The sequence below is a fragment of the Artemia sp. Qi Xiang Cuo genome, chromosome 2 (genome assembly GCF_049724085.1).
Source record: "Artemia sp. Qi Xiang Cuo chromosome 2, ASM4972408v1, whole genome shotgun sequence".
Taxonomy (NCBI): Eukaryota; Metazoa; Arthropoda; class Branchiopoda; order Anostraca; family Artemiidae; genus Artemia; species Artemia sp. Qi Xiang Cuo.
The window spans coordinates 94,129,205-94,273,383 of NC_142795.1; the positions used below are offsets into that span (position 1 = coordinate 94,129,205).

The 144,179-nt window shown below is 36.2% G+C and overlaps 2 protein-coding genes across 2 annotated transcripts in view; one reads left to right on the forward strand and one right to left on the reverse strand.

Moving 5' to 3' along the window:
• Positions 1-27,330: 27,330 nt before the first annotated feature.
• On the reverse strand, positions 27,331-90,414 carry LOC148955835 (phosphatidylserine synthase 2-like). The gene is made up of 9 exons (XM_089104550.1): positions 90,177-90,414; positions 65,754-65,852; positions 51,166-51,316; positions 47,722-48,021; positions 43,855-43,973; positions 33,588-33,702; positions 31,255-31,400; positions 29,568-29,768; positions 27,331-27,529 (listed from the first exon to the last, which is right to left on the reverse strand). Exons 1-9 carry the CDS (start codon positions 90,323-90,325, stop codon positions 27,382-27,384), a joined length of 1,428 nt encoding a protein of 475 aa, XP_088960676.1. The 5' UTR covers positions 90,326-90,414; the 3' UTR covers positions 27,331-27,381.
• A 48,108-nt stretch (positions 90,415-138,522) lies between these two features.
• The window catches only part of mtSSB (mitochondrial single stranded DNA-binding protein), a 22,509-nt gene continuing 16,852 nt past the window's right edge, over positions 138,523-144,179 (forward strand). The window contains exon 1 of the mRNA XM_089108369.1: positions 138,523-138,684. Within this exon, the coding sequence (XP_088964495.1) occupies positions 138,531-138,684 (154 nt within the window). The 5' untranslated portion in view covers positions 138,523-138,530. The remainder of the gene's footprint in view (positions 138,685-144,179) is intronic.

Here is a 144,179-nt window from a genome sequence, read left to right on the forward strand (position 1 = left end):
CTTCTATTTAACAGCAGGCGGGCTTTTCAGTAAAACTATTTAGCCCTTTTCCTTCTGCTTCACTCTGTGAGCTACAGAGCTACTGGCTTGATTGCCTCATATTTATTAGATATATTCAGATATCTTTCAGCAGATCTTTCGACTCTAGGAGTTCAAATATAAGATGATAGATGTCGATTTCTATGCTCTGTGTGCAAGTATAGTTGGCTAGGTTCTTGACTGATAGTGGGATTTTGTGGTGTTTGAAGAATTTTAACAGTTTAGAAAGCAAGGTATGTTGTGCAGACGTCAGCATATTACATTCAAATAGGCAATGGTCAATTGTTTCATTATTCATATTACAATGCCTGCAAAGAGGGGACAGGGGAATTGAACCACTTGAATTAGAAAGCTTATATGAGAATGCAAGGAAATTTAGTCCATTTGTTCCAGACCGAATTCTATGATAAATTTTAGAAAGATACTTATTGGGAAAGGGGGAAAGGATAGGATTAATCTTATTAAAATTAATATCTGATAGCCTCCATCGGTAAATATCTCTAATTGGGATTGGTCTCCCACTTGGCTGGTCAATATTTATAGCATTTTTTGCTATTTCATCAAGCTGATGATTACCACTTATGCCAGAGTGGCTAGGAATGTACTGAAAGTAAGTCTTTATGCCACTTGAAGCAAGATTATCAATAATACTAAGACAATGATAAGTGTCAATGTCCAACTTATATTGAGGAGCTGAGGCCAGCAACTCAAGGCTTGATAAAGAGTCGGAATAGATGATAATATTATTCAATTTTTCAATCAAAGATTGGTTTTGCTTAAGGTGTTCTAATGCCATGATTATGGCATTTAACTCAACAGACATTATAGATAAATTATTAAATAATCTCTCGCCCATTGCAATTTTCAGGTGAGGAAGGAAAACACCACTTGCAACCTTCTCATTCATTTTTGACCCATCAACAAACATTTGGAAGTGATTTTTATAGGTAATTGTATTAAGTTCTGCAAATTTTTTCTGAACAAAAGCAATGGGGGTTAAATCTTTATTCCATTTTGAAAATTCAGTATTTATTATGGGAGATGACCAATTCCATGGAGGGGATTGGGGGAAAGTAGGTGCAATAGACTTTGCTGGTACAGGGAACTTCTTTTGAATATTGGCATACTCATCTGCAATACCTCTATACATGGCTGGATTCCTTAACCAATTATGTAATGTGTGTGAGCTATTTGATTCAATTTTTGTAAGATGTTTTATCAAGAGAAAGCTACGTCTCTCCCTTATTGTTGTTAATCCACTCTCCATAAGCAGAAACTTGGTGCTTGTGGGTTTCCTAAGACCAAATATGAGACGTATTATATCATTTTGTGTTGTTTCAATTTTTTGCATCTGGGTCTTTGCACATGCACCATATACAATGAGCCCATAGTCAATATGGGGTCTTATATGTGATTTATAAAACTGAAGTAAGGTTTTCTCCTTACAACCCCAGGGTGTGGAAAGAAGTCTTTTTAGTATATTTGCTTTTCTATAACATTTTTTTATTGTGTTTGAAATGTGGAGGTGGAAATTAAGTTTTTGGTCAAGCATGAGACCTAGGTAATTAATATTATTATCTTCTGGAATAGTTGTTTTATTTAGAGTTAGTTTTGCATTAACATGGTTTCGCTTCCTGTGAAATTGGATTATTTTTGACTTGGTGGGTGCAATGGGTAAATCTGAATGTTGAGAGAATTTTTCAAACTGGAAAAGTGACTTTTGCAGATTTGACTGTGCTATCTGAAAGGTGTTGCCAGATGACCATAGCACCAGATCATCAGCATATTGTAGATTCGTATGGGGTAGGTTCATGTCCCAGAGATATAGGGCAAATAGGAGGCAACTGAGGACTGCTCCCTGAGGTAGGCCTTTGGATATTGTCTTTTGGGGTGAAGAGGCTGAACCAACACAAACAATGAAACTTCGCACTTCTATGAAGGATTTAATAAAGGATACTAGCTTGGGAGGTACTCCAAGGTTTGCAAGTTTATTTAAAAGGATTTGGTGGTTCACATTGTCATATGCTCCTTCAAAATCTAGGAAAGCTGCCACTAGGATATTTTTTTTTGAGAAAGATTCATTTATTGCATTTGTTAGCAAAATGAAAGCATCTGTTGAGGAGTGGTATTTCCTGAATCCAGTTTGAGTGTGTGGGATCATGTTATTTTTCTCAACAAACCAAAGGAGTCTGTGATAAATCATTTTCTCCATTATTTTCCCCATCACAGGTGTAATCATTATGGGCCTATAAGACTCAGGGTTATCTTTTGGTTTATTTTTCTTTAGGATTGGTAGGAGGGACGAACATTTCCATATATTGGGGAACCTAGACGATGCCCAAGCGTGATTATAACAATTTAGCAGTTCTTGTTTGTATGAAGGTGTGAGATTCTTTATCCATGTAGGGTGTATATTGTCATAGCTGCTGCTAGTTTTGGACCTAATATGATGTATTGCATTATTCAATTCCTGGATTGAAAATGGATTAGTTATGTACTCGGATCCTGGGCGTGGTTGGTAACTAGGGTTCATAGGAATTGTGGACAGATTGCTTTGATTGTTTGATGTTAGCTTATTAACAAAAAGAGTTGCAAATAGGTTAGCCTTTTCAATATCATTGTCATAATGGGTATTATTATGTATAAGCTCATACAGGAGTGGGTTGGGAGAAGTCTTTTTCCCACAAATGTGGTTTATGACTTTATGTATAATTGGCTCATGCGTTTCTCTGAAGAGATTATTTGCAAAATTATTCCAGTATTTATATTTAGCATCTATTATAGTCCTTTTTAGATTAGATTCTGATTGTAATTTTTTTAAATATGTAGTAGGTGTAGGTTTTTTTATGAATTCTGTCCTAGCTGCCTTTTTTATCTTCCATTTATTTAGGCACTCATTTGTCCACCATGCTTTAGGAATTTGTTTAGGGAATGTTTTCTTAGGTGTTGTCCTGGGGATAGCATGATTAGCTGTATTTATTAGTAAAGATGTCAAGGCTTCAGCATGTGTGTCAACTGTTGTGTTAGAAATGCATGAACTTTGGGTGAAACTTGTAATTTCATCATTTAGCTTATTTTGGAAAATAGACCAATTTGCTTTAGCGTTGATAAATTTGGAGGTATGAGATGAAGTTTCAGCAGGTTCATTTAGGTAGCAAACTATAGCAAAGTGGTCTGTGCACAGACTATCAATTTTATTTATGTAAATTTTGTTCAAAAAATTTAAAGACACAATTTGTAGGTCAATTGTGGAGAATTTGGCACTTTTGGGGTTAAAATATGTATGTAGGTTTGGAGGGGTAGCAACAGCTAATTCATTATTATTTGAAGTCATATGCTCAATAAATTTACCAGCTTTATTTGCTGGTTTATTCCCCCACAAAAGGCTGTGGGCATTGAAATCACCACAAATAATGATGTTTTTTAACATATTAGAATTATTTATATAATTAAAGAAATCCTTGGCATCGGAAGTTTGGCCATTAGGGTTATAAAAGCTTTTTATGTAGGTTTTTAAATTATTCAGCCAAACACTTATACCAATTACATCAACATCATTTTCAAAATCTGGAAAATTGATGCCACAAAATTTTATATTATTATTAACTAATAAAGCTACACCACCTCCTTTTCTCTCTGAAGATCTATCCTTTCTCAGGATAGTGTATCCCAGAGACTTAATTTGTTGATTTTGGGTTAAATGAGTTTCCTGGAGGCAAGCAATATTAATGGAATTATTATTCATAAATGATATTAGTTCATTTAGCTTATTTTCTGTGAGTGATCTTACATTCCATTGGAGTATTGATAAATGTTGTGTTGTTGATTTATTCTTCATATGACTGTGTATCAATGTTCAGCTTTGTTAAAAGTAAAGCAAGATCTTTTTTTGCTTGAATGAGCATATCATCTGGGATGTAGATTTTTGCCAATTCTGCAATAATTTTTGTTTTCTGTAGTTGATGTATGTTCATGGCCTGAACTGCATTACAGTTTAGAATGAATAAGCATATATTTGGGAATTGCATTTTTGGTAGTGCATCCTGTTTTTTGGTTAAGGGATTGATTCCTGGTAGTGATTCTGGTTTGTTTCTTCTTGGGAGGTAGTGCCAGGCTGGCCTCATCTCACCGGAAAACGAGGCTTGCTGGCTTGGTGATTCCTTCTGATAGGGATTTGAGCTAGGGGGCTTAGAAGATGTTGTTTTATATGGGGTGCTTGATGCATTTGGGGCATTTGACTTGGGGGTTTTGGTTGGTTTCATTACAGGCTTTATTTGGTATTGTTGGGCAGCATTTGCTTCCATTGCTGCAAAGGGGTATGGGATGGCCTTCTCTGTTGATATTTGGAGTGTTAGAGCTCTTTTCTTGTATGCAGGGCATAATGATTTATTTGTAGATTCATGTGGACCTTTGCAATTGATGCATGTAGGCTGGGTGTTTTTGCAAGTTGTCAGCTCTTTAGGGTGGAAAAATTTACAATTACTACACTCTTGGAGAATTTCATTGCATTTGTTTGTCGTGTGTCCCAATTTGAAACACTTCTGACACTGAATAGGCTTAGGTTTGTATTCCTTGTGTGGTTTGATTTGCCCAAATAGGAATAATTTTTCTGGGATATCAATTTTATCCTTTAGTGTGAATAAGAAGGATCTACTAGTTTTTAGGCCAGTAGAGTGAGGTTTTCCAAGTTGGGTAACATCCTCAACTGGGATTGTGTTTCCAGCCCTATCTGAGAGGCCTTCTTTTAACTCCTGAGTAGATATCTCTGGGGGAACATTGTAAACTACAATTTTTGTTGGTGATTGTTTTGGGCTCCAATTAGATACAATAATTGGGATATTCAGAAGGGATTTAAGGTTAATTATTGTATCTGCTGATTTCTGATCTTCTACAGCTTTAAGCAGAGATCCATCACGGTTAATGTTAAGGGAGAACATTGATTTTAGCAATTTAAAAATTGCAACTCTTATTGCAGTGATCAATTTTATTTCAAAAGGGGTAGTGGGAGTAATTTTAAGGTAAATTCGTAAGTTTTTGGAGGGAGGATCTTGGGCAGGTAGAGGGGAAATGCTTTTAATTGAGGAGATTTTTTTCCTTTTTTTAGAGCTTCTAGAGAGGACCTCTTGAAACCCATTATCATCATTTATGGTTGCATTAGGACCTACAGTTATCATTGTCCTATTCTCCGAATCGGAGCCATCATTAGAACTTTCAGATAATGTGCTTGACCAGCCAGGATGGGTATCTTTCACTATGGAATTTGATTTGGGATCTGGGGGGACGTTTATTATAGCTTCCAATATTCTCTTCTTCTTCTTCTATTTAACAGCAGGCGGGCTTTTCAGTAAATCTATTTAGCACTTTTCCTTTTTCTTCACTCTGTGGGCTACAGAGCTACTGGCTTGATTGCCTCATATTTATTAGATATATTCAGATATCTTTCAGCAGATCTTTTGACTCTAGGAGTTCAAATATAAGTTGATAGATGTCGATTTCTATGCTCTGTGTGCAGGTATAGTTGGCTAGGCTCTTGGCTGATAGTGGGATTTTGTGGTGTTTGAAGTATTTTAACAGTTTACAAAGCAAGGTATGTTGTGCAGACGTCAGCATATTACATTCAAATAGGCAATGGTCAATTGTTTCATTATTCATATTACAATGCCTGCAAAGAGGGGACAGGGGAATTGAGCCACTTGAATTAGAAAGCTTATATGAGAATGCAAGGAAATTTAGTCCATTTGTTCCAGAACGAATTCTATGATAAATTTTAGAAAGATGCTTATTGGGAAAGGGGGAAAGGATAGGATTAATCTTATTAAAATTAATATCTGATAGCCTCCATCGGTAAATATCTCTAATATTCTGATCTTGTTTCGCAGACTTATCTTCCTATTCTTCAAAACTTTTTTCAACTGTAAAAAAACACCCTGGGCCTTAACAATTCTACTTTTAACAACTTCAGTGCAACCATCGTCTTTGCTAATAATACTATTTAGGTAAGTGAAGATGTCCGCTTGATCAATCTTCTCGTTACCCCAACACCACCTCTTCACCTTCAATTGTTCCCAGTCTTAACGACCTAGACTTCTTGACATTAATTTCCAAACCTATTCTCGCACCCTGAAATCGCAAAACCTCTAAAAGTTCATTCCTTTTGCTATCATCTAGGATGCTTAAATCATTAGCATAATCTAAGTCTAAGAGAGTTTTACTTTCCCATTTAATTCCGTGATCTCCCATAGCCTTTGTTGTGCTCTTTATGACAAAGTCCATCAAAATGATCCATATAAATGGGGATGGAATGCAATCCTCTTTAACTCCTGATTTAATACAAACCAGCTACTAACCTCACTTTCTACCTTAACCAAAGCAAAGTTATTCACTAATGACTTTAATGTATATGTCATAAAGTGACATATATGTCACTAATCCCTTTAATGTATTTATCAGGTATACCACACAAGGATAAAACTTTACACAGTATTTAACCTTATGCCGTCTGGCTGAATCTTCCACACCTTTGGCAATACAACCCTGCCCTCAATTTCACACCTCCTTAATTCATATTTTGATGCTCTCTCCAATTCCTTTACATTCCTTTTGTTTTCATATAATCTATAACTCAGATAATTCTTGTACAGGTACCTCCTCCTCTGTATTAAACATAAAGCATTTTCACTAAAATTCGTAGATGCGTTTCTAACTTTCTTCCCTAAGACACCATCAGTGACTTCACAAACTTTATCCAAAATTTATTTCATCGATCTTCGACATTGTTAAAATTTAAACTCCAGTTTAGTATTCAACTGTTCTTGGAAATTTTTTCTCAACTTCTCATCCTAGAGTCTACCAACGTCATAACTTCCCAGAAGGTAATTAGCCTTCTTAAGTCTTAGCTTTAAACTAACCCTAGACACTACTGGATGGTGATTTTCACTTTTAACATCAATAATAGCACTCTTATATACCCTAGTATCTTCTATCGATCCTACCAGTCTTTGATTTATAATAAAATAATCAATAAGGTTAACAGTCTTACCATTATGAACTAGATAGTTGAACTAGGATGTTGCTAGACCAAAAATGCACAATGTGAATACTATTACTGCTTCTACGGGGCAGTGGTGGCCACCGTCTCGTGGTGTCCCTAGTCTATTGGGCTTAAAGTGGGAACCAGGGAGAAGAGGTTTAGGTCTTTGGACGTGTGTGGTCTGGGACTGGTGTTAAAGTTTACCTGGTAAAATTGTAATCCCGTAGCCTCCGGATGGCAAAGGGTAACGGGGACGATCCTAAACTTGGAGCCAGAAATGGCAGAGGGCGACCGAGAGGATCCTACACCTGGATCCAGAAACCGTGAGGGGCAACGGAGAGAAACAGGAGGTGGAGAGTAGAGATATTGGTATCCTGGCTACGTTCATCTCCGGGCTAGAGTTCTCTCTCAGAGCCAAGACCTCATCTCCCCGCGTGCCGGCCCGGTACAGCCAAGTTTATTCACTCCCAAATACTGGGTGTTTCTTGACCGTTTGATTGCAACTGAGCCGGGAAATGAGGAAAACTGCCGAGGGATGGAGTAATAGAGGTGGACAAAAGGCATGAAGGAACCCGAACCGCAATGAAGTTCCAGATGAGGATTAAGGGAAATGGTACAGGGGATAAAACTCGGTTCCAAAGCCACCATTTAGAGAGGGGCCCAGGCCTTTGGGTTGTAATCTTGAGCTCACCACTCAGGTGGCTGCCCCTTCAGACGGTGAATGATTTTGCACGCACGCAATTTTCATTAGATGGCAAACCAGAGGGGATGGCCGAGGGTTTGCTTGGGGGGGGGTTACTCCAAGGCCACACCCTGGTCCAAGTCTGGGAGTGCTTTGGTGTTGGTGAGGGTCTTAAAGTGGTAGTGACAGACCAAAGTCAAGAGAAAAACTTTATTTTCAATGGTGGATAAAAATGAAGAATTAATAAAGGCCCCGATGAAGAATAACCATCCGTTAAGGCCATGAGCGTGGACGAGGATGACATTCTGATAAAGCAACTGGGAATCCTTGTCGACAATCGTGGGCTCCCATAGCCAGAAATGGGAGAGGTTCACAAGAATTCTGAGGCTGAGATAAGCACGGCTAACTTAAGTTGCCGCTCTCGCCCAGACCAGAGAAAGTATGAATCGGGGGCAATCCTAATTATAACACAGAACAATGAGCACCTGGAGAAGTCTCAACGCAGAAAGAGACCCAACTGGAAGGAGAGAAGAAAAGCCAGAAAGGTAAGAAGTGATGGTCTGCAGGGGACATCTCCCAACACCGGGGCGCCTGAGAGGAGAAGGCCTGGAATAGAACACGGACATACGACCCCGCCCGGAAAACCCACCGCAATCACAGGGGAAAAAGAGAGACAGAGCCAATCTACACGAAAATACGACCCCGGAGAATGCTTTGGCAAATAGACACCCCAAACCAGAGAAGAGTACGAAACCGACCACTGGAGTATCGAAAGAAAAGAGGAGACCTGCAGAAGGAACCAGATTGATACCCATAAAGGGGATTAAGAGTGAGTTTTAACCCGTTAAAGAAGATGATTTTGTACTTTTGATGGACGCCATTGAGGCCAAGATCCTGAAGGGCAACTTGGGCTCTGGTTCTAATGAGGCCTCCGCGAGATTGAAGGAAGGCATAACTAAAGTAAGGTACCAGGATAAGAGGACGGCATTACAGATTAAGGAGGTAGTGAACGGGTTGGAGCAGGGTTATGTTGCCTTTGCTTCAGGAGACACACCTCCAAAATGAAATTTCTCCATTGACGATTCGAATTTCAGTCCTAAGAAGAAAATTAAAGTTACCAAGATCCATGCCAAGGAGGGAAAGACCTATCTCAATGTAGCAATTGACGTGGCGCTTTTTCCGGAAGTGGAGAAACGGAACTTTCAGCTCCTCATCGATTTGAGGAGTCCTCAGCTTTCTGACTCGTGCTCCTCCGATTCCAGTCTCATTGATCTGTGTCTGAGCCCATTTTTATCTTGTCCTCATTTGCTTCTTTACCTCCAGATATGAAAAAAAAATTCTCCCCTTCATTAGGGAAAGAATAAACAAAATATCCCACTAGTTTTTTTTTTTATTGGATAGTGGTACTGCCAAGGTTTTCGTATTTATGTACTTGTCTGACCTCTCCTTTTTTTAGTGTCCCTTTTAACTTTTTTTTGTATACATTTTTGTTTTTAGTTTAGTTTGACCAGTTTACTTTACATACTCCTTAGGAATACTCCTTGATATAGAAGGAGCATTTGATAATGCTACTTTTCGATCCAATGTAATGGCTATGGGGAAACCAAGACTATACAGATCTATTCAGAAATGGAATTCCCATATACTCAGGAATCGACAGGTAGTCGTAGAGCTAAAGGGAATCAAGAAATTAAGAACTGTTCAGAAAAGACGTCCACAGGGAGGGAGGGGGGGGGGTTAAGTTCCCCATATACGTGGAAACGTGGTCATGAATAGTTTGTTGAATTTACTAAAAGAGCGATCTGGATATAGCCAGGCCTTTGTGGCCAATCTAGTATCCCTATTGAAAGGGAACCATCGAAGGACCCTGTTTGAGTTGGGACAGCATATGATGGATGAAATCCTAACATGGTCGCAGAAACATAAGCTGCATTTAGCTTCTGAAAAGAGTGAAATATTAATATTCATCAAAAAGAGAAAATGGCAAGTTCCCTTTGTCTTAAAATATATGATCACCTGTTATTCCTGAAGAAACGAGCGAAATATCTAGGGCAAATAGTTCATCACCAGCTGAACTGGAAAGTTCAATACATTGAAAAGCCACAGAAAGCTACAACTTTCCTAATTCAATGTCAATTATTGATGAGAAAAAGCTACGGCTTGGCTCCTAATAAGATCATGCATTCATATAAGACGGTCATTAGACCGATTCCGTTATATGGAAGTGTTTTGGAACAGTTCAACTCCAATTGAGAGCCTTAATAGTAGTTGGATCAGTTCAACTCAAATTTAGAGCCTAAACAAGAGTTTAAAGGCTAACACCCCAAATGATTACATCAACATATCATGGAATCACTACGGCATCCATGGAGCTTTTCTTAGGACTTCAACCCATATAAATTTTCTTGAGGAAAAAGCAATAAAAAGTGCAGTCAGATTGCAGATAAATGGTCAATGGATCCATAGACAGCAGACGTGAAATTGGAAAAATAATGGCCATTTCAACATCTGTAGCTCATTTCTTCAGTGCAGGGAGCTGCAGATACATAAGGAGAATTTTATACTAACAGTGGCTCTTGAGAGGCAATTCCATATTATTATAAAGGATAGGAAGGAAATAAAGCAGAAAATACAGCTGTTCCATGAAATTAAAACGGTAGTCTATTACACTGGAGGTTTGTTGTTTGATAGAAAATCAGAGACGGGAGTAATAATATACCCAAATACTACCAGTGTGGACAAAGAGGTAATTAGTTACCACTCGAGAGAATTTAATTTGCGCTTCACTGAAAAAAAACAAAACACTTTTTGAATGTTTTCTATTTTTCTAAATTTAATAAATCCAAAATTATCACGACTTTCAGGAATCATTATCAGCATAGGCTATGTATTAAACTGTCAATCCATGTTGATTTTTTCTCAGTAATCTTGGTTGATTTTTTTTTCGATTTTATGAGGAATAAACACACAGAGATCAAAATAAGGATTGTTTTCAGTAAAGTGCAAATTATATTCTGGTCTGTAGAAGAAACGGAGGTTTCAGCTCCACTTCTTTTAGTTTCTGCTCGTTTTAGTTTGACTGTGTTATTTATTGTATTTCTGTTTGTTTAGGGTTTCACTTATTTATTGATTGTGATTTCTGGTAGTTCACAACAGCAACAGCAACCTTATAAGAAAATCGAAATATATTTTCTTGTGATTATTATCTCTTCTAATCAGCAGTTGTACTAAACCAATTCTGCTCAAGTCATCCTCAGGTCTATACTGTGGTGTTTATCCTCCCCATAGTATAGTGCAGACGGTTTGATATCATCTATTTTCCCTTCTTATTTTGGTTTTATTTTTGTGTTTAAAGCTTTTTCCAATAGGCAATGATTAGAAGTCCTCCAAAAGAAAAGTCCCCCCAGATCCCAAATCAAATTCCAGTGAAAGTGTCATAGTGAAAGATACCCATCCTGGCTGGTCAAACACCCTATCTCAAAGTTCTAATGATAGCTCCAATTCGGAGAATAGGACAATGATAAGTGTAGGGGCTAATGCAACCATAAATGATGATAATGGGTTTCAAGAGGTCCTCTCTAGAAGTTGTAAAAAAAGGAAAAAAATCTCCCCAATTAAAAGCATTTCCCCTCTCCCTGCCCAAGATCCTCCCTCCAAAAACTTAAGAATTTACCTTAAAATTACTCCCACTACCCCCTTTGAAATAAAAATGATCAATGCAATAAGAGTTGCAATTTTTAAATTGCTAAAATCAATGTTCTCTCTTAACATTAACCGTGATGGATATCTGCTAATAGCTGTAGAAGATCAAAAATCAGCAGATACAATAATTAACCTAAAATCTCTTCTGAATAACCCAAATATTGCATCTAATTGGAACCCAAAACAATCACCAACAAAAATAGTAGTTTATAATGTTCCCCCAGAGATATCTACTCAGGAGTTAAAAGAAGGCCTTTCAGATAGGGCTGGAAACACAATCCCAGTTGAGGATGTTACCCAACTTGGAAAACCCAACTCTAATGGCCTAAAAACTAGTAGATCCTTCTTATTCACACTGAAGGATAAAATTGATATCCCAGAAAAATTATTCCTTTTTGGGCAAATCAAACCACACAAGGAATACAAACCTAAGCCTATTCAGTGTAAGAAGTGTTTCAAACTGGGACACACAACAAACAAATGCAATGAAATTCTCCAAGAGTGTAGTAATTGTAAATCTTTCCATCATAAAGAGCTGACAACTTGCAACAACACCCAGCCTACATGCATCAATTGCAAAGGCCCACATGAATCTACAAATAAATCCCTATGCCTTGCATACAAGAAAAGAGCTCTAACGCTCCAAATATCAACAGAAAAGGCCAGCCCATACCCCTTAGCAGCAATGGACGCACATGCTGCCCAACGCTACCAAATAAAGCCTGTAATGAAACCAACCAAAACCCCCAAGTCAAATACCCCCAATGCATCAAGCACCCCATATAAAACACCATCTTCTAAGCTCCCTAGCTCAAATCTCTATCAGAAGGAATCACCAAGCCAACAAGCCTCCTTGTCCGGTGAGATGAGGCCAGCCTGGCCCTCCCTCCCAAGAAGAAACAAACCAGAAACACTACCAGGAATCAATCCCTTAATCAACAAACAGGATGCACTACCAAAAATGCAATCCCCAAATATATGCTTATTCATTCTAAACTGTAATGCAGTTCAGACCATGAACATACATCAACTACAGAAAACAAAAATTATTGCAGAATTGGCAAAAACCTACATCTCAGATGATATGATCATTCAAGCAAAAAAAGATCTTGCTTTACTCTTAACAAAGCTGAACATTGATACACAGTCATATGAAGAATAAATCAAAAACACAACATTTATCAATACTCCAATGGAATGTAAGATCACTCACAGAAAATAAGCTAAATGAACTAATATCATTTATGAATAATAACTCAATTAATATTGCCTGCCTCCAGGAAACTCATTTAACCCAAAATCAACAAATTAAGTCTCTGGGATATACTATCCTGAGAAAGGATAGATCTTCAGAGAGAAAAGGAGGTGGTGTAGCGTTATTAGTTAATAATAATATAAAATTTTGTGGCATCAATTTTCCAGATTTTGAAAATGATGTTGATGTAATTGGTATAAGTGTTTGGCTGAATAATTTAAAAACCTACATAATAAGCTTTTATAACCCTAATGGCCAAACTACAGATGCCAAGGATTTCTTTAATTATATAAATAATTCTAATATGTTAAAAAATATCATTATTTGTGGTGATTTCAATGCCCACAGCCTTTTGTGGGGGAATAAACCAGCAAATAAAGCTGGTAAATTTATTGAGCATATGACTTCAAATAATAATGAATTAGTTGTTGCTACCCCTCCAAACCTGAATACTTATTTCAACCCCAAAAGTGGCAATTTCTCCACAATTGACCTACAAATTGTGTCTTTAAATTTTTTGAACAAAATTTACATAAATAAAATTGATAGTCTATGTACAGACCACTTTGCTATAGTTTGCTCCCTAAATGAACCTGCTGAAACTTTATCTCATACATCCAAATATATCAACACTAAAGCAAATTGGTCTATTTTCCAAAATAAGCTAAATGATGAAATTACAAGTTTCACCCAAAGTTCATGCATTTCTAACACAACAGTTGACACACATGCTGAAGCGTTGACATCTTTACTAATAAATACAGCTAATCATGCCATCCCCAGGACAACACCTAAGAAAACAGTTCCTAAACAAATTCCTAAAGCATGGTATACAAATGAGTGCCTAAATAGATGGAGGATAAAAAAGGCAGCTAGGACAGAATTCATAAGAAAAACAACACCTACTACATATTTAAAACAAATTACAAGCAGAATCTAATCTAAAAAGGACTATAATAGATGCTATATATAAATACTGGAATAATTTTGCAAATAATCTCTCCAGAGAAACAAATGAGCCAATTATACATAAAGTCATAAGCCACATATGTGGGAAAAAGACTTCTCCCAACCCACTCCTGTATGAGCTTATACATAATAATACCCTCCACACCTCCACATTTCAAACACAATAAAAAAATGTTATAGAAAAGCAAATATACTAAAAAGACTTCTTTCCACACCCTGGGGTTGTAAGGAGAAAACCTTACTCCAGTTTTATAAATCACATATAAGACCCCATATTGACTATGGGCTGATTGTCTATGGTGATTGTGCAAAGACCCAGATGCAAAAAATTGAAACAACACAAAATGATATAATACGTCTCATATTTGGTCTTAGGAAACCCTCAAGAACCAAGTTTCTGCTTATGGAGAGTGGATTAACAACAATAAGGGAGATACGTAGCTTTCTCTTGATAAAACATCTTACAAAAATTGAATCGAATAGCTCACACACATTACATAACTGGTTAAGAAATCCAGCCATGTATAGAGGTATTGCAGATGAGTATGCCAATATTCAAAAGAAGTTCCCTGTACCAGCAAAATCTATTGCACCTACTTTCCCCCAATCCCCTCAATGGAATTGGTCATTTCCCATAACAAATACTGAATTTTCAAAATGGAATAAAGATTTAACCCCCATTGCTTTTGTCAAGAAAAAATTTGCAGAACTTAATACAATTACCTATAAAAATCACTTCCAAATATTTGTTGATGGGTCAAAAATGGATGAGAAAGTTGCAAGTGGTGTTTTCCTTCCTCACCTGAAAATAGCAATGGGAGAGAGATTATTTAGTAATTTATCTATAATGTCTGCTGAGTTAAATGCCATAATCATGGCATTAGAACACCTTAAGCAAAACCAACCTTTGATTGAAAATTCGAATAATATTATCATCTATTCCGACTCTTTATCAAGCCTTGAGTTGCTGGCCTCAGCTCCTCAATATAAGTTGGACATTGACACTTATCATTGTCTCAGTATTATTGATAATCTTGCTTCAAGTGGCATAAAAACTTACTTTCAGTACATTCCTAGCCACTCTGGCATAAGTGGTAATCATCAGGTTGATGAAATACCAAAAAATTCTATAAGTATTGACCAACCAAGTGGGAGACCAATCCCGATTAGAGATATTTATCGATTGAGACTATCAGATATTAATTTTGATAAGATTAATCCTATCCTTTCCCCCTTTCCCAATAAGTATTTTTCAAAAATTTATCATAGAATTCGTTCTGGAACAAATGGACTAAATTTCCTTGCATTCTCATATAAGCTTTCTAATTCAAGTGGTTCAATTCCCTTGTCCCCTCTTTGCAGGCATTGTAATATGAATAATGAAACAATTGACCATTGCCTATTTGAATGTAATATGCTGACGTCTGCACAACATACCTTGCTTTGTAAACTGTTAAAATACATCAAACACCACAAAATCCCACTATCAGCCAAGAGCCTAGCCAACTGTACCTGCACACAGAGCATAGAAATCGACATCTATCATCTTATATTTGAACTCCTAGAGTTGAAAGATCTGCTGAAAGATATCTGAATATATCTAATAAATATGAGGCAATCAAGCCAGTAGCTCTGTAGCCCACAGAGTGAAGCAAAAGGAAAAGGGCTAAATAGTTATACTGAAAAGCCCGCCTGCTGTTAAATAGAAGAAGAAGGTAGTTCTGCACTTTAAAAATTATTTGACTTTATTTCTGATCAAGTTTGGTTTAACGAAGCTCTTTACTTTTCTTTGAAAATTTTCTTTCGTGGATTTGTTTTTTAATAAATAGAAGAAAAACTGAAACAAAGAAACTGATATCAGTCTTCATGATCAAGACCCCTCGAATAAAATAAAGACACACTAGCAAGAATAAGTTGACATAGCCTTCATTTCATCATTTTACAAAGATCAGCTCTGTTTTAGCTGCCTCTGAGAACGGCTATTGGTCATATCACACCTTAAGTTTTATTTTAATCACTATCTTTGGCAAGTCATCATTCCACATAACTTGTTTTCCAGTCCATTCAGATAAATATCTCGATTCAAAGAATTTATTCCCCCTCCAAGATGTAAAGGGTCGACTCTGACCCTAGAAAAGTTTCATTTATGTATGTCAACCCGTCCTGGTTACAATCATAATAGCAAGAGTAAAGGGACCCTCCTGCCCACATAGAGGTAGGATCTTAAAAAGGTTCCATTACAACCCTTAATATTGGTTGCAACCTAGTGTGGCTGAGATCAGAATGGTTGGTCCTGGGTGTTCCGATGACGAAATTTTAGTGGTATCTCTCTCTTACTCAACAGAACTCCGACCCCAAAAAGCCTCAGTATCTTACTGGCTATAGCTTGCTATCAATTTTCTTAAGAATCCAACAGCTCCTTACGATGCATATCCTAATGACGAGATTGTGACGCCTCTCCCCTATATCATTAGAATTGGGCACCAAGTCCCAAAAGGCAAAATTAGGAAACTTACTTTTACTTTCCACCAAGATGTCTACTTGGAACAAGTTCAAGTAAGTATTGTGGTGCGAAGAATTTAGAAAGCCTCCGATATCAGCAAGATTACAGGCCGCAAAAGCTTCAACAGGACACTTACTCTTATTGCCGAAATGGAGAAGAGAATTCCATCCCCCATAAATGTAGGGATAGACACAGATCCAATGAACTCGAAAGGTACAGATAGGAAAATTACTCTTACTTCTAACCAAAGAAGGCTGAAATCCAATAGCCTCTTTTGCCACATATATAGATGACAAGAATACAAGACTCCGACCCTAAGTTTTTCATCTACAGAGGTCACGTCATGTCTTGATAGACAAAATTCACAACAAAGATACAATATCTTACTTCCCGCAAAGTTAGGCTAACATTCAACAACGGTTTTTACTAGATGCCTTAATGATATGAATTCAGAGGTCCCCTCTCCCTCCTCCAGTAAAAAATGGATTATTTCCGGGGAGACACAGGATAGCACTGGACCCCTCACTCTTATTTTCCATAGATTTTGATTGAAATCCTCAAACTTCTCTTTTAAGATTTTATAGGGTAAAAAGTTCACGCCGCTTCGCTATTTCCACAGAGAATGGACTTCCGACAAGCCCAACTAAAACACTTACTCTTACACTACAACAGTATTTGAGATTCCCGACCACTCCTTTGGTTGTGTATCCCTACAAAAAGAATTCAGAGTCACTGCCTTTGTATTCTCCAAAAACTAATTAAAACAAATCTCAGACAATAGCTCCTATTCCCGACAAATTTGATCAAGATCCAGCTATACTTTTTTTATGTATCTTAATGTAGACTTAAGGGCCAATCCCTAGGGGTGCAGAATGTTTTTTTTGTTTTTTTTTTTGGGAGGGGGATATAAAGAATGTGTTCCAAGGTGTAGGCACTACGCACCGATATCTTGGAGCATTTTTGGAGGGGGTTTTCCCCCTCCCCCTAGTTATAAGAAAAAGAAAAACAAGAAAGAGGGAAAAAAATCTAACAAAAATCTAACCATCAAAAAAAATAATCTAACTATCTAACAAAAAAGTACTCAATAAACTATTTTCATAATTCATTAGCCGAGATTGACGCTCTTCAATAACAACAAAGGGGTGTGCTACGCCAAAACTAGACACGAGCCGTCGTTCGCTATCCAATAAAGGGATACCTGATAGAAATTTCATATAATGAAAATACAGTCGGCGGAAAGCTACTTTCTCAGTTTGACTAAAAAGTTCCCAGGAGGGTGCAAATGCTAATAAATGGAGCACAGCAAACGCATTATATAGGCTTCCAAGAATTGCCCACTTATACCTAGATTTAGATGATGTACGTCCTTCGCAATCTTTCACTTAAAAACTCAAGCAGGAAGGGCCTGATATGCTCCAAGCTAGAACCAATGGGGAGGCCAAGACAATACTAGACAAAGGATTTACAAGTTGCGATCCAAGGCGAATATTTTCAGCAGAAGAACGACCAGTCGACTTACCAACTACAACAACTTCACTCTTTTCCTTTTCCGGGTTAAAACTAAAACCAATTTTTTTTATACTCATAACTTAGAATAACCTATTTAGGTTCAGCACATCGTCTGCATAGTTAGCCAATGACAGATCAAGGCCTCTAAACATAAAACTAGTTAAAACGTTGTTTTGGGTCTCCAGTACACTATTATTACAAAGAGAAGGAGAATAGACACCACCCTGTCAAATACCTTTTCACAATCTTATACGGACCCGATAATGCTCAAAAGCATTAGGAGCCGGCACTTTAGTAACAACGTAGTTTACAAAAGATATCCCTATACAAACGTACTACTGACCGAAGTCCCAAAGTAAATTTTAGTCGAGATCCCATAAACTCGACCTATTTGATGTACTGATGATGATAATTTAAGGACCTCCCTTCCTGTTCTTATACCCAAAAGAATTAACTAAGATGCAATTTCTTACTTCCCAAAAGTTTTGATCAAACTCCATCCATTCCTTTTGTTAGAATACTTATTAAAATAATTTACAGATTCCTTCCACTCCCTACTGTCTGATCCGATAAAAATTTTGAGATAGCCATTTTGTAAAAAAAAAGTTCAAAGATCATACAAAAAAAACTCCGGTGTAGACACAACCCAACAGGGCCCGGGGGCAGGCGTTGTAAGTTATGCCCTGGCGGCATATATGGTTCTTATGGAAGGAATGCTTGTATAAACTTCAGCGAGGGCTCATTTGACTGGAAGTTGAAAGTTCTAACTCAATTTTTAAGAGTCAAAAGAAATCGGAGGGTAACCACCCCCCACGCTCTTTTTTTCCCAAATGCATCTGATAAAAAATTTTAGATAGCCATTTGTTAAAAATAGTTTAAAGGTCATATAACAAAAACTCCGGTGTCGACGCAACCCTCCAGGGCACGGGGGCAGGCGTTGTAAGTTATGCCCTGGGGGCATATATCGTTCTTATGGAACGGATGCTCATATAAACTTCAAAGAGGGCTCAGTTGATTAGAATTGAAAGTTCTAGTTCACATTTTAAGAGTCAAAAGAGGTTGGAGGGCAACTAGAACCCCCCCCCCCCTCCACGCTCTTTTTCGTCAAACCCATCTGATAAGGGCTTTGAGACAGCCATTTTTTTTTAAATAGTTCAAAGATCATATAACGAAAATCCGGGGTCCACACAACCCCCCAGGGCCCGAGGGCAGGCGGTGTAAGTTATGACTTGGGGGACTATATGGTTGTTATGGAAGGGATGTTCGTACAAACTTCAGAGTCAGCTCAGTTGATTAGAAATTAAAAGTTTTAGTTCGTTTTTTGAGAGTCAAAAGAGATTGGAGAGCAGCTAGGCCCCACGCCCCTTTTTCCCCAAATGCATCCGATAAAGATTTTGAGATAGCCATTTTGTTAAAAATAGTTCAAAAGTCAGATAACAAAAACTCAGGTGTTGAAACAACCCCCCAGGGCACGGGGGCAGGCATTGTAAGTTATGCCCAGGGGGCATATATGGTTCTTATGGAAAAGATGCTTGTATAAATTTGAGAGAGGGCTCATTTTATTGGAAATGGCGAAATGGGAAATTTCGCCATTTCCCATTAATGGGAAATGGTAGATGGCGGTGAGAGCGCTTTGAAAAAGCTGCCTCCGACTTCTTAGTTTAGCTAGTCCAGTGCTATTTTTATCCGGATTCCTGCTGTGATAGTGAAAGTAACCAAAGACTTGCTGTTCCTGACTTTGTTTAGTGCAATCATCATGCAAATTAAATACGAAAAACCGGCCCTAATGAAGATTCAATCACCAGATTTATCAGTGGCACCATCTACCTTTTGTAACTTCTGGCTATTTGGACTCTTAAAGAAACCACCAGTGCGCACTGATATAGCTCGCTACTTAGAGCCACCAGAGTGCTCTTGCTTATCAGACTGCTTGAATAAGCGAACCCACCGTGGCAAACGAGGAGGAAAAAGGAAACGCCAAATGACAATCCCGGTGCATATCTCCCGCAGAAGAAAGACAAAGGACCGGCTGACGAGGACGAGTAACCTAGTCGTAATCCGTTGCGCTCCTCCTCACGATACTCCACCCCTACTTGTTCCCTGGTTTATAGAGAATGTTAACTGCAGTGCTTCGGAACCTACTTCAAATTTGCGTCCGGAGTGATTCTCAGCAAAATACAAACTTCCGAATATGCTAATGTGTAACGCTCGATCTTTGACCAATAAAATGGACGAGCTGGAAGTGTTAATTAAGCAGAATAACGTATCCATTGCAATTATCAGCGAGTGTTGGGACATTACTGAGGAGACTGCACGTATTAAAGGTTACAGAAGCTACCTCAACACTCGACGTGACCAAGGCATTGACCGTCGCGGAGGTGGCGTAGGACTTTATATACGTGACGACCTACCATCAAATCTGTTAAGTAGCCCCAATGATTCGAGCCATGAGATTGTGTGGGTGGAGTGCAGACCGGCGCATCTGTCACGAAGATTCTCCTGCTTAATAGTTACGTCAGTGTACTATCCAGACAGCGCTGGGAACAGAAAAGAACTTATTGAGCACATACAAGTGTTCGTCGACAGAATGCGCCACAAGTACACTTCCCCTGCGTTTGTGATTGCTGGCGATTTCAATCAGACCAATCGTCAGTGGGTCTCAAACGTTTTGGATATGAAACAAGTAGTGAACATTCCGACTCACCAAAGTGGCAGTACTCTTGACATGATCTTTACGAACTTGGCAGATCTTTATAACGCTCCCCGATCTCTAGGTCCCCTTCAGAATTCTGACCATTTTATAATTTTCTGGGAAGCACAAGCAAGTATCCCACGACCGAAACGAACAAAAACCACAATTTAGCCCATCACAATGTCTTCAATAGCTCAATTCGGTCGCTGGATTGGTACTTACGATTTTGAGGACATTTGTGCAGAGGCCGACATTAATGTCAAAGTCAGCAAGCTGAACAGCCTTCTGTTGGAAAAGTTCCACGATTTTTTTCCAATAAAAGTTATTACAGTTTGTGACACTGACAAACCATGGATCACCCGCTAACTCAAGCAGATGATAAAAACTCGCTGTAGTCTCCACAAAGCTGGAGATCAAGCGGCTGCAGCCAGTTTGCGTAACAGAATTGTAAAGTTAAACAGACTAGCCCAAAGACAGTATGTAAAAGAGAAAATAACGCCATTACTGCATACTGACCCTCACAAATGGCACTCCTCGGTCAAAACCCTTGCAGGGAAATCAATACCAAAGGACCTGAGACTACTCAAAGATGACGGCACACTGACATCAGCTACTGAAGTGAACAATTTTTTCTGCGGCATATACACCACATACCCATCAATCGCAAACTCACAAATTGAGAGTATCATTGCTGGCACCGAGACTGATGAGATATGTGAAGTATCTGAATATGCCGTCTTTAAGGAACTTCAGAAACTGAAAGTAAACTGTGCGTCTTACCCTGGTGAACTCCCTGTCAAGTTGTTACGCGAGTTCTCCATCTTTCTTGCAAAGCCACTCAGCTCTATTATTAACCAGTGTTTTCGCGAAGAAGTGTTCCCCAGTGTTTGGAAGGGAGCTTATGTGCGCGTCATTCTAAAAGTGGAAAACCCGAAATCTTGCTACCAACTCCGCCCAATTTTGATCGATCCAAACCTCTCGAAGGTCGCGGAATCATTTATATATCGTGAACTTATGTCACAAGTCCAGAGCTCTCTTGATCCATACCAATACGGGTGCTTGAGAAGGTAGTAGTACAACTGTTTATCTTGTGCGTCTGTATCACCTTATTGTTGAATGGCTTGACCAAGGAGGCACAATTGTAGATCTCCTCCTAGCCGACTATAGAAAGGCCTTCGACATGATACGCCATTATACTGCAGTGAACAATCTGAAGGTTATGGGAGCTTGCAGACATATTCTCTTATTAATAATAGATTTCTTACGTGACCGACTACAGAGTGTATATGGTCTCTACCCGGGTGATTCTGATTCGGAATGGTCTGAGCTTACGTGTGGTGCCCCACAAGGAACTAAACTCGCTGCCTTGTTGTTCTTGGCAGTGATCAACTTTGTCCTTGCTGATTTTGACAAACGGTTCAAATTCTTGGATGACCTTTCCGCCGTCTTAAAATACCTAATTGAGAAGTCTCTTACCATTCCCCAGTTCAATGAATCATTTATCGAATATTTTAGAGACCAGTATTCTGAAAACAGCCTCCAAATCCACAAAACAAAGACCAAAAATCTTCGATCTAAAAATCTCAAAAGGAGTTTTCAGTGCCCCCCTCCACCATACCAAAGCGTATCGTTGGCAGTTATTCTCGGTGTTACGTTCAGCGTTGACTGTTCGTTTAGCCTCCACGTCCAAGGGGTAGTGAAAAAGGCGAACTGTGCCATGCGTACCCTTTTAGTGATGCGAAGATTTGGTTTTTCAGTGCCGCAATTGAAAACAGCCTACCTGACATATATTCGCCCAATATTAGAGTATGCGTGCCCTGTATGGGGTCCACAGGTTCAGAACACTGCCTATATGAGCGAAGTACTCGAATCAGTCCAGAAAAGAGCGGTGAAGGCCATACTGTCTGATCAGTACACCGATTACGAATCAGCACTGTCTCAACTAAATTTGCCGTCACTCCACGATCACCGTTTTCAACTTATCTGTAAATTTGGCCAGTTTCTTCTGACAAGTGATGAACACAGATATATATTACCCCCAATGCTGACAAAAAAAGTAACTACAAGATCAAAAGCAACAAAGCTAGCCCAGCCCAAGTGTCGCACTAATCGCTTCAGCAATTCGTTTGTGCCTTTTTATGTTTCTGTCTACAATAAGTGACATGTGTATTAATTTTTTTTTTTTTTTGTCTTTGTTTACTTTGTAAATAATAGCGCGATTTATTCGGGATTTAAACCCTGACTACGAAAGCTTTTATATTAATAAATGATTCTGATTCTGAAATTGAAAGTTCGAGCTTACTTTTTTCAGACACATCCGATGAAAATTTTTAGATAGCCATTTTGTTAAAAATAGCTGAAAGGTCGGATAAGAAAAACTTCGGTGTTGATACAACCCCACAGGGCCCGGGGGCAGGCGTTCTAAAATTGACCTGAGGGCGTGCATGGTTCTTATGAAAGGGATGCTCTTATAAACTTCAGAGGGCTCATTTGATTGGAAATTGAAAGTTCTAGTTCACTTTTTTAGAGTCAAGAGATCGGAGGGCAAATAGCCCCCCCCCCTACGCCTTTTATCCCCAAACCCATCCACTAGAAATTTTGAGATAAACCATTTTTCTTAAATATGGTTCAAAAATTAGATAACAAAAATTTCGGTGTCGACACAACCCCCAGGGCCCGGTGGGTAGGCGTTGAGTGTTGTCCTGGGGGCGTATATGGCTTTTATGGAAGGGATACTTGTATAAAATTCAGAGAAGGCTCATTTGATTGGAAATTGAAAGTTCTAGTTCAATTCTTAAGAGTCAAAGGAGATCCAAGGGCAACTAGCCCCCCCCCCACACACTCTTTCCCCCCAAACCCATCCTATAAAAATTTTGAGATAACCATTTCGTTAAAAATAGTACAAATGTCAGATAAGAAAAACTTAAGTGTCGACGCAACCCCCAGGCCCGGGGCAAGCGTTATAAGTAATGCTCTGGGGGCATATATGGTTATTGTGGAAGGGATGCTCGTATAAACTTCGGAGAGGGCTCGTTTGATTGGAAATTGACAGTTCTCGTTCACTTTTTAAAAGTCAAAAGAGATCGGAAGGGAACAACCCCCCCACCTCCACGCGCTATTTTCCTCAAACCCATCCGATAAGAACTTTGAGAGAGCCATTTTTTCAAAATGGTTCAAAGATCATATAACGAAAACCCGGGGTCGACACAATCCTTCAGGGCCCGGAGTAGGCGTTGTAAGTCATGCCTGGGGGGGCATATATAGCTGCTATGGAATGGATGGTCATATACACTTCAGAGAGGGCTCATTTGATTGGAAATCGAAAGTTATAGCTCAGCTTTTAAGAGTCAAAAGAGATCAGAGGGCAACTACCCCCTTTTCCACTCCCCTTTTCTCCAAAATTTGAGATAGCTATTTTGCTAAAAATAGTTCAAAGGTCAGATATAAAAAACTCCGGTGTCGATACAACCCCCCAGGGCCCGGGGGCAGGCGTTGGAAGTTATGCCCTGGGGGCATATACGGTTCTTATGGAAGGAATGCTCGTATAAACTTCAGAGAGGGCTCATTTGATTGGAAACTGAAAGTTGTAGTTCACTTTTAAAGAGTCAAAAGAGATTGGAGGTCCCCTAGCCCCCCCCCCCATGTCCTTTCTTCCAAACCCATCCGATGAAAATTTTGAGATAGATATTTTTTTAAAATAGTTCAAAGGTCAGATAAAAAAAAAAAAACTCCGGTGTCAACAAAACCCCCAGGGCCCGGGGGGCAGGCATTGTAAGTTATGTCCTGGGGTCGTATATGGTTCTTATGAAAGAGATGTTCGTAGAAACTTTAGAGAGGGCTCTTGATCGGAATTTGATTGGAAATTAAAAGTTCTAGTTCACTTTCTCAGAGTCAAAAGAGATCAGAGGGCAACTAGCCCCTCCCCCCTCCACGCCGTTTTCTTCCCCAAACAAATCCGATAGTAAAAGTCATTTTAAACTGAAGATTAGCAAGATAAAAATACCTGTTAAAATTCAAACTCAAAACGACCAGAAATTACTATTAAAGAATAAATGAAACCCCAAATGAACAGAAACTAAATAAACAATCATAGAAAAAAAAAATACAACAAATAATAATATAAATGAATCTTAAAGCGAGTAATGCTTAAATTGAATATGCAAATCAAGCTTAAAACGAAAAAAAAGTATTTTGCTATTGAAGGTATAAATGAAACTCAAAACGAACAGAAATTAAATAAACAATCTTTGCAAACAAACATACATTAGATATTAATGTAAATGAATAAATAAATCTTAAAACGATTGGAACTTAAATTGAATTTGCAAATAAAGCTTGAAACGAACAAAAATCACTACAAACAAGAGTTTGGGTATCGCCTCCTTCTCTCACTGTGAAAGTCTAAAACCAACTGCGTTATTGGCCCTTTACTGAAAACGAATATTTATTAAAAATATCTTCTTTTGCATCTAATATTGAAAATAAATATTAAAATTTTGAACTGATGAACTTTCAGCAATTAATATAATTGTACATCAAATATTCAGTTTAATTTATTAGCTCTTTCTATAATTGTTCAAGACGAATATAGTTTCAACACAAACAAGAGTTTGGATACTGCCCCCCCCCCCCATCCTTAACTGTAAAAACCAAAAGCCTGCAGCGTCATTGGCGCTTCACTGAAAACGAATTATATTACAAATATTTTTTTTTCCAGTTCTTACAGCATTGAAAATGACGATAAAATTACAGTGAAATAAAATCTTGAACTGATGGATCTTTCAACAATTAACATCATTATATATCATATATTCAATTTGATTTTGTTTATACTCTCCAAGACTGTTCAAGACACTAGTTTTCAGTAAAGCGCCAGTGACGCAGTAGGTTTCAGACTTTTACAGTGAGAGAAGGAGGCGATACCCAAACTCTTGTTTGTAGTGATTTTTGTTCGTCTCAAGCTTGATTTGCATATTCAATTTAAGTTTCACTCATTTTCAGACTTATTTATTCATTTACATTAATATCTATTGTATGTTTGTTTGCAAAGATTGTTTATTTAATTTCCGTTCGTTTTGAGTTTCATTTATACTTCAATAGCAAATTTTTATTTTGTTTTAAGCTTGATTTGCATATTCGATTTGAGCATTACTCGCTTTAAGATTTATTTATTCATTTATATTATTACTTGTTGCACGTTTTTTTTTCTATGATTGTTTATTTAATTTCTGTTCATTTTGGGTTTCATTTATCCTTTAATAGTAATTTCTGGTCGTTTTGAGTTTAAATTTTAACAGGCATTTGTATCTGCTGTTTTAAGTTTAAAATGGAATTTACTTTTCTTGGAAAAACTTCTTTTTCGGAAAGTTTTTTTTTAATTAATTCATGAAAAAATTTATTTAGTTGCGATAAAAGTTAAACAGAATTGAAAAACTTATTATCTACTGGCACTTGTTTTTTTTATTCCAACTTGGTACCGTAAGACAGCGAGAGTTAACGCAAGTTTATTCTTCCAATTTCTGATCAAATATGACTTTTCAAATAACAAAGTTTATCTGAGATTGAATAAGAAAACTAATTGTTTTCAAATGATCCTAAAGATCGACATTAGAAATTTAACAGAACTTAGAGGCTGAACCCATCCTCTCGCTAGTTTTGCAAGTGCTTTACTGAAAGCATTTTGGATCTTTTAAAATATAACTAATCGACAATTTTAACCATTTCATATGCTGATTGCCCTTTAAAAGATTTGAACAGCAAATTTTATTGCTTAAACCTAAATGCGGACTAAAAAGCCTTCAACTCTTAGGGCATTGTGAAAAACTGTTTATTCCTTTACCCTTGTGTTAGAGTATTTTTTTTTCTCAGATATTCAGGAGAGAAGCTTCAGCTTACAGGGCTGAGTGTCATAAAGTCATATTGTTCCAATAAGCATCTCTTGTAGGTCCAAGATGAAGCATATGTGCATTTTTTTTCTGAACTATAAGGAACTCATACAATCCACTCAGCCATTTGCAAATCCCAACAGTGAGGCCGTCAAGTCTAGGCCATAGTTTGAACAGTAAAGCAATAGCGATACCAAAATCAAACTAAAAATGAGCTGTGATTTTTGCAACACCAGTAGTACTGATGACATAACTCCTCATTTTAGAGGGGAGCCGCAGCAGAATATCGCAGAGTTTACAAACATGAAAAAAAGTGGAAACATCTGGTTTGTCAATTGGTTTATCAAGAGAGGAAAATCAACCTCAGCAACGTCAATAAAATACCCGTGCAACCAATCAAAAATAGATCTGATGCGATGGAGAGGGTTGAATTGATCTCCTGTGGGTGCTATAAAGCTTGACCTTGAGTGAGAAGTTACGAAAAGTAATGCACACTTAGTAACCTCCTAATTAAGGAAGTGGTAACATAAGAAATATGTGGAGGCATACAGAATTAAATTCCACAAGAAATTTACAATACTCTTTAAAATAAATAGCTTTCTTAAGACACATTTTTGGCAGCCACTGGGCTAATAATATACCAATAGTTATTCGATATATAAATAAACCACCTCGCATAATCAACAAAATAAAAAGTCATCGACTGAGTAACTAGTGTCACATAGTGCAGACGTGCCAATATTGCCTCCCTCCCCGCGTGTGGTGCTGGACCACTCTCGAGATCGGTATACTCACCTCACAGAAATTAACACTGGAGCGATTTCTTGGAAAGCAATCTAAGCTTTTTGTTTGGTACCTGAAAGGCCTGGATTTGTAGTAATTATAAAGTCGTTGCAAAGAGGTACTGTTGTCTTCTTATTCACCATCGATATGAGACGACATTAGTCTAAAAGAAAGGTTTTTAAATCAATGCAGATTATTTATCCATGTGAGTTTTAATTCACTTTTTTTAATCCAAAAAATCTCAAATTCTGGTTTAAACTTATAAAAAGAACATCAGGATGCGAGCAGCGACTAAGGATTTAATAAATATATGGAGATCAAACTTTTGATATTTAATCCTTCAATTTTCTTACAGCTTCTCTAAAATCATTATGCAGTCCATTGGCAAAGCGTGATAAAGAGAATTCTGAAAAGTCTTTAAGGCCTTTGCTTTCTTGAAGCCATCTATATCTTCGCTCTTCAACTTCTAGTTCTGTTTCCCTAAAAAACAAGGAAAACATTCTTTTTAAAAGACAATTCCGAAAGAAAAGATTGCAAATGCCAATTATATAAACAGACTCCAAAAGGATTTATAAAAAACTTGGTAGAAATAAACACGCATGTACGAGGATAAAGTTTTTGTAATTTGAACTATAAAAACACCGTTTGAACAAAATAACGAATGGTAATTCAAAAGACGATAAGTGACGCATTTGTGAAACAGAGGTTTATATGCAGTCAGTAAATACATCTATATTCATTGATCAATCCTGTCAAATCATATTATTTCAACATCTTTGCAGAACAAAGTTTACCAAAGTCACAAGCTGAGGGACCTCCTCCTACTTTTGCCTCATTTGAAGTTTCTGTACAGTTCACCTCGCAAAAATATCTAAATTTCAAAGTTGTTCATTATAATGTAACTAAATAACCGGCCTTAAGGTTTGTGTTCTTTGAGCAATTTTTAGTAGATTATTTTCTACTCTCTTACGATTTTTGTATATCAACCAAAAATACCAATTTTGATATTATTCCATACCTCGCAACCAACTCTATCCATTTGCCAAATTATATTTTTTAAATTTGTTATATATATTTTTTTAGATTGAAAATACTCTGAAAACTGGATAAAAATCAATTAAAAGACGATATTTTGTTATTTTTAAAGCAAGTTTGTTATCTTCCCCAAACAAAAGTCCAAGTAATAATATAATTCTGGCTTTGTAAATTCTTAGACCTGAATAGACTAATGAATCCAGCTATATAAATATTTCATCCTTTTTGTGCAAGTTACAGATATAGGATTGTCGTAAAATCGCTTGTTACAGGGGGAACATACGTTTCCAAGCGTCTAATTTTGCTCCCCAGAAAGTTCCAAAGAAATTTAGGTTTTCAAAATATGTTATTTGCCGGTTTCTCAGTTTCATAAGGGATTGGCGAATACAGCTTTTGATATCAAACTACTACTGTTGGCCTTGCCCTAGAATGCCTTAGCTATAACAAACAACAAAAGTACGAAGAACAAAAGGGTCCTGGTTGAAATTCGCTGAAGTAATGATGCTAGGACTGCTCTGAAATTTTTTTTTCAATTTTTTTGTTTTATTGGTCGCATGTTGTTGTGAGTCTTTTTTCTTTCATATTTTTTTTTGTCTTGCTGAGGACAGCCCTTGGACATAGGGCCGAAATATTCATTCAAATTATTTCCACTGTCTTACAAAAAGATTTCCGTTTTATTCTTCGTACTTTTGTTGTTTGTTATGGAAAGGCGGTGTGGTCTTCGTCGCTATTTTCGCCTTAGCTATACAAAAGGCAGAACATAAAATAATGTCTAGGGCCAAAGAAAAGCAGGTCGTTCTCGAATGGGATGACAGAATATCATAAGGAAAGATGTAAGGGAAATAGGAACTTTCTGGGAGGGAGAAAAGATGGAGGCTTTGAATAGATTGGGATGGAGGAGCGTGCGTAGCTGTGTTGACCTCAGGCGACATTGTGCTGCAGTGATTTGTTAATGGCAGTAGTAGTAGTAGTATAAGATGTACGTTGTGTAACTTGATGTCTTTAAATTATCACAGCAGAAGTAAATAATTCTGAAGCAAAATGAAGGTGTTAAAGTATATGAAACGTAAAAGCTACTCTTCTATGCAGTAAAAAAAGGAAAGATCTGCAATCCTGAAGCAAATAAGGCAAGCAGTTTAGTCCAGGGCTATAAAAAATGTCAATATAGAAAATAAATTCAATCATTTTGGAAGAACCCTTTTTTTTTATGAAGTTTTGGCCTAAAACTAATATTTTTTGTCTCAACTATTCCAAACGCATATTCACACCTTGCTTCATCATGTAGTATTTCCATTGGTCTTAAATCTTTTTTTACGAATAAAACCTCTCTGCTCAATTTGAGGATGTTTTACTTTTCATAGAGAAAGAGAAAGAGAAAGATAGAGAGAGAGAGAGAGAGAGAGAGAGAGAGAGAGAGAGAGAGAGAGAGAGAGAGAGAGAGAGAGAGAGAGAGAGAGAGAGAGAGATGAACAAAATCACTTACTTAGGTGTAGCTTTTCTATTCAAGACGAACGCCCAGATTGTGTAGAACAAAAGCCCTATAAGCCCTAAAACCCAGAAAAGGGCAATGACTCGAGGTAGGGGTTTAGATATGGTTTCCCTATCGAAGCGTGCAACAATTAAAAACTCTGTAAAGACAATAGTCAGAAGAGTCCAGGATTGACGACCAATACTTGTACAGCCGCTGAAAAATTAAACGATGTATAAAAACAAGAGTAAATATAATTTGGTAGATAGAAATTAAAGGATGCAGCCATTCCCAACCAAGAAGATTGGTTGGGAATTGGTTGGGAAGATTTGGTATTGAACTAAACAATAATTCTCCTGATGCCGGTCAAATGACAGCTTAGTATTCATCATTTCATCCGTATAAAGTCGAGTACGAAAACATAAATCAAGAGCGTTGATTATAAAGATTACAAAAATTGTTACAAAAGCTATATTCAGAATGTAAATAAACAGAAGTTTGGATAACTAACCAAGCATTAATGAGATTGAGTTAAAAAATAAACTGGAAGGATAGAACGATAAGTCTGCAGGCAAAGATTGGAACGTTAAAAGTTACAACGATGACAGTGGACAAGTATGGTTCTGAAACGCTGGTACTTCGGAAGACAGATGAGTTGCTAAACATTTTCCAGAGAACTGTCAACGGAGTTTTGTGTACCCATTTTACTCTTCATATATGAACCAACAAGCTGTATGAAAAACCTGGTTCAATCCCACTTTCAAGGGCTCTGTAAAAAAAAAGGGGTAAAGATGGCTAGGACACGTTATATAGTTGAAGGATGACCGATTGTCAAAAATCGTCTTTTTGGGTCATCCATCGAGGGCCAAACGAAAATCAGGTCGTTCCGGAATAGGATAGGAAGCGGTCGTAAGAGAGGATTTAAAGTATATTGGAACTTCTAGGGAGGAGATAAAGAGAAAAGCTTCAGATTTGGATGGAGAAGCATGCACAGCTGTGTCGGCCACAAGCAGCTTGGTGATGCAGTGAGCTGATAATAGTAGCAGCATTAAAACGATATATTTTTTTTGTGGGATAAAACATAGAGGATACTGTTTCAAGAAAATAAGGCACTAAGATTTCTATTTTGGCCCGAGTTCGACGGGTTTCCAAATTTGTATTGTTTTGTTCCTTAATACGCTGTTGTAGGGAGTAGACTATTACTCGATATATCTAGCCAAACATTACGTGATTCTAGGTTATGAGAAAGGATTATTAGGGCCAGGATCATTTTAAACAGCTGCTATGGTTTATCATTTTTTTGTCTAAGATTAACAGGTTTCTTGTAAAACTTCAAAATTTTCTTATTACATTCAAATTGAACCTTCTTAAATATTCTCAGATACTAAACTACCAGCTACTTGTCAGCCATGTTTGGGAATTTCCTTTATATTAAAAGAGATGTATCTCTCCGTCATATTTATAAAAGAAGGTACTTCAAAATTGAATTCTTTTAGTCCAGAAAAATCTGAAAGGATACGGGCGGTGCTGATACAGTTAAAATCAGATATGATAAATAGGCATTTCAGAAAAAATAGGTTTATGTCACCTCAATTCCAAAGAAGTAATATGAGAGCACATGACTAAGTTTTTGGAAAAAAAAATGTCTCTACAACAACAACCGAGCAAAAATTAGTAGGCCATATGACAGAATTGAACTTACGGATCGTCAAGATACTGAAAAACTTCTCGTAGAGCAACAGCACCCCAAAACAGCATGGCAAACAATCTGACTAAGTTGAGCCAATGATCAGGTGGGACCCAAAGAACAAACTTCAAATAGAAAGTGTTCAATTCTGTTAATAAGAACTAAAAAGAGAAAAGAATTACTAATTCAACCCATTCTAATTGTATATTTAGCTGAATTCTCATACAAGACCATAAAATTTGTCAGTCAAGTGACGTCATTATAAATGCAGTGCTTTCGGTTTTCTTTTCAAACAATCTGCAAAACCTCGGCGATTTTCGTAAGAAAACTGACAGATGACCTGAGAGCAATCTACGGATTTTCTACCGAAAATAGTTTCGGCATCTTTTTCGTCGGTAGATGGATAGGAAATTTGGTATAAATCCCAAAACATCACTAGAAACGGAAACATTGCAGGAAGGTTAAATCAAAATCAAAGTTTTGAGAAGTCTCATGAGAAAAGTTTCTGGAAGAAAAGATTCCTTCGACTCCCCGATTCTTCAAAAAGTATATCGCTATCGGTGCATGAAACGGAAGCTTTCAACTGTTAAAAAAGCAGTTTTGCTGTTAGAAGAAACAAATTTTCAATTCCAATAGAACATATAATCGAGTCGAACATTCACTGATAGTTTACACACATATATGCAATTTATAACCTTAATTATTTTTATATTTGTAATTTATATATTTATATATATGTATTTATATTTATATTTATATATATGTAATTATATTTTATATTCATATTTATATATATATATATATGTAATTTATAACCTTAATTAAATAAATAACCTTATTTATTTTTATAACCTTAATTATTAAATGACGCGTAATAGTTCTTGGACAGTTGACACGCAATTGGAGGGCAGAGAACTATCTCTGCTTGCTATTTTGTCTGAAAATTTTTCGATTTCTTATTTCTTCACTTGCTATTTGCAATTCACAATATTGTTCTTTATCTACTACATTATTACAGAGGGGTAGTAGCACGAATAGGGCATTTTTGCCGAAGTGGCAGTTTGCAAAGACCCATACTATTTTCTGAAGAACACACCAAAGAATAATACATCAACGAAACAGTTTGATGACCAATATCTCATGCTTCTTGGATATCTATTCCAGCTTTTACCTATCGACAGAAAAAAAAAAACAAGTGCGGAATTTACTTGGGGTTAGAAAAAATATTATACCTAGTTATACTAACCATACCTATTTATCAGCTACATCTGTCAATTCACCTCAATAATTTTATTCTATCCAAACTATCATATAAGCGATAAACAAAAACACCAACTATGTAAGTATACTATAGTATATGTAAGTATATGTATACATGTATACACTCATAGTAGGACAGGTGAATTTACAGGTTCCGTTTTTATCAAATAAAAATATATCCGTTTCATCCTAAAGTCCTAATTTGAAGGCATTTTTTCCGAACCATAAGTTGCTATTTTAACAGCCGTAATATTGGCTGTATATTTTTAATAGCGCTAAATCTGATAATATGAAATAGGTACCAGAGCAAAGTAGTGAAGAGACTCTTCTTTAAATAAAGAGAATAGAAGGAAACAGGAAAATGAAAGGAACGAAAAATAAGAGGAAAAATTAACGTTGTGAACAATATTGTTAGTTTGATTGTTAATACTGATAGAATGGCCCAACGTTTGTTTCAAAACTGTTCCATATAATGACCAATGCCAAGTGAGAATAACAAACAGTAAAAATTGATAAAAATGTAAAATTTGCAACGATTCTATTAACTGCTATAAAAATATTCCTTTTTCTTTTAAATGATTAACAGGCACATTGTTATCATTATTCTTATAGTCTGTAACATATATCTTGCTTTAACCGAATTATGTGTTTACTATTTTGTTGGGTTAAGGGTAGAAGGCGTTGGTACAATTCTTTTTGTTTGCAATTGGTCTTTTTAAATATTAAAGCAAATATCTGAAAACATTTAAGTATGAAAAATTAACGATTTAAGAATTAACGATTAAATTTGGATTTAAATCTGAAAGTGTTTGGATTTAGTTTTACAAATTTGAAACATTAATTTTTCAATTTAATTTAAATTTTGCAACAAAAAAAGCAAAAAATAAACGATTTAAATGGAAAGTATAAAAAACTATAAAAAAAAAGGAAAATATAGGACTCTAGGGGGCAAACGTCTGAATCCCTCCAATTCGTACATACTTCACTATTATATAGCTATTGAGACTTGTTATTAGTATATTCGCACACCGGACTGACATACCCATTGAACTGAAACTTACTGCTATTTCAAAGTGGGTCTAACTTACCACAAAAACGATGGTCAATGTAGCAACCCATCGGCCTAAACTAGATAATGGCCTCCATTCAAATTTAATCCAATTGTAAGGTCCAAATTGAGCAAATATTCTCTTTAGCTTTCCTCTATAAAAGAAAAAAGGTTTTAATGTTAATTTAAAAAGCTTTCAAGGATCCTAAGCCAACTTATCTGATCTAGGCTCCTCCCAGGGGACATATTTGTTTTCATTTTTAATATTTTCTTCTTTTGAGATTAAACTTCATTCCACAATAAGATAAATTCAAAACATATCCTAAAAATTAAGTTTTTCAAAGAGAAATAAAGAGATATATGAATAATAAACACTTAAACAGCCAGACACCATTATCAATGAATAAATGAAACCCAATACAAGCAGAAATTTTAAATAAATAATCCTACTTAACAAGGGACACAGCTACAACTGTCTTCTGGAGGGAACAGAAGAAGAAGAAGAATAAATATAGCATGGCGACTAATGCTCCTCGCATCGCAACAGCATAATAATCCTCGCAACAGCAACCTTATAAGAAAATCGAAATATATTTTCTTGTGATTATTGTCTCTTCTAATCAGCAGTTGTACTAAACCAATTCTGCTCAAGTCATCCTCAGGGCTATACTGTGGTTTTTATCCTCCCCATAGTATAGTGCAGACGGTTTGATATCATCTATTTTCCCTTCTTTTTTTAGTTTTATTTTTATGTTTAAAGCTTTTTCCAATAGGCAATGATTAGAAGTCCTCCAAAAAAAAGTCCCCCCAGATCCCAAATCATATTCCAGTGAAAGTGTCATAGTGAAAGATACCCATCCTGGCTGGTCAAGCACCCTATCTCAAAGTTCTAATGATAGCTCCAATTCGGAGAATAGGACAATGATAAGTGTAGGGGCTAATGTAACCATAAATGATGATAATGGGTTTCAAGAGGTCCTCTCTAGAAGTTCTAAAAAAAAGAAAAAGATCTCCCCAATTAAAAGCATTTCCCCTCTCCCTTCCCAAGATCCTCCCTCCAAAAACTTAGGGATTTACCTTAAAATTACTCCCACTACCCCCTTTGAAATAAAAATGATCACTGCAATAAGAGTTGCAATTTTTAAATTGCTAAAATCAATGTTCTCTCTTAACATTAACCGTGATGGATCTCTGCTAATAGCTGTAGAAGATCAGAAGTCAGCAGATACAATAATTAACCTTAAATCCCTTCTGAATAACCCAATTATTGCATCTAATTGGAACCCAAAACAATCACCAACAAAAATAGTAGTTTATAATGTTACCCCAGAGATATCTACTCAGGAGTTAAAAGAAGGCCTTTCAGATAGGGCTGGAAACACAATCCCAGTTGAGGATGTTACCCAACTTGGAAAACCCAACTCTAATGGCCTAAAAACTAGTAGATCCTTCTTATTCACACTGAAGGATAAAATTGATATCCCAAAAAAATTATTCCTATTTGGGCAAATCAAACCACACAAGGAATACAAACCTAAGCCTATTCAGTGTCAGAAGTGTTTCAAACTGGGACACACAACAAACAAATGCAATGAAATTCTCCAAGAGTGTAGTAGTTGTAAATCTTTCCATCCTAAAGAGCTGACAACTTGCAACAACACCCAGCCTACATGCATCAATTGCAAAGGCCCACATGAATCTACAAATAAATCATTATGCCCTGCATACAAGAAAAGAGCTCTAACACTCCAAATATCAACAGAGAAGGCCATCCCATACCCCTTTGCAGCAATGGAAGCAAATACTGCCCAACGATACCAAATAAAGCCTGTAATAAAACCAACTAATACTCCCAAGTCAAATGTCCCCAATGCATCAAGTACCACATATAAAACGCCATCCTCTAAGCCCCCTAGCTCAAATCCCTATCAGGGGGAATCACAAATCAAACCAGCCTCCTTTTCTCGTGAGATGAGGCCAGCCTGGCCCTCCCTCCCAAGAAGAAACAAACCAGAATCACTACCAGGAATCAATCCCTTAACCAACAAACAGGATTATTGCAGAATTGGCAAAAATCTACATCTCAGATGATATGCTCATTCAAGCAAAAAAAGATCTTGCTTTACTCTTAACAAAGCTGAACATTGATACACAGTCATATGAAGAATAAATCGATAACACAACATTTATCAATACTCCAATGGAATGTAAGATCACTCACAGAAAATAAGCTAAATGAACTAATATCATTTATGAATAATAATTCAATTAATATTGCTTGCCTCCAGGAAACTCATTTAACCCAAAATCAACAAATTAAGTCTCTGGGATATACTATCCTGAGAAAGGATAGATCTTCAGAGAGAAACGGAGGGGGTGTAGCTTTATTAGTTAATAATAATATAAAATTTTGTGGCATCAATTTTCCAGATTTTGAAAATGATGTTGATGTAATTGGTATAAGTGTTTGGCTGAATAATTTAAAAACCTACATAATAAGCTTTTATAACCCTAATGGCCAAACTACAGATGCCAAGGATTTCTTTAATTATATAAATAATTCTAATATGTTAAAAAATATCATTATTTGTGGTGATTTCAATGCCCACAGCCTTTTGTGGGGGAATAAACCAGCAAATAAAGCTGGTAAATTTATTGAGCATATGACTTCAAATAATAATGAATTAGTTGTTGCTACCCCTCCAAACCTGAATACTTATTTCAACCCCAAAAGTGGCAATTTCTCCACAATTGACCTACAAATTGTGTCTTTAAATTTTTTGAACAAAATTTACAAAAATAAAATTGATACTCTATGTACAGACCACTTTGCTATAGTTTGCTCCCTAAATGAACCTGCTGAAACTTTATCTCATACATCCAAATATATCAACACTAAAGCAAATTGGTCTATTTTCCAAAATAAGCTAAATGATGAAATTACAAGTTTCACCCAAAGTTCATGCATTTCTAACACAACAGTTGACACACATGCTGAAGCGTTGACATCTTTACTAATAAATACAGCTAATCATGCTATCCCCAGGACAACACCTAAGAAAACATTCCCTAAACAAATTTTTAAAGCATGGTGGACAAATGAGTGCCTAAATAACTGGAGGATAAAAAAGGCAGCTAGGACAGAATTCATAAAAAAACCAACACCTACTACATATTTAAAAAAATTACAAGCAGAATCTAATGTAAAAAGGACTGTAATAGATGCTAAATATAAATACTGGAATAATTTTGCAAATAATCTATCCAGAGAAAAAAATGAGACAATTATACATAAAGTCATAATCCACATATGTGGGAAAAAGACTTCTACCAACCCACTCCTGTATGAGCTTATACATAATAATACCCATTATGACAATGATAATGAAAAGGCTAACCTATTTGCAATTCTTTTTGTTAATAAGCTAACATCAAATAATCAAAGCAAACTGTCCACAATTCCTATGAACCCTTGTTACCAACCACGCCCAGGATCCGAGTACATAACTAATCCATTTTCAATCCAGGAATTGAATAATGCAATACATCATATTAGGTCCAAAACTAGCAGTAGCTATGACAATATACACCCTACATGGATAAAGAATCTCACACCTTCATACAAACAAGAACTGCTAAATTGTTATAATCACGCTTGGGCATCTTCTAGGTTCCCCAATATATGGAAATGTTCGTCCCTCCTACCAATCCTAAAGAAAAATAAACCAAAAGATAACCCTGAGTCTTATAGGCCCATAATGATTACACCTGTGATGGGGAAAATACTGGAGAAAATGAGTTATCACAGACTCCTCTGGTTTGTTGAGAAAAATAACATGATCCCACACACTCAAACTGGATTCAGGAAATACCACTCCTCAACAGATTCTTTCATTTTGCTAACAAATGCAATAAATGAATCTTTCTCAAAAAATAATATCCTAGTGTCAGCTTTCCTAGATTTTGAAGGATCATATGACAATGTGAACCACCAAATACTTTTAAATAAACTTGCAAACCTTGGAGTACCTCCTAAGCTAGTATCCTTTATTAAATCCTTCATAGAAGTGCGAAGTTTCATTGTTTGTGTTGGTTCAGCCTCTTCACCCCAAAAGAAAATAACCAAAGACCTACCTCAGGGAGCAGTCCTCAGTTGCCTCCTTTTTGCCCTATATCTCTGGGTCATGAACCTCCCCCACACGAATCTACAATATGCTGATGATCTGGTGCTATGGTCATCTGGTAACACCTTTCAGATAGCACAGTCAAATCTGCAAAAGTCGCTTTTCCAGTTTGAAAAATTCTCTCAACATTCAGATTTACCCATTGCACCCACCAAGTCAAAAATAATCCAATTTCACCGGAAGAGAAACCATGTTAATGCAAAACTAACTCTAAATAAAACAACTATTCCAGAAGATAATAATATTAATTACCTAGGTCACATGCTTGACCAAAAACTTAATTTCCACCTCCACATTTCAAACACAATAAAAAAATGTTATAGAAAAGCAAATATACTAAAAAGACTTCTTTCCACACCTTGGGGTTGTAAGGAGAAAACGTTACTCCAGTTTTATAAATCACATATAAGACCCCATATTGACTATGGGTTCATCGTCTATGGTGCATGTGCAAAGACCCAGATGCAAAAAATTGAAACAACACAAAATGGTATAATACGTCTCATATTTGGTCTTAGGAAACCCACAAGCACCAAGTTTCTGCTTATGGAGAGTGGATTAACAACAATAAGGGACAGACGTAGCTTTCTCTTGATAAAACATCTTACAAAAATTGAATCAAATAGCTCAGACACATTACATAATTGGTTAAGAAATCCAGCCATGTATAGAGGTATTGCAGATGAGTATGCCAATATTCAAAAGAAGTTCCCTGTACCAGCAAAGTCTATTGCACCTACTTTCCCCCAATCCCCTCCATGGAATTGGTCATTTCCCATAATAAATACTGAATTTTCAAAATGGAATAAAGATTTAACACCCCCATTGCTTTTGTCCAGAAAAAATTTGCAGAACTTAATACAATTACCTATAAAAATCACTTCCAAATATTTGTTGATGGGTCAAAAATGAATGAGAAGGTCGCAAGTGGTGTTTTCCTTCCTCACCTGAAAATTGCAATGGGAGAGAGATTATTTAATAATTTATCTATAATGTCTGCTGAGTTAAATGCCATAATCATGGTATTAGAACACCTTAATCAAAACCAACCTTTGATTGCTAATTCAAACAATATTATCATCTATTCCGACTCTTTATCAAGCCTTGAGTTGCTGGCCTCAGCTCCTCAATATAAGTTGGACATTGACACTTATCATTGTCTCAGTATTATTGATAATCTTGCTTCAAGTGGCATAAAAACTTACTTTCAGTACATTCCTAGCCACTCTGGTATAAGTGGTAATCATCAGGTTGATGAAATATCAAAAAATGCTATAAATATTGACCAGCCAAGTGGGAGACCAATCCCAATTAGAGATATTTACCGATGGAGGCTATCAGATATTAATTTTAATAAGATTAATCCTATCCTTTCCCCCTTTCCCAATAAGTATCTTTCTAAAATTTATCATAGAATTCGTTCTGGAACAAATGGACTAAATTTCCTTGCATTCTCATATAAGCTTTCTAATTCAAGTGGTTCAATTCCCCTGTCCCCTCTTTGCAGGCATTGTAATATGAATAATGAAACAATTGACCATTGCCTATTTGAATGTAATATGCTGACGTCTGCACAACATACCTTGCTTTGTAAACTGTTAAAATACTTCAAACACCACAAAATCCCACTATCAGCCAAGAGCCTAGCCAACTATACCTGCACACAGAGCATAGAAATCGACATCTATCCTCTTATATTGGAACTCCTAGATTCGAAAGATCTGCTGAAAGATATCTGAATATATCTAATAAATATGAGGCAATCAAGCCAGTAGCTCTGAAGCCCACAGAGTGAAGCAAAAGGAAAAGGGCTAAATAGTTATACTGAAAAGCCCGCCTGCTGTTAAATAGAAGAAGAAGAAGAAGAAGAATGCTCTGCGTAACGCAGGTACCGATCTCCTGATTTTCTACCTTCGGCTGGCAGTGTATTGCGTGTTTGGGGGCAAATCATCCGAAACTTCTGGGAGAAGGGCGGTAAAAACTATTTTTTGTGTGGGCAGAGTAAGCCTACCTGGGCCTAACGATTGTGTACCTATGTCTTTTCCTCAACGAATTTATTATGAGGACTCTCCGCCATACTGAATAAAAACTTGAGTTTGACATGTAATTTAAATCTGCAACAAATTGGGAAAGGGCAGTTTCTAGGTATGTCGAGTTTACATGACTCGCTTAACAAATTTTATCGAGCACTTCATCCCCAGCGACTATGATTCGTTCGTGTATGCATCCCCATGCAAGACCATTTACCCGTTCTTCTTCAGGCGTACAAATAGGGACAGGGATTACTGCTAAAATACAAAGTAACGGATTTACCACGGGCAAGAGGTTAGCATTGAAATGCTACAAAGGCAGAATCCCTGGGTGTGTTTTTTTTTTGTTTCTTTATTCAAAATTTGTCGCCACAAAATGATCTCATCAAATAGTCCTGATCTTTCAAGGTCGTAAATTCTGTAGGTTGGTAATTCTTTAAGCGTTTAGATTTTCACTTTCTTCTAGGCTGGTTCGTAACAGAGGTTAGAAAGGTGATAGTATATTTTGGTGCAATTCAAACGTTTGGGTGCAATTCAAACGTCTGACCAGGCAAAAGCCTGGACAGAAGTTTTCGATTAAATAAAACATAGTGACTTCCAGAAGTATTCCTCAACCAAGACGATGGGGACATGGTGTCTCAGTGGTTGCCACATTATTCTACTTGGTCTCAAAATAGGGATCTCCAGATGTTCATATAGGCCACTAAATCTCTTAAATTAAGCAAAAATCTGACACTCGACTTATTTCGAGCCTCTTCTAGTTTCTTTTTCACAGCTATTGCAGACTTTAAGGCGTCGGAAAGGTCAAGATTTTCTCTCTGCAAGCACACACTTAATGAAAAAGTCAGGGAAAACATAATCGATTACAAAGAGGCTCACTAGAAACTCACTTTTTTCAATCACTTTGAAGAATCTGAACCTTTCATTGACGTGAAGCCCGTGTCCACTGTTTAAAGGATTGTCAATGCTTGGATGAAAAAAAAAACAGTAAAAAAAAAAGTTTAAAATATGTTTGGTTTTCAGTAAAGCGCAAATGACGCAATAGCCTTTAAAAGGATTAGAGGGGGGGAGGGTAGTGTCCCTACTCCCGGTTTTAGTAATTTCTGTCTGTTTAAGTTTGACTTGATTATTCATTTTTGTTTGTACTCATTTTACGATTTATTTGTTCATCTAAATCGGTATGTGTTATCGTTATGCTTGATTGTTTATTTTAATTCTTGTTCGTTGTATGGAAAAGGTCTAGAATAGCGGCTATTCATAAGGAGACATGCTAGAGCAAAAAGAAAGATATTTTTATATTGCTAATTTTATATTTATTTTTATGCTTTTGTTAAGAGTTTTTTAAAATTCATCTTCAACCCGCTTCCAGTCGTCACATATAGCACTATATATATATATAGCACTATATACAAATTAAACACTATATAGCACTATATACAAAAAAGGTCTCATATATTGTACTATATAGCACTAAAGGTCTCATATATAGCACTATATAGCACTAAAGGTCTCATATATAGCACTATATACAAATTAAACAAAAAATTATGTAATTCTTACTTTATGATATTCTTACTTTATACCGAGCATCAATTAATCATATTACTATATTTCCATGTTTTGTGCAGGTTTATTGCTCATTTTTATCTGTTTCTGAATCAGTCATCAATTATTATATTACTTTATTACTTTTTTTTTACATAAAATAGGGCTATATAAGACCATAAGCGGAGGGGAAGGCTGGGGGAAAATTATCCAAAACGCGAACAAAACCATAGAATGAGCATATATTAGCGATCTAGGAGTATCTCTCTCTTTGTTCCAGCATGTCTTCTTCTGAACAGCTGCTATTCTAGAACCCGTTTTTGGTTTAATTTATTAATTGATAATTCACTGAACATTTATTTATCGATAATAATTCCTAGTCGTTTGAATGAGAAGATTGAATTGTTCATATGGCTCTTTACTTATCTTTGAAGAACTTAATTTTTGAAAAGTTTTTTTTTAGATTGATTTCTGTTCATTTCTCATTTTCAAATTTTTATTATATGTTAGTATTACGAATATTTTTTTTCATATTATGGTCATTTTGACAACTTGGATCCACAGAGTACCTTTAGATTTATATCGACATCCCACTAAGTATTTCTTAGAAGTTTCAATTTAATACCCAAAGCCGTTTTCTCAGTTATTATCTATACGCCCCTTTGGCAGCCTGGATGCACATGGCGTCTTTTGATTTGGTTCAACACTGGCCTCCATAATCCCTGAGAGTCTCAACTTAATACTCTTAGTCGTTCCTGGGGTAATTTAGATGCATATAGCTAGTCTCTTTTAGTTTGGCTCAAAGTTCCCCTCAACATTCCCTAAAAATTTCATCGATGTTCCTAGCCATTCATGACATACTACAGATACACCCTTTTGGTAACCTAGATACACAGTGTCTAGTACATAGGGCATAGTGTCCTCTGATTTGTTTCACCGTCTTCCTCATCATAATATCCTTATACATTTCGGAGATATTACAGATATTCTCTTTTGGCTACCTAGATACACACATTGCCTTTGATTTAATTCAACATGCCATAAAAGTTTATCCTTAGCCGTTCCTGAGATATTGCATATAGGCCATTTTGACATCCTAGATGCATTTAAATTCATCTGATTTGATTCAACATCCTCCTCAGCTCTCCCTGAAAGTTTCAAGTGAATACCCTCAGCCACTCTTGACTTATTGCATATATGCCATTTTGACAATTATGGTGAAAGTTTAAACTTAGTTATTCCTTGAAAATTTCAAGTTAATACCCTTAGTCGTTCTTGAGATATGTCAGATACGTCTTTGCAAATTTTACTAGGTCCGTGGGTTTTTTTTTGTCTGACATCTTTATACCAATCGATAAACATTCAAAACTGAAGGAATCAACTACTACTTTCTACGGCTGAAAAATATTTTCGGGGTTAAAAGCCTTTCAAATTTCCACCCATTAGGCCAACTAGGAGTCATTTGACTCATGTAGACAGGCACGGATAGAACACATATCTGCAGTACTTACTTTTACATGAGTTTCCTAAGAGCTTCCTAAGAGGCCCGTTCCATGGCTACGCCTCTTTCCGCTAAAAACAATAGCTAAAACGAGGAATAATAAAATAAGAAAACAGCAAAAGACATATATTCCCTCAAATACATAAACAATTGTATTTCTTTTACTGCTTAATAATAGCCATCTTAGAGAATTCCAATCAGATCTATGGATGAGTTCTTGTATGATAAACCAGGCAGGGATCCTCACTGCCTTATTATCACCATTAGGGCTATTTGGATCCTTCTGAGGAGATCATTCAATTACATTTTGGGGCTAAAAAGAATTTTAGATATATAAGCCTTCGAAGATTTTTGCCGATTAGACCTTTTAGGGCTACTTTGACTCGTGTGTTCAGATATGGATATAACAATTACGTGTTTGTACATGTTGGATTTTGACCAACACCCTATTTCTTATCACCAAACTGCCCACGTTTTGAAGTTTAAATTTCTTACAAAATACATTTGCGTTTCTTACTTAATCGATTTACTAGCCCATGTATCTCGGCCATTAGGTCGGCTATCATTTAGCTACGTGGTAATCACCCAATACGCTCAGTTCACCTTTTTATCGCCTTATCCTTCACGCAGTCCAGCACAAAGATCCCTGGGGATGTATGGCGAAGAGGACCAGTTTTGGTTCACAATACGTTTTACATTTGTCAAGTCATTTTATGTATATGAAGTGTATCTTTTCCTATTTCCGGTTATGAAATAGACATTGCAAGATTAGACTTTGAGTATATTTAGAGATATTGAATCCCTAATTTAGGTATTCATCAGTAGGGAGGATGGCAAAGGTAAGGACTTTATATCAAAGATATTGGAATTTAAAGGGATTTGTCCTCAAGGTTTAATTTTCATTCGGTTACACCTACATTACCTTATTTTCCTCCTCGAATAAGATTGTCTAGCAGGGTGCTGCACAGTCCGATATTGGAATTAAGAAATCTAGTGCTCTTGATTTTTCCAACAACACTACAATACTTATTTTCAAATTTGCAGTACCTGTAAGTAGGAATATTCCATAAGCCTCTCCAATGATACTGTTTCATACTAAAATATTCCAGAGTATACATTCCGCAAACTATTCCAAGCCCGTTGCAAAGTAAAGCATCCATGATCCACTGAAAAAAAGCATGAAAAATAAAGATGAAAAAGATTGTGTCAAAACAAGGCAGACACAGGGATAACACAACTCGAAACACCGTAATCTATCACAGAAGTTTAAATATTTCATTAATCTTCTTCCCCCAAAATATTCTTCACTCCAACTATGATTATGCTTAAACCAGGAATCTAGCGAGAACAAAAACTAAAAAAGAGGAAGTGAAAAGGAAGGGTGAGCAAAGAATAGGGAAAGAAATGATAAAGCGGAGGAAACTCTTCATCCCCCAAAATATTCTTCACTCCAACAATGATTGTGCTTAAATCTGGAACCTAACGAGAACAAAAACTAAGAATGAGGAAATGAAAAGGAAGGGTGAGCAAAGAATAGGGAAAGAAAAGATAAAGCGGAGGAAACTCTTCATTCCCAAAAATATGCTTCACTCCAACTATGATTGAACCAGGAATCTTACAAAACAAAAACTAAAAAAGAGGAAATGAAAAGGGAGGGTGAGCAAAGAATAGGGAGAGAAAAGATAAAGCGGAGGAAATTCTGCTGCAATGTTTTTGTTTTATAATATTTGTAAAAAAAAAAACAAGTCTTTGTAAATAGCATACAATATTCCTTGAATAGAATACAAATGTTACTTCTATTGTTTAAAATTAATTTCTAAGTTTCTCATTTCCTTGTTTTTAATAAGTACCAGGTTTGATAAAATAGGTTTTGATATTATAAAAATTCCATCAGGTTAATAACTATCATTGAGAGAGCAGCTCAATAAAGCATGAGGGCAACTTCCCTTTAGTTCTCCTGCACGCACCGTGTACTGTTATTCATATGAAAAAATCACAAATAGTAAAAATGTAGGTAGCCCAATCACCTTGGGATCATTTTGGGCGAACTTGACGCTTCGATATAACTTTTTTTTTTTATTAGAGGTGGGGATACAGATTAAAAGAGGAATAAACTCGCCCAATTAAGCCCAATCAATAATAGAAGCGCTAATTAGAGTTAGATCATATTACAATTTGGTTAAGGTAAATTTGGTTAGGAAAGAAAGAAAGATCAAAAGTCACTTTCTATCCTTTCTTTATACAGCATAAAGTAGAAGAATGCTAAGTTGGGCAGAGAGGGTACGTCAAGAAGTAGATCCAGAACCTGTTTTTGAAATTTTTTTTCAAAGGTGCGCGTGTAATACAATCCCTTTAATTCAACCCTCTAACTGAACTTTCATTCAACTCTTCACCCGTTCAGCTTAAACCCCATCAAACTCAATTCTGTTTAACTCAACCCTCGTCTAACCCGAGTCCCTGGTTAACACAAAGCCCCGTGTAACTCAACCCCATTCAGTAAATTTTTTGTGGTTGACTACATCCAAAGGAAATATGCTAATAAAATACAAGTCGTACCATTAATTTCTTATTTCATTCCCTTTGCAAATATCATAGTCCCTTTTCCTACAGACCACCCTCCATCCTCGTGTTCCCAGATTACAATCTTAATCATGTATTTGTCTCATGTCTTGAATCTCAATTCAATTATTCAATTGAACTAAAAATAAAATATTGGATGTATGATTGCTTCTTTGTATCCCCACCAGTATAATAAGAGTTAAAATTGCAATTAAAGCTAGTCCAGAGGGTAAAATATGATTTGAAAAACAACACAAAATATATAAATGCAAGTCTAACCAGACAAAAGGCTTAAAATATAACTTGAAGTCAAGGAAACCGTAAAAAAGACTTTCTTAGCTATTAAATATACCGAAAAAAATCCATTTCAGACGAAATCGATTATTATGAAGTCTTTCTCGTTGCAATTTATGATTTGTGGTGGGGTAGACCCAACTGAATCAAGGCACAGGCCTCAAAGTTCCACTGCCCCCACACCCCAGGCAGCTGAGCTTGCGGAGTCTATCTACTGACCACCACCCCAATCCAGAACTTGAGTTTTAGCAACAGTAAGGTTCAAACCCACATATCGAAGAACGCCGGATTGCAAGTCCAGTTTAACATCCACCTGGGCAGGGTGGTTCTTGATGGATTTAGCTGAGAAATTAAATTGTAGGCTACTTCCTCTTGATTTTGGACCCAAGGTTGAAGGCAGCTTTCCTTGGAAGAAGGTGAGAGCAACAGCAGAATTTCTATTGGTATCGTTGTGATTCAATGGAGGGGCTGGCGGTCATGAGGGCAAAAACCTCCAATAGGCTTGATGTCAGTTTTTTCAAAGTTCTCATCTACGTATGTTCGTCCTGGTTTTATCCAGTCTGGGAAGGGTTTGCAGTGGAGTGCCTTTTTCACTGAAGCTTCTTCTGGTATTTTGGACATGCAGTCGAACCTGAGCTTCAGACGACAGCAACGGAACACAGCCCCAACGTGCAGCTGTTGGCTAATAGAGCCGTTTAAATGGTGGTCTTGTTGGCACAAGCCAGATATTTGCCTCAAGTATCTGTCGTCAAAGATGTTACGCCAGTATAACTCAGCTATTTACAGACGTTAAGTAACAGAGCACATATATAATGAAACCGAAAGCACAACAGTTACGTAAATGCATCACAAAAAGAGACAGAAGTTTCTAAATTTGAGCTATAAGAGCAAAAACGGACACAACAAAAAAGCAAAATTAAAAAAGCAGTTCAGTATGCACTTGAATCAAAAATTAAAATTAATCATTTAAAAGCTAATTCTTAATCCCTACTATTTCATACATTTTTTCTACAACGAAATTCCTCCATAATAGTCATTGGATAGTCCTTAAAAAAGCATTTCCTCTCTATTCTTTTGTGCAGGCACGAGAAGCATCATCACCCGAGCAGGAGTTCCCAACTTCGGTCCAGGGCTGAACCCCTTTGAAACTTATACCATAATCTTCCACCTTCGTTAGAAAAGGCTACAATATTACTTCTGAAATATTGCTTTACATATGATAAAAATTTTATCATAAAATTTGGTAACTTTAAACAAATCATTTCTTAGACCCGACTCTTTTCCATTTACGAAAATTTAAAAAAATTAAAAGAGAAAAACGGGTTTAATTTAAATCAAGCAGTGAACAAAACGTACTTAATACGTAGTAAAAACAAACACAACAAAAACATCAATTAATACAAAATATACAAATATTTCAACTCGACATCCGGGAGTCTTTATCAATGGTAAAGAAAAAAAAGAGAAAAGAAAAATAATTTAAATCCTTTAAAAAAAACACACACAAAAAACCACATAACAAGAAAGAGAGAAAAAAAAAGAACAAAAGACAAACAAATAAATAAACTCGCATTTTAATAAAACTTCCTCAATACTGCTTAACTGTAACACAGAACAGAAACACCAAAATCGTTTTCCTATAGAGGAAAAATATCTAGAGATTTTGGTGTTTCTGTTCTGTGTTACAGTTAAGCAGTATTGAGGAAGTTTTATTAAAATACGAGTTTTATTTATTTGTTTGTCTTTTGTTCTTTTTTTCTCTCTTTCTTGTTGTGTGGTTTTATAAGGATTTAAATTATTTTTGTTTTCTCTCTTTTTTTTTCTCTTTACCGGTGAAAAAGGCTCCCGGATGTGGAGTTGGAATATTTGTAAATTTTTCATTAATTAACGTTTTTAGTTGTGTTTGTTTTTAGAATGTTTTGTTCACTGCTTGATTTAAAATGAACCCGGTTTCCTCTCTTAAACTTTCTTAAAATCTTTTAAGTAAATCTTTCGCAAAGATTATTTCAAGACACCTGGTCGGGAACCCTGCATTAGAGGCAAAACAAAGACGAAACTTACATGATCCCACCAACATTCAGAGAAATTAGGAAGCTGATGTTCTAGCGTATATTCAAGGATTTCAAACATAATTGATATAACTGTGCACAGCCACCAGTCCCTCAAAACAAGAGTCTTTAACCACCAACCAAAAAAATGTGTAGGAACAAAAGCATCGAACTTGTCCCATATATTGTGCCACGGATCATCAGGAACTGATGGGTCATACATAAGACAACTTCCACCATATGATCTCTCTTCTAGTTCTTCCCCGAGGTTCTTATCAAAATGTTTAAGCAGCTTCCTTGCATCGTTTGGAGACTAGAAAACCGAAAAAGTGATTTCATAATGAGTGCTAAAAATTGAAAAAAAAATTATAATCAAGCTAAGAATTATCATTTAACAGATGTAGGACAATAAGATGCCCAAGATGATGTCTCAAGGCCATATATCTGGCGATAACTAAAAACTTCGTAAGACGGAGTAAAGATTCATTTCTCAGGTTTAAAAAAAGAATAAAATATCATTTAACGGTCTAGTGCCAAATGTGTCAAATAAGACCTAACACGGTTATATATTTGTTCTGGGGTCTTATAAGTGAAACTTTTGCTTCACTTTGCAAATCAACATTAACCATCATTGTATATTTACTAAGTCTTATTTATTATTAACAAACATCGTCACTCGAAACCCACATTAAGCTCAAACTGCACTTGTTAGCCTTCCAAAAGGTTAAAAAGGTTTGTTAACCTTTCAGTGTTAAATAACGAATGCTGGCTCTCTATTATATTTTATATCTCTCTGCTTTAAAAAGACTGGAGTTGAGGAAGAGCGCAAAAAGCGCAAAATTGCATCTGATGTGACTTTGTATTGTGAAGAGTTATCACTAGTGAGTTATTGATAAGTTATTCGTAGTAATAGCAGATTCAGTACCAACCTTAGCAGTAAATCTTTTATGTGCTTTAAATATTTTCTTGTTGGAAAAAAATGCACCTCAAACACAAACTAAAAATTATATTTCAACAGTCTTCATGACCAACTTGGTAGGAAAAGCATGCCAACGATGGTGAAGCTTCATTATTAGCTTTTGTTATTATTATCTTATTTGAATTTGTTAAGTTATTTTAAACCTATAATTCAATAGCATAAAAGCATACTTAATTAACAAAATCCAGACCTCACAGTCTAGAATGATAACATTACTTTATGTATGCATTTTTAGTGTAAAATTCAACTTCACTTTTTATGAGAATTACTGGTACTTGTCTTGGATCCGATAAACACGCGATAAATGAAGTTTCGTGAATGCTAATGAAATAAAACAAAATATGATGAAAATATAATAGTTTAGAAACAAATTTGGGCAATATATTTGCACATTAAGGGGGGGGGATCCTTTTCGACAATCGTGGGCTCCTAGAGCCCAGAGTGCCAGAAATGGTGGAGGGTTCAGAGAATCCCGTGGCTGAGATGAGCGCGGTTAAATTAAGTTGCAACTCTCACCTGGAACAGAACAAGCCTGAATCTGGGGCAAACCCGATTACAACACAGAACGATGAGCACCAGGAGAATTCTTAATACAGAAAGAAACCCAACTGGAGGGAGAGAAGAGAAGCCGAAAAGATAAGGGCGGATGGCCTGCAGGGGACATCTTCCCACGCCAGGGTGCCTGAGGGGAGAGGGCCTGGAGCTGAACACGGACATACGTCCCCGACCGCCAATATACCTCAACTAAAGGGGAAAAAAGAGACAGAGCCAATATATCCCAAAAATGGACCCCAAAGGGTACTCCGGGAAATCGGCACAACAAAGTAGAGAGGAGTAGGAAAGAGGCTCCTGGTGTATCGAAAGAAAAGAGGGGATTTGCAGAAAGTGAAATTTCAAGCTTAAATTCTGTAGATATTTGTATGAATTACAAAACTCGTAATAACTGGTCATTTTCCCATCCCAATACATACAACTTTCACCAAAATTACCAGGAAACGCCATTTAATCGAATGATAATTCAATAAAATGACGTAATAATTGGTAATTTTCACAACCACAATACATACAACTTTCACCAAAATTACCATGAAACGTCATTTAATTGAAATAATATTCCAAATTAAGTTAATTGATCACAGAGCCTACACATTGAAAGCTACCGTCCCAAAATCAGAACACTTTAGAATTGGCCCTGACATAGAAGACCAGAAAATTATAAAATGGAATAGAATATATTTATTCACTACAATAGCTGGAACTGGAACTAACATGAGCATGTCATGACGCAAAAAAAAGACACAAAACAAGGATCAAGAAACAAAAAACAAATAAATAGCAACATAAAAATATGAAAGCAGCATATGCTGCTTCAAGGCCAATAAATCAATATGAGTCATAAATAAAATTAATATAAAATTGATGTATTTCAAGAGTATTTCACGGCTAAAATAACAACCGCTTATACAGAATTTATCATAATATTAAAAATATAAATGGTTGGTGCATTCAAAAGCTGAAATAAACTGCGTCAAACATTAAATATTTGTCGAGACAATATTTTTAAAATACCGAGTAAAATAAGGGACAAATTATTTGCAATATCTCTCGGCACTAGAGGCTGGGCAAGTCATTAACTGTGGACAATTCTTTTTATTTGTTGGAGTCTAGTGACTGGTTTTTCAGTATGGGGGCTCTCAAGGTTGGGTAGTAGACCACGATGAGTTGGGGAATTCAAACAATTTAGTCCCAATCGATATGTCAACTCATTTCAACGACTATCAAGTGAATTCAAGTTGAGCTGTTTCAGTGCATCATCATAAGTTGAGTAGTTGTGTCCACGTATAATTTTTAAAGCTCTTTTTTGTAGCATCTCAAGTCTATCTGATTATAGAGATCACTCATATTCCTAAAGTTTGAGTTGCATTCATATTGAAACACTACAAGAACCATAACGAAATAATATTCCTTTTTTAGTATTCCTACAAATTTATGACATCTTTAATTACAAAAAATGTTATAGTACCAAAATGTCTTGACTTGTAACAGAATTTTTTTCTTCTCTTTCCAGAAAAAGTCCTCGGTATCATACCAAAGGAGTTAGTACTCAGAAATTAATGGAGTGCGCTTTCGCACAAATTTTATTTAACAGCACAAGGAGTTGAACAAGGATAGCACTACAGTCGGTGCTTTGTTTCGAACCTGTTTTGCATTGTTGTGAACATTAATACTTGATCTAATATATTCCACCAAGAAAACGAGTTGATATCTAGACGCAGCTAGAATAGGCTAGGGAGTGGCATCAGGATATCGTCAGTGATACCATCTAGGGATCCCCACACCCTAAGCACAGATATAAGTTTAGGCTAATATATATTGTTCCAAATTGTTTGTCTTTTTTCACAAAAAAGGATAACGTTAAGTCATTTTAAATCTCTTCTGTTTTGATCTTTCATTTTTGAGAAGAGAGACTTGACTTACTTGAAAAAGAGCAAATATGAGAAACAGCTCATACAGTATACTTAAGCAGAAAAGCAGTCTCCACAGGGCTGGATGGGGTCTCTTGAATGGGCCATCTGGCATTATGGCTACACCTAATACAATAAAGGTTCCAAGAGCAGCAATGATTCCTCTAAAACAAAAGCAAATTCTAGTCAGACACTGGAGTAATATTGAAATTCTTGTTGCAGGGTATGAGTGTGTAACAAATACACCAATATTAGGCAAACAGTTCTCAAGAAAACAAAATTTAATATCAAAAAAAGAAAATGCACTTCACAACAAATACAGATAACACAGAGCCAACTCTCGAGAAAAATGAAAAAAATAACAAGTACTATCAAACCTGTATACAGTCAAACTTGTACAAGTAAAACGTGCCAGTAATGAAAGAGATTTTTTGTTTATATTCTTTTATTTTATCATTAATCAATACTCATGAATAAGTTACATTGTCTTTTCTTATAAGCTTTGTATTCATGCCACGAGTGGGAGAATAGTGGAGGAAAAATACGGTTTGACCTCGGGGAAATTGCAACAGAATTTTTTTTTACACCAAAATGCTCAGAAAAATCAGCTTATTCACACCAAAAAAAAACACCCGAATCCCCCTTGTACAATTACCCGAAATCCCCCTTGAAGGGGGAAAATAAGGGGGGAAATAAGAATTTCTATTTGGACGTATTTTTGGGTTTAAGTGGTCGTTTTCTATCAAATCAAGCACGAAGAATCCGAATCCGACGTCAGAAATCACGCTTTTCGTACCCCAGTATCAATTTTCACCTTCACGAAACGGAGGGGGAGGGGGGGTAAAGTACGCGGATCATTATGTGCCGGATTCCTGCAGCTAAAGGATCATTTTATATCAAATAAAGTACCGTATTGCCAAAAATGAGGTCAAAAAGTAGTTTTTTTTTTTACTATTTACCTCATTTCCACCATTAAGGGGCCTGTAATATGAGGGGTTGCTGAGTATAATATCTTGAAAAAACACTTCTTTAATCGATATAAAAACTTCACATCAATCAGTTATAAAAGAAAACGTTTAGAACTCAGGTAAATTAATCACAAGAGCATTTTGATTTTAAAGCACAACCTAAAGCTAATTCTTCTTCCTGCTCGTCTTCGTTATCGTCCTCATCCTGTCTTGCTGTAGCGTTAGTGCATAACACCCCTTTACATTCCCCTCAGGCAAAGCTGCAGGGCAAACCGTTCCGACGGCAGCTGCATCTGAGCGACTCGCACCCGCTGGTGCACTGGCACCACACCATCTTCAGTAGGCTCTCCGGTGCTGGTGAAGCATCTGTCATAATGGGAAGATACATATTCCGTGACGAAGAGAGGCGCCAACCCCACTATTCGGGCTTTAGCGAGTTTGACGCATCTTGCCACTTCATTATTTGAAAATAGCACCTGAAAAAGGGATACTTTGCGACAGCCAAAGTTGGTTGAAGCCGCTCTACCTGAACAACAGCATTTGCACTTGCAACTCACATTGTGAATGCTCGCACCCGGACGTCCTTCAGGGTCTTTTCATTGCTTTTCCCTTTGCATATGCGGAGCAAAGCTTTCTCTCCAGCTTCGACAATCTTCTGGTGGTTGGATCCTGGTGTCATGAAGATCTTGCAAGCATCCTTAAAAATCCCATCTTTAAGTGACAAGGAAACCTCTGCTGGTTTTCCTACGCTGTGAAGTCTAAATGTTGAATCGCAGCCAGACATTGCTTGGCAAACGAGTAGATTTTCTGCTGCTTCGGTTCCTAGTTTGTTCTTGATTCTTTTTATGTCGTACACTCATCCACTATTTCCATGAATTTCTGTCTGCATAAAGATATCACATGCATCATGCTTGGTGTGGTACAGAAAAAGGACTAACAGGTTGGTATCATTTGCAATCAAAGTGGTCGAAGAAGTTTCAGCGCAACTGCCTGAAGTTTGTACAACTAAGATATCGGCATCATCTTGAGTATGTAGAACTTTGCATCCTGATTTTTCCAGCCTTTCAGTAAATAGGTCGATGAATGCATTTTTTATTTTTAGGATTTCTCAAAAATCCCTCCTTAATTTTGAAGATCTTCATGTTAGGAAAGAATTCAAGAGTTGCACACGACAAAACTATAGTTCTCTTCAGTTGCGTGCAATTTTTCGTTGTCGATGTATCAGTGTAAGAATATAAAACTACCGCTGCCTAGCCGAGATGTCTTGTGACATAATCAGCGTAAGATCCTGCCACCTCAGAATATGTGGATACGGCAGTCCACGGGATTTTATGGACTAGCCAGCCACTGTCCAAAACTCTCTGGGAGAATTGTCAATGTCATTCGACCCTTAATTCCCTCAGTTTTCATCAGTGCATTTGTTAGAGAGGCTTTGTCGGCTGTCCTCATCACCTCGAACGAACTAAAGAGCGATGGTGGAAAAGTACAGAGCTCGAACGACAGAACCTCATTCAAGTCAGAACCACTGTTACTAGCCACTGCAGCTAGGCGTTGAAAGATTAGAGCAGGGTCGACCATTACCCTCTCGCTATTTATCATCACAGATGACTTCTCAGCCATATTTACAGCTGTCTCCTTTTTCCTGAAAACATATTTGTCAATGTCTTTTGCTTCCAAATCCTTCAGAATCGTTTCTCCCAGATTTGGCATCGTCTGCGTTTACAGATGATGAAGCGCGGACACCAGTAACCACGTTCTGTGATTCCTGCCTGGTGGGTTCTAGGGGCTCAATGTGTCGAACTATCTGTTCGATGTCCGCCATGTCTCTAGCTCTCCACGAAGATATCCCTTCTGCTTGATTTTCAATAGTTAACTCCGCGAGGCCAGTCAGTTTCTGCATGCGTTCATTAACTAGAACCAAAGTAGGCATAGCAGATGTCCAAATTGTCTGCTGTAATTCAGTCATGCCTCTATCTCTCGTCAGACCTCCACTCGTGTTCATACTTCTCATTAACGTCTGTTCGATCACCAAATCAGGAGAAAGTGCTGCCCAGTAGTTGTCAGTTCTTCGGATGAACAGGTATTCCTGAACGTTCTGTACTGCCCTGGATTGTCTTTCCTCAACTGAAACATTGACTCCACTCGTTTTCATACTTCTCGTTAACGTCTGTTCGATCACCAAATCAGGAGAAAGTGCTGCCCAGTAGTTGTCAGTTCTTCGGATGAACAGGTATTCCTGAACGTTCTGTACTGCCCTGGATTGTCTTTCCTCAACTGAAACATCGACTGCAAAGTAGACTTCTTGTAAAGTTTGTGGCCGTAAGCAGCAATGTAAGGAATCAATTCCAACCACGACTGTAGATAAAGCTCAAGGTTGCCACTTCGTTCACCTCGCAGGTTCTTTCTCAGGATTCCAAGTAGGTCCATATACTGAAACCAAAGACGGGCAGTTCTGGACTCGGATAATCGTTCTTTTGCACTTTGAACTATTTCATAGATAAGCTCTGCTGCTTCCGACACCTGCAAGTTGTCGATGTCATCTCCTTCAAGGAGAGACTCTTACGCCGTTTTGCTCTGGTAGCATGTCATTGCCGTCAAACACTCTGTTACCCAGTTCTGATGATAAAAGCTTCGCATAAAGGGCTACCTCCAACAGACCATGGCCTCTCACTGCATGAGAGTCAGCTTTGCCTTGTAACATACTACGCCCAGTGTTAGGCGCATATACTTGACTTAGGATTTCCAAAAGTCCCGAGTCAGCCATAGGGAAGCCAATGGCTCCTAGGAAACTCATGCGTGTGTGAAATCCACCCAGGACAACAATAGCACTTCTTAAAGAACTTGTGGCAGGCTCTGCATCGACAATACACTTCGCCTTCCAGTAAAGAGGTTGGCCAAAGATAATGACTAGAGTTTTTTCCAGCTCGATTAGCGCACTCGTTAGCATGCATAAGTGTAGAATAAACACAGGAGATATTGCTTGGGTTGTGGTTAATCCTTGGCGAAAAACGAATATTCGGTTTTCCCGGATGAGGTTGCTTTTGGTGTATTGACCATATAAAGGCCGACCAGCTCATGTATGAGCTTTTGAAAAAGCCAAAGATGCGCCAGAGCGTTTCAACCTCCATTCATTGTCATAAATGTCACCATTTTTTGTCAAGCAAACTAATGTCTTTGGTTGCGACTTGGTAGGCTTTTGGTAAGTGTAGAATGGCATTGTGCCGACTGACTTCATCCCATCTCCACTTACTTCCTTTCTTGGCACTGAAGTTCCGTTACCGGGAACTCAGGTGTAGACACTTCAATAAGACCCATTCCATGAAAAGTATTCAAGCCGTCGATAGTAGCAATATCATAATTGACGGTATCTCCTACATACTGAAAAAAATGTGCTTTCTCTTTGGACTCTTCCAACGACGTTTGATATACTGCTCCACATCTCTCAAATCTTTTTACCTCTGAGTACGAAGAGCAGATGCCAAGTTTTTGCTGTTTGTAAATTAAAAAATGCATATCCCAGTTTATTCTTTTGTCTTTTTTTTTGGGGAAGTAAAAAAAAAAAAAAAACGGCACAAACATTGTATATAGCCTCAAACACGCCAGTCTTCTATCAAGTACTATGGTAGATGTCTCCACTGACTATAAAGAAAGACACTAAGGAATGGAAACCGCAAACTGAGGGGGAGTGGAAGGGATTCTGGAATACTGGTTTGAAATTAAACTGTTCGAGACTCTTATTCTAAGGTGCCATTCCTAGTTTGATTGGAAATGGTGAATCAACTGATAAGTGATTAAAATAACTAGTTCATGTTGGTCAACTTTCACAGCCGTTTTATGTAAGATGAGGTACTTGACCAAGTAACATCAAGTTTTTAACTTCATTTTGGAATTCGCCGCCATTGATTTCATAGGAAACAACCAAATAATCCAGCAGCCTCATAATTTCAAGTTTTACCCCGCCACCCTCCACCCTTTATGGGTAGAAATGGGCATTAGGGTACTGAAAAACTAAAATCTGAATTCATATTTGGATTCAGCATGCTTGATTTGATAGGAAACAACTATTCAAACTCCAAAATATTTAGAACCCCGAACATCGATTTCTCCCCTCATTTTCCCCCTTCCAAGGCAAATTTGGGATACTTGTGCAGGGGGATTCGAGGGGACTTTTTTTGTGTGATTACGCTGATTTTTTTGAACATTTTGGTGTAAAAAAAATTCTGTTGCAATTTCCCCGAGGTTTGACCATTTTTTTCCGTATCTTTCCTCCACTAGAAACCAAAGAATAATTTGGCAAACCAAAGAATTTGGTAAACCAAAAAATGAGGATCAAATTTTGTTTTTAACTGAAAATTTACATAAAGGTGAATAGTGTAGAACAAGGGGGGGGCAACTGAGTTGTACAGAGTAATGTGCAGCATAAATCTATTGGAACAAATCTTGGCTTCAACAAATGCAGCAGATCAGAAGCATTGGAAATTCTCTACTAGCAACTGGCATGTCCACTTTGAGGAGGGACACCAATTGAGAACTCAAGATAAATTATAAGTTTTGCAACACTTTCTGAAAAATTTCGAGGAGATATTTAGGTGGGTGACAGTAACTCCTTCAAATTGAACAACATTTCAGATTTCCCAATAGTTAAATTTGAGCCCAATTTTTTAATACAATTGTGCAAATACAACATGCATCTTAATTACTATTACTAACAGCTCACTGGAGCACAAAGTCACCTGAGTCTAACACAGCTACACACCCTCCTCCATCCCAATCTATTTAAGGTCCCTCTTTACACCATCCCAAGAAACACCAATTTCCTTAAATCCTTCCTTACAACCTCCTTTTACCCAATTCGGGGATGAACTGCTTTTCATTTGCCTTTAGATTGTTAACCAAAAAGCAAATATTTGGCAATCTGTCATACTTCATGTTCAGAACGTGTCCTAGCCACCTAAACCTTCCTTTCACTATAGCCTAAGAAAGCAGGATAGAACCACAATTTTCGTACATCTTACTGTTTTAAATAGGGTGAATCAAGCAGGTACCCGAAACATACAATTCCTCTGGAAAACATCAAACAACACTTCTTCCGTTTTTCTGAGCGCCCACGTTTCGGAACAATACCTGACCACTGTCGTCACTGTAGCTTCCAATATTCTAATCTTCCTTTGCACCCTTATCTTCTTATTCTTCCAAACTTTTTTGTACTGTGAAAGAACACCATGTGTATTGGCTATCCTACTTTTAACATCTTCGCTGCATCCACCATCTTTACTAATAATGCTACCTAGATAAGCAAAGCTGTCCATTTAATCGATCTTCTCGTTACCCAGCATCACATCTTCACCTTTACTTATTCCCAGTCTAAGCAAATTGGTCCTCGTAAAATTGATTCTAGAGTTTGTTCTTGCGTCCTGAGCTCTCAAAACCTCCAAATAATCATTCATTTTGCTAAAAGTTTAATCTAGGGCACTCAAATCATGCTCTCCCATAGCCTTTGCTGTGTTCCTTAGGACAAAGTCCATCAAAATGGTCCATATAAATTCCGATAGAATGCAATCCTACTTACCTTCTGATTCTCTTCTTTCTTCATTGAGGCGAAATATGAGCTTTTCAGTCAAGGCTTATTAGCCCTCTTCCTTTCGTCCCTTTATATAAGGTGTGCTAAACTCAGGTAGCTACAAGTCATCTGTCTCGAAGTGGCTCTTTGGATTTCAGGAGCTGGACAATCCTATTGTATATTTTGAGTCCAGTATTCTTTGTCCGGGTCTGGTGAGCTTGGCTATTAAAGGTAGTTGCTAATTATAAGTCTTTCAGTAGCTCTTTGGATTCCAGGGAAAGGAATAATCCAGGTATATATTTCGAGTTCAACACTCTTTATGCAGGTTACGTCAGCCTGACCCAATAAAAGCCAGCTAGTAGCCTCATTTCCTACCTTAATCGCAGCAATGCTATTCTCGTACATAGCACTAATCACGTTAATCTATTTATCTGGTATACCATACAAGGGTAGGGCCTTTGCTAAAGCTGTTCTATTGGCTGAATCAAACGCTTACTCAAAATCTATAAGATCTAAGACTAAAGCGGTCTGATGACTCGTGCACTTCTCAATTATTAATCTAAAAGTGGAAATTTAGCTGACACATCCTACCCCGTTCCTAAGCCACACTTAAAACTTTATTTACAGGATCTCTAATTCTAAAGATTATAATCATACCAAGTAATTTGCTTCCTACAGAAACCAAGCTAATGACTCTAATTTTCAGACTCATATATAATGACTTTTCACATTCACATTGACTTTCTGCGTTTTATTTTGTTGGTTTTTTTCTTCGGCACTCTCATTAAATATATTTTTTCGTTTCGCGCTGAAGAAGAAAGGCGCTTGTCCCCTCGAAATATTCGCTTTGGTGTGTTTTGTCAGCATTCTCATTTGACCTTTAAAACCCCATTTTTGCTCGTGTTTCTTTCTTGTTATGTCAGGCCAATGTGGTTTAAGAAATTATCTTATGGTATATATATATATATATATATATATATATATATATATATATATATATATATATATATATATATATATATATATATATATATATATATATATATGCCGCCTTAGCCAACCCAGCTACACACGCTCCTCCTCAATCCCAATCTATTCAAAGCTTCCCTCTCCACATCCTTCTAGGAAGTTCCCATTTTCCTTGATTTTTTCTTTACATCCTCCCAGCCCAAGCACAGACGACCTGCTTTCCGTTAAGCCCTAGAGGGTTGTTCGAAAAGGAGAATCTTTGGCAATCTATCACAATTCATCCACAGAACGTGCCCTAGCCATATCAACCTTTCTGTCATTGTAGCCTTAGAAAGCGGGATCGAACCCCACTTTTTGTGGAGCCTAATGTTAGAAGTACGGTCAGTCAGTCGAGCAACAAAAACAATCCGTAGGCAATTTCTCTGGAAAACAGCTAGCAAATCTTCATCTGTTTTTCAGAGCGCCCATGCTTCAGAACCTTTCTTATATATTTTCTGTAACTTTATCACGGTTTAGCTCAGTCACAAAATGTTCTGCTTTCTCTTTAGCCCTTCTGTGTCACTAAGTATGATTTCGCTCCCATTTATTGGTCGAAAAACAGGAGTCAACTGGTAGAACATGGGGGTACGGGGTTTTACCCCTCCCCCAAAATTTCGTCTGACTTGTAAAAACGCAACAAATTACATATAAACAAATTTTTTATGCGTTTTTCAGTTTTTTTGTCCCCCCCCCACCCAGAACAATAATTCTGGTTATCACCTTGAATAGGAGTGTCAATACTGTTTAATTTTATAATTAGTTTATAACTTTTTTTTAATTTATAAAACAATAATTCTTTTTTATAATTATTTGATTACAATAATAAATGTTTTATTACCATCCTTCAAGAGGAAAAATGACGCTGGGATAGCACAACTTGGATAATTTTACGTTAGCATCATCTATCCATAACTAGGTTATAATTGAACTTCAGGGTATGTAGCTTGATGAGTGTTCAATTGAGAACAGTTTGATCAAGACAATTTTAGAGTTTCATGAAGATGGAAGATTTGGAAAAACAAGCTGCCATCAAACATCAATTTATAGGTTTTTATGCCAAATAAAACTAAGGAGAAAACAGACAACAGATAAACGTGAAACATGTACGAAATAGAAGAACGTTTGCCCCAGGTTTCGTGCCCGGGTACAATGTTAATCATTAATAAATTGTGTATTTATTGTTGCTCTTACTTTTGATCTATAGTCATATTGGCTGATGATACATTTTTACAACAGAAACCATATTTTGGCAATGGCCATGAATGTGGTTGTTTAGAACAAAATGATTTCATTGACTTGAATCAAATTATGATGGAAAAGCATGGACTAAAGTTGTTTCACATAGCAGATACAGATCATATATTAAACTGGCTTCAGTGTAATACTTGAAATAATATTTTGTGCTTTAGCAAGATCTTTTTAGCAAGATCAACATCCTTGGGCTTTAGAAAGGTGCCACTCTTGCTAAAACCAGACCAATAGTGTTCCCTATAAAAATTTGAATGATTTATCACAGTAAATGAGACTTGATTCTGTTACTACATTCCTGAACAATTCGGAACAATGAACTTCACTAGGTGGCAACAATGTTGAGAAATAGACAAAGTAGTCGACAAAAATTGTTATTCTCTTTGTTAGGCATGGGACTATTCAGTAAACCCTCGTACAGGATAATCTCTGTTTGCTTTAAGATGTGATATCACCCTTAACTTTCTTATGAAAAAACTTGTTTTGCCTCTATATATTGGTGAATTATTGTGAATGGTAAGAATAGCAATTTGGTAATATTGGTAAATTATGTTGTACACCAGTGTTCTGTAAGCATTGTTTTCTTGTTTTGTTTGTTGTTTGACCAAATCCCACAATGTTTGACAAATGTTTAATAGCTATGCTTTAAACTGTGCCTTACTTAGTAGCATTTAAGGTTTATGTCCCATATGAAACATATCTGTTTCAACAAACATAACTGTAACTTGTATCCCAAAAAAAAACGTTTCTCATACCATTTGATTCTTAAGTTTCATATCTGCCCATTCAACTAACCAGATTTTTCGTATTATTGAGACTTTTCCTTATAGAATAATCTAAACTGGACTAATAAATAAGAAAACATTTCTATTGAGATTTTGATACAACAATGGTAGAATGTGGCAAATGGCAACTGCACTACTTCACAGACCCTTTTTTTGGCCAAAACACTAGTGGGGTGAGGCATTAGTTCCCCAATTTTATGCTAAAATTCCAATATATGATAAACACTGTAACTTTTTTTTATAAGCATTGAGTTGGTTAAATTTAACTATTAAAAGGAGCTTAGAGATGCAGGTAGCCCCTTTATATATAGGATAGTTTCTAATCATTTCGACTTGTAATGCCACTTTTTACTTCCATTTAAAAAATTAAACAAAGCAAAACTAACTTGCTTTTCTGTGCAGATACCAAATAAATAAGTAGATTTACACATAGTCTAATTTGTATCTACTAGGTTATCTCGCTGCTCCCCAAAAAGCATATGTGCACATTAGGGTGGTCCTTATTTTTTCACTTCAGAATTATAAACCTCCCACCCTGCCATTTTTGTCTGCATCAAAAGTTAACAACATGGGCAAAAATATTTCCAAATTGGTCAATATTTAGGGTATGCTCAATTCAAGTGAAGTTTAGCATACGATCGCTATACTTCTGCTTGGACAATGTTTAACGTAATTTCAGATGCACTTAGGAAATTCATTCAGAAAACAAAATTTAATGAGGACATCTTAGATATAATCAATACTAAACTCATCCAATCATTAGTTTGTTAAAACAATCATAATGACTGGTTAAAATATGTCACTGGCATAGCAAACATCAAACGTATCTTTTAGTAATTGATAAAAAAATACACACTACAAAGTCATGCTGGGCCTGGGCTGTCAGAGGTTGTGGCTAGCCCTTGAAGGATTGTTGACTTGTTAGAATCAGGAAAACGTTTGCGATGCTCTTTAACTACTTGCAGAGCAAATTGCATCTGGTCTTCATTTTTTGTTAGCCACAAATTGTTGTCCTGCATAAGGACAACTCCATGTTCGGCTGTGTCATTCACTACTCGTAGTTCTCTGACGATTGCTTCAGCCTTCACATAGGATTCATTATCCACCCAGGTCTCAGGATATGTAGACAAGAAACTATCTGGAATCGAAAGGATATTGAAGAAGCTCCTTGTATTGTGTGTAACAAAGTCCTGTAGATTCTTGTTGGTGACTGTAGTTTTGTCCACAGTGATGCGCTTCGGTGGGCCCTCTGTTCCTTCATGGCAGAGTGCTTCGACCATTGCTCTTTTTTCAGTTGCATCAACACCCCTGTCAAAAAATGCCAATCCTATCAGTTCTTCGCTAAGATACCACAGCTGCCCACACAGTTTCTTCAGTGCACCAGTTGCTGCTGGCGATCCACACGTGAGGAGACTCTTCAGAAGCATTAAATCATTGGCTGGTGCTGCTGTTAGCAAAGGAGAAAGGAACCACGATTTAACATAACTTCCTACACCAAAAGCACAGAAGTTGCCCAGACCAGTGATTTCACGATCAGTCAGCTTGAAGCCAGAATCTCTGAGCATGTATATTTTCAATGCATAAATCAGTCATGCCATGAAACGAGCACGATGAAGGGCTTCTGGTTTCCTGAACATCACACCACGAGCCAGAAGGCCACCAATGAACAGCAGGGAAAGCTTGAGGAGCTCATGGTAGTCTTCACGTTGATGACAAATACCCAGCTGATCAGTCAGATAGGTCTTCATATCATCGAAGGCATCAACCAGAGCTGCAGCAGTGAACAGAACCTCAATACCAGGCTTGTAATTACCGTACACAATGTTTGGCCAAAAGGCTTTGAACCGTTTGAACATATGCATGTCTGGGCTACTTGAAGGTCCCATTGTGATGCTGAATGCCTCTTCCAGCATTAATTCATGGATGTGGTGTCTGCATGCAAGATGCAGAACACTTCTACCAAGATGCTGTTCAAACAGAGTACAGGCATCGTTCATTTGGCCGGTGTTGCTTGATGTTATATCAAAGGTGAGAGCCTTGATGCTGTCTACAATGCCCCAGTCAGACACTGTGTCCATCATTGCATCTGCCATGGCTTTACCAGTACCTAAAGCCAGCTTTGAGATACAAAGCAGTTGTTCTGTTCCAGATGCAGAAACGATTATCGGCAGTTGGTTAACTTTTTCATATCCAGTGAGGTCTTTCATAAGCTTTCCATCCCAGTGAAGAACCATTGGCTTCTGGGGATTGAAATCAGACTTCAACTGAGATGAAAGTATGATATGATGCTTTTGATAGTAACGTCTTGTAGATGATCTGTTTATATTAAAATCCGGAATGTTTTGATCTGTTGCGTGAAATATTTGGGGAAATATAAGAAAAGCGTTCCATTAACGTGTCTTCTTGTAGTGTAGGGATGACAGGAGTGCAGGAGTTAAAATGTTAGTTCTTCCACGGTTTCGTTTTGGTGTACATGGTTGTTCGGTGGCTTCACTGCCGATTCTTTATAATACTTCCTTGTCTGCATTATCATTACTAGAAGACGAATCAGAAGACTCCCACAACACAGTTCAATTCAGATTTGCTATGTCAAGTTGTTGTTTTGTCTTCAAGTGAAACTGGATTTTTTGTTTATTTTCCTGTACGGTTTCCTTTTTTGTAAGTGACATGTCAACTCCTGCCATAACCCTTCGCCTTCCTTTTTCCCGCTGGGCCAACAAGAATTGCTTGTCTTCCTCAATTTTGATGAGCTGTAACGCTTCCTGGTGGGCTACGTCAAAGAGATCATTGAAACCTTCCTTGAATTCTTCCTCATTGGCTATCTGAGTTGCTGTCCTTCTTGCTTTGTTTTTCTTCAACCCTTCCCATCTCTGCACTAAAACTTCAAGTTGGGCAACTGCATGATGACTCTAGCACATGGGTATTCTGGCTTTCTCCCAGAACATTTGAACGTCCTTAATTACTGATACTGCTGCCTCATGTTTAGTCTTGGCTACTTTCAGCTTTGTGGCATAGAGCCTGAGAACATCACCAATCGATGGCAATGTTGAACCATATAGATCTTCCAAAGCTGAACCAAGCAGGTACACTTCCTGTTTACTGCGTGTGGATGTGGAAATCGCCATGACCGACTGTAAAACAAAACATTTTATGTGTACTTTAACAATTGTCCAATCTGTCAGAAAATTACATAGCAGACAACATTGAATCAAAAATAGTATTGTTCTAATAGCAAATTAATAACAAGTCAATTTCAAATATGAATTTATTATATCTGACAAATGACAAAATTTCAGCTATAACAACAAACATTAAATGTAAATTGATATATTCAGTTATTCACCTGATATTGTCTTATCAGCTTGGTATCCTATGTATTTATAATCAATCTTTATCTGAGAAAATAAAAACTAAACAATACTAAAGATGTCTGCTGCAGGAATATTTAATCAAATGTAATAATAAATCTTTGATTGATTCAGTAAGTAAATGTTGAAGTTAATTTTAAATAGTGACATAAACTTCTGTAGTTTTACACGAATATATCTGCTAGATTTGCAAGAAAATGCACAGACACCTAATTGATTATTAATATATTACCCTGAATCCCTTCAGTTATCTCTTTATATAATACATAACACCTGTTTTGTGTTAGAATTCAGAATAAATACACAATTAACTAATAAATATATGCCCTGAACCAATGATTTTCTTTATATATACCCGATTTATATAACAATCAAGTATAATCAAAATTCAGGTGCCTTGAGCATGCCAAAAACATGAAGTTATCCTAAAAATAAATGACACTTTGTATTTCTATCATAGAAGAATAGTTTAGGATGGTGGGAGGCAGGAAAAACAAAAAATATTTTTTTTATATATACATAAGGACCACCCTAGTGCACATTACTAAAGGTAGAATAATTATATGTAATTTCTTTTTACTACAAAAATGTAAATTCTAAAAATTTCACTTGGAATCAACCCACAAAAGCAGCTTGATGTAGATTCAAAAATCCAACAAAATATGAAGGCTGATATTTGAAACTTATCCAGTCCTCACCAGTTAGTCGAATGACTACCTCTAAACATTATGCTACTATGTTTTCCTATAGATAATCAATAAATGTTCAATGAAACTTATGTCAAATATTCTCAAACATATGTAATCATAGCTAAACAGTCCCAAGGTTCAAGATTCAAAGAAAAACTTGAAACTAGTTTTTTTTAAATACAAGTAATTATAAATCTTTCTTCAAGGAGTATTTCAAACTTTGAAGCATGTGAAGAAATAGTAAGGGAAGTATTGAAAGTTGAAACTCGAAACAATCCTGGGACGGTGATTCATTCCTGAAAGTTATAACAACAAAACATGACAATTTTCAAAGCTTATAATAACCCACTGTTCTGGAATGAAAGAGATGGAGGTAGAAAAAAAAATAGCTACCCAGATCCTACCTTGAGCTACACATCCATTTCTTAAGCTTGTATTAATTTAGGACAAGAGAAATATAACTTGTCTCAAAAGTACTCAAATTAATTAACAACAGATAAAACACAGTACAAAATAAGCTGTATTAGAAAAACTGGTCTTCCAACAGAAAAACAAACCATTTCTCCTTTCAAAGATACCTTTTGTTGTTATGCAAGTCGCCTTGTGTTTTTGCATTCAAGAAATGCTCAATGGAGAATTTCTCTTGAGCAATTATTGATTTTATGTTGACATATATTTTTGCTAGAAATGATTAGAAGTACCCACTTACAACTCATTTAAGCAAAATGTACTAACTTTGTTAATTTAAGAAATCAAAATAAATAGATATATTATACAGAATTCCAAAGATGCTAGCAACGATAGGTGCTGGGAGTCCAAGAAGTCCTATTTTACTTGTATTTTTATAGCTGGTGAATTTCTGTATGATAGATGGTCAACATTGAGTTTTTTTTTACTTGGAAATATCAAGATGGATAATGCACCTGTAAATAATTATATGTTAAAAATAAAAATAAAAACAAGCCAGGAACATACCTCTTAATATTGTAGTCAGTGTCGTCGGTGATAGGTTCAAAAGCTACATAGACTAGAACAATGACTAGTACAAAGAGGGCTGTGAGGGTGTGAGCTCTCCTGAAATATAGAGCCTGTCATACCTTGAGGGTAATAGGACTGTGTGAGAAAAACTGGGAGATACAAGACTATATAGAATACTAGCTTTTTCAAAGGACAAGTGCATACAGGGGGGGGAGGAATCAAAATATTTTCAATGTAAGGAGGTGGGGGGATGGTCAAGGGCAGAAAAGGGTTCATTCTATGTATTTCTTATGCCTAGGGGCAGGAGTTGTTTCATTAAATTGTAGTCGAAAATGGCTAATTTTACTTTCAATTCTACAAGCATATTATTTATACCTTAAATGAAACTCCCAAATGACTAGCCAATAAAACCATTTACAATCCAACATGCAATTAAACCTGGGTGGGATGAAAACCTTTTATGATATTTGATATCTCCAGATTACTAAAATTTTGGGTCATTTTAGAAAGAGTCCATTTTATCAACATGTCAATGGAAACATTTAAGGGAACCTGAATTTACACTCTCATTGAGCCCCTCTACTTACTTTGAGGGTCTTTTCCCTTTTTAGAAAGGTCCTGCATTAACTTAGATTAGAGCCTTGAAACCTTGGAAACTTTTTACTCTTGAAATTCCTTAAACATCAAATATTCAAAATTAATTCTCTAAAATCAAGTCCTGAAAAGTTAATGAAGATGAAATAGTGAACTGACCAGAATCAAATTTTATGGATTTCTCTATTCCAACAAAAGTTTCAAGCTTAGAAAAGACTTCTTCTTCTGTTCATTTTATATATCTACTCTTGAAATCCTTATACCACCGAGCATTCAAACTTTTTCCAAAATAAAGTGCTGATAACCTAATGAGAATGAAATGGTGACTCAGCCAGGATACACTTTTACAGATTTCTCTATTTCAACAGGCATTTTCAATCTTATAAAATACTTCTACTATCTAGTAGTGTAGGATTGTTTCTTTTAATAGGCAGTTTATAAAACAGATCAAGGCAACATAGGAGGCTCCAGATATCTATCAAATTTCACGACAGATGGTAGTTACTTATCCTTACAATCAAAAAGGATTTCAACAAATTCACAAAAAAACAAAAATAAACAATCAAACTATGACTCAGCTATGACCTACCTACAGATTTCAAAATGGCATAGAAATTAATAAGAAATGTTTAAAGTAGCATGATAAGAGATAAAATATTTATTTCAGAAAATCACTATCACAAGCCCCAAAGAGCCAAATTTGGAGTAAAAAATATCATAAAACAAAAACACAAAAACTGGCAAAGAATGCCAAAACGATAGCACAAAAGAAAAATCAGAATGAATAATCATTCACAAGTCAATCAATTAACTGTTAGATGTCAATTATAATCCCTTTGTTTAAAGTAGGCAATAATCTACATTTAGTAAATAACCAACTTATTTAGTAAAAATAAGAATTATAAAAGAAGAGGCTGTATCATTTGTAGCTGTAAGTGCCCTATAAACATGATGTTACAAAAAACAATGTTGGCTTTATTAAGCAGCTGTTGCTCATACAAGTGAATAAATTACACTGGTAGAAAATAATCCAGTTAATTTTACATAACTTAAAGTACCTAAAATTAAAAAACAATGACTATTTGCAGTAAAACATGAGCATTACTATAACACATGGCTGAGAATAGATTAGCACCTCTATATAATTTAATAGAATAGCACCTCTATATAAATAATAATAATAATATATATATATATATATATATATATATATATATATATATATATATATATATATATATATATATATATACATACATATATATACATATATATATATATATATATATATACATACATATATATATATATATATATATATATATATATATATATATATATATATATATATATATATGTATATATATATATATATATATATATACACACACACACACACACACACACACATATATATATATACACACATATATACACACATATATATATTATATGTCACCCTTACTGAGGAAACTTATTAGTAACCACAAACTGAGCATGCAAGATGACTTTAGCCTAAAAGTCTGATACTTTTAGGCTATTCAAACCATTCCTAACAAGGCAGAATAATACTGGATATCCCTGGGAACTCACTAAATTTCATGCACAGGAAAAAAAAATGCAAGATGAGGAGGTTTGGCAATCTACACAATGAGGGAATACAGAGTTTATGTAAATAGCCAACTGACTTGGAGCATTGAAAATGTTGTTTATACATTTTCCCTGAAATTTTTTTTTAATTTACAAAGAAAGGTAATCTTTGGAGAATTTACCAACCCTCATCAGTTTCTGTTTTTTTCTTTGACAAATATATTGTCAGAAAATGCAATGTTGCTGCAGAAACAGAATCATGATGTGGTTATTAGGGACAATTTCAGTGTGAACTTAGTCCCTCCCCCTGCAAATAGCCCCAAAGATCTCTTTATTTTCATATCTAGATCCACCCTAATTCTGTCAACCACAATACCAACAAGATTAACAGAAAATACTCAATCTTTAATACACAATATTTTCTAGAATTCGTCTCCATTCTGAGCTGCCATCATCATCAGTGATGTGTCAGATCATTTTCCCCTATTCAGTTTTCATGACATCAAAAGTAGCAGAAAATGATATGGGATAGTGTCCTCCGAAAAATAAAAGGTGTGAACAAAGGTTGTAAAGTATTCTTCTATCTGCTTAAAAAATCATCAAAAAAATCAAATCAAGTCTTTGAAAAGCCTATGAAAAATCAATTTTACTTTTCTTTTTTTTTTTTGAAGCAAAGAGATTCCCCAAACAATGACAATTTGGTTTCAGACCAAAAATTCAAGTGAAGGTACACTAAGATCATTGGGTTTATTTGTCAACAAAGCACTTGACCTTGGACTTTTGCCAGCTGCTATTTTGCTTGGTATTAAAAAGTATTTATAGACCATGAAATCCTAATAGGTAAATTACAACATATTAGAGTTAGAGGAGAGGCACAGGAAGGGTTCTAGTTCTACGTTAGTAACCAGAGCATGTTCATAGGAGAAGATCCATTGAATGACACAGCACCATGTGCACCATAGTACTGTGCAACTTATGTGCACCATGGGGATCAATGATAAATCACTGTTATTTCTAATTCATGCAAATGACTCATCATTTTCAAAATGAAATTGGAATTTTGTATGCTATTAAATAAAAAAAGTGCTTTCTACTGAAAGTAAGGAACAATATTAAAACTTAAAATAAACAAAAGTTATTACATATACAAGGGGGGTTTGGTCCTCCTTAACACCTTGCTCTTATTCTAAAGTTTTAATTTTGTCCCAATTCTATAAGAATGACTCCTGAAACACAAGGCTTATTTAATTAGAACAATGAGAAGCTTTTTTAAAAGTTCTAAAAACTTTAGTGTAAAGAGCGAGGTGTTGAGGAGTAGGCAACCTCCATCACATACATAATAGTTTCTGTTCATTTTAAGTTTTAATGTTACTCCTTACTTTTAGCTGAAAAAACTTGTTTTTTTTTAAACCTAATCATACACAGTTCTAATTTATTATCTCATCCCTAAAAGTGCAATGCTTGATTTTTCTCTACTTCTCAACCTAATGGATAAATGTACAGCCCATTCGATATATATTCCTGTTACATTTTACAAAAGCACCACTCTTTTACTGATTACAACAGGAGGGAATACTGATTGATCAGCATTCCCAATCAGAATTCTCTGTTGCTAAATGAGTGCATTTGGTTTGACATTTGCATTGTCAAATGCAATTGGAATATATAAAGCAGCTTTTATTTAACCCTAAGGGGGGGGCATATGAGAAAATGCACCTTTAGGAATAAGATAACCAAGCCAGTAAATTAACTCATATTCAAATAATTTAGTTAGGAAGAATGTGAATACATGGTTTGGTGCCTTTTTTATGCTCTTTTCAAAGTTAATAATTGCTTCTGGGGCAAATTCCATTTTCAGCCCTTAATGGGGCTCCAAAAGGTAACTTATTACCTCTTTACCCCAGGAAGGATGATCAAATTTGAAAAGAGCATAAAATAAGGCATCAATTGAGATTAACATATAGTCTATGTCTATGTATTCATATAATTTAGGAAGATGTTGAATACATCATTTGATGCTTTTTTGGTTCTTTCCAAATTTAATAATTTCTTCTGGGGCAAATTCAATTTTGAGCCCTTAGGGGGCTAAAAGGGATCAAAACAGCCCTAAGTAACCAAAAGTTTAAAAGCACACGTTTTAAAAAATGTCTTGTTAGAAACAATACATTTGTACCTGATTCAGGAATGGTGATTATTATTTTCATTGTAGTAGTCTACTGTTTCATTAGTTTTTTTTTTCCTAAATTGCAGTGCCAGGTACAACTAAATATCTGATTTGCTGCTAATATTTTAAGGAAGTTTTAACATAACTACTAACTCTTCTTCTGAAAGAGTCAACAGTGAAACTTTTGAGGATAACTCCCTAAGGAAGATCATTCCAGATCAAAGTGCAACATCAGATGAAGCTGTTCTTCAAGTCCTCTGTTCTTGGCTTGCCAGCCTCAATATTATTGGACCAAGCTGTGTGCCTACCGTAACAAAGTTGACTAGAGAAAGTCATGGGGAATGACCAAGCCTGCCCTATTAGCCCTATTTTGGATCTTTTGGAGTGGTGCCAGCAATGTTTTGAAGCATACTGGATACTGGACATATCTACAACATACTGGAGGCATCCATAATCAGTAATGGGCCGGATACAAGACTTGTAAAATAGTATGATTGACCTAAGCAATAGAATGTTTTTGCAGTGATGGGTTATCCCCAGCTTTCTTTCACAGGATGTTCTTGCCCAATAAAGGTGGACATTCCAAGAAAGATATGCAGAGAAGTGGATTCCAGGGAGACAAAGCATGTCAACTTTCTATATAGCTTTGTTTAAGAAGATGAAGCTGGTCTGTATACTTGGTATTTTTGATTGGGAGATCACAAGCTCTTTTGTTTTTGATGCATTGAATCTGACCATCCAGGCATCAGACCACTTTTCAATTCCCAAAGATCTATCTGTAGTGGCAGAGAGACGTTGATTGGGTTGTTAGGTTTTGGGATGACAAAATATGTTGTGGTGTCATCAGCAAAGTGATGCAGAGGGCTTGCAATGTCATCTCTCATGTCATTTATGTAAGGAACAAAAAGCATAGGTCCCAATATATTATCCTGGGGTACACCTGTCTTCATTGGATATTTGAAGGAGGTAGAACTGTCAAGAAAAACTCACAGTTAATAATCAGAAATAAAGCTTTCAATCACCTGCAACAGACGTTATCTGACACCATAAGCATACAATTTCTTCAGTTGGTTGCAATGCCATACCCTGTCCAAAGCTTTAGCAATGTCAAATCTGTCAAATCTCTGCTCACACCTTATAGAGGGAGAAATACAAAGATTTCCATGTGCAACAAGGTCACACAAGCATCAACCTTAAAGGAATCTGGATGATCTCTCAGAAATAGATCAAGATAAGATAATAAAATAGATCAAGATAAGATGATCTGTTTCATACAAGGAAGGTATTGAATTCTACCACTTATTGAAGCCTATACAAAAGAAAAAGATCATACAAGTCTGGCCTCTCCTTATCAGTGTTTTTCTATGGAGCCATATGTTCTGGTGGACATTCAAATCTCTATGGAGGATGATGGCAACTTGGAGTATTTATCCTGAATGTAATCAAGGTAACTACTGGTCTGGCAGGTTGAGGAGAGGAGTTATATATAGTCTCAATGATCACAGACTTATTTGGAGTGTCACCCTATCCCACAGAACTTCTTTGCCTGCAGAATTTGGGAGATTCAGACTTAAACATGGTATATGACTCTTCATATAAACAGAAACACCTTCTCCTCCAAATTTTTCCCAGTCAATGTGTACTCAGTATTGTCTGAGGAGCATGTACCCCTGCATGGATATCTCACAGCTTGTTATCTCATGGCTGAAATTTGTCTCAGTAATGCACTTAAGGTTAAACTCCCTAAATCCATTGTAATGTTAATTTTCCTATGCTATGAAAAGAGATCTAGCTCTCTGACCCGGCATGTCAGCAAAACAAATTTTTCCACAAGGTATCTTTGAAAAAGGATCTAAAATTTGGCCGTTTTGTTTTTTCTGATTTAATTACCAGGAAATAGAAAAAAAAATCTAAAGTGAAACTTTGTAGCTTTTTTGAAAAAGGTCTGGAGCGTAAAAATAGGACAATTTGAAAAAATTGAAAGTACCATAAATTAAAAAAAATCTTTTAAAATTAATTGGCCCATTTGAAAATTCTATTATTTTTTTTAAATTTATTCCTCCACGATTGTTTTTACGTTTTCACAATTTAGACTCTTGTAGGGCTTGTATAAAAGCGACGAAGTCGAAATTGACTTCAAGTTGTAACTCTTTTTTTATTTAGTACATTCCAAGCTTTTCAGCTTTTTATTCCGAGTCGTTAATTTTATATCTATTTTTTAAACAAATTAAATTTTTACTTTATTTATCCAGTTCTACATAACCCCACTATACACCCCCTGGATGGAAACATACCCAAGGCTAAGAGGGGTCAGAAACATTTTTAATTCGAGTTTGACTGCTGAGAGAATCGCATGAGAATGACTAGGAGAAAAAAGATCAACAAAGGATGGCTTAATCTAAAACATGTGCGGTAAGTACATAAATTATACGTAATTTATTGTATAAATTATGTTGAATAAAATACGTAATTTATTGTATAAATTAAATATGCTCTGGGAGCATATTTCCAAGTTGTAATTTTCACTATTTTGCTAACAAAGCATTTTCTTTTCATCATGTTTTTTTTCATTAGGTTAGATTTGTTTGTCTATTTTAAAATAGGTTTGTTTAGGTTATTCGTTTAAAATTTGGTATTGTTTACCCCCCCCCCCACCCTACTGAGCAAATATATAGGCCAAATTCGTTTCTAAACTATTATATTTTAATACTGATTTTGAGTCATCTAATTAGTATTCACCCAAATTCCCTTCTCGAGTGTGTTTTATAAAATAAACGAGTACTGAAAATGCTGTTATTGGACTTACTTTTTCCTTACCAAGTCAATTTTACATGTTGAGGTGTTCTGGAGACATTTTCTGGAGAAACTTTCACCTGGGTTGGAACTTTCTGGAATATTTTGCCATTGGAGGGGGAATATCTGTGAGAAAAATTCTTCATGGTGAAATTATCCATGGAAGCATTTTTCAACTGGAAAGGGAGGATTCCTTTTTGGTTAGATTAAGAATTTTGTATAGTATTTGATCCTTAGCGGCCTTAGACCTCATAATCTGGGAGGGGGGGAGGGGGGCAAGATATGCCACCGGAGTAAACAAAAATAAAAAGAAAGCGCTGCCCCCTCCCTGCCCCGACCTGTAACCGCCAATGTATTGGATTAAGCTAATGAGGGTACCCATTAATTAAATTTAAAAAAAAAATCTTAAGAAGATAGGAGTAAGGAGTACTCATTTTGCGATGAACAGCCTGTAATGGAAGGAACTAACCAAAACCTGAGTCAAGGTTAAATTAGGCTTATATGGGTGGTATGTAACGTGTAGTGTATGGGTAGCAATGTATATAAATTACAAAACGACACAATCATTCCCTAAACATAATCATACTTGAAACGGTTGAAGAGGGCAAACATTAACCGTGGTGCGTGGGGGTGGTAAAATGGACCTGAAAAATACAGCGACTTGGCCCAATAGTAATCGAAGTTCTAAAAAGCAGAATTTTTATAACAATAGATCCATAAAAAAGTCAATTTTTATGCTTATTCCATATATATATATTACTCGTTAAGTTTAATATTATTTGTTTTTCAACTTTTTCCTCAATCTTTTTTTGGTTTTTATCCTAAGGGTCAAGTGCCATTTTTATTGAGGAATCACCTACCTGGTGACAAGAGGACCAGCGGTTCAGTTTGCCTCTGGACAAGAGTGAAGAACACTTAAAATTCAGCTGGCCTAAATAAAGAAAATGAATACTTTCATTTCTTTTCAAGAGGAAAATGGTTATCTTATAGTTACTTTTCTTATTTTTGCCTCTGATAGGTTTTGTTTTGGAAGTGGTTGCAAATGTGCTCTACTTTACTACTGTGTTATGTTAGAGACTTTTTTTCATTTTTTTAATCGGAATTCATCTTAAGAGTGCCTGATCCCAGTCAGAAAAGTAACAAATGACGTATGGTGTTATCCCTGATATAAACAAATAAAATTTGACAAGAACGCAATTGACAACCCTGATTTGAAACAACAGGAGCCAACTAGATTCACTCAAGAACTCAGTTAATTTTTCAGCCCCCTTTCCCTCTTTTACACATAAATGATTATTGATAATTACACTATTCTAAATACATTTTGCGCGCCAAAAAGTTTAGCAAGAGTGGTACTCCTTTAAATATGGTTTTCGGAAAAACATAGCATAATTAATTTCTTTTAAAATTGCTTGTTCTCTCACTGCCTGCTTCGATTACTAACTTACTTTTCGTATTTCAGGTCCTTCCTTCCAAGGGAAACTTCTATTGCTAATGAGTCTACAGATGATACGAGGGATTTAGTATCAGCAGGACCAGCTCTCATTGAGAAACAGAAGAAAATTCCCGAGGGTGTTCTTCTTCTTCTTCTATTTAACAGCAGGCGGGCTTTTCAGTAACACTATTTAGCCCTTTTCCTTTTGCTTCACTCTGTGGGCTACAGAGCTACTGGCTTGATAGCCTCATATTTATTAGATATATTCAGATATCTTTCAGCAGATCTTTCGACTCTAGGAGTTCAAATATAAGATGATAGATGTCGATTTCTATGCTCTGTGTGCAGGTACAGTTGGCTAGGCTCTTGGCTGATAGTGGGATTTTGTTGTGTTTGAAGTATTTTAACAGTTTAAAAAGCAAGGTATGTTGTGCAGACGTCAGCATATTACATTCAAATAGGCAATGGTCAATTGTTTCATTATTCATATTACAATGCCTGCAAAGAGGGGACAGGGGGTTTGAACAACTTGAATTAGATAGTTTATATGAGAATGCAAGGAAATTTAGTACATTTGTTCCAGAACAAATCCTATGATAAATTTTAGAAAGATACTTCTTGGGAATGGGGGAAAGGGTAGGATTAATCTTATTAAAATTAATATCTGACAGCCTCCATCGGTAAATATCTCTAATTGGGGTTGGTCTCCCACTTGGCGGGTCAATATTTATAGAAATTTTTGCTATTTCATCAACTTGATGATTACCACTTATGCCAGAGTGGCTAGGAATGTACTGAAAGTAAGTTTTTATGCTACTTGAAGCAAGATTATCAATAATACTGAGACAATGATAAGTGTCAATATCCAACTTATATTGAGGAGCTGAGGCCAGCAACTCAAGGCTTGATAAAGAGTCGGAATAGATGATAATATTAATCAAATTTGCAATCAAAGGTTGGTTTTGCTTAAGGTGTTCTAATACCATGATTATGGCATTTAACTCAGCAGACATTATAGATAAATTATTAAAAAATCTCTCTCCCATTGCAATTTTCAGGTGAGGAAGGAAAACACCACTTGCAACTTTCTCATCCATTTTTGACCCATCAAAAAATATTTGGAAGTGATTTTTATAGGTAATTGTATTAAGTTCTGCAAATTTTTTCTGGACAAAAGCAATGGGGGTTAAATCTTTATTCCATTTTGAAAATTCAGTATTTATTATGGGAAATGACCAATTCCATGGAGGGGATTGGGGGAAAGTAGATGCAATGTACTTTGCTGGTACAGGGAACTTCTTTTGAATATTGGCATACTCATCTGCAATACCTCTATACATGGCTGGATTTCTTAACCAATTATGTAATGTGTGTGAGCTATTTGATTCAATTTTTGTAAGATGTTTTATCAAGAGAAAGCTACGTCTCTCCCTTATTGTTGTTAATCCACTCTCCATAAGCAGTAACTTGGTGCTTGTGGGTTTCCTAAGACCAAATATGAGACGTATTATATCATTTTGTGTTGTTTCAATTTTTCGCATCTGGGTCTTTTCACATGCACCATAGACAATTAGCACATAGTCAATATGGGGTCTTATATGTGATTTATAAAACTGTATTAAGGTTTTCTCATTACAACCCCAGGGTGTGGAAAGAAGTCTTTTTAGTATATTTGCTTTTCTATAACATTTTTTTATTGTGTTTGAAATGTGGAGGTGGAAATTAAGTTTTTGGTCAAGCATGAGACCTAGGTAATTAATATTATTATCTTCTGGAATAGTTGTTTTATTTAGAGTTAGTTTTGCATTAACATGGTTTCGCTTCCGGTGAAATTGGATTATTTTTGACTTGGTGGGTGCAATGGGTAAATCTGAATGTTGAGAGAATTTTTCAAACTGGAAAAGTGACTTTTGAAGATTTGACTGTGCTATCTGAAAGGTGTTGCCAGATGACCATAGCACCAGATCATCAGCATATTGTAGATTCGTGTGGGGTAGGTTCATGTCCCAGAGATATAGGGCAAAAAGGAGGCAACTGAGGACTGCTCCTTGAGGTAGGCCTTTGGAAATTGTCTTTTGGGGTGAAGAGGCTGAACCAACACAAACAATGAAGCTTCGCACTTCTATGAAGGATTTAATAAAGGATACTAGCTTAGGAGGTACTCCAAGGTTTGCAAGTTTATTTAAAAGGATTTGGTGGTTCACATTGTCATAAGCTCCTTCAAAATCTAGGAAAGCTGCCACTAGGATATTATTTTTTGAGAAAGATTCATTTATTGCATTTGTTAGCAAAATGAAAGCATCTGTTGAGGAGTGGTATTTCCTGAATCCCGTTTGAGTGTGTGGGATCATGTTATGTTTCTCAACAAACAAGATTAGTCTGTGATAAATCATTTTCTACATTATTTTAACAATCAAAGTTGTAATAAGTATGGGCCTATAAGACTCAGGGTTATCTTTTGGTTTATTTTTGTTTAGGATTGGTAGGAGGGACGAACATTTCCATACATTGGGGAACCTAGAATATGCCCAATCGTGATTATAACAATTTAGCAGTTCTTGTTTGTATGAAGGTGTGAGATTCTTTATCCATGTAGGGTGTATATTGTCATAGCTACAGCTAGTTTTGGACCTAATATGATGTATTGCATTATTCAAATCCTGGATTGAAAATGGATTAGTTATGTACTCGGATCCTGGGCGTGGTTGGTAAATAGGGTTCATAGGAATTGTGGACAGTTTGCTTTGATTATTTGATGTTAGCTTATTAACAAAAAGAGTTGCAAATAGGTTAACCTTTTCATTATCATTGTCATAATGGGTATTATTATGTATAAGCTCATACAGGAGTGGGTTGGGAGAAGTCTTTTTCCCACATATGTGGCTTATGATTTTATGTATAATTGGCTCATTTATTTCTCTGGAGAGATTATTTGCAAAATTATTCCAGTATTTATGTTTAGCATCTATTATAGTCCTTTTTAGATTAGATTCAGCTTGTAATTTTTTTAAATATGTAGTAGGTGTTGGCTTTTTTATGAATTCTGTCCTAGCTGCCTTTTTTATCCTCCATTTATTTAGGCACTCATTTGTCCACCATGCTTTAGGAATTTGTTTAGGGAAGGTTTTCTTAGGTGTTGTCCTGGGGATAGCATGATTAGCTGTATTGATTAGTAAAGATGTCAACGCTTCAGCATGTGTGTCAACTGTTGTCTTAGAAATGCATGAACTTTGGGTGAAACTTGTAATTTCATCATTTACCTGATTTTGGAAAATAGACCAATTTGCTTTAGTGTTGATATATTTTGATGTATAAGATAAAGTATCAGCAGGTTGATTTAGGGAGCAAACTATATCAAAGTGGTCTGTACATAGAGTATCAATTTTATTTATGTGGATTTTGTTCAAAAAATTTAAAGACACAATTTGTAGGTCAATTGTGGAGAAATGGCCACTTTTGGGGTTGAAATAAGTATTCAGGTTTGGAGGGGTAGCAACAACTAATTCATTATTATTTGAAGTCATATGCTCAATAAATTTACCAGCTTTATTTGCTGGTTTATTCCCCCACAAAAGGCTGTGGGCATTGAAATCACCACAAATAATGATATTTTTTAACATATTAGAGTTGTTTATATAATTAAAGAAATCCTTGGCATCTGTAGTTTGGCCATTAGGGTTATAAAAGCTTATTATGTAGGTTTTTAAATTATTCAGCCAAACACTTATACCAATTACATCAACATCATTTTCAAAATCTGGAAAATTGATGCCACAAAATTTTATATTATTATTAACTAATAAAGCTACACCACCTCCTTTTCTCTCTGAAGATCTATCCTTTCTCAGGATAGTATATCCCAGAGACTTAATTTGTTGATTTTGGGTTAAATGAGTTTCCTGGAGGCAAGCAATATTAATTGAAGTATTATTCATAAATGATATTAGTTCATTTAGCTTATTTTCTGTGAGTGATCTTACATTCCATTGGAGTATTGATAAATGTTGTGTTGTTGATTTATTTTTCATATGACTGTGTATCAATGTTCAGCTTTGTTAAAAGTAAAGCAAGATCTTTTTTTGCTTGAATGAGCATATCATCTGGGATGTAGATTTTTGCCAATTCTGCAATAATTTTGTTTTCTGTAGTCGATGTATGTTCATGGTCTGAACTGCATTACAGTTTAGAATGAATAAGCATATATTTGGGGATTGCATTTTTGGTAGTGCATCCTGTTTGTTGGTTAAGGGATTGATTCCTGGTAGTGTTTCTGGTTTGTTTCTTCTTGGGAGGGAGGGCCAGGCTGGCCTCATCTCACCGGACAAGGAGGCTTGGTGGCGTGGTGAGGGTGTCGGAGCGGCATGGGCGCGAGGGGGCGGAGCCGCGGGGGTGGGCGCTGGGGGGTGTGCTGCCGGGGGCGCCTGTGCGGGGGGGGTTGGTGTTGGGGTCATTAAAGGCTTTTGTGGGTATGGTTGGGCAGAATTTGCTTCTATTGCAGCAAAGGGGTATGAGATTGCTTTCTCTGTTGATATTTGGAGTGTTAGAGCTCTTTTCTTGTATGCAGGGCATAATGATTTATTTGTAGATTCATGTGGGCCTTTGCAATTGATGCATGTAGGCTGAGTGTTGTTGCAAGTTGTCAGCTCTTTAGGATGGAAAGATTTACAATTACTACACTCTTGGAGAATTTCATTGCATTTGTTTGTTGTGTGTCCCAGTTTGAAACACTTCTGACACTGAATAGGCTTAGGTTTGTATTCCTTGTGTGGTTTGATTTGCCCAAATAGGAATAATTTTTCTGGGATATCAATTTTATCCTTCAGTGTGAATAAGAAGGATCTACTAGTTTTTAGGCCATTAAAGTTGGGTTTTCCAAGTTGGGTAACATCCTCAACTGGGATTGTGTTTCCAGCCCTATCTGAAAGGCCTTCTTTTAACTCCTGAGTAGATATCTCTGGGGGAACATTATAAACTACTATTTTTGTTGGTGATTGTTTTGGGTTCCATTTAGATGCAATAATTGGGTTATTCAGAAGGGATTTAAGGTTAATTATTGTATCTGCTGATTTCTGATCTTCTACTGCTATTAGCAGAGATCCATCACGGTTAATGTTAAGAGAGAACATTGATTTTAGCAATTTAAAAATTGCAACTCTTATTGCAGTGATCATTTTTATTTCAAAGGGGGTAGTGGGAGTAATTTTAAGGTAAATTCCTAAGTTTTTGGAGGGAGGATCCTGGGCAGGGAGAGGGGAAATGCTTTTAATTGGGGAGATTTTTTTCCTTTTAGAACTTCTAGAGAGGACCTCTTGAAACCCATTATCATCTATGGTTACATTAGCCCCTACACTTATCATTGTCCTATTCTCCGAATTGGAGCTATCATTAGAACTTTGAGATAGGGTGCTTGACCAGCCAGGATGGGTATCTTTCACTATGACACTTTCACTAGAATTTGATTTGGGATCTGGGGGGACTTTTTTTTTTGGAGGACTTATAATAATTGCCTATTGGAAAAATCTTTAAATACAAAAATAAAACTAAAACAAAAAGGGAAAGTAGAAGATATCAAACAGTCTGTACTACACAATGGGGAAGGATAAACACCACAATATAGCCCTGTGGATGTCTTGAAGAGAGTTGGTGTGGCACAACTACTGATTAGAAGTGATAATAATCACAAGAACATGTATTTCGATTTTCTTAAAAGGTTGCTGCGGTTGCTGCTTTTAATTTTTAATGGTGTTGATTTAGGGAACATTCCGAATCTCAGCTGCATAGTGAACCTTCCATTTTTCGTTCAAGAGCTCGCTGAATTTTTACTGCACAAATTTCAGTGTAGAGAAAAAAGCCCCGATATCCGCATGGTTCGTGTATATAATGTTGTCTTGAAAATCACACTAGTGACAGACTGCACTGCCTGTAAGTTGAAAAAAGAAGTGAAAACTGAACTTGGAACACGATTGATAAAGATCAAAGATTATTTGACATCTTTTTCGAAAGTAAATGCAACATAATTGGTTAGATATTAAATGGATGTGAATGGAGACATCAATTTTAAGGCTCCGTGGAATGTCATGGGCTCAAGGGGAGACCAGGCAACATTTTGTGATTTTCTAGGCGTGCTAGGCATGTAACAAAATTTATTTTTGAAAACTCAACTTTCTGTAGGGAAAGTATGGATGGATACTTTGACAGATGTTTTACTGGAGAATGGAAAAGAATCCCTACAGCGTGCAAGTCACGAAAATCGATATGTCGATGATACATAGTGGACCATAGTGTTTATGATGGTGGGTGGAACAAACGGAGTAAGGGGCATGATTATACAGCTAAGGGTTGTGTGGCTGTAATCATTGACGCTTACACAAAAAAATTGCTGTACGTGGGCATAAAAAATAAATATTGCTATGTTTGTTTTCGGGCAAAAAAAGAGGTAAAAACTCCTCTACAACATTTGTGTTTTATGAATTATGATGGCCCGTCAAAGAGTATGGAGACGGATATTCTCATTGAAGGTTTTAGAGTGAGCAATGAAATGCATGGACTGCAGTACTATCGTTTTATTGGAGATGGAGACTCGAGTGTTTTATACAAATTGAAACAGAACATCTCATACGGTCCTCTAATTGAAAAAGAAGAGTGTGCAAACCATGTTACGAAAAACTACACTTCGTATCTATATAATCTAGTGATAATGAAGAAAGGTGCACATGCAAAATTTCTAAAAAGAGAGATTATACAAAGACTTACAAAATACCTTCGTGGGGCAATAAAAAAAAATGCAGAAGAGGAGTGTACAGCCGATAATTTAAAAAGTTTGCTCCATAAAGGCCTCGATCATGTCTTTGGAAATCATGTAAAGTGCAATGATACTTGCCCCCAAAAAGTTCAACTACCCAATAGCTTTATAGAGGATCTTTGGTACAACTTGCCAGCACAGTTCTCCAGGATTTGAGACATGGGGTTGAGAATGTGTGCAAGAAAGCAGATTTCCTTCTTACCGACGTAACAACGAACCTTGCCGAAAATTACATGTCAGTAGCTGCCAAGTTTTACGGAGGCAAGCAAATTAGTAGGTCCAAGCAAGGGTCATATCATGCCCGAATTGGTGGTGCAAGCTTGTCCTACACACTTGGTCCAAAGTGGCATGCTTATACATGGAAAAAAACATTTAATCACAGTCCAACAAATATAATGAAGAAATTCTGTAGTAAAACCGCAAACCACCGAGCTAAATCCAAGCAAAATCTGATACGGTACTATAGTAATAATGGAGGTAGATTCCAGGCCAAAAGAAAATGCAATCAACAACTCTCTCTGGGTAACTCTGACTATGGACCGAGCTGCAATAGGCCTGATATGAAAGAAGAAGAGCTAAAAATAGCTATGGTTACATTTGAGGAGTCCTATCTAAAGAGTAGTGACACCGCTTTGAAAGAACTTTACGAGAGAACCAAAGGCCAATTTTCCAATGAAAACTGGATATATGAAAGAAGTAATAGAATAACCAGCACATACTTTCACAGAATAGCTACACGCAAACAATCAACTAAAACTGCACCAATTGTGAAAAATATTAGAAGTTGAGGTTGTGGTTACTGCTCAACTGCTATGCTGAAAGGTAGTTGGTTAGAACCTGTTGCTTTAAGAGCATATTAAGAAAAAATTGGCGCGGAAATTGGTCTTTTGGTTCACTCAACACACCAGTTTCTTGGTACTTCATTAGACGGGATTTTGCCAGATGGGACACCAATAGAGGTTAAGACTGTCCACAATATTCCAGAAAACAAAACTATAATTGATGCAGCTTGTACGAAAGGCCTTGTCAAAGATTTCTTTGTGCCGAGTATCGGCTTAGATATTAAGCTCAAAACCACTCACAAGTATTATAGCCAAATTCAAAGACAGCTTTAAATTTCAAATCAAGAAAAATGTTGCCTGCTTGTCTATAATACCGAGAAGGATTGGGGCGTCTTTACAATTCAACGCAATAGAGAGCATTGGGCCCGAGTATTCCCGAGCCTTTTAAGCTTCTGGAAGGAAAGTCTTTTACCAGAAATAGTTGATTCTTGCCTTCTCAGGAATCTAGAGCCCAGAGAACCAATATCTATTGGAACAGCTATGAAAACGTTGGGCTATAATAGCGGTAAGGGGCCGATTTTGAACGCAAATAACACAAACCACAAAAAACAGAGAAAAGAAGAATTAGCAGCTGAAGAATTTTTGCCAATCATTTGGTCTGACTCTGAACCTGAGCCGTAGTTTTTGCTTGTATTTCTATATTTATTTTTATAACAATTTAATGGGCGATGAAAATATAAATCATTTATCAGTTTATATAATATGGTTTTGAGTCAAATTTGATGAAAAGAAAAAAATCTTCGATAAAAATTCAAGGCATATCAGATTAATGATTCTTGGTTGATTTGTTATGGTAAATACATACCCAAAGGACGCTCTGGCTTTTGATGGGTTAAGAAGACAGGCAGTCAAGGTCTTATTTGTGATAAAACCTGACTTTTCATTTTAATGCTTGGACCTTATGGGTTCCTTCTTTTATATTTCATTTATTTGATCATATCAATTTATGTTCATATTAAATTTGACTTTTTATATGACTTTATTTCAGGTCATTTCAGGTTATATTATGGCTCTCTACTTTTCGCTGAATAGCTTATTGGAAAATGTGTTGTTTTTTTAGTCGCATTTATTGAAAGAGCTTCATTGAAGGTTAATCGTCGAAGTGCTTGTAGATTTTCCACTGCTGGATTGTCATTTTTTTTACCAAAAATATTTGAATGCAACAATGATTTTCAAAATTAAAAAATTTAAGCATTTGTCAAAATTTTCGATCATCCGTAGTTTTGTGCAATACCTTTTTACTAATATTTTTTGCACGGGGAGGATGGGGAGGCTTTTAATTATACGGATTGAATATTATATTTTCAGTCTGGCACTGACGCCGTTTCGACCCTTGGCTAGTAGAAGGCAGAAAAACGCAGGCAGTCAATGTCTTATTTGTGATAAGACCTGACTTTTCATTTTAATACTTGGACCTTATGGGTTCCGTCTATTCATCCAAAGTAGTATCTCTTATATTTATTTTTGATTTAATTATTCATTTAATTGATATTTGTTTTATATTTCATTTATTCGATCATAGGAATTTGTGTTCATATTAAGTTTGACTTTTTATACGAATTTATTTCGGGTCATTTCAGGATATATTATGGCTCTTTACTTTTTGCTGAAAAGCTTTTTGGAAAATGTGTTTTTTCCCAGTTTTGATATAATTATTAATTTTAATTGATATTTGTTGTATGTTCTATCTATTATATAATAATCATTTGTTTTAATATTAATTATGACTTTTTGTGCAATTGTATTTCGGGTCGTTTAAGTGTATAGCGTCGCTCTTTGACATTCATTGAAAAATCTATATGACAAGGTTTTTTTTGTTAATTATCCTAGTATTCGCATTAATTTAAATATTTTAATTTAGGGTGAATTGTCGAAGTGTTGGTAGAGTTTTCCACTACTGGGTTTGTCAGTTGTTTTTTGTTTTTTTTTTAATCGAAATTTAATTTAATGCAACATAGATTTATAAAAAATTCTGTTTTGTTGTATTTAGATAAAATAAAGAATTCGAAATTCGCAAAAAATTCAAACTATTGTTTCTTGACTTATTTTTCTATTGAGGTTCCCATGTTATCATTTACGTTCAGTTGTTTTGTAGTTTTCAAACGAATTAGCTAGGAAGAATGCTAAACTTTGTCTTACTACGAATCGATATAGCCGAATTTTTTCTTCTAAAATTCGTTATTTTTATTTAATTTTGTCTCGACCCGGTCTTATTGACTGTTTGATCAATATCAATTAAGTTGACAGAAGAAAAATAATGTCTGTCCCATTTTGGGGTTTGGCAAATCAATACACATCAACTGACTTTTTCAAAAAAAAATTAATTTATTAAACAAAAAATTAACAAAAATAGAGTCAAATAATCTACCAAGCATACAACTACCACAAATCAGCATCAATAAACAAATGAAACCCAAAACAAACATAAATCAAAATAAATAACAGAGTCAAACTCAAAACGAGCAGGAATTAATGTGAGTAGGGATCTAAACCCCTATGCTTTCTAAAAGTCAGAGTACAATTTGTACTTTAATGAAAAAATTCAAATGAATTTATTGAAAAAAATGTACATTGTCAGTTTAATATACATTTGCTGATATTTATTCCTTAAAATCTTAATAAATTTTGATTTCTTAAAGTTATAAAAATGAAAACATTTAAAAGAATTTTTTTCAGTTAAGAACTGAATTTCTGAATATTCTGGCTTTTAGAAAGCATAGGGGTTTTGATTTATCTTCCTTTGTCCCTTTCTCATGCCCTGTAAGTTTCAAGCCAAAAAGAGGAGAATTTAAGGTTTTTAGAAATTTGCGGGTCCCCACTTGATGTAACCAATTTTTATTAATACTTTCTTCATCTTTATATACTGATTAAAGGGGGCCTCCATTGGTCCTGTATATATGCCCTGTAAGTTTAAGGCAACTGGGAAAGGTTTTTGGGCAGTTTTAGGTGCTTAATATTGATACAACCAAACTTCTAAAATGTTATGTCTTTATTAGGGTCTAGTTGACCCTGTTTCACAAACGCTGTAAGTTTCCAGACTATTTGAGACTGAACAAATTTTGGGGTTCATGAATTGACACAGCCAAAAATTAGTCTCAATCTGTGTAACAGTAATAATCTTATTTTTTATGTCTTTTTTTTTTTAATTTCCAGAATTGTTTTTCTTTTTGTAAAGACGATTCAGTTAAGTTTAGTCAAGTTTTTATTACTAGGCTCTTTACTAAAACTGTACGGATGCAAGTGATCTCGGGACCTGGAAGCTGAAATCCTAATTGACCCAAGGCCTGATATCCTTTTTTTTCGGAAATTTCTGCATTTTTCTTATTCAAATTATTATATTTTTGTATTTTATTTTAGAGCCTTCCCCAAGACATATTCATGCACACATCCTTCTCACTAAAAAAGTTAAATCACCAACCTGATTTGACTAAATCTACATATGATGGTGGGGGTGCATAATAGAACTTAGAAATTAGCCAAACAAGTATGGTTTTCTTATTGATTGATTCTGCATACATACTAAATGATATTGAACCAACGGTATAAAAATTATATTGGGTCAAGAGATTTGAGTGGATTATAATTCAGATACATTTGAATGGAACTTCAATTTCAAATATAAAGTGAACAAGAGGTTTCCGCACCCTTGCTAATTTATAAACTAGATTACTGAATGACGACAATATTTTCATTGGCAGTCTGTTGCTATTATCTGGTTTTCAATGACTGTCCTACAATTTATCATTGCTTTGATCTACTTTCTGGAATTATTGCTTTCTGGACTAGACATCATACTAGCAAAAACATGGGACCCATAGATTCACATTTAACACTATTCCCACATGCAATGACTGCTACTGTGATAATACAGCATCCCAGATCCCCTCCCAAATATGGTTCGATATAGCCCAAGTCAAACAGTTTGTGGTAACGAACTTTAAGTAAGGAGCGACTTGGCTCAATAGTAACCAAAACTATAAAAAAAAGAGTTTTGGTACCAGTAGATATATCAGAAGTTGAATTTTTATGCTTATTTTAAATATGTAAGTTTCATTAAGTTTAGTCTTACCCAGGGGTGATCGTATCAACTCATTGGTCTTAGAAGATCTTGAGAGGGCTCATTAAAACGGAAATTAAGAGTTCTAGTGCCCTTTTTAAGTAACCAAAAAAATTGGAGGGGAACTAGGTCCCCTTACACGCCCCTTTTATCGCAAAACGGTCCAAACCAAATTTTGAGATAGCCATTTTCTTCAGCATAGTTGGAAGGCAGGGGCGTAGCTCCAGCATTTTTATTGAGGGTGCAAACAAGTTCCACATCCAGAGAGTCAAGGAGCATGGGCTATATAATAGCTTTTTTCAATTTATTGGGAGGGGGGGGCAACTGCCCCCCTTGCAACCCCCAAACGATGCCACTGTTGAAAGGCAAAATAACTATGCCTTTGGAGATATCTTGGCCCCCCGCAGCCCGTGGGGAAAGGTCTTTACATTACAAAATTTGCCCATTATTCACATATAGTATTTGTTATTGGGAAGTTTGCATACATTTTTCAGGGGGGGGGGGGGGCTCTGCTGGTGGGATTCTCCATGAGTATAATTTTCCATGGGGAGGGTAGTTTCCAGGCGGTATATTTTTCAGGGGAAATTTTAAACTAGGGGAATTTGCCAGAATTCCTATACAAAAATTCTTCTTAGTTATTGCTTTCTTATTGCCGACTCAATTTTACATGTGGAGATGTTAAGGGTACTTGTCCGAGGTAAATTTTCACCAGGATTGAATTATCTAGAGAATAAATCTGTGAGCAAGAGGGATTTATCCGTGGAGATGTTGCCAGATTTCCTGGCATTACTTAAAAAATGATCAGAAATTAAATAAAAAACAAGTTTTTCAACTGAATGTAAGGAGCAACGTTAAAACTTAAAACGAACAGAAATTAATACGCATATGAGGAGGGTTACTCCTCCTCAACACCTCACTCTTTACACTAAAGTTTGAATTATGTCCCAATTCTTTAAGAACAACTCCCGAAACACTGTTTGTTTAATTAGAACAATAAGCTTTTTTTTGTAAAGTACTAAAATACTTTAGCGTGAAGAGCGAGGTTTTAAGGAGTAGCAACCCCCATCATATACGCAACAATTTTTTTTTTCGTTTTAAGTTTTAATGCTGCTCCTTACTTTCAGTTGAAAAAACTTTTTTTAAATTTAATTTCTATACAAAACTATTACTTCCTTTGTTGGCTGGCATGATGTTTTGCCGCCTTTCTCATCATCTTTGGCTTCATAGAGCAAAAAATGTATTTTGAAAAAGAATATCAGTAACTTTGTATAGAACTTAGGGCTATATCTTGGCTCCTAGGGGGGAGGAAGCAATAGTCACGTTAGTGACCATGGGTAATAGATTGGTGCAATGCATGTTCTTTTGTTGCTACAGTGATGGATTCAAAAGAGGCCGTGCACAATCATGCTAATAACTAAAGCTCCCCCCCCCCCTCAAAAAATTACCAGGGGCTTGTTCAATGTTTGAGGGCCACTTAGAGTCACAGCTTACTCGCATTATCTCCCGATCAAGCATTTAGTCAACATACTCATAATACAATCAAGGAATAAATCACCCTAAGGGGTGAATCTATTAGTGAGTGGGATGTAAATGGGCGTGTTTCAAATTCGCCTGGTCTGTGTCTTCAATGTTAAGAATTTAAGTAGATTAACCTTAATGGATAGTTTGATTGAGTTCACCAAATGTAGGAACTGGTCAAACTTAGTCCTGAGACCTCATACATTGCATTGGACTACTGTAGTCCTATATTAGACTGAATGGATTGTCTATCTGTGTACAAAAGGCTTTTGACAAGAGGTCAGTTTGGTCCAAGGCTTATTTTGATGAATTGTAACCAGGTAACACACATTGATGGATGGTTAGCCTAAAAAAGGGAAAGAAATCCAAAGGCCAGTGCATTCTTTACCTATAAATTACCTTAAGTTGCAGTTAGGAGGAATCTAAGTATTTCTCCTTGTAGAGCTCCAGAATTATTAGCTCCTTGATTTGTATTCAAAGTTCTTTAGTGACCAGGTGCTGTTAAATGATCAGTAGCATCCCATTGTGTTTACACTCTCTGGAGGACCACTCAGCCTCCAGCCTTTGTTTGAAAACATCAAAATATTCAGCAGTAACTGTTTCATTAGATAGTTTGTTCCAACTGTTGACAACTTGTGATGAAAAGAATTGAGTGTGGACTCTAGATATGGTAGACTGCTTGACAAGTTTCAGGTGATGACCTCTAGTTCTTGAGTTGGGAACAACAGTAGGGAATAATAAAGGGAGAGTATTAGCCCTCATCAACTTATAGGCTAAAATGGCATCCTCTCTATTTTTCCTGTAAACAAGTGTAGGGAGGTTCACCTTTGATAGTCTTGCTGGGTAGAAAAGCCCCTGCATGCCAGGTATCAATTTGGTATTACATCTCTGCACATCTTCAAGAACTTTTATGTCTTTTCTTAAAATATTGGGAGGCAAGAGGCATTCCAACTTCAAGATTAGGATGCAAAAGTCCCTTATATAGAAGTCTGATGACTTTAGGGGAACAAGTGGAAATGTTATGCTTAATTAGTCCCAAAGTTAAACTAGCACCAGAAGCCAACTTCTTTGCAAAAGTGCTGAATTTTGGTTCATTGTCAATAGTGACACCAAGATCTTGCTTGTTATTTACAGAGGAGAGTGGGTGGCCTAAGAACAAATAAGAGCAACAAGGATTCAGTTTGCCTAAGTTAATGATATGGCACTTGGCAACAATGAATTCAAGAAGCCATGCCTCAGCCCATTGACCCAGCAGTTGAAGATTGATTTGTAGAAGGGTATGATCTTCACAGGACAAGGCTAGTCCATGAAGCTTCAGGTTGTGTGCATAGAGAGTTGATTTACTGCTGATAATGGCAGGAGCATCATTGATGATAATATTAAATATTATAGGACCCAAAACACTTCCCTGAGGAACTGTACTCAAACAGGTAATTTTTTTGCAGTTCATATTATTGATTTACAAATAAAGTAAACATACCACTCAATGCCTTTTTTCATGCTCTTTCCAAATATAATAATCAGGTACTTGTCTTGAATCCAATAAACATGCAATGAACCCATGGAAAATTTCAGAGATAACATTTGAAAAACAGGTTTCTGCTAGCTAGTGAGTTGTTGTTCACTCTGTGACAAAGATTTAAACTTTAGTCTCTTTGAGGTTGAAGGGACAAAAAAAGGTACTTAGATTAGGTTATTTTACGTATTTAATGTAAGTTATACTTTACCCCCCTCCCCCTAATATGCAAATATATAACCCAGATTTGTTTATAAACTATTATGTTTTTATCCTATTTTGATTTATTTCATTAGCATTGACAAAACTTCACTTATACCATTAGAGTACCAATAATCAATTCTGCTGCAAATGAGAGGGGTGGGGGTAAAATTCATTTGTAGCAAAAATGATTATTATATTTGTAAAGAGCATAAAAAAGGGCATCAAGTGGAATGTTTACTTTATTCATAAGTAAATAGCCTAATATGAACTGCAAAAATTTACCTTCAAACCATGCAAAGAATAGCCTATCCCTTTCTTTGGATAAGATATAGAGCCAAAACACCTTTTATCTATCCTTAGCATTGGAAGTGGTGCCTCAGCACAGGTTAAACCTATGGAAGGTTTGAAACAGACCACTTGCAGGATATGAGTCACCATTCAAATTGTGGACTAAAATTAATATAGCCTAACCAGGGGCACCACAAGCAGTTTGTATAACACCACCCCAAATTGTAGGCATCCTCAAAAAGAGCCTGAAATCCCTCAAAATGAACGATAGCAATACAGACAGTCTCAAATGGTTTCAGGCTCTTTCCAAAATTTCTTGCAAAAGGCATTGAGTGATGTAGGCTTCTTCCTAGCTATGTTATAAAAATATACGTGGTTAGAAACATGTCTATATTTACCTCATGTGGTACATTAATGTTTTTCCTAGCTAAGTTATGTGAATATGTATAAATTTACTGCCTAGCTATAGTAGTAGTAGGCAAAAGTAGTAGTAGTAGGCTAAAGTAGTTTTGAAAAAGGTTTTGGTGTCTTAAATTTTCATCTGATATGTACTTTTACTTACTTCTCTCAAATATCTAAATACTGGTTGGTGATATTACCCACCGACCTCTACTCACCAGAAAAAAGTCATAGTCCCATCATCAAAAACTACTTCATATTCCTTTTTCTCAGCATCCCAATCATGTGCTGTTTTCAATGAAATAGTACTCTTAACTTCAAAATTATTTTGAGGCACAGGCTTTAGCATCCTTTTTTGAACTGCCATGTTGAAAAAAAGTATTAGGCTGTATAAATTAGGTCCGCTATAGAGTAGGCTACAAAATCCTTGGTGTTTTCGCTGTTTCTTCGCCAAATGAAAATGAATTACATACCGCCGATATGCCGGTGTTTCCATTTTTACGGATTTGTCTGTAGATAAGGAATTCGATGTCTGCCTATGGACAAAAAAAAACAGTTATGGAATCAATGGAATAATACTACTACTAACCGCTCACCGTAGCAAAAAGACACCTGAGGCCAACAAAGCTACACACGCTCCTCCTTAATCCCAATCTATTCAAAGCCTCCTTTTTTACACCCTTCCCGGAAGGCTTGTTTCCCTTAAATTTTTCCTTAAGGCTAGTCTCCATTTGGCAGATTCTGCAAATCTGCACCACCAATCAGCAAATTTTATTTCAATGGAGACTTCTTTTCCGGCTCCGTTATTGGCAGTTTGCAGATACTGCAACCTTCGACGTTGCTTTTTCTGCAAGATGGCAGAATGGCAGAATCTGCCAGATGGAGAGAGGCTTTCATGATTTCCTCCCATCCCTACCAAGGACGACCTGCTTTCCGTTTAGCCCTAGACGATTGGCAAAAAAGGACAATCTTTGGCAATTTGTCATTCTTCATCCTCAGAATGTACCTGACCCATACCAACCTTTATCTCATTATAGCTCTAGAAACCGGGATTGAACCACATTTATCGCACAGCCTACTGTTTGAGATAGGCAATTTCTCTAGAAAAAATTATAATATCTTCGTACGTATTTCGAAGTGCCCATGCTTCAGAACCATGCTCGACCACTGTCATCATTGTGGCTTCCAATATTATAACCTTGGTTTGCAAACTAATCTTCCAAACTTTTTTAAACTGTGAAGAAACACCTTGGACCTTGGCTATTCTACTTTTAACATCTTCATCGCATCCTCCTTCTATACTAACAATACTGAGAAGGAAAGTGAAGCTATCAACTTGATCGATTTTTTTGTTAACCAACGTTACCTTTTATTCTCACTTATTCGTAGCCTTAGAGACCTAGTCTTCTTAATTTTAATTTTCAAACCTATTCTAGCACCCTGAACTTCAAAAATTCATTCATTTTGCCCACACTTTCATCTAGTACGCTTAAATCATCAGCAAGCTTAGGAAAGTTTCACTTCCCAATTTGATTCAATGTCCTCCCATCGTCTTCCTTGTGCTCTTTACGACAAAGTCCATCAAACTGATCCATATAAACGGGGGTAGGACACAACCTTACTTAACTCCCTATTTAATACAAAACAAGCTAAAAACCTCATTTCCTACTATAATCGTAAAAGTATTATTCTCATAAATAGCACTAATCATATTAATGTATTTGTCTGGCATACCGTACAAGGATAAGACCTTCGCTAAAGCTCTTCAATGAGCTGAACCAAACACTTGCTTATAATCCGCTAAACTCAGGATTAAAGGTTTTCGATTTCTCGTGTACTTCTCAATTATTACCCTGAGAGAGAAAATTTCATTGACACATGCTCTATCCTTCCTAAGACCTTATTGTTCTTTTCTTAAAACTTTTTCGACAGCATATCTAAGTCGAAAAATTATCATAATACTAAGTAATTTGCTACTTACAGAAACCAGGTTAATGCCTCTATAATTAACACACTCAGTCTTATCACAATCCTTATGTTGGGGTTTAATCAGGGTTTTCGTAAAATCACTAAGTACTTCCCATTTTTTTTTAAATCATAACAATAATCTTCAGTAACGTATTTCTAACCTTGAAGCCACCATATTTAAAAAACTCATTTATGACACTATCAGCGCCTGGGCCCTTATTATTTTTTAATTATTTTAGTACTAATGCTAATTCTTCCTCACAAAGTAAATCTTCCTTAACATCCAAGGTGTCACAAACTTTTCATTTTCTTCTGTATCTGCTCCTGTAACTTTATCCCGGTTAGTATATTATCTAAATGTTCTGCTCATCTCTCTTTAACTCTTTCCTTACCGCTAAATGGGGCCCGTTCCTATCTTTAAATGGGACAAATTCAGATTGCCTAATCCCTTTCAATTTATTAGCATACCTTGTAAGCTGCATCTTCCCGATCCCCTGCAATCTTATCCATGGCCTTTACTTTACACTTCCTTAGTTCATATTATAGAGCTTTCCCCACTTTCTTTACATTCCTCTTATTTTCATACGATCTGTCCCTCAAATAATTCTTGATCAAGTCCCTTCTCCTCTCTATTTAACATAAAGCATTTTCACTAATATTCCTGGCTATGTTCCCAGCTTTCCCCCCAAAGACACCATCAGGAACATCACAAATTATTTTCCTAGAATTATTTCATCCATCTTCTATATTACTAGATTTTAAACTCTCCACTTTTGCATTCAACAGTTCCTGGAAAAGTTGTCTCAAATTCTAACCGCGAAGTGTACCAACGCCATAGCTTCCCGGAAGGTAGTAAATCTTTTGAAGTTTCAGCTTTAAATTGACCCTAGATATTACCAAATGGTGATCTTTACTTTTAACATTAATAACACCACTCTTATGTACCCTTGAATATTGTATGCCTCCTGCCAGTTTTCGGTTTACAATAGCATAATCAATAAGGTTAGCCATCTTACCATCATGGGAATACCACGTAAAACTGTGAATACATCGTCATCTATCCCTATTTTTACCAAATTGGGCAGTAAAATCTCCTAATAAAAAACCATATTTCTACCTGGGACCATTTCTATTTGTTCTTGTAACTTTAAGTAAAATTCATCTGAATCAGTAGTATCCCCGTCATTCAGTTCTACAAGGTCATATCCTATTATGACTGATACCCTGCACTTTTTAGTCATAAAATGAGGGATTAACATTCTATTATTAATACCCTCCCCACCTAAACGGGACTTAACAGCTTCCCAACCTAAACAGCTTCCTTATTCATCATGAGCCCTACTCCCTGTCTATTTACCGTATCCTTCCTGCCTGAGTAAATAATTTCTATATCACACAGTTTCATGTTTCCTGCCCCTGGGATACAAGTTTTCTGAAACCCCTAATAAATCCAATTTGAACTGTCTGAATTCGTCGGCCAAAATTCCGATACTATACTTATTTTTTAACGTAGTAAAACTCCAAGTTGCAATTTTCATAATCTTTAAATCACTGGAATTATTTTGGTCTCAGGAAAAGTAATGGTCCCAGAATCAGTACAGGACAAGGACCAGCACATCTTCTCAAGTTTATACCGAAGTGCTTAATCTGGCCTAGAAATGTACAGCAAGAAGTCCCTGGGACCTTCAGCTAAATGGAGGCTTTTTGCAATCCTGTGCCCATCTTGGTCACAACATGGTTTTCAGCACTTGGCGATACTTTTTCTATAAACAAGAGTCAAAATCCTGCACAGACAATCTCAAGCCTATTACCTCTGACTCATTGTGTATTTATATCTACAAATATTATGCTACTACCAGGAGGAAACCAAATAGTCAATAAATTAGTTAGGAAGAGGTTTTTCAGCCCGAAAACACCAAACCAAAATAAACCAAGCCCAGAAGAATTATCCAGTAGTCAGAATCCTGTGCAAATGCTGTGTAATTTACTAGGCTATAGTTTTTTCGAGGGTACCACTCCTCAAGTGGGAATATAAGTGACAGCAGGGTTAATTCACGATGATGTTCTGCGTCACCATGCAATTTTATCCGTTACTGTGAGAAGGTTTGTAACTCACGAGACGTGTCCACATGCCGGTGGGCTCCGCTGAGTGTACATTCGAGGGGCCTTCTTCATTCTTCTCCTGCCTTTATGGCCCCCGGGCGAGGGTGCCTCAATTCTATTATAAACCCCCAGGAACGAGGACTCGCTTTGGTCCATGCTTCTTATGGAGGTACCCTGCATACTTGTAGGACGTTCCTTTATCTGTCACATGGACACGGAATGAGTGGCCTGGGGGAGGTCTCTGCTGAGAAGTAAATTCAGCTATAATAGGTTTACTTTAGCTAAATTCAGCAAAAGTAAACATATTTAATATTGAATCTATCTAGTTTATTCAAGAACTTCCTGAAGGGTAAAGAAAACTAATATTGAAATATCATGTTCACGCTTTCCTTAATATATTTCACCGAATCTTCAGAGAATTTTGCTACAAATTCTAATTTTCGGTTCGACGAATTTTCGGTTCGGTTCTAATTTCTAATTTTACTCAATTTTCGATATAGTTTAATCTGCAAATTTTTCATCTGTGCTATCGGGCATTGGAATTAGTGGTCGGCACCTTTTCTTTTTTGGGCCAAAACATAAACGGTAAAAAACGTCAATAAAAAAACGGAACAGAAACGAAAACGGTTAAAAAAAAACGGAAATCAGTTTCTTTTTTTCCGTTTTTTTAACGAAAAACACAAACGACCTTTTTTTACTTAAAAAACGGCCGTTTTAACAGATATTTCTGTTTTTTTTTTCAGTTTCTTTAGATTTACGAGAGTAAAGTGAATATTTATTAATATAGATTAATAAAAAAGACCAAATATACAAAAAGACCAAATATATTAAAAGACCACATAAATTAAAATTTATCACTTAAAAACATTCGGAGTTCAAGTGAATTTGCAGTCATTCGTGAGCACTGCTTTCGCGTAAAGTACCCAGCAATACTAAATGCACTCTCACTGGGAACTGAAGTTGCAGGGACTGATAGATGCATACATGCAATTTCACTTAACTCCGGGTAAGTGTAAAAGTAATCAGACCGAAATTCTAGTGGATCAGAATTATTTTGTCCTGATCTTCGTCTCTCGCTTAAGAACACAGGAACTCTCTCCTCATATGCCCTGATAATATTTGCTGCCACGCGGTCAATGCTCACACTGTTGGCATTTTGCCTCGTAGAGTTCATCCGTAACCCAGTCGTGTCGAGAAACTTAGAAAACAAGCTGTCTTCTTGATCAAGAGTCTCTGGTGACCCTTTTCGGTTAGTCCCGAAATTCATAAATTAAAATTTATCACTTAAAAACATTCGGAGTTCAAGTGATTTTGCAGTCATTCGTGAGCACTGCTTTCGCGTAAAGTACCCTGCAATACTAAATGCACTCTCACTGGGAACTGAAGCTAGGGACTGATAGATGCATACATGCAATTTCACTTAACTCCGGGTAAGTGTAAAAGTAATCAGACCGAAATTCTAGTGGATCAGAATTATTTTGTCCTGATTTTCGTCTCTCGCTCAAAAACAAAGGAACTCTCTCCTCATATGCCCTGATAATATTTGCTGCCACGCGGTCAATGCTCATACTGTTGGCATTTTGCCTCGTAGAGTTCGTCCGTAACCCAGTTGTGTCGAGAAACTTAGAAAACAAGCTGTCTTCTTGATCAAGAGTCTCTGGTGACCCTTTTCGGTTAGTCCCTGCCTTAGTAGGAGCGACATCATAGGGAAAGATGTGGAGTTCAATTGGATTGGATCGAGTTCTTCTGTGCTTCTCTGCTCGGAGATGAATTGCTGGAGAAGCAAGGAGATGGACTGACGAGCTGACTCTCTGTCTACACGTGTCATTTTTTCATAAATTGCAGGGTCCAAAAAGCAAGCTCTTGTGAAGAGCATCATATCAAACTTAGGACTGGCTGAAAAATATCTCCTGAGCTGAACAACTAGAAGTTCCTTCAGCCTATTGATTGACTCAGCCATAATGCTAGTATCTGGAGTGTGATAAAACAACAGTAATCCCTAAATCATCAGCAAGACTTTGCTTACCGAAACATAATTGTATCCACTAGCTATCACTGTTGCCTGTTTGAACGGGCGAAGAACCTCAATGACAGCTTCCATGATGGACCACTCATTGCTGTGAAGTTCGAGCTCTCTAATCTTAGCGTCACGTAGGTTTTGGTTGAAGAAGTCGCGCAGTGGCTTTTTTCGGGCACAATACATTTCTATCATGGTAAGTGTGCTGTTCCATTGAACATTCATGTCTTTTGTGATGGATGGACCAAGATTATATGTCTTGCAGATAGCTTCAAAAAGATCGTGGGATTTGGAAGATACTTTCAGGATTCTAACCAGCTTTCGTATTTTTACCAGCACTGGTCCCAGCGTCAATACTTCACTAGAGACGCCTCTTTGTCTAGGTATTGAGCTCTCACTATCGCTGTCAAGGTCTGGATCATTTAATTCTGAGCTACTATCATCATCATTACTGCAGTCGGTATACCCAGTTTCTTCAATGTCATGATCTCCTACAATCAGGTCAGGAAAGTCATCTTGTTCAGTAGCATCAACGTTGTCATCAGATTCTGAAGTGGATCCAGAATCATTCAGGTGCGGAACACTCACTAAATCTGCCTGGTTTCTGCATTCCCACAGCTTAAGGGCATTAGTCACCACATTATGCAGGCTGTGTGCAAAGCATGAGCTTCGCATACTGTCACCGTCTCTGAGAGCCTTTACTATATTAGCTTTCGAATCAGTAATTATAAAGTAGACTTTCCGTGGAATTCTGAACTTCTGGAGGCTACTACGGATTGCACGAAGAATGTTGGCGCTAGTGTGAGCAACTTTTAATCTCTTAAACTCAAGGATTCTATGCACCAAAGTGAGCTTGCCATCAGTGCTTTTCATCACATACTGAGCTGTAATACCTAGAAAGCCAGACCCCGTTCTTGAAGACCAGCAGTCTAGGGTCAAATTCAGTTTCCGGACTTTCTGGAGTTCAGCTTTGAGCTGCTTGACCTTCCTTTTCTTTGCTGTTACTAGATGTCTTGCAACAGTACGAGCTGAGGGGCTAGTAAGACCTCCTGTAAGTTTAGAGATTAGAGCCTTTACTCCTGGTTTTTCAAATATTGAAATCGGAAGCTTGTCAATGCGAACCTTTTTGCTACACAACTTGTTCAGCTTCAGCTGCTGCTGCTTTGTTGACTCTAAAAAATTTCTTATATCCCTTTTCTTTCCAGTGCCGTCAAATCGTGTTGGGTTAGTTTCACATGATGCGCTCGGCATGCTGAGCTGAGACAAGGCTGTACAATTGGACTTCTTTGGAACAGTACTTGGTTAAGGTTGTTCAGCAATTTTGTGTTTAGCCATAAAGTGATTTTTAAACGATGTTGCAGACCCCTTTGCTGACTTCACATCTTTTTTGCAGGTAATTACAGCTGCTCCCTTATTCCTGGTCCCATGTTGCTCCCAGAACTTGACTTTCTTTGATGGAGGGCCCTCTCAAAGTTCTCAGTCAGAACTTGTTGAAATATTTGATGCCAGATGTGATGCCATTTATGACAGCATGTGTATCGGTACCTGTGAAGCATATCATTATTAAGTGCATGGAGCAGTGCAGGTCTAGTTACTCCTGTGATTGCAAATAAGAGTATGACAGAAGAACAATTCAAGGAAAAAAGACGCTTCTCTGTAGGACAGAGCATTATTTTATTCCATAAGCAAGTATCTTTTTACTGTATTTGTGAATACTCCTCATCTGGTATATTAAGGGAAATAAAAGTATAATATTAATAATAGCAGGAAATGGTAAAGCGTAGGCCCAGGACTCTCTGATGTAGCTAGAAGATTTTATAATGCAGATAATAGATTGACTAATTAGACCATTGGAAATAAGCTGCTCCAAATATTTACTAAAGTATATGACATTTGCAGGGTAAAGAATATCAAGGCTATTCACATTTCCTTCCTGGGTGCTGCAAGTGAACATGCCTAAAATCAACATGTCATTTGGAAATTTTATACGCTCATGCTGAAGGGTAGATCACCAACATGTTCACCCTACTCCTTTGTTTAACAGTCCCTTTATTATAAATTTCAATCAACTAATTCAATTATGTTGATGTGAGAAACCAGGGGTAAAGGTGCAGATTAGTTCCCCCTGATAAAACAACTTATTTCTTTCTGTATATTATTCAGTCAATTGGGCTGTAAAGTTGCACATATACTGTCCAGTAGAAACAGGATAAAAACAAATCTCTTACTGTGGCTGGGTTCCAACGTTTTACTTCTCGTAAGCCTAGTAAGCCCTGCAGCACTAGCAGAGGCAAAATCAGCAAGATTTGTTTAGTAGCTCCTATATCTGACAATTGGATGTCAAACATTTTCTGTAGTTCCGCTTCTACTAGTTCTACAGGGCTTACTAGGGTAATGAAAATTAAATGGCTGAAACTCACCCTGTATATCCTGGTTCTGTTGGTAGGGCCCCTGTGCCCTACACTACAGGGGGAACTAATCTGGGTGAAGGTACAGTTTAGCAACCCCTGATAAAAACAACTCATTACTTACTGTATATTATTCAGTCAATTGGGCTGTAAATTTGCACAGATAGGGTTCAGCAGAAGCTGGATGTAAATAAATCACTTCTTAGTGTATATCCTGGTTCTATTTGCAGGGCCTCTACACCCTACGCTACTGGGGTAGCTAATCTGCACCTTTACCCAACCAGGTAACTATCTACTAACCAAGACTAACCAAAGGTGTAAATCCAAGTAGACTGCTTTAGATTAATTTTTACTATGGCGAATGTTTTCTTCAATAGCAAATCTTTTCTTCGGATGACGTAAAGACAGCGTTTTGGTGTCGCTAGACTGCGCTATGGTGCTATTCATAATCAAAACACGTAAAATGAAGAAAAACGTGTTTAAAAAAAAAACAGAAACGCCAAAAACGGCGAGAAAAAAAAACGAAACAGAAACGGGAACGGTACTAAAAAAACGGCTACCTTTTTTCTGTTTTTTTCCGTTTTCCCAAAAAAAAACAGAACAGAAAACGGTAAAAAAAAAAAAAAGAAACAGAAACAGACACGGCGCCGACCCCTAATTGGAACGTTTTGTTATAAGTGTTTTGAATAAAAACATTACAAAAAAAGTTTGAAGAAACTTACTACCCAAAAAAAGGGAAAATTTTTTTATTCTGGGTGAAATTCCAATCTTGTAACTGTGAACCATTAGGACCAAAGAAGATTCTGGATTTATGCGGTCATGTCATTGTACAATGAAAATTGTGTGGCAATTAAAGGCTAACGGAAATCTCTACTGAACCTAACCATCAATGGATTTTCTATGGAAAAACTCCGACGTTTAACGGATCATAGGCAGCGCGCTAGCGCTGCCTAAGTAAAGAACGATGTGGGCACAATGTGTTTTTTCTCCACCCGGGCACTTCGTATCGAAGGTGTTGTCGTAGAAACTTCAAAAAGAGCTCATTCAATTTGAAATTGGAGTGGCTAGTGCCCTTTTTCATAGTCGAAAGTGATTGGTGGGCAATTAGCCTCCCCCCCCCCGCGCCCATCATTCCCACAAACTCATCCAATCAACATTTTGAGATAGCCATTTTGTTCAGCATAGTTCATTTCCAGATAGAAAATATGTCTATGAGGATGTCACTCCCACATAAACCTCAGGGTACGGGTTTTAAGTCATGCCAGGGGGGCATATAAGGTTTTTATAGAAGGCTTTGTCGTAGAAACTTCAAAACAGGCTCATTCGATTGGAAATTGAAAGGGCTAGTACCCTTTTTAATAGTCGAAAGTGATTGTAGGGCAACTAGCCCCCCCCCCTCTAGCCCATCATTCCCCCAAACACATCCAATAAAAATTTTGAGATAGCCATTTTGTTCAGCGTAGTTGATTTCCATATAGAAAAAATGTTTTTGAGGACACTCCCCCACAACCCTCAGGGCAAGGGTTTTAAGTTATGCCCTGGGGGCATTTAATGTTTTTATAGAAGGCGTTGTCGTAGAAGCTTCAAAACAGAATCATTCGATTGGAAATTCAAAGGGCTAGTACCCTTTTTAATAGTCGAAAGTGACTGAAGGGCAACTATCCCCCCCCCCCACGCCCATCCTTCCCCCAAACAAATCCAACCAAAGTTTTGAGATAGCCATTTTGTTCAGCGTAGTTGATTTCCAGACATAAAATATGTTTTTGAGGAGGAAACTCCCCCCCAACCCTCAGGGCAAGGGTTTTAAGTTATGCCCTGGGGGTATATAAGGTTTTTAAAGAAGTCGTTGTCGTAGAAACTTCAATAAAAGCTTATTCGACTGGAAATTCAATGGACTCGTGCCCTGTTTACTAGTCGAAAGTGATTGGAGGGCAACTAGCCCCCCCCCTCCCCCACCTATCATTCCCCCAAACACATCCAATAAAAATTTTGAGATATTCATTTTGTTCAGGGTAGTTGATTTCCAGATAGACAACATTTTTCAGGAGGACACTCCCCCACAACCCTCATGCCAAGGATTTTAAGTTATGCCCTGGGGGCATATAAGGTTTTTATTGAAATCTTTGTCTTAGAAACTTGAAAAAGGGCTCATTCGATTTGACATTCAAAGAACTAGTACCCTTTTTAATAGTCGAAAGTGATTTGAGGGCAACTAACCCCCCTCTCACGCCCAACATTCCCCAAAACACATCCAATCAAAATTTTGAGATAGCCATTTTGTTCAGCATAGTTGATTTCCAGATAAAAAACATGTTTTTGAGGAGGACAGTCTCCCACAACCCTCGGGGCAAGGGTTTTAAGTTATGCCATGGGGGCATTTAATGTTTTTATAGAAGGTGTTGTCGTAGAAGCGTCAAAACAGGCTCATTCGATTGGAAATTCAAAGGGCTAATCCCATTTTTAATAGTCGAAAGTGATTGGAGGGCAACTACCCCCCCCCCCCACGTCCATCCTTCCCCCAAACAAATCCAACCAAAGTTTTGAGATAGCTATTTTGTTCAGCGTAGTTGATTTCCAGATAGAAAATGTGTTTCTTAGGAGGACACTTTCCACATCCCGCAGGGCAAGGGTTTTAAGTTATGCCCTGGGGGTATATAAGGTTTTTAAAGAAGTCATTGTCGTAGAAACTTCAATAAAAGCTCATTCGACTGGAAATTCAAAGGGCTAGTACCCTTTTTAATAGTCAAAAGTCATTGTTTGGAGGGCAACTAACCCCCCCCCCCCCCACCTATCATTCCCCCAAACACATCCAATAAAAATTTTGAGATGGCCATTTTGTTCAGGGTAGTTGATTTCAATGAGAAAATATTTTTCAGGAGGACACTCCCCCACAACCCTCATGGCAAGGATTATAAGTTATGCCCTTGGGGTATATCAGGTTGTTATTGAAATGTTTGTCGTAGATACTTGAAAAAGGGCTCATTCGATTTGAAATTCAAATGAATAGTACCCTTTTTAATAGTCGAAAGTGATTTGAGGGCAACTAACTCCACTCTCATGCCCACCTTTTCCCCAAACCCATCCAATCAAAATTTTAAGATAGCCATTTTTACTCAACGTAGTTGAAAGTTTTTGGAAATTAGGTCTTTAAGGATGACAACCCCTCCCCTCCCAGCCCTCAGGGCAAGGGATGTAAGTTATGCCTTGGGGCATATACAGTTTTAATTGAAAACCTTGTTGTAGAAAATTGAAAAGGGCTCATTGTATTGGAAATTCAAAGGGCTTTTGCCCTTTTTAATAGTTGAAAGTGACTGCATAGCGACTAATACCCCTATTACGCCCATCATTTATCCAAACATTTCCAATGAAAATTTTCAGATTTCCATTTTGTTCAACGTAGTTCAAAATTCTAGAAATTAGGTCTTTTAGGATGATAACCCCCTCAGAGCCGTCAATGCAAGGGTTGTAAGTTATGCCTTAGGGGCATATAAGGTTTATATGGAAAGTTGTTGTATATGATTTATAGAATAGATTTTAGTCTTCCTCAAATCCAATTTTATTTACAAGATATTCTACCTATTCATGAGGTAGAAACTCTGCGAGTCACTGGCTGGACGCTGGTTTTATTAATTATTCATCGAGAGAGGTAGAAATATGGTAAAAACGAAATGGCTGTGGCATTTCAGAATCCTTGCAGAATAGTTGAAATATCTAATAGCTATGTTTTTCTAACAGAATTAATAATCAAAATTAGTATTATTTTTATTCCTCAAAAATTACTGTATACAAAACTTCGAATACGGTATCACAGAACTCATCATTTATCTTTGAATATTAGTGCGTCGAATTCATATTGTGTATTATATTTTAAAAAACCTCTTTTCCATTACATCCAAGAGGTAGAGATCTAGGTACGTTTTTTTTTTAGAGGTTTCGGCAGTTTCTTTTACTCGTTGATTAGTCAAATATTACTTGTAAATAGTGCAAGCAAGTGAGAAACTAGTAGCCAACTTACTAGTTGTCTACTATAGCCACTAATCCTCTCTTTGATTTTTATTAATTATATTTACTCAAATTGAATATACATACATTTTGAAAAAGTATTGAGTATCTTCCGCTAATTTTCAGAGCCCAGGTTTTACCATATGAAGTAACCTTAAGGGACAAGTTTATTTCTAAAATAATCATAGGCAGCGCGCTAGCGCTGCCTAAGTAAAGAAAGATGTGGGCACAATGTGTTTTTTTTCTCCACCCAGGCACTTCGTATCGAAGGAAATGTAGAAACTTCGAAAAAGGCTCATTCGATTGGAAATAGGAGTGGCTAGTGCCCTTTTTAATAGTCGACAGTAATGGGAGGGCAACTAGCCCCCCCCCCCACTCCCATCATTCCCCCAAACACATCCAATCAAAATTTTGAGATAGCCATTTTGTTCATCGTAGTTGATTTCCAGATAGAAAATATGTTTTTGAGGAGGACACTCCCCCACACCCCTCAGGGCAAGGGTTTTAAGTTATGCCCAGGGGGCATTTAATGTTTTTATAGAAGGCGTTGTCATAGAAGCTTCAAAACAGGCTCATTCGATTGGAAATTCAAAGGGCTAGTACCCTTTTTAATAGTCGAAAGGGATTGGAGGGCAACTAACCCCCCCCCACGCCCATCCTTCCCCCAAACAAATCCAACCAAAGTTTTGAGATAGCCATTTTGTTCAGCGTAGTTGATTTCCAGATAGAAAATGTGTATTTTTAGGAGGACACTCCCCCACATCCCTCATGGCAAGGGTTTTAAGTTATACCCTGGGGGTATATAAGGTTTTTAAAGAAGGTGTTGTCGTAGAAATTTCAATGAAAGCTCATTCTACTGGAAATTCAAAAGGCTAGTGCCCTTTTTAACATTCAAAAGTGATTGTTTGGAGGGCAACTAGCCCCCCCCCCCCTATCATTCCCCCAAACACATCCAATAAAAATTTTGAGATGGCCATTTTGTTCAGGGTAGTTGATTTCAATATAGAAAACATTTTTCAGGAGGACACTCCCCCACAACCCTCATGGCAAGGGTTATAAGTTATGCACTGGGGGCATATAAGGTTTTTATTGAAATCTTTGTCGTAGAAACTTGAAAAAGGGCTCACTCGATTTAAAATTCAAAGGAATAGTACCCTTTTTAATAGTCAAAAGTGATTTGAGGGCAACTAACTCCCCTCTCACGCCCACCTTTTCCCAAAACACATCCAATTAAAATTTTTAGATAGCCATTTTTATTCAACGTAGCTGAAAGTTTTGGAAATTAGGTCTTTAAGTATGACAACCCCTCCCCTCACAGCCCTCAGGGCAAGGGTTGTAAGTTATCCCTGGGGGGTATGTACAACGTCCATTGAAAGCGTTGTCATAGAAACTTCAAAATGGCTCATTCAACTGGAAATTGACGGGGCTAGTGCCTTTTTTAATAGTTGAAAGTGATTAGAATGCGATTAACGCCCCTCTCACGCCCACCGAATTAAACACATCGAATTAAAATTTTGAGATGCCCATTTTGTTCAACTTAGTTGAAAGTTCTGGAAATTTTGTCTTATAGGATGATAACCCCCTCAGAGCCCTCAGTGCAAGGGTTGTCATTTATGCCCTGGGGTATATAAAGGTTTTATTGGAAGCGTTGTCGTAGAAAAAGGGCTCATTTGATTGGAAATTGAAAGGGCTAGTGCCTTTTTTAGTAGTTGAAAGTGATTGGATAGCGAATAACGCCCCTCTCACGCCCACCATTTCCCAAACACATCCAATCAAAATTTTGAGATATCCATTTTGTTCAACGTAGTTGAAAGTTCTGGAAATTAGGTGTTTTAGGATGATAACCCACTCAGAGCCCTCAGTGCAAGGGTTGTAAGTTATGCTTTGGGGGCATATAAGGTTTATATAGAAAGTTGTTGTATATGATTTATAGAATAGATTTTAGTCTTCCTCAAATCCAATTTTTATTTACAAGATATTCTACCTATTCATGAGGTAGAAACTCTGCGAGTCACTGGCTGGACACTGGTCTTATTCATTATTCATCAAGAGAGGTAGAAATATGGTAAAAACGAAATGGCTGTGGCATTTCAGAATCCTTGCAGAATAGTTGAAATATCTAATAGCTATGTTTTTCTAACAGAATTAATAATCAAAATTAGTATTATTTTTATTTCTCGAAAATTACTGTATACAAAACTTCGAATACCGTATCACAGAACTCATTATTTATCTTTGAATATTAGTGCATCTCTCTCACGTCCACCCTTCCCCCAAACACATCCAATCAAAATTTTCAGATAGCTATTTTGTTCAACGTAGTAGAAAGTTCTGGAAATTAGGTCTGTTAGGATGACAAACCCCCCACCCAGCCCTCAGAGCGAGGGTTGTAAGTTATCCCCTGGGGGCATATATGACTTTATGTTTAAAAACTAAATGTTGCCATAAGATTAAATCAAAATGTGCTTTGGAAAATACTTACATGTCGAGCAACAAACTAACGTTAAGAAAAAGCCTTTTGCCCCCTATATTTTGTGTTTCATTGATATGATGTGGTCGAAAAAAACTAACCCCTCTCTCACGTCCACCCTTCCCCCAAACACATCCAATCAAAATTTTCAGATAGCTATTTTGTTCAACGTAGTAGAAAGTTCTGGAAATTAAGTCTGTTAGGATGACAAACCCCCCACCCAGCCCTCAGAGCGAGGGTTGTAAGTTATCCCCTGGGGGCATATATGACTTTATGTTTAAAAACTAAATGTTGTTGCCATAAGATTAAATCAAAATGCACTGTCTTAATGCTAATTCCCAATAAGGCATCTCAGCAGTATCCCAAGAACGACTGAGGGTATTATGTTCAAACTTTTTGGGCTGCTTCTGCTCTTAAAATTTAGCCAAATCAAAATAGCGTAAGTGAATCCAAGCTATCAAAGAAAGTAAACAGACTTTTTTGCGAATGGTATCAAGTTTTCCATTTCAGGTCAGCTAGAGGAGGTATGAAACTAAATTAAACACTACTATTTGTGTCCAGATTTTTAAGAGGGTGTATGTTGTTAAAATTGCTGAAAAGTTTTCTCCGGCATACAAATTGCAGACCAAACTATAAATTCTTAAAAAAACAAAAAGACTTAAAATATTATTTTATATTTCTCTGAAAAGACTATGTCAATATAAAACGAACAGAAATTAATTAAAAAATCTTTTTCCACAAAATAAGTTTTTCAAAGAAAAGCAAAGTACTCCATTAAACCAAAAATGAGCAAAAATAAAATCAAATAATCCACCAAGCGTAAAACTAGCAGAAATCAGCATCGATAAACAAATGAAATCCAAAACGAGCAGAAATTACAATAAATAACCGAGTCAAACTCAAAACGAGCAAAAATTAATATAAGTTGGGCTCAAAACCCCCATGCCTTCCCAAGGCCAGAACATAATTTGCACTTTACTGAAAAAAATACAAATGAATGTGCATTGTCAGTTTAATATACATTTACTGTTATTTAGTAATCAAAATCTTAATATTATTTGATTTATTAAAGTTATAAAGTAAAAATATTTTTATTTTTTTCAGTAAAGTGCAAATTATGTTCTGGCCTTGGGAAGGCATAGGGGTTTTCAGCCCAACTTATGCTAATTTCTGCTCGTTTTGAGTTTGACTCGGTTAAATATTAGAATTTCTCTTCGGTTTGGGTTTCATTTATTTATCGATGCTGATTTGTGGTAGTTTCACGCTTGGTAGATTATTTGATTTTATTTCTCCTCATTTTTGTTCAATGGAGTTCTTTACTTTTCTTTGAAAAACTTATTTTGTGGAAAAAGTTTTTTTTTAATTATAGAAAGGAGCTAGTGATAACACTGATACAGCACTGCTAAAAATAGTCTACATATTATGTGCTTTGGAAAATACTTACATGTCGAGCAACAAACTAACGTTAAGAAAAAGCCTTTTGCCCCCTATATTTTGTGTTTCATTGATATGGTGTGGTCGAAAAAAAACTCTTTCAGGCAAACTTCAGAAGTATATTAGAACTGCAGGTCATGCAGGATGTGGCTATAGTTATCGTAAATGAAAATTAACTTATCCACTCTTTGTGGACTGAGGCCATTTCTTTTCTAAGTCACTATCATAGTCACTATCAGGCCTACTACTAAAAATAGTCTTTTTGCGGTCATATTAGTCGCAGGAATAGACAATAACTTGCTGGCAAGTGAGGTAACGTAGGAAATTTCATCGCGATTGAGTCTTTGGAACAGAAGAACGTTGCCGTCACCGTGGTCTTCAGTTTCTTCCTATGTATTTAAAAGGATGAAGTATAGTGCAACTTGATTCCTGTTTGGTTCCAGCTCTTCCCGATTCGCTTCTCTTTTTTAGACAACCTCCTTGTTCTCTTTTTCAGCCTTCTTTTTTTGGCAATGTTTCTTCAAACTAAAAAAAATTCAAAGAAAATCATTTTTTCAAACGACCTCTTGTCCACACCATCCAGGAGGTAGAGGTCAAGGCGCGTTTTTTTTTATAGAGGTATCTCCATAGGCCACAAATCCTCTGATAAATCTTCATTAAAAACAATAATTGAAAATTTCAGAAATTGTTTTTAATGAAAATTAAAATAAAACAAGTTCTTACTAAGCCAAACTTAATGAATATATGTTTTAAAAAAAAATATTTAGGATAGTCCACTAGGCCTCCTTTATAGCCCGTGGTTTACATTTATAAAATTCACACATATTGTGTATTATATTTTTAAAACACCTCTTTTCCATACCATCCAAGAGGTAGAGATCTAGGTACGTTTTTTTTTTAGAGGTTTCGGCAGTTTCTTTTAATCGTTGATTAGTCAAATATTACTTGTAAATAGTGCAAGCAAGTGAGAAACTAGTAGCCACCTTACTAGTTGTCTACTATAGCCACTAATCCTCTCTTTGATTTCTATTAATTATATTTACTCAAATTTAATATATATATATATACATTTTGAAAAAGTATTGAGTATCTTCAGCTAAGTTTCCCAGAGCCCAAGTTTTCCCATATGAAGTAACTTCAAGGGGCAAGTTTATTTCTAAAATGATCATAGGCAGCGCGCTAGTGCTGCCTAAATAAAGAACGATGTGGGCACAATGTGTTTTTTTTTCTCCACCCGGGCACTTCGTATCGAAGGAAATGTCGTAGAAACTTCGAAAAGGGCTCATTCGATTGGAAATTGAAGTGGCTAGTGCCCTTTTTTATATTTGGAAGTAATTGGTGGACAAATAGCCCTCCCCCACGATCATCATTCCACCGAACACATCCAATCAGAATTTTGAGATAGCCATTTGTTCAACGCAGTTGATTTCCAGATAGATTAATATTTTTTGAGGAGGAAAACCCCCCACAACCTTCAGGGCAAGGGTTGTAAGTTATGCCCTGGGGGCATATAAGGTTTTTATAGAAGGCGTTGTCGTAAAAACTTCAAAACAGGCTCATTCGATTGGAAATTAAAGGGCTAGCACCCTGTTTATTAGTCGAAAGTGATTGGAGGGCAACTTGCCCCTTCCCCCCACACCCATCATTCCCCCAAATACCGCCAATCAAAATTTTTATATAGCCATTTTGTTCAGCGTAGTTGATTTCCAGATAGAAAATGTGTTTTTGAGGAGGACACTCCCCCACAACTCTCAGGCCAAGGGTTTTAAGTTATGCCCTGGGGGCATATAAGGTTTTTATAGAAAGTGTTGTCGTAGAAACTTCAAAATAGGCTCATTCGACTGGAAATTCAAAGGGCTAGTACCCTTTTTAATAGTCGAAAGTGATTGGAGGGCAACTAATCCCCCCCCCACGCCCCGTATTCTCCCAAACACATCCAATCAAAATTTTGAGATAGCCATTTTGTTCAGCGTAGTCGAAAGTTCTGAAAATTAGGTCTTTTAGGATAAAAACCCCATCAGAACTTTCAGTGCAAGGGTTGTAATTTTTGCCATATAAGGTTTCTATAGAAAATTGTTGTATACACTTCAAAAAGAGCTTATCCGTATGGAAATTGCTTTTTTCAATAGTAAAAAGCGATTGGAGAGTAATTAACTACCTTCTTACAGCATCCATTTTGACAATCACGTTGGAACGAAGTTTAGATATAACCAGTTTGTTAACCGTAATTGGAAGTTCTAGAAATTATGTATTTAAGGATGAAAAACCCCCCAAAGTCCCCAGGGCTAAGGTTGTAAGTTATGCCCAGGGGGCATATAAGGTTTTTAGTGATAGAGTTGTCGTAAAAACTTCAAAAATGGTTCATTCAAATGGAAATTAAGAGGGATAGTGCCCTTTTTAATGGTTGAAAGTGATTGGACGGTAACTAACCCCTCTCTCACGTCCACCCTTCCCCCAAACACATCCAATCAAAATTTTCAGATAGCTATTTTGTTCAACGTAGTAGAAAGTTCTGGAAATTAGGTCTGTGAGGATGACAACCCCCCCACCCAGCTCTCAGGGTAAGGGCTGTAAATAATCCCCTGGAGGCATATAAAGTTTTTAATTGAAAGCTTTGTCGTAGAAACTTTAAAAGGGCTCATTTTATTGGAAATTCATGAGGCTAGTCCATTTTTTAATAGTTGAAAGTGATTGGATTAAGACTAACGCCCCTCTCACGCCCACCATTTTCCCAGACACATCCAATCAAAATTTTAAGATAGCCATTTTGTGTAACGTAGTTAAAAGTTCTGGAAATTAGGTCTTAGAGGATGACAACCACCCTCAGAGCCCTTAGTGTAAGAGTTTTAATTTATGCCCTTGGGCCATATAAGGTATTTATAGGAATTGTTGTCGTAGAAACTCGAAAAAGGCTCATTCGAATGGAATTCAAAAGGCCTAGTGCCCTTTTTAATAGTCGAAAGTAATTGGAAGGCTTGACATTTTTATAGTAAAGATCAATGTGGATAAAAAGTATTATTTTGTTGTTGTTGTTGTTGTTTAGACCAGGGTACTTTGTATCAAAGGAGTTATTGTATGAACTTCGAAATGGGGTGATTCGATTAAATACAAAAAATGTTCATGCGCTTTTTAATAGTTAAAAGCGATTCGAGGCCAATTAATCCCCCTCTCACCCCCACCCTTCTATTGGACTTTGTGTTTAAAAACTAGATGTTGCCATAGATTAAATCAGAATCCACCGTGTTAATGCTAATTCCCAATAAGGCATATCAGCAGTATCCCAAGAACGACTGAGGGTATTATGTTCAAATTTTTTGGGCTGCTTCTGCTCTTAAAATTTAACCAAATCAAAATAGCGTAAGTGTATCCAAGCTATCAAAGAAAGTAAACAGATTTTTTTGCGAATGGTATCAAGTTTTCCATTTCAGGTCAACTAGAGGAGGTATGAAATTAAATTAAACACTACTATTTGTGTCCAGATTTTTAATAGGGGGTATGTTGTTAAAATTGCTGAAAAGTTTTGTCCAGCATATAAATAGCAGGCCAAACTATAAATTCTTAAAAAAACAAAAAGATTTAAAGTATTATTTTCTTTTTCCCTGAAAAGAATGTGTAAACATAAAACGAACAGAAATTAATTAAAAAATCTTTTTCCACAAGATAAGTTTTTCAAAGAAAAGTAAAGAACTCCATTAAACAAAAAATGAGCAAAAATAAAATAAAATAATCTACCAAGCGTAAAACTAGCAGAAATCAGCATCGATAAATAAATGAACCCCAAAACGAGCAGAAATTACAATAAATAACCGAGTCAAACTCAAAACGAGCAGAAATTAACATAAGTTGTGCTCAAAACCCCTATGCCTTCTCAAGGCCAGAACATGATTTGCACTTTACTGAAAACAATACAAATTAATGTGCATTGTCAGTTTAATATACATTTACTGTTATTTAGTAATCAAAATCTTAATATTATTTGATTTATTAAAGTTATAAAGTAAAAATATTTATATTTTTTCAGTAAAGTGCAAATTATGTTCTGGCCTTGGGAAGGCATAGGGGTTTTCAGCCCAACTTATGCTAATTTCTGCTCGTTTTGAGTTTGACTCGGTTAAATATTAGAATTTCTCTTCGGTTTGGGTTTCATTTATTTATCGATGCTGATTTGTGGTAGTTTCACGCTTGGTAGATTATTTGATTTTATTTCTCCTCATTTTTGTTCAATGGAGTTCTTTACTTTTCTTTGAAAAACTTATTTTGTGGAAAAAGTTTTTTTTTTAATTATAGAAAGGAGCTAGTGATAACACTGATACAGCACTGCTAAAAATAGTCTACATATTATGTGCTTTGGAAAATACTTACATGTCGAGCAACAAACTAACGTTAAGAAAAAGCCTTTTGCCCCCTATATTTTGTGTTTCATTGATATGGTGTGGTCATAAAAATTAAGGATGGGATGGAATGGAGGCAAGGATGGCACTCATTTGATTGATAATTAAGACCATTATTGTTTTTTTCAAAGCCCGAAATTAACTGGAGCTTTTCCATGTGTAATCTAGTTATTGTTTGGCGACCATATTTCGCTCTTGGTTATTTGATTATATGGGGCATTAAGGGATAGTTCGCTAGGCCAAAATTTTAAAAATACTCTCGAAGTTGCCAAAAGTACTCGAATATACCAAAAGACATCCTATTTTTTCAGAATACTTTATTTATAATATATCGAGAATTGCTTGGAGAATGAAAGTGAAGCTTTCAGGGAGTGTAGGTAGAGTGCAAATAAATTTCACAATTTTCTTTGAGGAAATGGTAAATCAGAAGAGTGTATTTGCTATATTTGGTTATAACAGAAGGATCAAACTGCACCTTTCAGGTTGTGCTGGGGGACGGCAAAGGAACCTTCAAGTTTATTTTGGGAAATAGGGGGTAAAAATATTTGGGTCTCGGATGCACCTAAGTGTTATTTCATTACATCCAAGCCCTTAGATGAAAATATTCACAATAAAGTAATATGGTAAACCGAAAGAGATTATATGTTGCCAAATTACCAAAATAGCATATCTGCAATATCATTTGACTGACTTGGGGATTAAGTAAAAACTTTCAGGAGCTTTGAGGGCCAAGCGGAGTTCAAACTTTGATTTTGAAGCATAAGAGGCAGAAAGTTGGGGCGCACGCCGTGTACCTATTCTTCAAAGATAAGTTTTTGATATTTAATTGACTTATATTCACTGAATGCGAGGTTGTTGACTGTTGTTGACTGTTGTTGACTGTTGTTGTTGACTGTTGTTGAAGTTGTTGACTGTTGATTTGTCCACGATAGTGCAAAAGCAACGGAGACAATTGCTGCGGCATTTATTCGATGCTTGGTTAATGTAGGCGATCCTTCCTGTGCGGCAAAGACAATATGATTTCAAATGTGGATATTCCTCTTTCGTGGTCAGCCTTTATTGTCCAAGTTTGTCCTGAACATGAAATAACAGAGATTATTCATCATTTCCTCATTATTTTTATTAAGTGAAAAAATTTGGCGGGTAATGTCAAACCGCTCCTCTCTATCTTTAGAAGAGGTCATTATCAGTAATTAATTAAAAAAAAAACTTTCCGAAAAATAAGATTTTCAAAGAAAAGTAAAGCCCATTTTAAACTTAAGCTCAGCAGATAAAAATACCTGTTAAAATCCAAACTCAAAACGACCAGAAATTACTATTAAAGAATAAATGAAACCTAAAACAAACAAAAATTAAATAAACAATAATAGCAAAAACACACAACAAGTAATAATATAAATGAATAAATAGATCTTAAAGCAAGTAATGCTTAGATTGAATATTAAAATCAAGCTTAAAATGAAAAAAAATATTTTGCTATTGAAGTATAAAAGAAACTTAAAACGAACAGAATTTAAATAAACAATCAATGCAAACAAACATACAATAGATATTAATGTAAATGAATAAATAAATCTTAAAACGAGTGAAACCTAAATTGAATTTTCAGTCAAGCGCCAACGACGCAGTAGGCTTTTGGTTTTTACAGTTAAGGAAGTGGGAAGTATCCAAACTCTTGTTTGTAGTGAAACTATATTCGTCTTGAAAAATTTTAGAAAGAACTAATAAATTAAAGTGAATATTTGATGTAAAATGATACTAATTGCTGAAAGCTCGTCAGTTCAAAATTTTACTATAATTTTAATGTTTATTTTCAATATGAAGTACAAAAGAAAATATTTGTAATAAAATTGTTTTTTGTTGGCTCTTTAGTGAAAACTCTATCCGTCTTGAACAGTCTTGGAAAGTCTAAACAACATCAAATTGAGTATTTGATATTGTTTATTGATGAAAGATCCATCAGTTAAAGAATTTATTTCACTGTAATTTCATTTTTATTTTCAATACCAGCTGGAATAGAAAATATCTGTAATATAATTCGTTTTCAGTGAAGGTCCAATGACGCAGTAGGCTCTTGGTTTTTGTTTAGAGTTCAGGAAGGGGGCAGTCTCCAAACTCTTGTTTGTAGTGAAACTATATTTGTCTTGAACAACTTTAGACAGAACTATCAAATTAAACTGAATATTCGATGTAGAATTATGTTAATTGCTGAAAGCTCATCAGTTCAAAATATTACTATAATTCTAATGTTTATTTCCAAAATTAAGTACAAAAGAAAATTTTTCAATAAAATTGGTTTTCAGTAAAGTGCCAATGACGCAGTAGGTTTTAGACTTTTACAGAGAGAGAAGGAGGCGATACCAAAATGTTACAAACTCTTTTTTGTTGTGATTTTTGTTCGTTTCAAGCTTGATTTGCATATTCAATTTAAGTTTCACTTGTTTATGATTTATTTGTTCATTACATTAATATCTATTGTATGTTTGTTAGCATTGATTGTTTATTTAATTCCTGTTCGTTTTAAGTTTCATTTATACTTCAATAGAAAAATATTTTTTTCGTTTTAAGCTTGAATTCATTTTCAATCTAAAAATTACTCGCTTTAAGATCTATTTATTCATTCATATTATTACTTGTATGTTTTTTGCTATTATTGTTTATTTAATTTATGTTCGTTTTAGGTTTCATTTATATAGTAATTTCTGGTCGTTTTGAGTTTGAATTTTAACAGGTATTTGTATCTGCTGAGCTTAAGTTTAAAATGGCCTTTACTTTCCTGTGAAAAACTTATTGTTCGGAAAGTTTTTTTTTTAATTAATTACTGACAATGACCTCTTCTAAAGGTAGTAGGAGTGGTTTGACATTGCCGACCAATTTTTTCACTTAATAAAAATAATGAGAAAATGATGAATAATCTCTATTATTTCGTGCTCAGGACAAACTTGGAGAATAAAGGCTGACGACGAAAGAGGAATATCCACATTTGAAATAATATTGTCTCCGCCGCACAGGAAGGATCGCCTACATTAACCGAGCATCGAATAAAGGGTCGGTCGAAAACAGGATCAGCCGCTTTGTGGCATGTTTGAAACAGGTTTTATGCGGCCATGCCCCATAGAAACAAAAATGAATTCTTGTCGAAAAGGGGCATGTTTAAGAGCTGACGTCACAAGACTTGTTTTGTTTCTTAAGCTAATACGAAGGTGATGATATGCCGATTCTAAACCAACCACGACTCTATCGAAATGTGGCATGTATAGGCATCATGTCAAAAAACTGGTTTTTATCACAAAACTTGAATGTCTCTTGTTTTGGCTTTTGCCAATATCGATCGTATATATGGGTCTGCTAATTACGAGTTATAGAGTTTGTACTTTGAATAGAAGATGGCATATGAGACGCAAAAATCTTATTCTCTTAACCCAAAAAATATATCAAACAGTTCGTGGTAACGAACTGTAAGTAAGGAGCAACCCGGCTCAATTATAACCGAAACTCTAAAAAATGGATTTTTGATAAAAATAGATAAATAAAAAGAATCAAATTTTGATTCTGATGTAAATCATTTAAGTGTCATCAAGTTTAGTTCTACCCGTAAAAATTTAAGTGACTGAGAAAATTTTGCTGATTTTCTAAAAAAGAGAGAAAGACACCCTGACAGCTATAGTAGCTTAATAAAAATCACACAATAATATTCAGTTTATCAGAAACCCTACTGTAGAGGTTTCAAGCACCTACCTACAAAAATGTGGAATTTTGCATTTTTTGCCAGAAGAAAGATCACGGGTGCGTGTTTATTTTTTTTTTCCCAGGGGCAATCGTATCGACCCATTGGTCCTAGAATGTCATGGGAGGGCTCATTGGAACAGAAGTTAAAAGTTCTAGCAACCTCTTAAGTGACGAAAAAATGGAGGGCAACTAGGCCCCCTCCCATGCTAATTTTTTCCCAAAGTCACCTGATCAAAATTATGAGATAGCCATTTTGTTCAGCATGGTCAAAAATATGATAAATATGTCTTTTAGGATGACTTAATCCCCCGGAGTCCTTGGGGAGAGGGCTGAAAGTTTTGAAATTTACCAAATGTTAACATATAGTATTGGTTATTGGTAAGTATACAGACGTTTTCAGGGGGATTTTTTCTGGTAGGTGGGAAGGGGGGGGGTCGGGGGTTATATGGGAGGATCTTTCCATGCAGTAAGTTTTCATTGGGGAAGGGACATTGCTATGTGGGGGCGCCGCATTTCCAAGCATTATTAAAGAAAAAGATCAGAAATTATATTTAAAAAAAAACAAGTTTTTCCCCTAGTCAATACCTCGCTCTTCAAGGCAAAGAATTTTAGTACTTTCATAAGAGCTTTTTATTCTAATTAATGGCCTTTGAGATTAAGGAGTCATTTTTAAAGAATTTGAACAAAATTTGAACTTTAGCTTAAAGAGCAAGGTATTGACTAGGGGGCAAACCCCCTAATATACGTATTAAAAATCAATGAATACAGAAGTTCGTTACGTAAGTTAATTCGTAAGTTACATATATTTATTACTAATCAAAACGTTCGTAAAAAAAATCAAACAAGTTTTGAAAAAGCCATTTAATAAAAAAAAAGTAAAATTAATATGCAAATTTTTTTAATACAAAAGTCATATAAAATTCCCAAATTTTGAAAGACTTATTTTTCCACAGAGGGGGGGGGTCTTTTTCCGCTGGTCACTTACGGGGAGGGGGGTGTTTTCTGTGGGGGGTATTTTCTGGGGGATATTTTTCTCCGGGGGATGGGGGTATTTTCCAGGGGGGGGGGGGTAAATTTAGCGGACAGCTTCGAATGTCCAGACGCATTTGTGCAAGTACAAAAATTTCTTCCTCCCACGGAAAATAAAAAACAAAAGTCATAAAATTCCCAAATTTTGAAAGACTTATTTTTCCACAGAGGGGGGGGTTCTTTTTCCACGGGTTACTTACGGGGAGGGGGGTGTTTTCTTTGGGGGTATTTTTCACCGGGGGATGGGGGTATTTTCCAAGGGGGTAAATTTAGCGGACAGCTTCGAATGTCCAGACGTATTTGTGGCATATTTTGCTAGCTCAATAGAAATGTGCCTTTAGGCTTAGGAATTATTTCACCTGTCCCTAAATAAATAAATAAAAAACAAGCTTTTTTAAATGAGAATAAGGAACGACGTTAAAACTTAAAACGAACAGAAATTATTCCGTATATGAAAGGGGCTGTGCCCTCCTCAACGCCTCACTCTTCACGCTAAAGTTTGACTTTCTCACAACTTTTTTTTTTAAACAATAAAAACTTTAGCGTAAAGAGCGAGGCGTTGAGGAGGGGACAGCCCCTTTCATATACGGAATAATTTCTGTTCGTTTTAAGTTTTAATGTCGCTCCTTACTTTCAGTTTAAAAAACTTGTTTTTTTATTTAATTTCTGATCGTTTTTAGTTAATGCAGCTTTTATTTTGGCTCGCCGGCATTGAATAAGTAAGCAAAATTTGCATAAAAAATGTACTTTTCTTTTGCTAAATGGCTCTCTAAATTTGGTTCTGACGTAATTTACAAATTAATTTACGTAACGAACTTCTATATTCGTATATTTTTCTTCTGGCAAAAAATACACAGTTGCAGATTTTTGCAGATATGAGCTTGAAACCTATGTTATAGGGTTTTCTGATACGCTGAATCTGACGGTGTGATTTTCACTAAATTTTTTTCACTTTTAGGGGATGTTTCACCCTCTTTAAAAAATCAGGTAAATTTTCTCAGGCTCGTAGCCTTTGATGAGTAATACTAAAATTAATAAAATTCATATGTTTAGAATAAGCATTATAAGCCCATTCTTTTAATACATTTATTGACATCAAAGTTTCGTTTTTAAAAGTTTCGCTTACTATTGAACCGTATCGCTTGTTTTTTTTATTGTTTTTTTTTTTAATAAGTATATGATGGGGTTCTCCCCTTAGTCAATACCACGCTCTTTACGTTAAAAGTTACAAATTTTTTAATTCACAAGCCCCTGAATCACAAAGGCCGTTTAATTAGAATAGATAGCCCCTTCTCCCGCCCCCCCACCAAAAAAAATTCTTCCTGAAAATGTCTGTATACTTCCCAATAACCAATACAATATGTAAGAAATGGGCAAATTTCATATCTTGCAGACCTTCCCCTGGTAACTGTGAGGGTTTAAGTCATCGTAAAAGACATATTTATTAGATTTTCGACTATGCTGGACAAAATGGCTATCTCAAAATTTTTCTTGGGTGACTTTGAGAAAAAAAATGAGCGTGGGAGGGGGCCTAGCTGCCCTCCCATTTTTTTTGGTTACTTAAAAAGGGGACTAGAACTTTTAATTTCCGTTCCAATGAGCCCTCTTACGATATTCTAGGACCACTGGGTCAATACGATCACCCCTGGAAAAAAAAACAAAAACACACGCACCCGTGATCCTTCTTCTGGAAAAAAATGGAAAATTCCACATTTTTGCAGATAGGAGCTTTAAACCTTTCCAGTAGGGTTCTCTGATATGCTGAATATGATGGTGTGAATTTCATTAAGGTTCAATTACTTTTAGGGGGTCTTTCCCCCTTTTTTCGAAAACCAGCCAAATTTTCTCAGGCGCGTAACTTTTGATGAGTAATATTAAACTTGATGAAACCTATATATTTGAAATCAGAATTAAAATCTGATTCTTTTGATGTATCTATTGGTACCAAATTCAGTTTTTTAGAGTTTCGGTTACCATTGAGCCGGGTCGCTCCTTACTTACAGTTCGTTACCACGAACTGTTTGAAAAGCAAGTTATGTAAAAATACTTCAAATTCAACAGCCCTTGTGTTCTATGACTCATTCCTAAAGGAACGAGTCATAGAACGATAACAAAAACTGACTAGCTTAAAGCGCAAGGGTTGAGAAAGGAGCCGCTCCACTCATATTTAAAATGGCTCTTGTTTCTCTTAAGCTTAAAACTTGGTTTTATAAATGGAATTTCTGATTGTTTTTCAAATTTTGACAAGAAATCCTATCCTGCTTTCTGTGTAAAATTTGGCACAGAAATTTTCTTGAATCTTACCATGCAAAATTATTCCCCCGGAAGGGCTTTATACCACTCAAGGACCCCCTTCCCACCAAAAAATACCACTTCCCATTATAATTTTTTTCCTATTCTGCAATGAGAAATACTATATGTGAACGGTGGGCAAACTGCGTAACTTGTAGTTCCTTCTTCTTGGACTATAAGGGATCATTTCCTCCCCAAAGATAAATTATTGGACCTTTCTACTGTTTAAAACAAATTAATAATACCAAATTTTGATATGTCATTATATGGGTAAAAAGAGGCGTGGAACAATTGCTAGCTACCCTCCAATCTTTGGTTATTCTCAAAGGTCAGTAATATTTGTGATTCACGATCAAATAAGCCCTCTTCTAATCTTCTAGGTTTGGTTTGCTACAATTGGGCATGGGGAACGAAACATATAAAACCGTATCTCTTCAAGGAAAAAGTACAAAATTCAAGATTTTAGATAGAAAATAGGAGTTAAAACTTCTACACTTAGGCTCTCTAATCAGAAAATAATAAAATGAAAAATAAAGTCAAAACAGGTGAGAAAACAAGGATTTTGTCAGCCAGTGGCAAACCATGATGACGAAGAAACAAGCAAATATTTCTACAAGGACCTCCCTCAAGCTGTCCTCAGTGCTAAACAAAAAAGAAAGAAGAAAAAAAACAACGAAAATATAACCTTTCGAAGTTTACCCGACAACGACAAAACAGACACTCAAAGTGTCTATGGATTTGACAGTGGAAGAAGACACAACCATTTATTTTATAAAATAATCTCTTATTTAAAATAAAGTATTTATCGATTCAACGTTTCTTGTAATTTGTTTTCTATATGAATGAATACTAGATAGGAATGACACAAAAGGCTAAGTAGAAACAGAGTTGAAGGTATAGAGTGAAAGGATATAAGGATAAAACAATAGCTCCAGAGGGAGCTATTTAGAGGGTTAGAATCACCCTTTTCCAGTGAACATGGCCATTTAAATCCGTTTTAACAAGAGTCCCACTTGATATGAAACCAGTGATAAACAAAATTTCTTATTTGAACGAAAACCATCAAAAATTTTTAACTAAATGTTTTATACAATCTCCTTCCGAAAAATATAATTTATACATAAAGGAAACAAATATATTTGCAAATAAAATGTCTACTTTTATTTTTGTACATTCTACACCTTAGAAGTAGGTATTTATAAATCGTAAGTTGAAAAGACATCCATTTTTTAAAAAGGGGTTTATCTCTCACTGCCATCTTTATTTCAAAGTACTTGCTCTACCACTGAATTCCAGCAAACCCTTAATTATTCAATGCAAATGAACTTTCGCCATTGCTTTCATATTAGCTTATAGAACAAAAAACAGTTTTTTGACATGATGCCTATACGTGCCACATTTCGATAGAGTCGTTTTTGGTTTAGAATTGGCATGTCATCACCTTCGTATTAGCTTAAGAAACAAAACAAGTCTTGTGACGTCAGCTCTTAAACATGCCCCTTTTCGACAAGAATTCATTTTTGTTTCTATGGGGCATGGCCGCATAAAACCTGTTTCAAACATGCCACAAAGCGGCTGATCCTGTTTTCGACCGACCCTCGAATAAATGCCGCAACAATCATCTCCGTTATTTTTGCACTTGACTTGACTTGCTTTATTTAATAATAATTACAAAATAAACTATATAAAAGCAACCGCCCGGGTAAGGCTCAAAAAGCCTGATGAAAGACGGCTGCAATCCTCTAATTATAAACCTCTCAAAATTCTAATTCTAAAAAAAAAAAAAAGACCTGAAAAAAGACCTGAACACTCTCTCAATTTAAACAATAATACCAAAAACTCTGAAGAAAACAAAAAAAAATTAACACATTAATGATGACAATAATAATAAATTACCTCCCCTCTCCCAATAAATGTTTTTTTATTTTTAATTTAAACGACCGAATGTGTTCAGCTTCCTAAACGACAACTTGGATATCATTCCAAATAGCTAGAACCAAAGTCTGAATTCCAAAAACTGGATGTGTGGTGTCTCTATACTCAACCGTAAAATTTGCTGCCTCTCTAGTCACATACCTTTGGAGTGAACTATTTACGCGACAAAAAATTTTAAGAACTGGAGGACATACATCATTCCAACATCTATAGGCAAAAATACCAGCTTGGTAATCGCGAATCTGATCAATGTTAAGCATTCTTAATTTTGTAAAACATGACGCGGTATCATTCATATTTTCTATATAATTCCCAAGAAGACGTACTTTTTTATTTTGTAAAATCTGCACTCTTCTAAAATTTGTATAAAAATTGATAGACAAAATCAAACAATCATAAGAATCATAAGGCGCAACAATACTATGATGCAATAATAAAAGAACTGATAATGTTAAAAAATGCTTCAAACGACGTAAAATTCCCAGACCTCTAGCAACTTTAGCTGCAACAAGATCACTATGGTGCTTCCAAGACAAATTACAATCTAGCTGGAAGCCCAAGTAACGCACCTCGTGCACCTGTGGCAAAGGCTTACCATTAAAAAATATCTCTCCATCAACACTCGGCGGCTTACCAACTCTCCTAAAAATCATAAAATTAGTTTTTTTAACATTCACTGACAAAAGGCTGAAACTTGTAAATACATAAAATGACTTTAAAACCCTATTTACTTTAAACAATAGATCATCAATCATTCCACTAGACATAGTTAAAGCAGTATCATCCGCGAAAGTCGTGATAAAACACTCCGGTAAGTAAAAACGCATTGAATCAACATACACAAGGTACAGAAGTGGTCCAAAGACAGATCTCTGAGGTACACCACACTTCACTTGATAGGGAGAAAAAAATACGTCATTTAAAACAACTTGAATAGATCTTCCACTTAAAAAACTATCAAACCATTTCAGATAATTACCACGAACTCCAAGGGACTGTAGACGTCTGAGTAAAATTTTAAAATCCACTGTATCAAACGCCTTTCTAAAATCAATAAAAACAGTCAAAGGGATTTCACCACGTTCAAAAAATCTATTTACAATATCACAGAGAGAATGTACGGCGTCAGATGTCAAGTGACCTTTCCTAAAGCCGAACTGAATTTCACTTAACATCCCTGCTTTCGTAAGGTGATCATATAGCCTCTTATGAACAATTTTTTCAAATATTTTTTAAAACAGGGGAAGGATTGATATAGGTCTATAATTCTCGATATCTAGTTTAGACCCACCTTTATGGAGAGGGATGACTTTTGCCCTTTTAAGCGCATCGGGGAATACCCCAGTTTCCAGGGAAAGATTAATTATGTGGACGAGACATGGTATTAAATAACACATCACTGATTTAAAACACTATCGTGGACAAATCAACAGTCAACAACTTCGCTGGTTTGCTCACATTCAATGAATATCAGTCAATTAAATAAAAAAAATATCTTTGAAGAACAGGTACACGGCGTGCGCCCCTAGGTCCACCTTGCAATAAATAGATTGAAGGCTTTCAGACCTACGGACTCCACCAGCTACTCCATCTAGTGCCACACCAACTAAAATGTAACCATCTTAGTCATCAATTTCCGGGAAAGAAGAAGCCCCAATGCAGCCTCAAAGGTGCAATGGGACTTAAGTCAAGTTAGTTATAAGTTAGCCTTGACTAGATTTCAGTCCCACAGGGGCTTATAAAACTGAAAGTCTTAGGAGGGCTGGAGACAACGCGGCAGTAAAAATAAAATAGTTATTAAGTGATATTTTACAAAATGTTCAGGAGAAGCAAAAGCTGTTGTCGACGGCTCGATGATTTAAAAGGCGTTATGTTCGTGACTGTGGAAGAATCCTACACTTAACGACTTTTGCTCTGCAAAACTGGTTGAAATCTGGTTATAACGCATTTTAAGTTGATCTTAAATCGGAAATGTCTCGACAACAAAATAGGATACGTGGATTCTGATTAAACCAATCAATTGGGCGTGCCCGATATTAGTGGGATTGAAATATAACCCATTTTTGGCCATTCTTATTTCCAAAATCGAACATGTGTTTAAATTCCTGCCTCTTATACTTCAAAATAAAACTTTGAGCTCCGCTTGGCCCCCAACGCTCCTGAAAGTTTTTTCAAGTGAATTAAATGATACTGCAGATATGCTATTTTGGTAATTTGGTAACATATAATCTCTTTAGGTTTACCATATTACTTAATTGTGAATATTTTCATCTAAGGGATGATAATCTTGGATGTAATTGTTTTCCATCTTGTATGTAATGAAATAACACTTAGGTGCATCCAAGACCCAATATGTTTACCCCTATCCCCCCTCCCCAAATAAACTTGAAGGTCCCCTTACCGTTCCCCAGTACAGCCTGAAAGGTTCAGTTTCCTTCCTCCGCTATAGCCGAATATAGCAAATACGCTTTTCTGATTTACCCCTTCCTCAAAGAAAAATGTGATATTTACTTGCACCCTACCTACACTCCCTGCAAGCTTCACTTTAACTCTCCGAGCAATTCTCGATATATTGTAAGTAAGGTATTCTGAAAACTAGGAATTCTTTTGGTTTATTTGAGTACTTTTGGCGAGTAGGTTTTTTTTTATTTTGGCCTAGCGAACTATCCCTTAATGCCCCATCTAATAAAATAACCAAGACCAAAATATGATCGCCTAACAATAACTAAATTGCTCGTGGAAACGCTCCAGTTAATTTTGGGCTATGAAAAAGACCATAATGGTCTTAATTTTCGATCAAATGAGCCCCTTCTTTGCCTCCATTCCATCCCATCCTTAATTTTTATGACCACACCATATCAATGAAACACAAAATATAGGGGGCTAAAGGCACTTTCGAAACGTTAGTTTGTTGCTTGACTTGTGAGTATATTCCATAGCACATAAGAAGTAGACTATTTTTAGCAGTGCTGTATCAGTGTTTTCATTAATTAATTTTTATAATCCGTTAAACGTCAGAAATTTTCCGTAGAAAATCTGTAGATGGTTAGATTTAGTAAAGTTTTCCGTTAGCCTTTAATTGCCACACAAGTTTCATGGTACAATGACATGACCGCTCGTTACCCGTCCACCCTCTTCCAGGTGAAGAAGAAAGAAGGCATCTCGAATTTACACTCAGCAGAGCCCACCGGCCAGTGAACCCGTCTCGCGAGTTACAAACCTTCTCACAAAAATGGATGAAATTGCAATTTGACGCAGAACACCATTGTGAATTGACCTTGCGGTCACTCATATTCCCACTTGAGGAGTGATACTCTCGAGAAAACTACAGCCTAGTAAATTACACAGAATTTGCACAGGATTCTGATTACTGGATATTTCTTCTGGGCTTGGACTGTTTTGGTTGGGTTTTTCGGGCTGAAAAACCTCTTCCTAAATAATTTATCGACTATTTGGTTCTCTCCTGGTAGTAGCATAATATTTTTAGATATGAATACACAATGAGTCAGAGGTAATAGGCTTGAGATTGTCTGTGCAGGATTTTGACTCTTGTTTATAGAAAAAGTATCGCCAAGTGCTGAAAACTATGTTGTGACCAAGATGGGCACAGGATTGCAAAAAGCCTCCATTTAGCTGAAGGTCCCAGGGACTTCTTGCTGTCCAGTTCTAAGCCAGCTTCAGCACTTCGGTACAAACTTGAGAAGACGTGTTGGTCCTTGTCCTGTACTGATTGTGGGACCATTACTTTTCCTGATACCTAAATAATTCCAATGATTTATAGAATATCAAAATTGCAACTTGGAGTTTTACTACGTTAAAAAATAAGTATAGTATCGGAATTTTGGCCGACGAACTCAGACAGTTCAAATTAGACTTATTAGGGGTTTCAGAAAACTCCTATCCCAGGGGTAGGAAACATGAATCTGTGTGATATAGAAATTATTTACTCAGGCAGGAAGGATACGATAAATAAACAGGGAGTAGGGCTCAAGATAAATAACGAAGCTGCTAAGTCCTGTTTAGGTTGGAAAGGTATTAATAATAGAATATGAATTCCTCATTTTATGACTAAAAAGTGCAGAGTATCAGTCATAGTAGTATATGCCCTTGTAGAACTGAATGACGAGGATACTACTGATTCAGATGAATTTTACTTAATTAGGAGAAGTTTTTTTATTAGGAGATTTTGCCGCCCAATTTGGTTAAAATAGGGATAGATGACGAGGTATTCACAGTTTTACGTGGCATTCACATGATGGTAAGATGGCTAACCTTATTGATTATGTTATTGTAAACTGAAAACTGGCAGGATGCATACAAGATTCAAGGGTATATAAGAGTGCTGTTATTGATGTTAAAAGTAAAGATCACCATCTGGTAATATCTAGGGTTAATTTAAAGCTGAAACTTCGAAAGGTTTACTGCTTTCCGGGAAGCTATGGCGTTGGTAGATTACATGATTAGAATTTTAGAGAAATTTTCCAGGAACAGTTGAATACAAAAGTTGAGAGTTTAAAATCTGGCAATATGGAAGATGGATGAAATAATTTTATAAAAATAATTTGTGATGTTCCTGATGGTGTCTTTGGGAAGAAAGCTAGGAACTAGCTAGGAATATTAGTGAAAATGCCTTATGTTAAATAGAGAGGAGAAGGGGCTTGTGCAAGAATTATGTGAGTGACGTGTCGTATGAAAATAAGAGGAATGTAAAGAAAGTGGAGAAAGCTCTATAATATGAACTAAGGAAGTGTAAAGTAAAGGCCATGGATAAAATTGCAGGGGATCTGGAAGATGCAGCTAGACGGTATGCTAATAAATTGAAAGAGAGTAAGCAATGAGAGTTAGAAATATGATTTATTTTTATTAGGAGATTTTACCGCCCAATTTGGTAAAAATAGGGATAGATGATATCCAAGCCTAAGTAAATTTCGTGCAAGAAAAGAAAACAGCAATGGCTACAGATTGATGCAATTTTGTAGGTATAACAATTTAGTTACAACCAACACAGTATTTGGCTATAAAATGGCTCACAATTTTACGTGCTGTTCACATGATGGTAAGATGGCTAGCCTTGTTGATTATGTTATTGTAAACCAAAAACTCGCAGGATGCAACAAGATTAGGGGCAAAATATATTAGGCTAAAGGCTCTTTCGAAACGTTAGTTTGTTGCTTGACTTGTGAGTATATTCCATAGCACATAAGAAGTAGACTATTTTTAGCAGTGCTGTATCAGTGTTTTCATTAACTCATTTTTATAATTCGTTAAACGTCAGAAACTTTCCGTAGAAAATCCGTAGATGGTTATATTCAGTAGAGATTTCCGTTAGCTTTTAAATGACGCACAAGTCTCATGGTACAATGACATGACCACAAAAATCCAGAATCTTTTTCGGTCCTAATCGATTACAGCTACAAGATTGTAATTTCCCCCAGAATTGAAAGTTTTTTTCTCTTTTTCTGGGTAGTAAGTTTCTTCAAACTTTTTTTGTAATGGTTTTGTTCAAAACGCTTATAACAAAAAGTACCAATGCCCAATACCACAGATGAAAAATTCGCAGATTAAACTGTATCGAAAATTGGGTAAGACGACCCATTGACGTCGAACCGAAAAATTAGAATTTGCAAAATTCTCTGAAGATTCGGTGAAATATATTAAGGAAAGCGTGAACATGATATTTCAATAGGAGTTTTCTTTATCCTTCAGGAAGTTCTTGTATAAATTAGATGGAATCAATACTAAATATGTTTACTCTTGCTGAGTTTAGCTGAAGTAAACCGAATAAATCTGAGTTTACTTCTCAGTAGAGACCTCCCCAAAACCACTCATTCCGTCCCCAGGTGACAGATAAAGGAACATCCTACAAGTATGCTGGGTACCCCCATACGAGGCACAGACCAAAGCGAAACCTCGTCCCTGGGGGTCCATAAGAGAGCTTGGGAACCCTCGTTTCTGGGCCATCCACCCTCGTCCAGGTGAAGAAGGAAGACGGCCCCTCGAAAGTACACTCAGCAGAGCCCACCGGCGTGTGCACACGTCTCGCGAGTTACAAACTTTCTCACAGCACTGGATAAAATTGCATGGTGACGCTGAAGACCATCGTGAATTGACCCTGCTGTCACTCATTTTCCCACTTGAGGAGTGGTACCCTCGAGAAAACTATAGCCTAGTAAATTACACAGTATTTGCACATGATTCTGACTACTGGATATTTCTTCTGGGCTTGGTCTGTTTTCGGTGGGCGTTTTCAGGCTGAAAAACCTTTTCCTAACTAATTTATTGACTATTTGGTTTCCTCCTGGTAGTAGCATAATATTTGTAGATATGAATACACAATGAGTCAGAGGTAATAGGCTTGAGATTGTCTGGGCAGGATTTCTACTCTTGTTTATAGAAAAAGTATCGCCAAGTGCTGAAAACCATGTTGTTACCAAGATGGGCGCGGGATTGCAAAAAGCCTCCATTTAGCTGAAGGTCGCAGGGACTTCTTGCTGTCCAGTTCTAAGCCAGCTTAAGCACTTCGGTACAAACTTGAGAAGATGTGTTGGTCCTCGTCCTTTACTGATTCTGGGACCATTACTTTTCCTGAGGTCAAAATAATTCCAATTATTTATAGAATATGAAGATTGCAACTTGGAGTTTTACTACGTTAAAAAATAAATATAGTATCGGAATTTGGGCCGACGAACTCAGACAGTTCAAACTTGACTTATTAGGGGTTTCAGAAAACTCGTATCCCAGGGGCAGGAAACATGAGACTGGGTGATATAGAAATTATTTACTCAGGCAGGAAGGATACGGTAAATAGACAGGGAGTAGGGCTCATGATCAATAAGGAAGCTGCTAAGTCCTGTTTAGGTTGGGAAGGTATTAATAATAGAATGTGAATCCCTCATTTTATTACTAAAACCTGCAGAGGTATTCACGAGGTATTCACAGTTTTACGTGGTATTCACATGATGGTAAGATGGCTAACCTTATTGATTATGTTATTGAAAACCGAAAAATGGCAGGATGCATACAAGATTCAAGGGTATATAAGAGTGCTGTTATTGATGTTGAAAGTAAAGATTACCATCTGATAATATCTAGGGTTAATTTAAAGCTGAAACTTCGAAAGGTTTACTACCTTCGGGGAAGCTATGGCGTTGGTAGACTACACGATTAGAATTTGAGAGAACTTTTCCAAGAACAGTTGAATACAGAGTGGAGAGTTTAAATCTGGCAATATGGAAGATGAATGAAATAATTTTAGAATTATAATTTGTGATGTTCCTGATGGTGTCTTTGGGAAGAAAACTAGGAATATTAGTTAGGAATATTAGTGAAAATGCTTTGTGTTAAATAGAGAAGAGAAGGGGCTTGTGCAAGAATTATCTGATTGATAGATCGTATGAAAATAAGAGGAATGTAAAGAAAGTGGGGAAAGCTCTATAATATGAACTAAGGAGGTGTAAAGTAAAGGCCATGGATAAAATTGCAGGGGATCTGGAAGATGCAGCTAGACGGTATGCTAATAAATTGAAAGAGAGTAGGCAATATAGATTTGTCTCAGTTAAAGATGGGGACGGGCTACATTTAGTGGTAATGAAAGAGTTAAAGAGAGATGAGCAGAACATTTAGAGAATATACTAACCGGGATAAAGTTACAGGAGCACATACAGAAGAAAATGAAAAGTTTGAAATACCTTGGATGTGAAGGAAGATTTACTTTGTGAGGAAGAGTTAGCATTAGTACTAAAATAATTAAAAATAATAAGGCCCCAGGTGCTGATAATGTCGTAAATTAGTTTCTTAAATATGGTGGCTACAAGGTTAGAAATAAGTTACTGAAGATTATTATTTAGGACTGCCAGTCCTGTTTAGGTTGGGATGGTATTAATAATAGGATACGAATCACTCAATTTATGACTAAAAAGTGCAGATTATCAGTCATAGTAGTATATGCCCTTGTAGAACTGAATGATGGGGATACTACTGATTCAGATGAATTTTACTTACAGTTACAAGAACAAATAGAAAGGATCCCAGATTTTACCGCCCAATTTGGTAAAAATAGGGATAGATGATATCCAAGCCTAAGTAAATTTGCTGCAAGAAAAGAAAACAGCAATGGTTACAGATTGATGCAATTTTGTAGGTATAACAATTTAGTTACATACAACCAACACAGTATTTGGCTATAAAATGGCTCAAAAGCTTACATGGTATTCACATGATGGTAAGATGGCTAGCCTTGTTGATTACGTTATTGTAAACCAAAAACTGGCAGGATGCAACAAGATTCTAGGGTATATAAGTAAAGATCACCAGATAGTAATGTCAAGGGTTAATTTAAAGCTGAAATTTCTAAAGGTTTACTATCTTCCGTGAAGCTATGACGTTGGTAGACTACACGATTAGAATTTGAGAACTTTTCCAGGAACAGTTGAACATTAATGCGGAGAGTTTGAAATTTGTCAGTTTGGAAGATGGGAGAAATAATTTTAGGAAAATAATTTGTGATGTTCCTGATGGTGTCTTAGGGAAGAAAGTTAAGAGCTCATCTAGGAATATTAGTGAAAATGTTTTGCGTTAAATAGAGAAGAGGCTTGTGCAAGAATTATCTGATTGATAGATCGTATGAAAATAAGAGGAATGTAAAGAAAGTGGGGAAAGCTCTATAATATGAACTAAGGAGGTGTAAAGTGGAGGCCTTGGATAAAATTGCAGAGGATCTGGAGGATAAAAGATCTAAAGCCGAACTGGCCAGCCATGACAGAAAAAATATAAATACAGCAAACGTATCTATGGCCAGTAAATGAAAACGAAGAAAAAAAGAACCAAAACGTAAATTTCGCCCGTTTTTGTTTTTGTTTTTCTTCGTTTTCATTTACTGGCCATAGACCCGTTTGTCGTATTCGTATTTGTTCTATCTGGAGGATGTAGCTAGTTTACACAGTGGATGTTTAAACTTCATGCTGATAAATTCAAAGGGAGTAGCCATGCCCTCAGGGCACAACTTACAACACCTGCCCTTGGGCACTGGGGGGTTGTGTCGACACCGGAGTTTTCGTTATATGATCTTTGAACTATTTTTAACAAAATAGCTATCTTGAAATTTTTATCGGATGCATTTGGGCAAAAATCGCGTGGGGGGAGGGGGGTTGGTCGCCCTCCGACATCTTTTGCCTTTTAAAAAGTGAACTAGAACTTTCAATTTCCAATCGAATGAGCCCTCTCTGAAGTTTTTACGAGCATTCCTTCCATATGAACCATATATGCCCCCCAGGGCATAACTTATAATCCTTCCCTAAAGACTGTTGGGGAGTGTCCTGCTCAAAGATATAATTTCCAGAACTTTCAACTAATTTGAACAAAATGGCTATCTCAAAGTTTTGATTGGATCTGCTTGGGGAAATGGTGGGCGTGGAAGGGGTGTTAGTTGCCTTTCAATCACTTTCGACTATTAAAAAGGGCACTAGCCTTTTCAATTTCCAATCGAGTTTTGAGTTTTTGTAGTTTTTACGACAAAGCTTTCTATAAAAAGCTTACATGCCCCCAGGGCAAAACTTACAGCCCTTGCCCTGAGGGCTGTGATTTCCAGAACTTTCAACTACGTTGAACAAAATGGCTATCTCAAAATTTCCGTTGGATGTGTTTGGGGAAAGGGTGGGCGTGGAAGGGGTGTTAGTTGCCTTCCAATCACTTTTGACCCTTAAAAAGGGTACTAGAACTCTTTATTTATAATCGAATGAGCCCCCTTTGAAGTTTATTCAACGACCCCTTACATGTGAAGTGCCTCCAGCAAAAAGAAAATATTAAATAATAATAAAACATTGAACCCGTATGGCCTTTACATCAGGCAACGCTATATCGTTGCCTCTGATGCTGGACAATCTGTCCTTCACAGTTGTCACTATAAGAAGAGATCCTCTAATCAGTGATCAGCGACGTCGAGTGATTTTTCAAGCTAAAGAAGGGACTTAACTTAAAGACTTTATGAGTAATAAGGATATTAAAATGACGGATTTATAACATCTTAGTAACGGCTTTGGGATCAAGCAGTCAGAGGTTATTGGAAAGGGAGACGAAGGTATTACAAATTTTGTCTTTAGGGAAATAAAGCTGATCTTAAGCAGGTATTTTAACTGTCTTTAGAGGATTTTCGCTGATCCTTAGCAAATCAGAAGACAATTAAATTTTAGTCTTTTATCCATGTAAACGTTTTATACCTTAAACCTCAACACAGCTTAGAATCTACTAAAACTGAAGCAGCGAGGTAAATGAGAGGACACAACCTAGTGCCAAAATAGTTTATATGGAGAGGTTAGGAAGCAGGTGGATGGTTTTAGTTGAAATATTCAAGGAGCGTCTGTTTGGGATAAGGGGCCTTTAACTTTGTGTTTGAGGGAGGGCTGATACATTTTCCAAATCATTATCAAATAAATTTTGTCTCCGAAACAATTATTCTCACGAAATAAGACCGCGATTTTGTTTCGAAAAGCTTGGGCTAGGTTTCTAGATGAAGGGACTACCGCATACGTAAAAAAACCCTCAAAAACGATTTCCTATCATACCCAAATTTCCTTTCATATCACTCCCGATTCATAATATTTTTTTCAACCCAGGCCAAATTAAATTCTGAACATTGATTATTTCTGATCATCTCCTACCGAAATACTAAAAAATTGGCAACGACGAAAAATGAGGCCAAATATTTCAAGTATCTAATCAGCTTCGAAATTAAATGCCTTAATGCCTTAGCCAGTTGCCTTTTGAGTCAAAAACGTGACCTCATTTCGATTAGTGATCATAGGCAGCGCAATCGCGCTGCCTACGTAAAGAACGATGTTGGCGTAATGTATTTTTTTTTTTTCATTTCAATACCAGGGCACTTCGTATCGAAGAAGTTGTCGTAGAAACTTCGAAAAGGGCTCATTCGATTGGAAATTGGAGTGGCTAGTGCCCTTTTTGATAACGTAGTTGATTTCCAGATAGAAAATATGTTTTGAGGAGGATACTCCCCCACAACCCTCAGGGCAAGGGTTTTAAGTTATGCCCTGGGGGCATATAAGAACGATGTTGGCACAATGTATTATTTATTAATTTTTTCCTTTAGAGCAGGGCACTTCCTATCGAAGAAGTTGTCGTAGAAACTTCGAAAAGGACTCATTCAATTGGAAATTGGAGTGGCATGTGCCCTTTTTAATAGTTGAAAGTGATTGGAAGGTAACTAACACCCTCTCACGCCCAAAATTTCCCGAAACACATGCAATCAAAATTTTGAGATAGCCATTTAGTTCACCGTAATTGATTTCCAGATTGAAATTATGTTTTTGAGGAGGAAACTCCCCCACAACTTTCAGGGCAATTGTTGTAAGTTATGCCGTGGGGGCATATCAGGTTTTTATAGAAAGAGTTGTCGTAGAAACTGCAAAAATTGGCTCATGCGATTGGAAAATTCAAAGGGCTAGTACCCTTTTTAATAGTCGAAAGTGATTGGAGAGAAACTAACCCCCCTCTCACGCCCACCTTTTCCCCAAACACATCCAATAAAAATTATGAGGTAGCCATTTTATTCAACGTAGTTTTAATTTCTGGAAATTAGGTCATTGAGGATGAAAACACCTCACAGCCCTCAGGTCAAGGGTTGTAAGTTATGCCCTAGGGGCATATAAGGTTTTAACTTCAAAAGGGCTCATTTGATTGGAAACCGGAAGGCATAGTGCCCTTTTTAATAGTCGAAAGTGATTTGAAGGCTTGACATTTTTATAGTAAAGATCGATGTGGGTACAATGTATTTTTTTTTTTTTTTTTTTTTTTTTTTTTTTTTTTTTTGCTTAGACCAGGGCACTTCGTATCGAAGGAGTTGTCGTATGAACTTCGAAAAGGGCTCATTCGATTGAAAACAGAAAGGGCTGATGCCCTTTTCAATAGTCAAAAGTAATTGGACGGCAACTAATCCCCCTCGCATGCCCACCCTACAATTTGTCCATTACATTTAAAAACTAAATGTTGCCTTAAGATTAAATCAAAATGTCGTAAAAACTTCAAAAAGGGTTCATTCGATTGAAAATTGAAATAGCTCGTAGCCCTTTTTAATCGTCAAAAGTGATTGGAAAGCAACTAACGCCCCTTCCACGCCCACCATTTCCCCAAACACATCCAATCAAAATTTTGAGATGGCCATTTTGTTCCACGCTGTTTAAAGTTCAGGAAATTATAACTTTGGGCAGGACACTCCCCCCAGAGTCTTCAGGGCAAGGGTTATAAGCTATGCCCTGGGGGCACATAAGTTTTTATTGAAATCTTTGTCTTAGAAACTTCAAAAAAGAATCACTCGATTGGAAATTCAAAGGTCTAGTGCCCTTTTTAATAGTCGAAAGTAATTATAGGGCAACTAATCCCCCTCTCACGCCCACCTTTTCCCCAAACACATCCAATCAAATTAATAAAGACTAATAAAGACTAAAAAAATAAAGACTCAAAACGAGCAGAAATTAACATGAGTTGGGCTCAAAACCCCTATGCCTTCCCAAGGCCAGAACATAATTTGCACTTTACGTAAAAAAATACAAATGAATGTGCATTGTCAGTTAATATGCATATACTGATATTTAGTAATCAAAATGTTAATATTATTTGATTTATTAAAGTTATAAAAGTAAAAAAATTTATATTTTTTCAGTAAAGTGTAAATTATGTTCTGGTCTGTTAATTTCCACTCGTTTTGAGTTTGACTCGGATATTTGTTGTAATTTCTGTTCGTTTATGGTTTACTTAGGCAGCGCAATAGCGCTGCCTAAATAAAGAACGTATGTTGGCAAAATGTCTTTTTTTTTTGTCTTAAAGAACAGGGCACTTCGTATCGAAGGAGTTGTCGTAAAAACTTCAGAAAGGGCTCATTCGATTGGAAGTTGGAATGGTTTGTGCTCTTTTTAATAGTCGAAAGTGATTGGAAGGCAACTAACACCCCTTACACGCTCACCATTTACCCAAACACATCAAATCAAAATTTTGAGATAGCCATTTTATTCAGCGTACTTGATTTCTTCATAGAAATTATTTTTTTGAGGAGGACAGTCCCCCAAAGCCTTCAGGACAAGGGCTGTAAGTTATGCCTTGGGGGCATATAAGGTTTTTATAGAAAGTATTGTCGTAGAAACTTCAAAATGGCTCATTCGATTGAAAATTCAAAGGGCTTGTGCCCTTTTTAATAGTCGAAAGTGATTGGAGGGCAACTAACCCCCCTCTAACGCCCACCTTTTCCCCAAACATATCCAATCAAAACTTTGATATTGCCAATTTGTTCAACGTAGCTGAAAGTTCTGGAAATTCGGTCTTTGGGGATGACAACCCCCCCCCCCAGCTTTCGGGGCAAGGGCTGTAAGTTACGCCCTGGGGGTATATAAGGTTTTTGTAGAAAGTGTTGTCGTAGCCCTTTTTAATAGTAGAAAGTGATTGGAAGGCAACTAACACCCCTTCCACGCCCATCATTTCCCCAAACACATCCAATCAAAATTTTGAGATAGCCATTTTATTCAACCCAGTTGAAACATCTGGAAATTATATCTTTGAGCAGGACACTCCCCCCACAGTCTTCAGGGTAATGGTTATAAGTTATGCCCTAGGAGGCATTTAAAGTTTTTATTGAAATCTTGTTAGGTACTTGAAACTTGAAAAAGGGCTCATTCGACTGGAAATTCAAAGGGCTAGTGCCCTTTTTAATAGTCGAAAGTTATTTGAGGGGCACTAACTCCCCTATCACGCCCACTTTTTCCCCAAACACATCCAATAAAGATTTTTAGATAACCATTTTCTTCAACGTAGTTGAAAGTCTTGGAAATTAGGTATTTAAGGATGACAACCCCCCCCCCCTCCAGCCCTCACGGCAAGGGTTGTAAGTTGTGCCCTTGGAACATATAAGATTTTTATAGAAAGCGATGTTGTAAAAACTTCAAAAACGGCTCATTCGATTGGAAATTGAAAGGGCTATTGCCCTTTTTAAAGGTCGAAAGTGATTGAAGGGCAACAAACCCCCCTCTCACGCCCACCATTTCCCCAAACAAATCCAATCAAAATTTTTAGATATCCATTTTATTCAAAGTAGTTGAAACTTCTACAAATTAGGTCCCTGAGGATGATAACCCCCTTAGAGCCCTCAGGGCAAGGGTTGTAAGTTATGCCCTGGAAGCGTATGAGGTTTTTATGGAAAGCAGTGCCATCGTGACTTCAAAAAGGATTCATTTGATTGGAAATTGAAAGGGCGAGTGCCCTTTTTAATAGTCGGAAGTGAATGGTGAGCAACTAACCCCCCTCTCACGCCCACTGTTTCCCCATACACATTCAATCAAAGTTTAGAGATGGCCATTTTGTTCAACGTAGTTGAAAATTCTGGAAATTATGTACTTGAGGATAACAAGCCCCCCAGAGCCCCCTCGCAAAGGTTGTAAATTATGCCCTGGAGTATATAAGGTTTTTATAGATAGAGTTGTCGTAGAAACTTCAAAAAGGGGCTCTTTCAATTTGAAATTGAAAGGGCTAGTGCCCTTTTTAATAGTCGAAAGTTAATGGAGGGTAATTAACCCCCCCCTCCTCTCTCACGCCCACCATTTCTATTTTGTTCAACATAGTTGAAAGTTCTGGAAATTAGAACTGGAATCAGAGGACGAATACCCCCCCCCCCCTCATGCCCATCATTTCCCCAAAAACTTCCGATCAACATTTTGATATAGCCATTTCATTGAAGGTGGTTGAAGGGTCCGAAAATTATGTCTTTGAGTATGACAACCCCCCACAACTCTCAGTGCTAAGGTTGTAAGTTATGCCCTGGGGGCATAAAAGCTTTTATAAAAAGCGTTGTCACAAAAACTTCAAAAAGGGCTATTTATTTTTAAATTGAGAGGCCTATTGTCCTTTTTAACAGTCAGAAGTAAACGGAGGGAGAATCTCCCCCACGCCCATCATTTCCCCAAACATTTCCGATCAACAGCTTGATATATTCTTGTTGTTCGACGTATTTAAAGGTCTGGAAATTTCAGAACGACATAACACCCCCCTCCCCTGATAGCCCTCAGGACAAGGGTCTGAAATTATGCCCTTGGGACATATAAGGTTTTTATAGAAAGTTTTTTCGTAGAAGCTTCAAAAAGGGTTCATTCGATTAGAAATTGAGAGGACTAGTGCATTTTTTATTAGTCGAAAGTGATCAGAGGGCAAATGCATCCCCCACGCCCATCGTTTCCCTAAACACTTCCGATCAAATTTTGAGTTAGCTATTATTTTCAACGTATTAAAAGAGCCCATTCGTAAAATGAGCAGAAGAAATCAAAAATTAAACACTACTATTTGTGCCATAATTTTGAAAAGAGTTTATGTTGTTAAAATTTTCTGAAAAAGTTTCTCCAGTATATAAATAGCAGGCTAGACTATAAATTCTTAAAGGAAAACCGGAAAGATTAAAACTGTTATTTTACTTTACCCTTAAAAAGACTTTTGAAGTATAAAACTAACATAAATTAATTAAAAAAACGTTTTCTACAAAATAAGTTTTTCAACAAAAAGAAAACAACTCCATCAAACCAAAAATGAACGAAAATAGAATCAAACAATCTACCAAGCATACAACTACCCCAAATCAGTATCAATAAATAAATGAAACCCAAACGAACAGAAACTAAAATCGATAACAGAGTCAAACTCAAAACGAGCATAAATTAATATGAGTAGGATTCAAAACCCCTATGATTTCTAAAAGCCAAAATATAATTTGTGCTTTACTGAAAAAATTCTTTTGAGTGTTTTCCCTTTTATAACTTTAAGAAATCCAAAATTTTTTAAGATTTTGTAGAATAAATATCAGCATATGTATATTAAACTGACAATGCATATTTTTTTCATTAAATTCTTTTGAATTTTTTCAGTAAAGTACAAATTACATTCTGGCTTTTAGAAATCATAGGGGTTTTAAACCCTACTCATTTTAATTTCTGCTCGTTTTGAGTTTGACTCTGCTATCTGTTTTAATCCAAGCCAAGTATTTAGCATTAATTATTAGATAATAAAGAAGAAAAGAATTGTGCTATTGAAAAATAAACTGTATTTTATCCATAAGGGATGAGGGAAATTTCGAGACAAGTATTTGGTTCGGCATAGCTGAAAGATGCAATATATGCCACTGGGGATGACACAGCCCACCAGCCTCGGGGGAAAGGGGCGTAAGTTATGGAGTTTGCCGATTGTTTACATACAGTATTTGTCATTGACATGTATACAAACGTTTTTTGGGAGGGGCTGGTATTTTCTGCATGGGGGATTTTCCACGGGGAAACTTTTCTGTGGGGAGGGAAGTTTCTGTGGTTAAAATTTCCAGAGGAGGAGGTTGGGAGGGTCCTTTCTGGGAACTTCAACAGAGGGGGAATTTACGTCATAATTTCAAAAACTTTCAGAAATCAAATTAAAACAAATCTTTTTTCACACGACTGTAGGCTACTGAGAACTTTCCAGGCGGAATTTTCCGAGAAAAAATCCTGGGGTAGTTTTCAGTGAGGTTGGAATTGTACGAAAGAACTTCCCAATGGAGATTTTACACGGGAGGATGTATCAATTTAGAATGTTTTTGCGGAAGGAGGAATTTTCCATGGGGGTATTTATTTCCCGGCATTATTTGAAAAACAATCAGATATTAATTAAAAAAAAAACTTTTTCAACAGAAAGAAAGGAGAAACATTAAAAGTTGAAACTAACTTAATTTTTTTATATGAGGGGGGAAGCCTCCTCCTCAATACATTGCTTATTATACTAAAGTTTGACTTTTTTTTCTCCCAGTTCATTAAGAAAAACTCCTGAAACACAATTATAATCAGAAGTTTTTTTTAAAGTACTAAATAACTTTAGCGTAAAGACCGAGAGATTAAGGAGTGGGCAGCCTTCCCCATATTCGGAATAATTTCTGTTCGTTTTAAGTTGTAACTTGCTCCTTACTTTCAGTTTTAAAAAATGTTTTTTTATTTATGCACTTTTAAGATCTATCTCATTATTAGCCGTAATTTGCCCTTCCCTTGGTCGTTTGATCCCCATGCTTTAGTTTCCAACCAATTTTTATAATTTTCTATTTTTTTTATAATTTTGATCTTGGATAAAGGATTATCAGGTTTCGTCTTTCAAGTGACTCAGTATGTAGTGAAGTGGTAAAATATTGGAAGTATCCTTTTCCGTAAACTTTTTTCCATGTAAACTTTTTTTCCTTCATAAAGTGACTTCACATGCAATTTATTACCAAGTTTTGAACTACTTGAATCTACGATAGTGTTAAAACAGCCACGACAGTTTAATTTTTTTTTTTATTTTGCGTGCTAAAAATTGGGGATAAAATACCTTCAATCGTTATTTTTCTTTTAACGCGGACGAAAACTGTTGATCTGGGCTGCTCAGATCAACAGTTCAGTTCAGTTCAAAAAAATAACAATTGAAGGTATTGTTTTCCCTTGTTTTTAGCATGCAAAATTTGAAATACATTATAACCGTTGTGGCTCTTTCGACAGCCGCAGATCAACCATTCTAAGTTAAAAGTATTTTTAAGAAGTCGTGAGTTGAAAGTTTATTTTCGAACTGTTGCAACCAATGTCATATTTATTTTTTTTTTTTTTTTTATTTATTGCTCACTATTCAATTTTGGTGAAAAAATATGAAAAATAAAATACAACTTTCACATTTTACCATGTCCACTCCAGAAATTTTCCTTGGATTTTAAAAAGAAGAAAGAAACAAAATTTAAATTTCTTTTGAAATTCAACAAAATTTTTTTAATTTTTCAAATTTGTGGTAGAATTTTAGATTTTCATTCCGCTTTAACTATATTCGATAGCTAGACAAATTACTACGAGACTTCCTAAACAGAAAATATAAATTGTACAACTAAATTTTGGACCCTCACTACAGGATCTTGGAATTGGTATTGAAATCAGAACGAAACTTGGGAATCTCTGAGGATTCGCTGTAGCTACTTCGTTTTTTTCTTGGATTCAGTGTAATTTTTTATTTTGTTTCTAATACTTCCAAATCTCAAAAATTTTGGGGTGCTGCCTCCCGTCCACACTTGAGGCATCCCTGTCCGTTACAATAGAGATAGAAACCAGAAGCAACCTGCATTTATATACATTGTGGCTTCCATTGGTTAAATCATGCCCTAGTTAAGGCCTCCAAACTGGGTCTAATTTAAATTCTATAATGTATTTGCAAGAAGTAGACGTCTGTTGTTTTTTTCCTCTTTCATCAAACGAACTGAGTCCAAAATTCTTCTGTGATCTGCCTCACACAAAGAACAAAAGCTGCTTCACTACTGTGACACACACTTGGCTGAAAAATACAATACTGTGTTTTATTATGTGGAACAACAGGTGTCACGAAAACACAATCACGGAGAGAAGTGAACACTGCTATTTATAATAAAGCAAGAGATCAAAAAGTCTAAGAAAAGTGTCTTGACCCTGTAGATATTCAGTGTTGTTCATTTTGTCGTGTTTTCCTCTAATTTACATGTGTCATTATGTAGTACTTGCCCATGAAGTTTTAAATTGTTTCAACAGACTTGTCTTTTTACTTGTATTTGAACGAAGTGTCATTCTAGGTATCCTTAACTGATTTGAAACTCCTCCGTAATAAGAAAAATCGACGTCAACCGGTGGCACACCGCCATTTACCCTAAAAATAACTTTTGTCCGCAGATTAAAACACGCCAGGCTGCACATTGTCGCTCAATTCATATGAAAACACTGTTCGTACATACAATTTGAAAGACTAACACGTTTAAAATGTGGTCACCTAGAAAACTATTTTACTTATACAGTCTTCAGCCTGAAAAACTGTTTCTTTTGCCAAATATTGCTTCATTTCATTGCTCCAAAGCTTTAACACAAGATGAAAATGGGGAAAATGAATCTACTATAAAGATGGCCAAAGAAAAAAGTAAACATTCAGATTTTTCAACCAAGTGTGTCCTTTGCCAGAAGCCTGTTTTCACTGTCCTAGCTGTTACTAGTTATTCTGGCTAATCTTTACATATTCACATTATCTTTCTTGGAAGAATGTGAATACTTCATTTAATTCAGGGTATATATTTACACTTTAGGGGGTTGGGGGTAAAGTATAAACTTACCTCTCATTTGCATCAGAAATATACTTTACCCCCACCCCCTAATGTGCAAATAAATACCATGAATTGGTATATATTGGGTTGGGTGTAAAATACATTTCTGACAAAAATGATTATTATATTTAGAAAGAGAATAAAAAAGGCATTAAGTGATAGCCTATGTTTACTTTATTTGTAATTCAATAGTATAAACTGCGAAAAATTTACCTAATGAAAGTGAAAATGTCATTTGATGCCTTTTCTTATGCTCTTTTATAATACAATAATTGCTTAGGCTATGTGGCAAATGGAATCTTGAGCCCTTAAAGGGGACCTAAAGGTATTTCATTTCTGTAACCACACAAAGAAAATATGACCTAACCTGCAAAATCCTTGATTTTCAATTCAAACTATTTTCCTACTGTTTGAAGTTATTCTAATGCTGTCAACAAAAAAAGCACTGAATTTTGTGATTTGAAACTTTGCTGTTGACAATTCAGGGTATAATTTGATTCAGTTTATATATTTGCACATTAAGGGGTGGGGAAGGGGTAAAGTTCATGGTAAGTTTGTAGTTGGCCATATAATTTAGCTAGTAGGAAAGTGAAAACACCATTTGATGCTTTTTTAATTCTCTTTCAAAATTCATATAAAATACCTTCAGGGCCCCTTTATGGGCTCAATACCCCATTTGCAACAGAAGCAATTATTGAATTATGAAAGACAAAAAAGGGTATCAAACGACATTTTCACTTTCATCCTAGCTAAATTATAGTGCCACCAAGAAATTTACCCAATTCTCTTTGTCTTTTCTCATGCTAAGTTGAAAGAAACTGGTTTACAGTGCATCAATGCATGACCAACTTGAGCAGTAGGGGGTATATCATACAAGTACCCTTTTAGATTTTTAAATTGTCCTTTGAACAAGGTCTTAAACAACTCTCTATGATGTCTCAGTGCCCTATTAAGTGCCTATAAAGAAACAAAGTGCACTTAAAAGTGCACTATAGGGCACTATTAAGTGCCCTATAGTGCCCTATAAAGAAACAAAAAAGGAAAGGAGGATACATCAATGCTAACAATACAAAATGTGGTTTTCCTTTTTGTTCAAGATGAGAGCTATAGGTTTCCTATTTAGGGTTCTCAACAGTGGTTATTCTAACAGTACACTTTTTGTTTTACTATGAAACCTTTTGTTTTTATTTTTAGAAATGCATTTTTAAAGTTTTGGCTACTATGGGATGTTTTGAGCCCCTTTATGGGCTCAAAATAGAATTTTGCCCAGAGGCAATTATTGAATTTAGAAAGAGCATAAAAAAAGCTAATGTATTATGAAATTTAAGAATTCTTATATTTGAAATTTCTTTAGGCCTAAGTAATTTTTACTTGCCCCAAAGTAGATTTTTTGAGTGTACCCAAATTCATGACTTCCAAAACTTGAACATCAGTGTTTTTTTCAATAGCAGGTAACATTTATCAGTGATATTGTGTTACAAAAGAAACCTCTTATATTCTAAAATTAAGGAAAATAAACATAGACTAGGGTAAAGGTACTGATGATTTGACAGTGCAATTTTGGAACCACTGGCAAAATTTTCCTTCAAAACAGGATAGCTCTGCTTAGCCGTGACTTAGAGCGCCATCTCTTGGAGCCGTCATTATATTTTGACGGTGGGAAACGTGGACACTATATCCGGTATACCCAGATAAGAAAAGAACATTAAATCCGGTCAGTTTCCTGTTTTTGACACAAAAGGAGCTCCCAACAATTTTTCAGGTATGTAATGATCAAACTGTCATCACTTGGTTATTTATTGCAAGAAAAAATTGGGATAAGTACCAATGTGTTGAGATACATCTTATCTTTTTTGAAATGTAGCCACATTAGCTTTTTCTTGATAAAATTAAATGAAAATGGTGACAGAAATTGCATTGTTGAAACTAGGTTCCAAGTGTCAAAAATTCTTGTTCAATGTAGTGAAATACCAGGGAGACTAAAAATGTTCCTTCAGCTGCATTCAAGCGTAAATATTGGCTTCTATGAAGGGATTTATTTCTTTGGCGTATATCTAGTAGTAACCTTGTTGAAATTTTGGACAGACAACAGGCCCTGTCAAAATATAAGTGACTTTGTCAAAACTTCACTGAACATGTAAAACAGATGAGAAATAATAGGTGTCAAAATTCCAGGATCCACTGACAAAACCATAGGCACCATAGCTGTCGATTTTACGGGTGCTTTCTGTGCAGTGAGAGATTTTGATGATTATTATTTCTAATAATATTTCAGATGAAAGAACATTTAAACAAAAGTTTTTTTTTTAACTTTGAAGTTTTACTTACAGACACTGGATTTTGCCATCATCTGAGGAACTGCCGCATGGCCTCATACCATACAGGGGCGTAAATTGCTATGGGGCAGGGGGGCAGTTGCCCCCCCCCCCAGACCTGATTTTGCCCCCACCCCAGATTTTTTTAGATTATACCCTTATTTATCCTTCATCCAAATAAAAAATACAAATTTTATTGAATACAAAATCTTATACAAAATGATGCGTAGGCCTATGTTTTGGACAAAACTAAGAATCTGCATATGAAAATAAAATCCACTAAATCAAATAAACTTCTTAAATTTCTTGAAATACACTCCCGTTTTCCTAGACCCTATCCCTTCCGAAATGCTAGTGAACAATTTTGTTATACTAAATACTATTTGTATTTAATAAGGTAAAGTTCTACAAAATCATATTATTGAGTTAGGACAAAAGTGAATACACCATTCGATGCCTTTTTTATGCAGGTTACGAATATAATAAGCATTTCTATTGGAAATGAGTTTCAGCCCCCCCCCTATATAGGCCAATTCAGGGTTAGGTTAGGTTAGGTATAGCCTATATAGGGGGGGGGCTGAAATTCATTTCCAATAGAAATGCTTATTATATTTGTAATCACCATAAAAAAAGGCATCGAATGGTGTATTCACTTTATTCCTAACTCAATAATATGATTTTGTAGAACTTTACCTTTAATAATGTATATTAAAATATTTTGTACCGATTTGGTTATACCAAATAATACTTGAAAAGATTTTGTTAGTTTTATTACTTCTACTTTTCGCATAGTGTTTTACACTTTTATACATTAAATGAATTTAAAGAAAAACAAAGAAACAAGAATATACGTGTCAAATACACCAGGTTCCGCCCACATATATTCCCAAAGTATTCAGACAGGTGTCAAATTGGGTTCCGACTTGCGTCGAAAACAGGTAAATTTCTTGTCGTGTCGAACATTCAGCAGAAATGACTCTAATTTCGGAAAAGTGGACTTTTTCACCCATTTCAGGTAAAACTTCAAACCTCCCACCAAACAATTAGTTTCAAAGAAGGTGTTCTTATATACTAAGATTTTTCTCAAGCAATAATATTTTAAATTAGAACTTATGAAGTAGAACAACATGTTTTTTACAAAAACTGTCGAATCATCAGTTTAACACCCAATACGAGTGTTGAATTGGGTTCCAACTTGCGTCGAAAACATGTAACTTTTTTGTTGTGTCAAATTTGTAGGTGAAAATGCTCTAATTTTGGAAAATTGGAGTTTTGTACCCTTTCCAGACAAAACTTCAAACTTCTCATCAAACAGTTAGATTACTAGATGTTTTTCCTTCATACTGAAACCCTTTTCAAACCGAAAGTCTTTAAATTAAGACTTCTAGAGTAGAAAAACTGTTTTTTTTACAAAAACTGTCGAATCATCAGTACCTTTACCCTATATTTGCAGCTGATTAGAAAGGTATAAAAAAAAGTTGTTTAGTTATGAAGTACTGATAAGCCTGGTAGACAGGGACCTAGTTTGCTAATGGTCAATTAACTTATAATAACAAAGTCTAGTAAATGTTTGGTTTTCATGATTTACTTGCTAGCTAAAAAATGAACATGCCACTTGAAAAAGAATAAGAAATTACTGAGGATAGGCTACTTTAGGTACTGTAAGCACTTAATGTCTTTTCTTGGTCATACCACAACAAGAAAATTGTCTGCAAGTATCTGCTACTTGATACCAAAACAAAGCTAGCTGAACTTGCATCTAACCTAGTACAGAAGAAACATGACCATTTGGGCCCATACAGCCCAGTTTAGAGATTTTTTTATTTCCCTATGAAGTTTGCTGTCTATTATTTGTATTTTTGTGGATGTTTTCTATTTTCTTTTTGACCTGTTTATTTTTTTGTTTTGTGCTCTGCATTTGCTTTTTTGTATTTGTGGGTAAAAACAAATTCATTTCTTCATTCATATGCCTTTTCATGCTCAATCCAAATATATTAATTATAAATGACTAGCAGAATCAATGACTCTAAGGTGTATATGAGAGCTGTTATTGGTGTGCAAAAGAACTATCACTATCTAATAGTGTCTGTAGTTATGATACTGATAAATTCCATTGATAGGAATTAGAGAGGAACTTTCCAAAAACAGTTTGACTGAAAACTGGAGAGGTTAGAATTGGACAATGTGGAAGGTGGATAGAACAGTTCTAAGGAAATAGTTTGCAAAGATGTCATAGGAGGAATGTTGGAAACTCAGATAGGAATGTCAGGAAAAATACTTTGAGCTTGGCAGAAGAGAGCTGGGGTTTGTACAAGAAGTTTTGAGTGATAGATCATAAAATAATAAGAGGAAAATAAAGGAATTAGAAATGTCATTTAGGTAAATTTTGAGGTTTTTGCTTTACTTAGCAAGGCAGAAGGTGAACACACTACTGGATGTGTTTTTTTATGTTTTTTCAAAATATATTAACTGCTTCCTTCACAAATTTTATTTTGCACCGCTTTAGAAGCCCTTAAAGTGACATATTGTACCTCATTAAAAAATGATTAAAAGGAATTCTGAAAAATACAATAAATACTTAGTTAGTTCATTCCTAATAGTGTATTGCTGATTTTACTCCACACTTCCTCCCTGATGGATAAATATACAGTTCACTCTATTTGTTCAGACTTCGTTTTTCAATAGCACAGTTCTTTTCTTCTTTATTATTTTGTAATGAAGGCTAAATAATTGGCAGGAAGATAAGAGATATTCTAAAAAATAGTTTGAATATTTATAGAAGGCTGTACATTTGTCCATTAGGGGGGAGTAGGGATTAAGTGAAGCTGAGATCTTTTATAATTGATATAATTAGCTATCTATGTTTGTTTTAGAGTAGTTTTCAGAATTTTTGGTTACCATTCCACTAAGAAATAACAAGGAACAGGGTATATTTTTAAGGACTCAACATAAAATTTGTAAAGGAAGCAATTAGTATATTTGGAAAGTCCATAAAAAGA

Excerpts from the sequence above, each read along its gene's own strand:
- LOC148955835 (XM_089104550.1), bottom strand. The coding sequence starts at position 90,325 with ATGGCAGTTCAAAAAAGGATGCTAAAGCCTGTGCCTCAAAATAATTTT. Across the intron at positions 65,853-90,176 it reads GGGACTATGACTTTTTTCTG|GAGAGCTCACACCCTCACAG; the intron begins GTGAGTAGAGGT and ends TCTATATTTCAG. Across the intron at positions 33,703-43,854 it reads TGGAATATTCCTACTTACAG|AGGAAAGCTAAAGAGAATAT; the intron begins GTACTGCAAATT and ends TTTCTTTTATAG.